Source organism: Glycine max, chromosome 6 (assembly GCF_000004515.6).
Source record: "Glycine max cultivar Williams 82 chromosome 6, Glycine_max_v4.0, whole genome shotgun sequence".
Taxonomy (NCBI): domain Eukaryota; kingdom Viridiplantae; phylum Streptophyta; class Magnoliopsida; order Fabales; family Fabaceae; genus Glycine; species Glycine max.
The window spans coordinates 8,835,696-8,978,092 of NC_038242.2; the positions used below are offsets into that span (position 1 = coordinate 8,835,696).

At 33.0% G+C, this 142,397-nt stretch overlaps 16 protein-coding genes, 1 long non-coding RNA gene and 4 pseudogenes across 25 annotated transcripts; 11 read left to right on the top strand and 10 right to left on the bottom strand.

Moving 5' to 3' along the window:
- Window positions 1-1,341: 1,341 nt before the first annotated feature.
- LOC100813650 (biotin--protein ligase 2) lies at window positions 1,342-6,727 on the bottom strand. 4 transcript variants are annotated; one of them, XM_003526562.4, is made up of 10 exons: window positions 6,464-6,727; window positions 6,042-6,300; window positions 5,901-5,962; window positions 5,655-5,803; window positions 5,164-5,284; window positions 4,800-4,955; window positions 3,668-3,713; window positions 2,175-2,241; window positions 1,814-1,890; window positions 1,342-1,561 (listed from the first exon to the last, which is right to left on the bottom strand). In XM_003526562.4, the coding sequence occupies exons 1-10, from the start codon at window positions 6,567-6,569 to the stop codon at window positions 1,519-1,521; spliced, it is 1,086 nt and encodes a 361-aa protein (XP_003526610.1). In that variant the 5' UTR covers window positions 6,570-6,727; the 3' UTR covers window positions 1,342-1,518. The 4 variants fall into 4 exon arrangements, 3 of the variants coding, with proteins under 3 accessions (XP_003526610.1, XP_006581574.1, XP_040872333.1); XM_006581511.3 differs by lacking the exon at window positions 4,800-4,955 and having other exon boundaries at window positions 6,464-6,691; XR_005891980.1 differs by lacking the exons at window positions 1,342-1,561; window positions 1,814-1,890; window positions 2,175-2,241 and adding an exon at window positions 3,455-3,502 and having other exon boundaries at window positions 3,588-3,713; window positions 6,464-6,693.
- Window positions 6,721-12,800, top strand: LOC100779605 (histone-lysine N-methyltransferase ASHR1-like; annotated as a pseudogene).
- Window positions 12,801-13,486: 686 nt separating this feature from the next.
- Window positions 13,487-18,039, bottom strand: LOC100780144 (serine/threonine-protein kinase MPS1). 2 transcript variants are annotated; one of them, XM_041016397.1, is made up of 7 exons: window positions 17,882-18,039; window positions 17,582-17,788; window positions 16,460-17,499; window positions 15,980-16,180; window positions 15,413-15,574; window positions 13,791-14,392; window positions 13,487-13,627 (listed from the first exon to the last, which is right to left on the bottom strand). In XM_041016397.1, the coding sequence occupies exons 1-6, from the start codon at window positions 17,964-17,966 to the stop codon at window positions 13,820-13,822; spliced, it is 2,268 nt and encodes a 755-aa protein (XP_040872331.1). In that variant the 5' UTR covers window positions 17,967-18,039; the 3' UTR covers window positions 13,487-13,627; window positions 13,791-13,819. The 2 variants fall into 2 exon arrangements, with proteins under 2 accessions (XP_040872331.1, XP_006581576.1); XM_006581513.4 differs by having other exon boundaries at window positions 13,487-14,392.
- A 5,498-nt stretch (window positions 18,040-23,537) lies between these two features.
- Window positions 23,538-25,753, top strand: LOC100814186 (uncharacterized). Its single transcript, XM_003526563.5, has 2 exons — window positions 23,538-24,412; window positions 24,991-25,753. The coding sequence occupies exons 1-2, from the start codon at window positions 23,758-23,760 to the stop codon at window positions 25,605-25,607; spliced, it is 1,272 nt and encodes a 423-aa protein (XP_003526611.1). The 5' UTR covers window positions 23,538-23,757; the 3' UTR covers window positions 25,608-25,753.
- A 2,010-nt stretch (window positions 25,754-27,763) lies between these two features.
- Window positions 27,764-32,353, bottom strand: LOC100780678 (pentatricopeptide repeat-containing protein At4g08210). The gene has a single exon (XM_014776339.3). It carries the CDS (start codon window positions 31,966-31,968, stop codon window positions 29,908-29,910), a length of 2,061 nt encoding a protein of 686 aa, XP_014631825.1. The 5' UTR covers window positions 31,969-32,353; the 3' UTR covers window positions 27,764-29,907.
- Window positions 32,354-33,509: 1,156 nt separating this feature from the next.
- Window positions 33,510-36,614, bottom strand: LOC100306035 (ubiquitin-fold modifier 1). 2 transcript variants are annotated; one of them, XM_003526564.5, is made up of 4 exons: window positions 36,393-36,614; window positions 36,201-36,298; window positions 34,437-34,469; window positions 33,510-33,683 (listed from the first exon to the last, which is right to left on the bottom strand). In XM_003526564.5, the coding sequence occupies exons 1-4, from the start codon at window positions 36,458-36,460 to the stop codon at window positions 33,616-33,618; spliced, it is 267 nt and encodes an 88-aa protein (XP_003526612.1). In that variant the 5' UTR covers window positions 36,461-36,614; the 3' UTR covers window positions 33,510-33,615. The 2 variants fall into 2 exon arrangements, with proteins under 2 accessions (XP_003526612.1, XP_014631827.1); XM_014776341.3 differs by lacking the exons at window positions 33,510-33,683; window positions 34,437-34,469 and adding an exon at window positions 35,057-35,441 and having other exon boundaries at window positions 36,393-36,557.
- Window positions 36,615-42,400: 5,786 nt separating this feature from the next.
- LAX8 (auxin transporter-like protein 8) lies at window positions 42,401-45,259 on the top strand. The gene is made up of 8 exons (XM_003526565.5): window positions 42,401-42,705; window positions 42,841-43,026; window positions 43,159-43,271; window positions 43,349-43,532; window positions 43,683-43,780; window positions 44,009-44,216; window positions 44,396-44,653; window positions 44,976-45,259. Exons 1-8 carry the CDS (start codon window positions 42,550-42,552, stop codon window positions 45,168-45,170), a joined length of 1,398 nt encoding a protein of 465 aa, XP_003526613.1. The 5' UTR covers window positions 42,401-42,549; the 3' UTR covers window positions 45,171-45,259.
- Window positions 45,260-52,552: 7,293 nt separating this feature from the next.
- On the top strand, window positions 52,553-55,342 carry LOC100781216 (zinc finger MYM-type protein 1). The gene is made up of 3 exons (XM_006581514.4): window positions 52,553-53,079; window positions 53,190-53,570; window positions 53,655-55,342. The coding sequence occupies exons 1-3, from the start codon at window positions 52,553-52,555 to the stop codon at window positions 55,117-55,119; spliced, it is 2,373 nt and encodes a 790-aa protein (XP_006581577.1). The 3' UTR covers window positions 55,120-55,342.
- A 7,229-nt stretch (window positions 55,343-62,571) lies between these two features.
- On the bottom strand, window positions 62,572-63,470 carry LOC100815773 (glycine-rich protein 2). The gene has a single exon (XM_003526566.5). It carries the CDS (start codon window positions 63,271-63,273, stop codon window positions 62,743-62,745), a length of 531 nt encoding a protein of 176 aa, XP_003526614.1. The 5' UTR covers window positions 63,274-63,470; the 3' UTR covers window positions 62,572-62,742.
- Window positions 63,471-65,387: 1,917 nt separating this feature from the next.
- LOC100781765 (uncharacterized) lies at window positions 65,388-69,263 on the top strand (annotated as a pseudogene).
- Window positions 69,264-70,960: 1,697 nt separating this feature from the next.
- LOC100816308 (uncharacterized) lies at window positions 70,961-74,239 on the top strand. Of its 3 annotated transcripts, none has more exons than XM_006581515.3 (7): window positions 70,961-71,142; window positions 71,344-71,657; window positions 71,794-71,871; window positions 72,136-72,234; window positions 72,819-73,011; window positions 73,193-73,617; window positions 73,868-74,239. In XM_006581515.3, exons 2-7 carry the CDS (start codon window positions 71,370-71,372, stop codon window positions 74,093-74,095), a joined length of 1,311 nt encoding a protein of 436 aa, XP_006581578.1. In that variant the 5' UTR covers window positions 70,961-71,142; window positions 71,344-71,369; the 3' UTR covers window positions 74,096-74,239. The 3 variants fall into 3 exon arrangements, with proteins under 3 accessions (XP_006581578.1, XP_003526615.1, XP_006581579.1); XM_003526567.5 differs by having other exon boundaries at window positions 70,961-71,124; XM_006581516.4 differs by having other exon boundaries at window positions 70,962-71,112.
- A 1,640-nt stretch (window positions 74,240-75,879) lies between these two features.
- Window positions 75,880-78,630, bottom strand: LOC100816829 (flavonol synthase/flavanone 3-hydroxylase). The gene is made up of 3 exons (XM_003526568.5): window positions 78,041-78,630; window positions 76,969-77,296; window positions 75,880-76,364 (listed from the first exon to the last, which is right to left on the bottom strand). Exons 1-3 carry the CDS (start codon window positions 78,499-78,501, stop codon window positions 76,152-76,154), a joined length of 1,002 nt encoding a protein of 333 aa, XP_003526616.1. The 5' UTR covers window positions 78,502-78,630; the 3' UTR covers window positions 75,880-76,151.
- A 1,272-nt stretch (window positions 78,631-79,902) lies between these two features.
- LOC100305399 (receptor-like protein kinase like protein) lies at window positions 79,903-82,218 on the bottom strand. Its single transcript, NM_001251688.1, has one exon. It carries the CDS (start codon window positions 82,216-82,218, stop codon window positions 79,903-79,905), a length of 2,316 nt encoding a protein of 771 aa, NP_001238617.1.
- Window positions 82,219-89,755: 7,537 nt separating this feature from the next.
- Window positions 89,756-91,741, bottom strand: LOC100782300 (protein NODULATION SIGNALING PATHWAY 2). The gene has a single exon (XM_003527882.5). It carries the CDS (start codon window positions 91,707-91,709, stop codon window positions 89,982-89,984), a length of 1,728 nt encoding a protein of 575 aa, XP_003527930.3. The 5' UTR covers window positions 91,710-91,741; the 3' UTR covers window positions 89,756-89,981.
- A 13,633-nt stretch (window positions 91,742-105,374) lies between these two features.
- On the top strand, window positions 105,375-107,932 carry LOC121175045 (uncharacterized). The gene is made up of 3 exons (XR_005891982.1): window positions 105,375-105,485; window positions 106,701-106,787; window positions 106,910-107,932. It is a non-coding gene; the product is annotated as an uncharacterized lncRNA (long non-coding RNA).
- Window positions 107,933-108,527: 595 nt separating this feature from the next.
- LOC100817374 (probable N-succinyldiaminopimelate aminotransferase DapC) lies at window positions 108,528-111,385 on the top strand (annotated as a pseudogene).
- An 892-nt stretch (window positions 111,386-112,277) lies between these two features.
- On the top strand, window positions 112,278-114,892 carry LOC100818968 (probable N-succinyldiaminopimelate aminotransferase DapC). The gene is made up of 2 exons (XM_003526572.4): window positions 112,278-112,719; window positions 113,352-114,892. Exons 1-2 carry the CDS (start codon window positions 112,549-112,551, stop codon window positions 114,498-114,500), a joined length of 1,320 nt encoding a protein of 439 aa, XP_003526620.1. The 5' UTR covers window positions 112,278-112,548; the 3' UTR covers window positions 114,501-114,892.
- Window positions 114,893-118,373: 3,481 nt separating this feature from the next.
- LOC100818442 (MORN repeat-containing protein 1) lies at window positions 118,374-120,833 on the top strand. Of its 2 annotated transcripts, none has more exons than XM_014776342.3 (3): window positions 118,374-119,592; window positions 120,091-120,336; window positions 120,479-120,833. In XM_014776342.3, the coding sequence occupies exons 1-3, from the start codon at window positions 118,694-118,696 to the stop codon at window positions 120,507-120,509; spliced, it is 1,176 nt and encodes a 391-aa protein (XP_014631828.1). In that variant the 5' UTR covers window positions 118,374-118,693; the 3' UTR covers window positions 120,510-120,833. The 2 variants fall into 2 exon arrangements, with proteins under 2 accessions (XP_014631828.1, XP_003526619.1); XM_003526571.5 differs by having other exon boundaries at window positions 118,399-119,592; window positions 120,108-120,336.
- A 7,538-nt stretch (window positions 120,834-128,371) lies between these two features.
- Window positions 128,372-132,164, top strand: LOC102665087 (E3 ubiquitin-protein ligase RING1-like; annotated as a pseudogene).
- Window positions 132,165-133,143: 979 nt separating this feature from the next.
- Window positions 133,144-137,549, bottom strand: LOC100817904 (prolyl-tRNA synthetase associated domain-containing protein 1). Its single transcript, XM_003526570.4, has 12 exons — window positions 137,352-137,549; window positions 137,179-137,238; window positions 137,042-137,095; window positions 136,864-136,924; window positions 136,697-136,773; window positions 136,113-136,162; window positions 135,475-135,557; window positions 135,054-135,124; window positions 134,785-134,944; window positions 133,674-133,816; window positions 133,494-133,592; window positions 133,144-133,414 (listed from the first exon to the last, which is right to left on the bottom strand). The coding sequence occupies exons 1-12, from the start codon at window positions 137,388-137,390 to the stop codon at window positions 133,343-133,345; spliced, it is 969 nt and encodes a 322-aa protein (XP_003526618.1). The 5' UTR covers window positions 137,391-137,549; the 3' UTR covers window positions 133,144-133,342.
- A 3,061-nt stretch (window positions 137,550-140,610) lies between these two features.
- On the bottom strand, window positions 140,611-142,219 carry AP2-5 (AP2 domain-containing transcription factor 5). Its single transcript, NM_001253007.2, has one exon. It carries the CDS (start codon window positions 142,037-142,039, stop codon window positions 141,344-141,346), a length of 696 nt encoding a protein of 231 aa, NP_001239936.1. The 5' UTR covers window positions 142,040-142,219; the 3' UTR covers window positions 140,611-141,343.
- Between the last annotated feature and the right edge of the window lie 178 nt (window positions 142,220-142,397).

Below are 142,397 nucleotides of genomic sequence, written 5' to 3' on the forward strand. Positions count from 1 at the left end.
CAAATATCATTATGTTACACAGGTAAAAAACAGTACGTAGGAAATTTTCAATTGTGTGATTTTCACTTTGTCAACTGTTTAACCATTTTCATTCATATAATGATTGCCGAAGACACCATCCACATTCGACATATTCTTTTGCACAGACAGAATTTTCATTTTTCCTGAAGCCTCTAGTGAATTTTTTTTTTACGGTTGTTAAGTTCTCAATTCCTAACCTTTGGAATTGCGCCAAGAACCTTATTCTACAGCTAGACTAGTTTAGGACCTTCTACATTATTAATACTAATATTTTTATTATAAGCTTGTTTAGTACTATATTACAGATAGATGTTTGATCGCGACGTATACCAAATTACCAACTATTTTTCCTTAACTCGTGCTAAAAGAATTCCATGGGGCTCGAGACGTGGTGACATGTAATAGGTATAGATACCAGCAAAAATAGCAATTGCAATTTGCATGTCACAATGACATTGTCTCGTATAGAGACCATCACCCCAATTCATCTAAATGTTAATTTTTTTTGGTCCATCATTCACGTAAATGTCACATTTAGCGGAAGAAAATGCAGCTTTGGTGCTTATTGGGTGTGCTGGCAGATCCATTTTTTCAAAAGGGGAACAAAGAAAAGGCTAGAAGCTCTCACTAGCCTTTCACCCATGACCAAGAGACGAAAATTGAGACTGCTAACTTCTCTCACTTGCTCCTTTAAGAATGACTCTACCTCCAATGATTTCACATTGTGATGGAGACATTGTGTGTTGCATGGACATGCTTCATGCTTTATGGCCTTAAAACTCTATAATATCAACTAAGGCATTTTGTAGAAAGTAAGGAAGGTTTGTCCATGTGTTGCGGATGGTGTGGTGTCTTTCGTTCTCTTACAGAAATACAAGCAAATAATGCCACGGATCCCGAAAGAGAAAGACCAAGTACCCTTCAACCATTGAACATGCCCACTTTAAAGGTTTTTCTTCAAACAAACAAACCCACCAACCTCCCCACCAAAAAAAAACATGCTGAATGTAAAAGAGTACTGGCCATTTATTTGGAGCAAAGGCCATTATTGAGCAAAACAATGAATCATAGAAACTTTTTTTTTTCTTTTCAAATCATTTCATAGCTGGCTAAGAAGGACCACAATACTCCTTACAAATGATTGAGTAAAGCAATCATGAACTAGGTCCAATCAAGAGGAAAAAAATCCGTAATTATTTTGGTTGCAACTGCATGATGTTTTTTAAGTGCCATGATGTATAGAAGATCTTGTTTGACCGGACAAGGAAAGGGATTGCAAGTTTGACGGAAATTCACAAATGGAATACAAAAGCCCTGAAATTTCTAATGACAAAATGTATTTAACAAATATGATGTTTATTGGAAAGTTCTTAGCACTGAAGCCAAAAGCTTATATTTATTGGAAAATTCTTAGCTCTGAAGCCAAAGCCTGCGTATTATATACAAAGTGCGTAAGAGTTGTTGTTGCCTCTTGTGAGATGTGTCAAGGAATCTTGTTCACTGGAGTTTCCTTCTGACCAGTCCTTTGAAAAAGTCAAAGCTGTAACACAGTAGAAAATTATTTTTAATTTCAATTGTTATTTTTATAATCAGGACATGCAATAACGTAATTTGAAACTTCATTTCATTAATAAACGTGCCAGATGAAATTTATCACTGTTTCTGATAAGTACATGTGTGCTTCAAATTTCAAAAGTTCCAAGTGATGAAACTGTTGATTGTTTTTTCCAGAAGTATTTTTAGCACAACTTAATCATGCAGTTAGAAGAAAAAAGGCATTTTGTTCCATTACCTATTACCATCAGGGTGGAGCTCACACATATGATTGTCATCACCGACAGCCAGCAAATATCCCGAGGATGTCAACCCCTACGCATAAAAAGAATTAGATAATGGAAAAATTACTCTCCAGCAATAATGACAACTGAAGTTAATCCATCAATGTTACCATTGGAAATGGTTGACAGATAATTTACATATATCAAATTCTTCCACTTGATTTAACAATTTCAGTTTTGAAAATTTCTAACCCGTATCACTAATATAAATCATGATTAGTGCAACACACTACTAACTTTAAATAAAATGCAAACATGATTAGTGCTCTATTGTAATTACAGTAGGACAGGAGGAATAGTTCATATATGCCAAACCTGAATAGTTACCACATGTTCGATCACTTTGTCCTCATTCTTCTCCTGTACAACAACTCTCTGTCCACTGCACAACATTTTGAATATATAAATGACTGCACAGCTAAATCATTCCACATACATGCATAAACAGGTTGTTCCAAATGAAAGCATAAACAGAACGATGAACAGAACAATATGTTACTTCGTTTCAGCTGCTAACTAAAAATCAATGAATGAGTTTAGTTATTAGTATTCTCTGAAGCACAGACTTCTACATGGACACCAAACACAACACTGATACAAACATTGCAACACAACTAATGTAAAAAATATAAGACACCAAGACGCTGCCATATATAGAACCTAAAACAATAATCAAGATTTGTATATTCTTGTATATTAACCTTCCTAGGATAATAACCCTCAGAAAAACAGAGACATTATTTTTTCATATTTTATAATACATTTTAAGCTGACCATTCTGATTTTTTTTAAAAAAATTTAAATATTTTTTTATAATACTAGTGTTCTTGAAGTGTCCATCCATATGGAGGTGTTGACTACAGTGTCTGAACCATATAAAAGTGTTGTTTCAAGAGTCTAAGCTGATAAAAAATAATTTAAGTGGATACCTAGTGAGGAGTGTCTGACATGTCATGTAAATGTTAATGTTGTAAATGTGTATGACGCCTCAAGCAAGAAGAACATCCGCGCTTCATAGTTAGTATTATGAGTTTATGACAATATGTTTGGGAATTCAGATTCAACTCCATGATTAAAATTACTAGGTATCAAGGGTAAAAGGAAGTAATATTTAGAAGTTTAAGATAATGATTATTGGCTAGTTTTAGTGATTTGAATTTCAAAGTGAAAGGATAAGAATAAAATGATGATAAGAGGACAAATGGAGACATTTTGTCTTTTTTTTCCCCGGGACAGGTGGCAAATGTGAGTTGGAGACCAAAAAATGATGAAAAGCAGGAATAACATGAATGGCAGAGGTCCCTCATAGTTCTATCGTGTAAAAGTCATTAAAAACTTTTATTTAAAGCTGGGGTGAAGTGGAGTCAAAGGCTCCTCTATGTATAAATATAAATGATAATGACTTTCAACAAATTATGCAGCCACACACGATGGAAATTTATTCACTGACTGCTAGGTTAGTCACCAAAATATCACGAAAAATAGTGTCCAGGGTAACAATGATTCTCTGATTTTATATAGGCAAAGTAACAGAAAATTCAATCACCTTGTTGTTAACATATTTCAATTTTGCAACCTCAATCATGATCCCTAACTTCTCCTTCAACTTTACCCATGCCAACAAGCAGCCTTTAGCTCACATTCTTTGTGATATTTGGAGCACATGTCAATGTGTCGTATAATTCAAGGCATTAAAAAAAACAAAAAATAAAATTCAAAGGCAATTACCAGTCAAATCTCCCAAGTCTTACTACAAATCCTTGCAAAAAAAAAAAAACTACTGGTGAGAGTTTTTAAAATCAAGTCACCTGTGCAACCATGTCTTGATATAAAGCTCCTCTAGGGTTTGAAATCCTGCATTTAACAGAATAGGTGAAGCTCAAAATTACCTTACTAATCAAAATATTTGGTGATGTAGAGTATCGGGGGCCTAAAATACAGTAAATTAAAGAAAACTCTGAAGTTGGGAAACAATTTAATTGCAAAATGTTAACTGAAACTCTTTTGGTTGTTTATTTTTTATTTTCTTTTTTGAAATAAATGTCTATATTGTCCTCCAGAGATGTATGTGAGATCATATTGGTCATCCATATATTGAAACATTGAATTGGTCCTTCAATTAAAAGCCATTAGTTTTGAGAATAGACCCCTCATGAAATTTTCACTGATCTTGTCTTGTGAGTGTCTATCTTCCTTTTCATAAACATTCCCTATTTAATGTCTATGAAGAGAAAAAGAGAGTGAGAGAGAGACGGAGTCATTTGAAAATCTAAGATGGAATGGAAGGGATCTATTCCTATTAGTTTTGTTCTTCTGGGGACCAATTTGATGGCATAAGTTGACATTGAAATTGATGCATTTATAAATGAACAAAAAACCTAAGGAAACCTTACCATTGTGTCAGGCCTCACTGTCAAAGTCAAGAGTACACGCCATTAAAAGAAACAGTAAATCTTTATAAAGGGAAAAAATACGCAGACAAAAGAAAAATAGAGGCTTATGAAGTTTTGGACTTGCAATGGTATACAAATAATCATTTTTCAATTATATCCATAATTGGTGCATCCTATGCCCTATAGTTATATTACTTATATCCCTCTTTCCTCCTGTGCAAGTTTCTCCACTTCCCCAAAATATAAATTTCCACAATTTCCATCTCTATATATAGCTTGATGGATTTTAGATATAAAAGAATGGGTTTACAAGTGACTTCCAATGTGATTGATACGCAAGGGTGTGCAAGAAGCATACATTCAAGAAGTTGATTCAAATTGTTAAAAGATTTTATCTATCCATGAGTTTTTTCAGAGAAAGGAAGATAGAGGAATAAACACAGGTACAAAATGTTTACACAAACATGATAACCAGAAGAATTGAGGTATGATGTCAGAGATGATACCAACAAGAATATTCAAACTAAGGAGTTGAATAGCACAGTACCTTGATTCACAAATAAATCATAAAATTTCTCAAATTTGTTAAAAAAGGCTGCTAGAACATCTTCTCTTTGAAATTGGTAAGCTCCTGTATAGAACCCTTTTAGAATTGTATTTAAGGATGTTGTTGGGTTCTTATTATTGACATTCAAGCCTATTCCTGTGAAAGCATGAGATTCATTATGACCTTCATCATGAGCATAAACTTGACAATCATTTTATTCTGACGAAAATGGCATTGAGGAGAATCAAATTCTCTGCTGCAGAGAACATGGATTTAATAGACAAGTTCAGCTAATTGAGTAAATGGGATGGAAGTGAAATCAATCACTATTGAACGGCATTGCTACTCAAGAATAATTTATTACCTGCACTAACATTGAACTTCTTTGATTTATATGTCGAGGTACAAAGAATGCCTCCAACTTTACAGCCATTTAAGTAAAGATCATTTGGCCACTTGATTCTAACATCTATGCTGGGTAACCCCTGGAATGGAAGGTGTTGCAATAAAATGTATTTAAGTGACCACAATCCCAAACAATCAGAGAACAAATTAACATTGCGACAAATCATGCATGTTGATTTGGAAAAGTGCCAAATACAAAGTAAACAACACCATTCTTACTGCTGCCTACAACTTCACAGTTTTTCTCAGCATCACATAAAACACCATCAGGCATCAGTTTCCCCAAAAGTATTAGACTTTTCAGTTTATTTAGTCAACAACTTCTGCACATATGAACTGTGCAAATAGAAAATACATCTACTTAAATTTGTTAACCTGACTACAATTTTACCTTATCAAATTCCCTGGCAAGCTAGGTATCAAGGCAGTACTTCAAAACAAAGAACTTACATTTTTGTCACAGATATCCTTGATTGCCTCTGTCATAGCAAGGGAAACCACATACTGAACCAAAGGAACGACTCGTCCATCCTCCATTTGCATAGTAAAAGAAAACATGAGGCAACCTAATGGAGACTCCCAGACATTCTTCGACCGACCTAAGAGTTTAAGTTCTCAGAGCAGCTTTGACTTTAACTAAATTAAAAGGACAGAGAATCACAAACAGCAACACATAGTATCATATTCATATCAAACCTCGTCCCTTGGTCTGAACATCAGCAATGGAAACTGTACCAATGGGAAGCTCACAAAAGTTGCTGCACAAGAATGCCAGATTTAGGCACAACAAAGTTAATAAAACACAGAGCATAGAGAAGGCAAAAGTGCAGAACATACTGAGAAACGATATCGTGCGTTGAATTTAAGTCTGGAGACCAAATGAGAAGCCTGCCAAATTGATTGGTGGAAAGAGAATCCATGTAGGAATGAACTTGGAAAAAGCCTTGCATAACAGAATTATCCATCTCCGAATGCAAAACGAGCGAGAGTTTTTCATCCTCGGGAAGCTTCAGTGTGCTACTGGTCTTTATAGCTTTAGCAGTTTCATTCTCTGCCAGTGATTTGCCACACAAAACCAGCAAACTGCACGCCACACCTGATAAAAAAGGACGAACAACTGTTTCATTCTCAACATTCAAGCTTTACTCGATCGAATTGTTCAATAACAAATGAATTGGTTAATTAATATTAAAGGCTTAAACTTGAACTTTACTCAGCTAACATTATATGATATATCTGAGAGCACACAAAGACCAAACCTGAAGATGCCATTAATGCAGCAGGTGTAGAACAACGGTGGTTGCAGAGCTTCTTTGTGGTGGCTGACAGCAGCGACGCTGTCAACGCAGGGTTGCGCAACAGCATCAACGTTTATTCTCCGACTTCAAAAAAGCGTTATCTAGGTCGGGAAAAACAAGGTGGTTCCATTCCGTGACCGATTATTATAGGTTTTTGTTTTTTTTGCAATTGAGTCATCAAAACTTTGGAAAATTGCATGAACCCAACAATATCACACATGGCATGGCATTTTGAGAGGAGAACGTGTCGTATATATACGAATTTTATAGATATTTGTATGTATTTATGAAAATTCATTCATAGTTATTTCTTACTAAAATATAACTTTTTTTAAAAACAAATAATGTTAAATTTTGCTTATTGTAATTTGCCTTGAATTATAGTATCAAGTATAATCAAATAGTAAAATCAATATCGATATAAAAGGGAGAACAATAATATCATTTGATTGCAAATGTAATCATGTATATCCTTGCCTACACGACTTAAGCCTACATACATATTTTAGTTCTCTTTAGAGTTTACAAACAAAGAGTTAAAAAAATAAAAAATGATATGTATAGAGATTAAAAGATAAAATGTTTAAAGTATAGAAACTAAAATAATTTTTTTAAGTATAAAGACTAAATGAACCATTAAACCAATTATTTTTTGCAGCAATTAAACCAACTATTTATAAAACTATCTAAATTTAATTTATTGTGAGTTTTCATATATTTATGTATACGATTTTCTTAAAATTTATTTTTATCCTAATTGTTGACATTGAAATGATAAACAAAACTTATCATTGTGGCTGGTGCAGATGGGAAGGTGTTGAGCTGTGATTCTACTTCTAGAGTAGTATCAATCAATTTTGCAAAATAACACGAGAGAGAAGAAGGACTAGTTAGCAAGTTTGAAAATTTAGGAAGAGGTTGCAAGTTGCAAGTTGCAGGTGATGAATAAGTAAAATTGGAGAGTGGGAGATGAAGGGGGAAGAAGAGGTTGCAAGTTGCATGTCAGGTTTGAACATAATAAACAAATAGCTAATGACTGTAATGTAACTGTTGCTGTGCTGTTATTTACTATTCTTTTTAATGTTGTTCAGAGGTCAGAGTGGAAGCTGCATCGTCTTGAGTGCCAGGTCCTCTCCAGGCTCGACCATGACAAGAGAAAATCTCTCACACCGTCCATACGCCTGATGCTTAGACTTCATCTTCGGAGGAAGCTGCAAAATGATAAGGTATATAGAAAAGTTAATATTTGATTCATGTATTGGTGCAAGAAAGCAGGAACTGCTTCTTACATTATGAAATCTTACTTCCTTTTCTTGTCAAATGGAGTGTGCCTGTAAACATTTATTAATGCCATGCTACAAAAATTGTGGTCCTTCACTGAGCAAAATGACATCATGTGATCTATGTAGCCGACCTCACTTAGTGGAATCAGGCTTATGTCATCGTCGTTGTTGTTGTTACAAAAATGCAGACCTTATCACTTTCATTCAATTGACAAACTTCATTAATATTTGGAAGTGCGAAGGAATTGTCAATGTAAATACTGAAAGATCAGTTTTGCAAAACCTATTTTTTTTTTATCTTTCCAAAGGACCATTCAATTTTTCTTTTTCATGTCAAACATGGGAAAAACAATCTTTGTTAGTTACCGACTCTTGTGCAATGTCTATATATGCCTGTCAATTACTTACATTCTAAAAATGTGTTTGATATAGCAATCACAGTAGCTAATGTCACAATCTCATAAGATTAACATGGAGTAAGTTATTTCAAACGCGACTGGAGCTTACATAGATTCCAAACAGCTTAATATATAGACTGTTGTGCTTAATATATTCTTTGCTAACCAGTCTGTTGGATACTTGCCTTCCTCGTTACTTTCTTAATTTCTATATTCAGTTGCACTCACATTTGCCTTCATAAACTTGCTTTTGATGACTTATCCTTAAATTTCCTTTTCGTGGCTTTGAAAAGTTTTTTCTGTGTATTCAGAAAGATTTTTTCACCCACTGATCTGAACATTGATCAGCTATAAGAGAGAATTTTTTTTTTTTTTTTTATTGCCAGATCGTCCCAAGCACTGCAATGGACAACTACAACTTGGTGGAGGCATTAGTGGCTTGTATCCTTTTTATTACTATTTTTACTGCAAGTTTAATGAAGTGAACTTAGATTTTTGTCCATGATGATTGTTCTTTTTAACGTTCGCTTCCATGAAGACATGTCTGACATCACAGAGGAGCAACTGGTGCTTTATGCAAAGATGGCTAATCTTGTAAACTCCATACTGCAATGGCCAGAAATCAATATAAAAGAGATTGCAGAAAATTTTTCTAAGGTCTTATGCTCCTATACCTAAATCATTTGATGCAACTGTTATAAATTTTTCTCATGTAAAATCACACACAGCACTCTCCATTGACGAAAAGGTTATGTCCATGTGGATTTATACATATTTGTTTTAGATAGGGTCTTTTTTATGTGGATTTGACTCTCTCATGAAGCCATTCTAAGGTCTGATCCTTCTAATCCTGTAGTTTGCATGTAATGCACATACCATTTGTGACAGTGAGTTGAGACCCGTGGGAACAGGATTGTATCCTGTTATTTCCATCATCAATCACAGGTAACTACTTAGTCTACTCCCCTCCCCCATCCCAATATATGTATATATTATATCCTATTTCTTGGTAGTGTTCTAATCTTGGTTGTACCATCTAGCTGTTTGCCCAATTCTGTGTTGGTGTTTGAGGGAAGGTCCGCTTTGGTACCTACTGTGCAGCATATACCCACAGGTACTGAGGTATGTTTTATTTTCTTGCCCAAGTCGAAATAATAATTTGCCATATTTAGTTCAATGGTTTATAGAGCAAGAAACGTCATTTGGTGATCATTTGTGCAAACTCAGAAACGCTTGGGCTGAAAATTAGGATTTAACCATCTTGTTTCACAATAGTCCTCTCCTGTGTTGTAGCTTGTTCTGTATCTCTGTAATCATAAATGCTCATGCTTAGCTTCATATATTTTCTATGTCTAATATCATTCATTTTTCTCTAAGTTATCTCCACTTTTTTTTATAACTATGATGGTGAGGATGTAAAACCAAATTTGGCTAGTTCTACCTAAATATGGGTAAAGTAAAAAATTGCTGTGAAACTGTCAATAACACTTTTGACCCCAAATCCCAATTCTATCATTGAATCACCCTTAATATGATATATGCATTATGAGGAAAATTCATTCTTTCGGTTGCTTGAGCACTGGACAACTTTGGCTTGACACTGCTTCCTGTTTTAGTTTGCTACATCTACTACTATTTTGTCCTGTCCAGAGCCAGCAGCTACAAATCTTTGTAGTTCTTAATTGTTTCCACAGTGACAGCAGTTCCATGTTTACTACTCTAACTGCTAAATTTTCTGGCCATTAGCACAACTTACATTTCTCTAATTGACTTGATTGGCAGTTGCAACTTTTTTCTTTTGTGCTTAGAAACTTTTTGGGTTGGGGCAGATCTCATATCCAATAGATGATGATAGTGTCAAATTGGAAGATGTTGCATGATATCTTTATTCTTTTCCAGTTCATGTTCAATACACATTTATTTATGTTTCAAGGTGCCGATAAGTTATATAGAGACTGCTGGAAGCACTATGACTCAACAGAATGCTCTAAAGAGCAGTACCTTTTACTTGTACATGTCCTCGCTGTTCTAAAGTGGTACTTGCTATATTACTTAATCTGGGGTATTTTCTTTTGGGCTTGTGTTGATTGGCTTATTCAGTTAAGTTAGTTTTGCAGGGTGAGTATGATGATATCCAAGAAAGTGCAATTCTAGAAGGATACAAATGCAAAAGTGAAAAATGTGGTGGTTTCTTGCTTTGTACAACTGATACGTAGCCTATGCCTGTATAAATGTTCCAGTAGCTGAAGGGGAACTTTATAATCTTTTACTGGCTATTGATTTTGTAGTTTGATGGTACATCATCCCCTATATGAACAAGAGTGAGATCAAAGATAGACAAACCTACCAGGTGCTTTTATGTCTTTCTTATCAATGACCTTATTTTGATTTTTTAATCTGCTAAAATTTTGAAGATGGGAAAGGATTCCAATGCCAAGGTTGTGGACTAGTTAGGGACAAGGAGGAGATAAAGAGAATTACAACTGAAATTAAATTGCTATCTGAAGAAAAAATTATCTCCTCTTCCACTTGCAGTATCCTTTAATGTTTCTGACAAAAAATTATAATTGCAATAGCTATATCACCTAAACTATTTTCCTTTTGCATTTCAATCTTCTCTTCTTCCCTCCCCCTCCCCCCGATAGACATGATCCATATGCACATAAAATCGATTTCCAGTTTGTCCATGAAGTCAAATCCTTGACTATTTGTAGATTATCAAGAAGCTATTTCCATATATAAATGGATTGAGAAGCTGCAAACAGAACTCTATCATCCTTTATCAGTCAACTTGATGCAAAATAGGGAGAAGATTTTGAAGGTAAGCTCCTCCTTGTAGTTCTCTATCTATTTTACATTTTTATTCTTATTCCCTTGTTAATATATCTTGCTTGATGATATCAAGCTCAACCTTGCCATACATGCTTTACTCAGCCCAATCCTATGGATATTTGTTCGATGCATGTAGATGACTAGATGTTACTTGTGCCTTCTCAGTGCAAACAAATTCTCTTGCTGTTGAGTAGTCACTGAAATACATTAGATACTAGTTAATTAATATGGATTGGTTTACATTCTGTTTTGGATGACCATGTGAATAATATACCACATGTCTTGATGACAAATGGAGTTTGTCTCCTTCATATGTATCCAAAGTTTGCATAACTGCTCTTTTATTTCTTTTCTACTAGTAGACTCAATTTTGTCATTTATCAATTAAAACCTCTTGCATCAAGGAGCATGCTATATGTTCCACATGTAAAAATTAAAACTACTGTCCATTGAAGCAATAATTTATGTTTCAACTCTGGAATAATGGATCTAAAAATGACATTTTGTCCTTTGCAGTCACTAATGGAGCTGGAACACTGGGCAGAAGCTTTAGCATATTGCAAATTGACCATACCATTCTATCAAAGTATGTCATGCTGAACTTGGATCCTTAGTAAATGACACCAGAATGAGATTCCAATGCATTGATCTTTTCAGTAGTTTCAGACAGTTTGGAGTACCGCTGATAGCCATCATTAATTTTCATGGAAATCTTGAATCCCTTTGATTTAAGCAATCAGCAATGACTATAAGTTGTTACTTCATTGCAGGAGTGTATCCAGCTGTTCACCCTCTGCTTGGCTTGCAATATTATACTTGTGGAAAACTAGAATGGTAAGCATCTGTCAACTGAAGCTTTTATCTGTTGAGTCTTAAAATGGACGCAGGTTTTTGTTAAATTCTTTTACTCAGTGAAAGCATTTGTGGGGGCATAAAGAATTTCTCTCTTGCAAACAACGCGTAAGCAAGTTGACGTAGCTTATAGCTTACAAGCTAGTGAAATAAATAAAGCTTATTTACCCGACATTTTAATTTGGCTAAACAAGCTTATTATAAACTAATTAAAAAAACTAGAAGCCAACTTATTTGGCATGTCAAAAACTATAAAAAAAATGTACTGACAATTGAAATAATATATACTTGGTGTACTTAACATCCAATTTGTAATAATTTGTTTTAATGATCTAGCAATACATACTTGGATTACAACAAAAAAAAATGTACACAAACAATCAAAATCAAACTAATCTAAATATGTAATCAGTCGTCCTGAATAAAGCAGACCTGTTATTTTTGTTTAATGGTTTTGGTATATAGGTATCTGGGAGACACAGATGAAGCTGTTAAATCACTGATCAAGGCCGTGGATATACTACGGATTACTCATGGCACAAATACACCTTTCATGAAGGACCTCTTGATGAAGTTGGAAGAAGCCCGTGCCGAAGCGTCTTACAGATTGTCCCCTAAAGAGTAGTAGAATGTCGCAAATACACCTTTTATTAAGGACCTCCTGATGATAAAGTTGGAAGAAGCCCGTGCCTAAGCATCTTACCAATTGTGCTCTAAAGAGTAGTAGAATAACAAGTTGATGACTATGGTTGCTCTGCTGTTTGTACAAACTAGTCATTAAAACATCACACAAAAAGGATTAATAGGTGTTTTTATTAATGCTTGCATATTTGCTCAGTGAGCCGCATGAATCTCATTCGGACAAATTGCTAATGGCCAAAGAGATGGATGGGAATTTACTTTCTATTAATTGGGTACTTTCCATTTCCCAAAGTTCAGTTGGATTGCGTTGTTTCTTTTTTGGAAAATCTTATTAAACCTTCAATGTTTTAAAATTCCAATTTGACAAGTACAATTTATTATATAAAAAAAATCGTATTAAACCTTCTGTGTTTTAAAATTCAGATTTGGCAAATACAATTTATTATATTTTCACTTAATGTTACTTTTGATTCTTTCTGATTTAGTATTATTTTTTAATTTTGATCATTTATGTTTACAAAGGATTTTGTTCTGAATAAATATGTTAATAAAAAAATATGACACATCCATTAATACTAATTAAAATGATGACATAGCATTTCAGTTGAAATAACACTATTTCAAATGATGTTATTTTGATACTTTTAAGATTTTATAAAGTTTCAATTCAATTCATTAAGTTTTAAATGATTTCTTTGGTAATTCAAGTTTATGAAAAGTTTCATAGTGGTGCAATCAGTCCCATACACATAATGCCTACTTTTTTTTTTTTTTTTAAAAAAAAGACTCAATGTCTACTTATGGAAGGAGATGATCTTGACAACGTGTATGACCCTATAGCACCAAAAAATGTTTTAAACCTGAAAAGATACACGAGCCTCTTTTTTTTTTTGAAAAAAAATCTACACATGATTTGTTTATTTGAAGTCTCACTTCACAAGATTTATACAAGACCTGCACTAAATTGATTCACTAGCTACACATTTCAACCCACTCTCAATAATAGGAAATAGATACAATGCCACCTAGTAAACTGTCAACCCGTGAAAAATGGTATGACTTAGAAAAATTACATTTACTACAAGTACATCAAAGAAAATGCGAAGACTTTTTCACACCTGCAATTTGGGAGGGAGGAGATAACGAAAGAAAGTGATTAATAAGGGAGATGTGATGGAAAAATAAGAGATAGAGGTGTAAGGTGGGAAGAAAAACTAGAGTATGCAAAAATCGGGATTGCAGAAAATATATTAAACAAGGCCCAACAATTTGAACACCTACTGATAAAACTCACTAGCTTCCCTTATCATCTACTTGTATTCAGTATTTGTCAAACGTTCGTGCAGCTGAATACAGAGTTCTGACATTTGGGACAGCAGTTTTAGTTGTTGATCTCCTGAATTTAGTGAGCGAGTTGTTTTCTCAAGTGGGTCGCTAAGAAGCCGTTGGAGGCGACTACACAGTTGGGATGCTTCAGGGTCATATGTACAAGTTTCAGAAATAAGTTGTAGCAATTTACAGCTATGATCTTGGGGCAAACATGGATGAGATGGTACAGGAGGAACAAGAAAAGGATGTTGGAGTAGCTGAGGAATTCTCCACCTTTGATTGCGATCCCATGCTAGACACCTTTCCATAAGATCCAAAAGCCATGGGTTTGAAACTGGTTCATACGTAATTTTATGATTTGGATCTGTTATAACTTTGAATTTGGCCCAAAATGTCTTGTAATCAGAAAAAGGTGTCCTGCCATATACCATTTGATAAAGGATGCAACCCAGGGACCAGATATCTGATGGTCGCCCACACTTTATGATGTTTCCATTCGCATCAGTTTCATTACACAAAAATGCTTCTGGAGACATGTAGCTTAGAGTGCCCACCTGCAAGAGTTTAAAACACCTTTAAGTAATAAGTACAAATCTAATATTTAGAGTTAGTTTCTTATCCCCCTTAATATTGGGATGAAAAGTTCAAAGAAATTTTTCATATAACTTTCAAATAAAACTCATTCTTAAAATTTCACATATTTTAAGGAAATTCCGAACTGTTATTTAGGATGTGGTCTTCCTTTTTAAGCCTGGGAAAATACTTCAAAGTTTGGTACTGTGTATGTTTTGAAGATTTACTCAAATTATTAGTCACTTTTTTTCTTTCTATTTCCATTGATATCTATCTTATAATGTTTTAACTACTTAAAAGAGCCTAGAAAAACAGTAATGAAATTGTAATTATCCAGCTGCTGAACTAAAATGCACCCGAGGACCTATCATATTGTTGAGGACTCCTTCTAAGGCACTCAATCAGTTAACATATCAATTTAATAGAGTATTGAACCGTTCATGCAAAAAAAGAGCAACTTAAGTCCTTGCAGTAAAATCACCTGAATTGGTAAACCAAAACAATAATGTTCAACTGAATTCATAACTGACAAAGAAGTATGATGATCAAATCATTCTAGAATCCAAGACTACTTTTAAAGAAGACAGTAAGAGGTCTGACAAATCTAATCTAAAAGCTTTTCACAATTGCAATAACCATTATTTTTGTCTATTCTAAAAATCAGAACAATTGATTGGAAAAACAATTGGACCAATGAGGGGTCAATTAGACAAAACCATCGCTGAAAAAATTGCTTTGTTTAGAAATCATATGAAATTGTAATTTTTTTGTAAAGCAGAACAAACCATACATGCAAAGGAAGGCTACTAAATACCTCGCTAAAACCACTTAATGCAGTTACATCACTGATATGCAATTATGCACTACATTTAGTGATGCAAGAGAGACATGCATAATTAAAGCAACATAAAAGCCACAAGGTAAGAGAGATATGCATCTCAATCATAGCATATACACAAGTGAGTCAAAATTAGAAAAAAAAGGTGGAAAATAAGCATCACCTGTGAATCCCGTTGGATGTTGGTTGTGTCACTCATTATTGCTTTGGCTATACCAAAATCAATCAGTTTTAGGGAGCCTTTGACAAGGAGGAAGTTAGCCGGCTTCAAGTCTGAGTGCACAATCCGGTCCTCATGAATAGTGTTGACAGCTAAAAGAATTTGCTGCAAAAGTTGTCACCAGAACAATCTCAGGTAACTTACATTGACAGAGTTAAGAGGAAAAAAACGCATTCCAAGAAAGGAAACGGAGAAAACTGGTCGCAAGTGAGATCATTTGAATCTGATTATGAATGATGATATGTGAATGAGACTTCAATTGATCACCCCTCATCCCAAAACACACAGATAACTATTTTTCAAATATCATGTAAAATATGATGAGTTGATTAAGCACCCAGAACATGTAGAAGCAGAAGTGGATATAGACATGGAAGTGTTATTTACATTCTTTTTGGATAATCCAAGCACTAGAATTTTCAATGATGGATCAAAGAAGGCAAAATATGGAACGCACAGGTTCAAAGAAATGACAAACTATTTTCAAGGATACATGATAGAATTTGAAACCTGCCAATAAAATCGAAGCCAGTTTTCATCTATAGTTTGGTAGCTTCCATCCAGTTCCTTCCACTTCTGAGACAACATGTGAGCCAAATCAATTTCCCCATATTCAAGCACCATGTATATACATCCATCATCCTTGACCCGGCCATCTTTATTACTGAAGGAGCCTTTCATAACTTCCTCAAGCAAAGCCTTGTCAGTCACCTATTCACAAAATTGACTGATTGAGTGAAAATAAACTACACTACAACATCAATAAAACAACATTTTCCATGCACCACACACACAAAAATCAACTCAAAAGAAAATCCTTTTTCCCTAAAATGTTCATAACCCAAATCCCAAAAAATGAAGAGTATGTATACAAAAGTGATTATACACGGTATCCTCTTCCTCAGACATCCAAGAGAGATATGAAGCAGAAATAACTAAAAGCAAGAACTGCAAAGTATCATAACAGAAATATGCCATTGAGCATAGTACCTCATAATCTATAAGCTGTATGATGTTATCCTTTCCCTTCAGCCTATTTAGATACTCAATCTCTTGACAAAACCCATATGCAGTAGCATAATCACGACCCTTGAGCTTGATCTTTTTAAGTGCATATATCCTACAGTCCGATGAAATCACCTTGTGCACCTCACTGCTTCCACCACTACCTATCTTGCCAAGTCGCTGATAAAGCTTGCCGTTGACTTTGAAAAACAAATCAGGGTCATAAGTTCTTTTCCGGGCACCCAATGTACCTTTACTACTTGCAGCCTTCTCTCGTTTTTCTACCTTAGAAGACCCCAACTTCACATCTGAAGATGAGGTTATGGTTGTGGGAAGTGGAGCCTGCATTTGTACAGTGGCAACATCCACAGCCTCTTTCCCTTTCCCATCATCACAAGAAGTATACTTAGAATTGCCAGATTCTTTCAACTCACCCCCTTGTTGCTCCTTAGATTGATTGCTCTCCTTGGATAACGACCCTGCATCATCAATACAAGAACCAGAAGCTCGGACTTCAGCTTCTGCCCCCGGATCAACTGGCATTCTATTGGTTTCTTGTATGGAAACATCAATCGATTTCACAACCCCTTCAGTTATAGGGCATGGATTAACATTAACCTCCCCCAAAGGCTCAGCAGCCACACTTGAGCCACAATATTGACGGAAATGAGAATACCGTGTTGTTGAATTCAGCATTGGCGCTGAAGTTGAATGAACAGATGTAGTTGTGGCACAAGTAGGTCCGACCACCGAAGATTGCGTCGCTGGCTGACTCAAAAAACTTCTGAATTGCTGCAAATGATCCGGAGTAACCACGCTTCTCTTCGGCAGCACGGAACTCACTCCACTCTCGCATTTCAAACTCGCGTCAATCCCCGCCTGCTGAACACTCTCCTGCTGGTTGCATCCAAGCGACGACGACGACGACCATGCTTCGATTTGGCTGCCTTCAACCCACTCCATTTCTGCGAATCCAAGCGAACTCATGTGAGAAGATAAATTCTCCAACTCAGTGGCCTTTCCATCTGCAAATTAAAAACACATCGCAGGATATGACGGCGACAAATTCGGAATACGCAAAAAAGAAGAACAAAATAAAAATCTTACCCTGCGAGGCAGCGTTGCTTGGAACTGAAAACTGGACTTTCTTCTGAGAGTCTAGGTTTTGAGAAGGGACGACGGCGTTGAGCGAATCCTTGGAAGAAGCTTCTTCTTGAGAATTGGTGACATCGGAAGAAGAAGAAGAAGTGCTAGATGCTCTTCTTTGAGGAAGTAGCGTGCGCCTTGGTCTTATGCAATTGGACTGCATTGAACCTGAAACGGGGAGAAAGGAGAAACCCTAATTGAGATTTGAAAAGGCAAAACAGGATTGAGTGAAGAGTTAAGAGTGAAAGGGAGTGTAAGGACCGAGAGGACGGTGTCGTTTCAAGGCGGCTTGAACGTCGCGGAGGAGGTCCGTGGAGGAGGAATACGGGTTAGGCTTCCCATCCATGGAGGAGCAGTCTCCACCGCATTTCTATTCGCTTCTAATTCTAAATTCCACTGAACAACACACCAAATTGAAATTCAATTCATCCTTTCGCGCTCCTCCTTCTACTGGGCTCACTCAACCCAACGCTCTTGTTGTCCATCTTATAACTTGGGCTTATTACTCACTGAAACAAACTTGGGCCTGTTCAAAGCTCTGTAGCTTTGGTTGTGTTGGGCTTGGACATTAATTACAGAATTTGGCCTTTTCTGCATACTGGTTCCCTATATAAGTTCTGAAGTTGAAAATTGGTCTTAGGCATATGCCAGTTGCTTTCTTTATCTCCATAATTATGTCAAATACCTAATTTAGAATCTAAAATTACATTTTGGATTGGTCTAAGTTAAAAATGTACAGGAAACAACTGCCTACGTGTATTGGTTATTGGTCTCTATGGATAGGAACATCTATCGAGTGAGTGTAAAAATTATTTTCAGTTTGATGTTATAATGTATTTATTGTTTATAGTTTTTAAAGGTCAATATTAATTATTAATTTATTAATTTTTTTTAGTCAAAAAAATTTCAATCCATGACTTCTCCTTTTTCTCATTTTTTTTATTATCAAACTAAATCAATATTATAATTCATATTTCGTAAACTTAATAGACGAAAATAAAATATTTTAAAAAACTTAAAGTCCTAAAGTGAAACTATTTAAAAACATAAGTCATTAAAATGAAATAATTTAAAGTGACGTTATTTCAGTTAGCATTATATATCACTATTCTAATCAAATGTTAACAGACACATCATATTTTTTCTGTTAACATATTTAACGTTTCACTAAAAAATGATTAAAATTAAACCCTTAAAAATATAAAAAAAAATAAAAATGAGATTTAAAAAAAATAATGTAGCAAATAAAAATGATCAAAAGCAACCTTAGATGACTTCTAATCTACACTTTTGAAAATACAAAGTTGTCTGTTATATATATATATATATATATATATATAAGCAGACTGACACGCTTGCATGAGTTGCAATTCGAGCTGCTAGAAACCAAAGAGAATCTTTTCGGCTTCACATTATTTAGTTACAATGGATATATTCATTCACTGAAATACTTAAAAAAAAATTCTGACAACTTTGTAGGGCAACTTGAATTGAAGCGGAAAGAATCAAATTTAAAAAAAAGAAAAAAGTACTAGATGAGCCGTTGCTTAGATTTGGAAGATAAAAGTACTAGATTTTTGTAACAAAATAAATCAAAAGTGGTTGTGCTACTAGAGGAACATTAACAATAATCAAGACAATGCAACTTTTTTTTAAAAGCAAGGCAATGCAACCTATCGTGGCAATATCATGAACAATAGGCTATAAATGTTAAATTCACTTAAAAAACGTTTTATTGTTAAGACAAATAACTATATTCATCATGTTTAGATTAGTCAGGCTTTACTTTACTTACCTTTCCATTAAACTTCAAATTAGTGGATGAACCGGAAGTTAAAACAAAAAAAAAATATTCATCATATTTAGAAATCATGTTGACAATGACTTTTGAGATAAAAAATACTTTTGCAAAAAGATCAAAACTTTTATTTTTATTTTTACTTTTATCCGATCTACATTAGAATGCGTGCTACAATAATTTTAATCATAAACCAAACATGCACATTGTTTGAATATTGATTGAGTTAATAAGATAAGATAATCTTCTTATTTAAATTTTGTAATTTATTTATTTTTAGTTCGTATTCAAAATGTCACACACAAACACACGTAAAGCATTCATTTTTCAATAATCCAAAATTTTATCCTTTTATTATATATATATATATATATATATATATATATATATATATATATATATATATATATATCAATTTCTTTTATATTAATTAGTCATCATCTATTCATCTTCATGAATGGCTTAAGGATGATACCGCAGCATAGCCTCTACTGCAATTGAGTTCCAATGGCCTCGTAAGCTTCTTCAAGAACCCTGCATTCTTTCCACAAGTCACTCTCACCCACCATCTACTGTGATAGTATTGGTGGTGCTACTTAACTTAATTATGAGACGATCCTGTGTTTCACTCCCTCATAAAGCACCCTTTTATTAGTAGCTTCCCATGCTCTCCACGTCTCTCACATGCAATTCCTTCTAGTCACCGACTTGTCTACTAAGCCATTATCGGGGCTTAGAAAATCATTTGTTCAAGGTTGGTGTCGTCTTCCTCACTGTCATCTTATTATTTGAATATTGTAATTGTATTAATATAGATGTTAACCTTCTATATATAATTGTGCATGTATATATGAAAATAAAACTGACACTCATTTGAGACCTATACACCCCCCACTGAATGAGAGAGAAATAACACTGATAGATATAATAGAAAAGAAAAGAAGAAATCAAAATAACAATGAAAAAGAATATACAAGAGAGAATAGTTAAATTTTATTAATCCCACTATTGTGATAAAAATTCTTATGAAATATATTAAGTATTAGAAGTAATTTTTTCATCACTTAACTTTGTTTTAACATATACTAAATATAAATATTTTTTTTACTGTATATCACAAATATTTCAAATTACCTACAATTTGGCATACATAATTGTCAAGACAATATAACATGATTTTTAACAATTAGAATGACAACATTTATTTTTTGTTAAATGTGTTATTTTACTAAATTTAACATCTCATCATTTAATTTCATACTTTTATATATATAACAAAATACATATATATTAGGAATAATTCTTATTTTTAAAATGTGAGAACTATAAATTTGCGTCATAGAATTATATATGATTAATAAAAATTAATTAGTGAATACATACTAATTAAAAAAAAGTCATATATTTATCTATATATCATTCAAATAAGATATACTAATAGTAGTTTAAATTTAGTGTTCTAACAAGCAAGTGTAGTCACTAGAATAACTCTTTATATTATAAAACGTTCTTTTTTCAATAATAGAAAATCACAGTATCACCCCTTCAACCAACTCTTTTATGCAGCATTCTCAAATTTGAACTTTGAACCACTACTCAGTGCCAGTGGCCACCAAATATCCTAATATGGTTTGCCATCTTTAGTTCTTAATTTGTCTGAGGATAGGACAATAACAATAAAATCGCTGCTTCCCACAGATTTATGATCTGTCTGTATTTCAAGGTTCTTTTATTGTCCTTCTCTGTTCATCACATCAAATTTCGTGTTCTCTTCTGATACCTTGGAAAAATTCTAGCATGCAGTTGGAGTAACAATTTCCTTACTCCACAAATATCTTAACCATTGATTTCTCTTCACTCTTTTTTCATTTCTTTAACCAATGGATGTGATATGCTTCTAAAGGCTTCACGGGTACACAATAATTCTTCCTTAACTTTGGAAGCTATATAGCTGGCACTTTCTCTGATGACCACAAGGGCCCAACATTTCAACACAAACACAAAGCCCTTTTTTAATTAAACATTTTCTGTACTACCATGTCTTGGGCTTTTTCATTCAGTTTTTAGTTTTTCGTTTTAAAATTGAAGTGCCCTTTAACTGACATACTCACTTCATGTGGTAATTTATTTAAAATTTAAAAATACACTTAGTGCCTCGCTGCTATCTCTGTAATAAGCGTTCTCACTTAAGGCTCAAGTGACACATGACAAAGTTCTTATCTTAATGTCTTACTAAAAGAAGTAAAAATTAAAATCTGTGTGTGACTGGCTACCATCAGCTTTCAGAGCAAAGAGATTTTCACTTACCTAGCGTAAGTGTAAATCACAACCTTAGCGAACAATAATTACTAGTAGTACTTTATTATACACTACAAAACCTTTACCATTTGGTAGCCAAATTTTCACAGAAACTTTTTACACAGCAACGGCTATGTTTTGTGTCAATGCTTTTTGCAATACAAATTATACAATGCATAATGTTTATACAGATCCTAATCCCAGTTGGAATGGTACTACTACACAAATTAGCGGTTAAAACAACTTTTTCAAAAAATTTAGGGGAAATTACTGATTTTTATGTTAATTAAAGTAACTGGCTTTATTCCATAGCATATGGGCTCGCATGATTTTGAGGCAGAAAAGGAATCAAATAAGCAGCTTTTCCCTATAAGAGGCACCATTATGGGGTAATTAGTGGAATGCCTTGCAAATGGTGCAATGCGTTTAGCCCGAAAAAGTCCACCTTCATGGGCTTAGAATAACGACAAAGCCTAATTAATTATCAACTCTCTCTCCCCATAAACTTGTGTTGGGTTGGGGTACGGAAGGAACCAGATATTACTCTTGAATGCATTTTCTAGCTGTGATACGTAGTAAATGTTTTTTGTCCTATTCACTAGTATTAATCAGTTAGAGTATCTAGATCTGTTAAGATATGGTCTGTGTCAGCGATTATGTGAGAGATTGATTTAGCCAAGGTTTGTTGTAGGAGTATCTTAAACTAACAATTTCCAAGGTAGTAGTAGTACTGAAAATTTTCATTTAATTTATCTTCCAATAATGTTGAGGGCGAGTCCTGGTGCAGCGGTAAAGTTGTGCCTTGGTGACTTGTTGGTCATGGGTTCGAATCCGGAAACAGTCTCTTTGCATATGCAAGGGTACGAAGTTTTTTTATCTTCCAATAATGTTGAGAAATTAATTCTTTCAGAAAGCTCATTGGTACTGATGTATTCAAGAATTGTGTATAGGTTATAAAATTGGAAGAAATGTCTAGGTTATAAAATTGGCAAGAGACAGATCTCAATGGAGGGGCAAAGACAACCTAGCTTATACACCAACTTCAATGATGTATTGCATTAATATCTTTTTCTTTTTTGCTAATATCTTAAATTTTAGCACCAACATGATCTACTTTTTTGTATTGAAACGTGATTTTCTGCTGGATAAAATAATGGAATGGAATACTTTTTTTTATTAGCCAAGGAAAATAAATATATTGCTAAGAGTACCAGGGGTACTCAACCAAACAACAGAAGAAAGGAAGTGAAAAATGTACTTCTGCCAATATGTCATTGAAGTTACTCTTCTTTTTTGTGGTCAGTTTTCATTGTTACGCCACCCCCTTTTCCTCCCAAAAGAAAGAAAAAGGAACCGCGGAGGACCATTATATCAGCAAATAATACTAAACTCAAATGTAAATTTCCTGGAATTTTCATCTGATACATGGTTTGTGTTTCATATCTTTGCACTCATGACTCAAGCAAAATCATAACTACAAAGAAGAGACATTTGTAAGAAACAAAAGAAGGAAAACTTAACAAGTTAGCAATTAAAAGAGATATCTGTGTTACATGGAGTACTTACATTTGCTTCAAAAGTATAGATAGGTTAATTAAACTCCATTTTTGGCTGCAGCAATTTAAAATGTTGATTGAAGATTAAACTGTCATTAAACATGAAATTCAAGTACTTTAGTGGCCGTGGGAATTAGGCAAATAAAAGATGGTCAGTTATGATATTTTCGAAATGTTTTATCCAAAGACAGAAACACACACAGCAGCATAAAAAGGCGGGGGGGACCCGTAGGCCAATACTACCTCTTTACTTTTCCCACAACTTAGAAAATAAAAAGGACTCTTCAATATAGAAAAAAAAATCAACGGTGAGAAATACTCATCATAAAGTCATATATCTAATATCTTCCCCACAGGAAGAACCATAGTCCATAGGTTCCTCAAAGCTTCAATCTTAAGAGCCCCCCCCCATTCACATGTTACATATACACCTTGTTCTAAAAGCCATCATTTGCTAGCCTGAAGAAACTTCCATTCTTTCCACAATGAGCAAACCCAAAACTCAAAGAAAACCAACCATGACCAAAAAGGTCAGCCAAAACCAAGAGCAACAGAAAACTGAGAAACAACCTTCATGGGTGGTGAGAGGCCTATTGGCTTGTAGGAATGTGCAAATCCAACAAAATCAGCAACAGCAGAAGGAAGCAAAACCACCCTCAGAAGCAAAAGAAAACAGGAAAAAACAGGAACAGAGAAAGCTGCAAGAGGAACGAGTCCCAGAAGAAAACAGCAAGAAGTGCAAGAAGATGAAATGCTCAGGCTCTCTTTGTAACAACACCAAGATCACTGCAAAGCCCGACACAGCAACCCCAGATGTTCACAACAAAAGGTTGTTATTAAGTGGATGCAACAACAACGATGCTTCCAGCAGATCCATGAAAGCACCTCTTAATGAGCTCAATGGAACCGTGTCCGCTACTTCTTCTTTGTCAGCATCTTCAACTTCTTCTGGCGGTGGCTCTTTGAGGGGAATGCCGTTTAGAAGACTCTCTGGTTGTTATGAGTGTAGAATGGTGGTAGACCCAGTTCTCGGTTTCACTAGAGACCCTTCTCTCAGGAGTAGCATTTGTTCTTGCCCTGACTGTGGTGAGATCATGAAAGCTGAAAGCTTGGAACATCACCAGGCTGTCAAACATGCAGGTATCATATGATACTAAGCACTTTTAACCGAAGAAAATAAGTTTTTCTCTTCGATTTTAAAGAAGTTTTTAGCTTTTGTTTTTCTGGTTTCACGTTTTTGAATATGATCTTAAGAAGTTAACGGTTATGGCTTTCATTATTTCTTAGTGAGCTTTCAAACATGTTATTTTTTTCCATCTAACTTCTTCAAAATTAATCTCCATGAGTTGATCTTAATTCGCTTAACTCTCTTATTTTTTGCTAAAAATATTCGAAGTTTATCCAAAACATATCTGGTATGATGTGATATATGTTATTTTTTTCGTCTAACTTATTCAAAGTTAACATCCATGAGTTGATTTTAATTCGCTTGACTCTTTTTTTTTTTGGCTAAAAATGTTCATGGTAAAGTTTATCCAACATATCTGGTAGAATATGATATATGATGTGATGTGATGTGATATGTAAGTGTTCACTTACAAAACACCATAATTGGCATTTTGATATGTGTGCCACTTTGCAATCCAAGATTATAATCATGACACCAAAGTACCATGATTTACAATACGTTTCACTTTAATATTTTTTACCAATTTCAGTTTCAGAACTGGGTCCAGAAGACACCAGCAAGAACATAGTAGAGATAATATTCCACTCCAGCTGGCTGAAGAAGCAATCACCAGTGTGCAAAATAGACCGCATCCTCAAGGTCCACAACACACAGAAAACCATAACCAAATTCGAAGAGTACAGAGACTCCATAAAAGCCAAGGCCACGAAGCTCTCAAAGAAGCACCCTCGTTGCATAGCAGACGGCAACGAGCTTCTCAGGTTCCACTGCACCTCCTTCAATTGCTCCCTGGGTCTAAACGGCTCCTCCAACTTGTGCAACTCGATACCACAGTGCAACGTGTGCAGCATAATCAAGCACGGGTTCAAGGTCACCGGAGGAGGAGCCGGCATCTTGACGACGGCGACGAGTGGGAAGGCGCACGACAAGGCGGCGTGTGTGGACGAGAGTGAGGAGAAGAGGGCAATGCTGGTGTGTAGAGTGATAGCAGGCAGGGTGAAGAAGAATATTGCAGAAGGTGGTGGCATGGAAGAGTATGATTCTGTTGCTGCTGCTGTTGGGGCTTATTCTAATTTGGATGAGTTGGTTGTGTCCAACCCGAGAGCTATTTTGCCTTGCTTTGTTGTAATCTATAGAGGCTTTTGATATCAATCACTTTTACTTTGCTTTGTTAATTAGCTCTTTTAATTAAGTTCTAGCATCATCTAGTTAGTTATGGGGGAAGTATTTGATCATTTTTGTATGTGTTGGTGGCTATCACTAACTCTCCAATCTATGGCAGACTTAATCAACGACTGTATATTACTACTACAACAATTATTAACCACATAATATAATCCTATTTATGTGTCTGTAGATTTAGCTGTTACAAGAAGTGGCTTTACTTTATCCACTCAATGTGTGTACGGACAGAACATATAATTGCTTTGCTTTATTTATCAGGTTAGTAATTTGACTCCATCAAACTACTATTTTCCTTTCTTTTTTTTACAGCAAATTACTATTTTTCTGAAACTGTCAAATGGGAAATTTAAGTAGAAATATATTCTATTGAGAAAATTACCACTTGTATGTTTACTGTTTTCAAAAACAGTTTTTTTTTTATTTAAAAAAAATTGTTTGTTTCTTCGAGACCTTTGAAAGTATTTTTATCTATCCCATGGGCTAAATTTTGTTTTATAAAATTTGTTTCCTAAGCATAATAATAGAACACTTGAAGAAACATCTCTTAGTTATTTCTGCTTTTTTTAGTTTTTAATTTAGATGAGAAATTGATTGTTGGGTAGTGTAAAATTATTTTAGAAAATAGTTTTTAAAACAAAATTCAGAAGTGATTCAAACAAATCCAAAATTACTGTACCAAAAAAGTTACTGTGCAAAAAAAAGTCCAAAAATTTCCATTTTTTAATAATCTCATTACAGTAGAAAGGGATTTGTGGAGGGGAGGACAGCAATTTTTTACAACCTGAACGCTCAATTTCTCAAACGACAAAAAAAAAAAAAAAACGGTTTGAAAATTGAAAGGAAAAAGACCTGAGACACTATCCTTGAAAGTCCCGAATTATTCTTATCTTTCTATATTTTTGTGAACTTTACATAAAGGTAAGCAAGTAGAAAGCATTTTACTATAATTTAAGCCATGACTGAAAAAGGTTAGTTACATCTATGATCTACCATTCTCATATCTCACCTGGTCCATTCTCATATCTCACTTAGTGCAGAAAACAATGGTCGGGGTCAAAGGCAAAGTCTGTACCAAGAAAGAACAGGTCAATGCAACAATGGCGAACACACTCCCAAGACTAAGGGCACTTTCTAATATATAATAATAATAAAAAAACTTAATGAGGACACTTCTTATTCTAATCGCTTCTTATTGAAATCACATTTGTTTTGGCTTATTGTTTTATTGAAATACTCATTTTCTATTTAAGTTGAATTCCATAACAGGAATAACTTCATAATTCTTACCATAGGTCAATATATGTAAAAAAAATTTTATCACTAGAAATCGAAAACACATATCAAAAAATTTATAACAAACTCACGTATATATGAACTTTTTCCTAAAACTTTTTTAAGTGCACTATTGTAGTATAATTAATATTAATGGAATTGAAGTCCTTCACAAACACATATAATAGTTGGGACTAAGCCCAAAAGGAATATTAGAAGGAAATAAGGCGAGGAACTGAAACTCCCACGACATCAGCTAAAAACAAATAAGTCCTTCATATGCTGTTTAATAAGTGAACCTCACGGTCTAGATTTGGTTTTTTTTATTAGAGATCTAGATTTGCGTGGTGGTGTGTTGCGTTTCCATCGAATCCGGAACAAGTTGACTCTTGTTTTGTACTCATTGTATTATGATTAAGGATCGCATTGGCCTTTGATACCCAAAGTTAAGCAACTCGGCATGGCCTTAAGAACCACCACCAATGTCAAGAGAATTGTGAATATTAAAACACAAATTACTAAGAACTCTTGTTTTCTTTGGCACTGATCATAAGCCACGTCATGATGTAGCCACCTGGTCCATGTAACGCTTGCATTGTAGCAAAAGACGAAAGAGTTCTGCTTGAGCTTAGATTACTCGTTAGTGCACATAGTGACCACTGACCATTCAGTTCTTGATAGCAAACAAAATATGGCGCGAAAAGAGTGGGCAAAAAAGCATTCTGGCGTGGGAGTTTCGCGGTAATTTTTGCAGTGTTTACTAGTTATTGGAAACTGTGAAGGAATCAGAACTTGACATGCCATGCTTGCTTGTTAAGATCGAAACAAAAATAAACGCTATAGTAGGAAGTCAGAATAAAGTGCGAGTCGGCAGACAAAAGTGGGTGCAATGATTGAGAAAGAAATAAACATGGCATGAGAATAAATTCCAATTCCATGGAAGGCTTCAAAAATTAAATTCCATGTAATTTAAGACACTGCCAGTGCCACTAGCATGCACGGTGGAGACGTTGCACAACAGCAATTAGTCGGCCTTATGCAGGAAGCATTCAGTGACTGTGAGTGATGATGAGATGAGGAGGTGGGGTTCACCATTTTAATCTTCTCTTCTCCTAGTGGGACCCACCCATGTCCCCAGTGTTTGCATAGTGCTCATGATGGGTCAGGTACTCAGGTTCATATGGTTTGGACTGTACTGTTGCACTTGCTAAGTGGCTTCCCAAGAACACTGTGCTCTCCTAATTTAGGTGCCCCCACTTATTCAAGCTTTGTAAATTGCAACTATTACCAAGCAGATATTCAGTTCACTTCTATGGCTTGGAAAGACCAAATTGGTGCATGATATAGTTCCAATCACGGCTAATGTAAAAGATAGTAATGTACTCAACCATAGTAATGTAAAAGATAATAGAAAGAAAATTTGTGGCTTTAAAAAATTGTTGCAAATCAAACAATTAGCAACGTGTTTTTATCTTTGTTTCCCTCGGACCAGGTACCCAGAATTCCCCTCTGATCAAATAATACAAAAAGTGGTAGACATAGCTTGAGAGGTTCTTGTCTAACCCCAACATATCGGTGCTGCTTAGTGGTGTCTCAATCTGTACTCAAACTCGGGCAAATAGGACGGAATGAGAGAAGACAAAATAGAAAGAAAGTGATGATGCTAGTCCGCGGTGGCATTTCCAAAACACAGAATGATTAATGCAAGATAAGTCAACTTCAAGCCAAATGTATCATCAACTTACTGTTCTGTCCAGTTTCAACAACCTTCATTTCTTTTTATCTACTTATTACTGTACTTAATAAGATAATGCAGAGATTATAAAATGTCTTTAGTAATCCCATTTATGTTAAAATTATTTTTAACTGCCTAAATAGGCAGATAAACAGAGACGATTTTATTCAAAAGTGGACAAATAAAAAGAAAAAGGAGTAAGCCTAAACCAGTAATCAAGCCTAGCCATTTTCTTCGATAATCACTAATTCATTCTCTCTTAGAATTATATATTCAGAGAATTCACTGTAAAAAGAAAAAAGAACTATAACACTTAAATGAAAAAAAAATAAAACAACAAATGCTAGCAACACACTCTTTATTATTAATTCATTCACTAAGATTCAACGCTCTACATAAAGGGGCTTGTTTACAAATTAAATTAACTTTTTAGATAGTTGATCACTAATAGTGTGTTTAAAAGAATGTGTTGCTAGTATTTCTTAAATGATATAGGCCAACCTTACCATATGCTAAAAATGTCAAGCTGCTTAATTATGAAAAGGTAAGTTTGTAAACAAGCAATGCATGCAGCAAAAAAAATTCAGAAAAGGTAAGTTTGTTTAATTACAATACTATTGTACAAAAAGATTGAATAAACTTAAAAATTCCCAAAAAAGGTACTAATATAACTATTAGAAGCACTTGCAATTTAAGTGGCATGGGTGACACTGACACATCTGATTTTAACCAAATTTGAGTTTCTTAAATGAGTGCTCATTATCAAAAGTAAGTGGTTAATTGAATTAGTATGTTCTATATGGTTAATTATGATGTAATTAATATGAAACTAAAATTGATTAATGAAAACCAAGTATAATTAAAATTATAAGCGAATAAAGCTATTGAAAGTACAATTGTATTTACCTTTTTTAGTTTGTACCTTTTTGTTGGTGGAGGCAAACATTGAATGTGTGAAACCTCATAGCAAGTATTGAAAGCATATCGAATTGAACGGCTGCATATACTTAATTGTGTATTCTTTGGTGTAGCACTGTAGTATCTTCCATCTAGATGTCCTTTAAAATTTGACACTTCTGCGCTTTTACCTTCAAATTGAACTGGCAGTCACCAAAACATAAAGACTGTTTCACGGTACAAATTTCAATCACATATCATTCCTTATAAGTTGGATCGATCAGCGACTTGTCAGGAAATATCTTATTTACAAGGAATTAAGCTAGCTGAACCGAGCCATTCATAAAACCAGCATTCTCAACTAAAGATCTCGATCCAGCTTTTTCCAGCTCCTTTTATACCTACTTTTCTTACAGCTTCTCGTACTTTGCTTAAATTATCCCACATTCCAAGTGATGCATAAACATTTGACAGCATTATATATACTGAAGCATCTTCTGGTGAGGTAGCAAGAAGATGCTCAGCAACAATATTTGCAAGATGTCGATTCTTGTAAGTTCCACAGGCATCAAGCAAGGAGCACCATATGGTTTTGTCAGGCTTAAATGGCATATCATTAATCAAGTTTCTTGCTTCTTTAAAACGTCCTGCCTTAGCAAATATATCAACCATACAATTGTAATGTTCTGGGCATGGTGTCAATCCATGCTCTGTTTCAATAGACTTAAATATAGTCCATGCCTCTTCAACTAGGCCTGCATGTCTACATGCAGTAAGAACACCTAGAATGGTGATTTTGTTTGGCTTTGTACCTGATTCTATCATCTTATGCAGAATACTAATTGCCTTGTCTGCTCTTCCATTTTGTGCACATCCAACAATAATCCCGGTCCAACTCATGGTATCTATTTCATAAAGACAGTCAAATAAAGCTAAGGCATCCTCAATCTCACCACATTTTGCATACATATCAGTAAGAGCAGTTGTAATAACTCTCTCTGATTCATACCCCTTCTTAAGACAGAAAGAATGAATTTGCTTGCCACTTTGAAGAGATGCCAAACTTGAAGAAACTTTCAGAACAATTGATAGGACAAAATGATCAATCTCAAGATCCAAATGAACCATATCCATAAAGAGGGAAAAAACTAATGTTCCCAAACCAAGTCTAGCACAACCAACAATCAAACTAGACCAAGCCACAACATCTTTATTTGGCAACCTTTCAAACAATCTTAATGCACTGTTAATATTGCCCTGTTTTGCATATAGATCAATAAGAATGCTTCCAACAACATGATCCAACTCATAGCCACGGGTGATGATCAATCCATGCACTTGAGATGCCAACCTCAAGTTATCAAAATAGATGCAGACCTTTAAAGCAATACTAAAGGTATAGGAATCAAACTGTGCACCAGAATGATGCATACAAGCAATCATACCGAGTGCCCTCCACCAATCCCCATTGGCAACATACCCAGAAAGCATAGAATTCCATACTGCCAAGCTTTCAGCAAGAGGAGAGTTCTTATCAAATATCTTCATTGCTTCATCTAATAGCTTGCAATTCGAATACATATCAATCAATGATGATATACAATAACAGCTACACTCAAGCCCAGACTTTATAATACAACAATGAATCTGTCTCCCCATGGTTAACTCGCCAAGAAGACCGCATGCTTTGAGGGCACATGGGAATGTGAACGCATCAAGTTTAAGGCCCTTCCCATGCATCATAGAAAGAAATTGCAATGCATGGGGGCTAGCATTATCTGCAAGACCAGCAATGATGCTATTCCAAGACACAAGGTCTGGTTCTGGCATTTGATCAAACAGATTAAACGCATCTCTCATCAGACCCTGTTTAGCATGTCCAAGAATGAGGGTGTTCCATGAAGTAGAATTTTTACACGGGATTTCATGGAAAACTCGTTTGGCATCCATCAAGCTCCCACATTTGACGTACATGTCCAAGAGGGCATTCATCAGAACAGTGTCAAACTCTAACCTAGCTTCAGATACATGTTGGTGGACCAACATGCCCAATTCAACATCACCCACGAGACCACATGCCTTGAGAACCGCAGAGTACAAAAACTGATTGGGTTGCACGGTTTTGGATTCCAGCATGTGGTTGTAGAGTGTAAGAGCCTCGTGGGGTCTCCCAGAATTGGTGAATGCAGAGACCATTGTTGTGAAAGAAACTATGTTCCTGTGAGGCATTTCGTCGAAAAGGGTTCGTGCATCATCGAATCGGGAACACTTTGCGTAGACAGAGATGATGCTATTAAGGAGAAAAATGTGATTTGAGAGGCCAAGTTTTATTATAAGAGAGTGGAGTGATTTGGCATGTTTGATAGCTTGAAAGCGTCCACAACAGCGTAAAGCTAACTGGATTTGGTTTAAATCCATTGCCAACCCATTACGCGTTGAATTACCATACTGAAAGCATTGCTGAATGCTGAGGATAAGAGAACGATCGTTGAAACAGTGCCTTGAGTATTTTGACACTATTTTTTTAAAACAGCTAGAAAATTTGTGAAGAATGGTCGAATAATTCTCACACGTTGAAAGTTGTGTGAAAGATATATCAACATATATGACATCAACTGAAAAATCAATTCCCGGATATTCACTGAAATGAACTCAATTTAATGCAACGGCCAACGGCCATAGCAAAAAAACTTTTTTTTTTTCTTGATTGCACCAGTAGCAAAAAACATAAGCAGTAACAACTGCTCTAATTTTTTACTTCGCGAAAAATTAACCAATTCATATTGGCCTTTTTTTATCCTTGGTCTTTGATAAAAGTTTTAAATGTTTTTAATTTCTATTAATTAGTAAAAAATAATTTTTGAGCCGAAATGACACTTCTACTCGCACAAATGTTAGATGAACATTGAAAATAGAAAAACAAAATAATTGTTTTGGATTGTGCAACATCTTAAAATGAAAATTTCACAGAAAAGTTAATTTTATCCTCTAGGTATTGATTATTAAAAGAATAAATAATACATGTACAAATAAAATAAACATTTTTTTTAACAGTCATTCAATCTTAAATGAATTTTTATAATAATTATGTTATATTTAGAATGATTTTTTATTAGTTGACATGAAATTCAATAACAATGAAGTAGCACCCTGCGATACCCAACAACTACCAGAGTCTTGCTACGGTAACAATTCTTCCAACTCAGGAACAGAGCTATTGGAAGTCGAAAAACTAGAGACATGGGCAGCAGATGTACGAGAGAACAAATGAGGCATGACATTCATCAATCAGGAATGTTAGATTGTGACAATTCGACTGGAGTGAGATTACCGTAGACAGCTACATTCTGGTAAAGGGTCAGATGTAGGCAGAAGTTTTCAGACAATTTTTTCTCTCTCAGGGAACCATGATATTTGCAGTCACATTCACTAGGCATAGCTTCCATCATACCATATGACTAGCCGGCAAAGGGAATTCATAGACCCTGGATTGCAACGCGTGATTATTCAACAGTAGTACAATGACTCTGAGTAGGGGATCATCATTGTGTTGGTGTTTAAAAATTCATGGAACTAATGATGACATGCAAACGCTAATAAGTGTTCTTCAAATATTAAATAAAGAATTAAAAATAATTTTTTTTATTGAAATTATAAAAATTACACTTTCCACAAAACTCCTGTAATTTTAACAATAATTTTTTTTGTTAAATTACTTAATTAATATCCTAAAGACATTAATTAATCGATGAGATCGTATATTACGGACATCATGATTTGTCTCAATTTTCATAACATCTTTGGAAGGGGTGGCGCTTCTTGGTAGTTGTCCAACGCAATGAGCTACCTCTATCTCACATTCAAAGCTGACAAGACTATAGCAGTTAACATAATTTTCCCCAAAATATTTATATCATTATTTCAAAAAGAAAAAACTTTATCGGTTGAAGACTATTATATATGAAATCAGTAACCATGGTATTTATTGATTACTCTACTTAGGAAGCTACAACAGTTCATGTATTTTGCAAAAAAGGTCAATATCAAGTCAGACACCCGTAACATCTAAAAGGCACCGACCCTATCACGCGGAATCAGGCGCAGTTCTGAACCATGCTTAAGGAAGACATTGCCTGAAGAAATGAAATATACAGCTTGTCAAATGAAAGATAACAACTACCAGCAACCTATGTATAATATAATTTTTCATGATTGGAACTACTACAAAAAAATGTGAATCAAGCACTCTCAACCAAGGTTTTTAAAACTGAACTGGTCACTAAATCGGTGTTGACACTAATTCAAGGTTCAATGACACAATCGTGATTGATCCGGTTTAATAAAATAATATATATTTTTAATATAATATACTAAATAATATTAAACAAAAATACCAAAATTACAAAGCTGAAATCAAAGACAATATAGTATTTTGGCTAAATGTCATTTTTTCCCTCCATTATGAATGCTTCATTTTATTTCCTTAAGTTATAATCGCTTCAGTTTGGTATTTTAAGTTTTTGAAAGTTTTATTTTTATACTTTTTTCGATTTTCCCTTTAAAACGTTTAATTTTGTCAATGTTTTAGATTTTAAAATAACTAATGTCAAATAGTGAGACTAAAAACTACACTATCTTTATTTTATTTAAAAAAAAATTAAACTTCTAAAAAAGAGGTACAACATAACCATTTCAAGTATATAATTAAATTTAATCAGAATAACACCATCCCAAATGTTTGGGTGACAATGTTTTTATTTTAGCCTTGTGTAATAACTTTTTATGGAGAAAATTGTGGCAGTAAACCATTATTTGAAGAGGAAAATATGATGATTCTTCAAACATAGAAGAAAGTTAAAGAAACAGATGATAAAACACTGCCATACCTGCGCTCTGCTGGGGATTTATGCCAACACCATCTACATGCATACAAAGGAATAAATATGAATGTAGCAGATCTAAGATGAATATTACTGAAACAAGCTAGGCTTTCATAATGAAAGGTTGACAGTCAATAATATACATAAACAAAAATACTCTAAAATTTTGTAATTCTTCATTCGCTGGATTAATGTAACTTGTTAGTATTCGTAGCTTACCTTTCCCATGTTTCTTTTCCTTCTTAATGAACAGTACTATGCTTTTAGTAGTGCAACAGTAAATGCCAAAGGTCACAACATATGATGGGCTCACCAAGTCAGTTCTAATAACTAATTTGTCAACCAGCCCCAATTAAATCTCAATCCATTTGAACTTTTTATTTTTTGGAAGTGAGAAGATCTTTGCACTGTAATTTAAAGGACATAACAGCAACAGCTGAGTTGATTGAGAATACAGAGATTAGATATCTTGTGACAATGTTGCCACTATGAATCATGTTAACTTTGAATGTTTACCAGCAACTTAACTAGAGAATATAATAAAACCTAAAGGCTACCTGATTCAATCTATTCTAATAATCCAATTCACATAACACAGTAAAAAGATAAAAGGGTTACTAACAAAATTCCAACACCAAAAGTTAGAATATATAGACTACAAATTTCAAAGGGTCTATAGTTACAACTTACAAAATGCCTTAAATAACTGTAATAAATGCCTAAAGAAAATAAAAAAGAAACAACTTCAAATTTGTGCTAAACACATTAGCCAAGCCAGACATTACTTAGCTTGTAAAGGAGACAGCCCTTAAAAGTGAAGAATACAAGGTATACGAAATAAGCCAATATTTTGGAGCTGAGATGTACAAAGTTTCCATTAATCTAATAATAATTATCATATCATTTTCATCTGCCTTTAAAAATCAGCCTCGTTCCGTCAACGCCTTCCTTACTATATTATGAGTAAACAATAATTGTCTTCAAAAGTGGCAACCTTTGTTGATTTAGTACCTAAAAATATGCATGCATACATAATTTATTTCTCGAATTTGTAAACTTCAAGGCAAACAAGTCTTCTTTCGTGAAGTTGACCAAATATGAGTACTAAAAGTTGTCATAAAATAGCCAGATTCCGGAATTACATTGTTATCTACATGTAAACTTTCAATTACAAATCAACAAATTTGCCACTTTTAAGGATGAAATTCAGAAATAAGGACTTAAAAAAAAGATGAAATTCAGAAATAGGATGTATACAATTTAACTCCAAGTCTATAAATTTTATAACGAATCAGTTCTTCCTTCACGCAGTTGACCAAATTTGAGGACTAAATTTGTGATAGCATTCATAGATTCGGGAATTAAGTTATATACACACAAACTTTGAAAGGATAAATCAACATAGGTTGCCACGTTTAAGGACGAAATTGTATATTGACTCTTATCAAATTGTGGATGCAAATCAGCTGAAAAGTAAAAATAAAGTACAGAGAACGTGACACTTACGAAACCAACGATAAATCGATGATAAAAAGTATTTTCTTAATCCAAAAACATTGCGGGTGTGGCCAAGCTTTTGTGATCCCAAAGGCTAAAAGCTACCTAAGGAAGGAAAAACTCGTGAAAGGCACCCACCATGTATTCAATTTTCACCACCACACAACCACAACACGATTTTCCAGATTACGAGAAACCCTAAATATCCTAAAACTCTCAACCTCATCAAAAAGGAAAAAGAAAACATTGATCTAAATCAGGATAATTAGTTACCGTTGGTGATGATAGCGCTGGTCTGGGGCGGGACTTTGAATTCTTCGGCGGCGAATTTGAGAACGGCAGTAAAAGGTGCCGCCTCTGGAACGCTAAACCTGAAAGAAATTCAGAAAATCGAGATTAGGGGATAAAAAAAAAAGAAGAAAAAAAGAGAGATTTGGGAAATTTTGTTGAGATTTAGATATATACACTTTGAAGGGTAACTTTGGATCGGAGGTGAGTGTGACTTTGAACGAAACCTTTCCACCACCCGCCATTTTCTTCTAATGAATCTGCCAAATTCCCCTTCTAACGAAATACTATGATGGTGATGATATTCTTCAGCGTAGTTCTGACGCAACTGTCGTTTTGTTCAAAACGACAAGGTGAGGCAGATTCTAAAAAATAAAACAATTTTTGGTGAGCATCTATGAGTCGAATTTCGGATTAAGACAAATTTTGTTTTTAATACAAATTAGTCAATTACATTTTCATTTACTCAAATTTGAGAATATTTTTCATAAATATTGGATAATTTCTTACATTCTATGAGTATTTTTAAATAAATTTACATATTTTAAATAATAGAATTATATAAAAATTAATACGAAATAATGTATACGTGAATATCGATATTTCCAATAAAGATACCAAGCAAATATGGTTCCTTTTATTTTTCCTTATAATCAAATTGAGTGTTTCTTTTCTTTTCTTTTTTAAAATTAATTTTTTTAATAATTAATGATCGATATATAGTTATTCAAAATATAAATATAATATTTCTGCTATTCGTAGGACATGTAAATATTAGAAATTAAATTTTAAGAATGTCAATACTCTCTCTAAAATAAATCGTACCAAAATCATCTTCTATGATAAGTAAATTTAATAAATATTTTTAATAAAACCTTTCAAATCCTTTTTTCAACTTTATAATTTTTATTTACTTTTCAATAGGCGTTTATGATTAATATGTGTATTTTAAAAATCATTAAAAATCAATAAGTATAATGCATAGTTATTTATAAATAAATATTAAAAATATTTAAAGAAATAACTTAAGTTATATACTATGTTATTAATAAGAAAACGAGTTTAATGATTATATATTTATGATATAAAATAATTTAATATTATTATCCAATCATAAATTATTATTTTTTTATAAGATCGTAAATCACTGTTAATATGTATTATTTTGTAAAAATCAACAAACTTATTATATATGATAATTTATGATATAAATGATAGTGTAAATCTTACATGTAAATGTATATTTTTTTTTCTCCTAAACTATTTTTTCAAAATTTTATAAAACTATTCTAATTGGAAAAAAATATTTTAGTAGTAATTCGTAATATCTATTTGTTATTGATAACAGAAAGTGATTATTGAGTAAAAAGATACGAAAAATAAAAATACATTATTATGGAATAATTATTTAAAATAATAACTTGATTTGATATAAAGCATAAAAATAGTCATAAAATTGAGGAAAATATATAATTGTGAAAAAATTCCATATAAAAATTATACTACTCTTGAAAATAATGATATAAAATTGTCAAAAATATATAATTATGAAAAAAGTCCATATAAAAACGATACTACTCTTGAAAACAATGATACCAAATTGTCAGAGTGTTGTGGACTAACTTAGCCCAAACCCAATTAGCAAAGCTACAATGTTTTTTGTTCTGATCATTTTACTATGCACACCTGCCACAAGACAGGAGGGAAAATGCATGTCCACCGATATTGTGCATAAATACGTACTTACCAAAGCCACGAACACTCACTCTTATAATTCAGCAAAAAAAAAAAAAAAACACTCTTATAGGATCAAGAGGGGTGCGTCTATAAATGCGTTGTTTTTTTTTTTCGAGAAAAATACTTCTTATATTCACCCATTAGTTAGGAAAAGAAAATGAACAGGAAATCGATAAGATAATAAAAATTAAACTCATAGGTCGTCTGTTTTTGCCTCAAATTTGACACAAAAAAACTCATTTTTGACTAAGGTCAGGTTTAGGTTTTAGTTTTTACCAACTTAGAAATGCAGGTTTGGGTATGTCATTTTCCACCAGGTTGTTAGTATACTAAAACATGTGGAAGAAATGACGTTTTCTAATTGTTGTTCTTGTTGTAAGGGTTGGGTACCCCTTATATTCTTTATCTTCTTTCATAACAATATTTTTTTTTTATAAAAAACATTATTAGAGATTATCCAACATTTTATTTATGTCTAAATGGATTATATGATAGTAAAAAAATTCTAAATTAATAAATTAATTTATTAAAGTTTTGTGGATGCAAATTTACTTATTAAATTATTATAACTAATTATATTACCATTTTTTAAGTGATCATAAAGTTAATTTATTTAACCTTTCTTTTAAATATTATTGTTCTTAGTTAAGACTTTATTAGTTTTAATTTTGAAACATTTTTTTCCTATAACAATAGTTGCTAGATTTGTTAATATAATAATTTACTCTTTTTTTTTTCAAATTTTAAATAACACGGTGCAGGCTTTTTACAAAGTGAACGAAAAACAAATACAAATATATGACGGGAAGGCAATAGAAAAAAGGAATGGAGAATGATGTTGGCTAATTGAGAAAATGCATATATGAAGCTTTTTTAGTAGGAAAAAAGAAAGTCATAATCCAATTAAAGACTTTTATTAGAAAAAATAGTTAGTCATTTTTATTAGACTAGCATTATTGCCAATCCTAGCCTCCCTTGCATCTAAAATTTTGGACACATAATTATTAGTGATAATTTTTACTTTGAGATTCTCTTGTGACACAAAGGTTCTTCTTACTGTGAATTAAGATGGGTAAATTTATGCTTTGTTATCCTCTAATATTGTTTTTTGGACATGTTGAAAACTCCCTTCTCCATCTCTAAATTCAATGACAACAGAATAAATGACAAGTTTTTCTAGTTGTTAGTGATTTACCACACCCTAAGTGAATACTTTTGAGTTATTTGAGAAGGAATAATGATTCACATTTGAGAAGGAATGCGAATGATTATAATATTTTATTGAAAAATGTCACCTTTTTTTATAAAATATAAAATATAAAATATCACTAATTGTTCTTCCATTTTAAGATCACTCTCAACCCTTAAATGTTTCTCTCAACACTTTTAGAGACCAAATCTTAAATACTCAACTCAACACACTCACCAAAGAAGATAAATTTTTTTTTTATAATGAAGACCGGAATGAATATATAAGAGTGTCCTTTGGAGAGAAAATACTCAACTTCCACAATCAGCGTGAGGTTTAATACATTGTGAAGACTCCTGGTTAAATAAACTTGAAAAGAAGTCCACAAATCTTGTTTACACAACAATCTGTACCCAAAAGTGAGGTCCTATGCCATACTAATGGCGAATTACCATTGGGAGTTGGAACTCTCTTTCTTTTCCCGTACCCACACTTCTTCCCTTTGGATCTGACAATAATAGTGAATGTCGCTTGGCCATCTATGTACATGTCTTAATGCACAAAGAGTCCTTAATTTGATGGTTAACATTGAGAATTGATGAAGCCACGTCTAACATAATTCAGATCTCAATGCTTAGCATCAAATTAATTCTTGTTCTTAATTACTATCTTTACTTGTTTAACAATTCGAAAATTTCACAGTAATTAATGTTATCATTTTGCACCTAGTGCCACCTGCCCCGGCTTTTTTTCCGCGTCCAATCAAGAGAAAATAAGTAATGTGATTGATGAAAACACAAGATTTTTAAAAGGGTGGAAAAGTTGATGTGTGTATAGCAAGCACCGAAGTCAAAGAGGGGGGTGTTTCCTAGCTTTTGAACCTTTTGGTTTCTTTATGGGTCCCTAATCGATGTAATCCGAGTCAGAAATCAAAGAAAGAGGGCAGTGACCTTCTCAATCTCATGCCATGCCTCCTCATGCAAGGTGGGGTAAGAACCAAACATTTGCTCCGTTTAAAGTGACGATTAGGCATCACCATCAAAATCAAGTTTCACTCTCCGGAAATGACCATCTAATCTTTGATCATTACTTCATTTTATAAGGTTTTAAATAAAGTGAGTGTTTTAACTTTAATCGTTAGTAGCTAGTGTATCAAAGAAAGTGTGATATCGATTCACATGATATGGTTTTCATATAGGGTGGCAACTTACTGTGCCCACATCATGAGCTACTAAAACATTTTATGACTAGTTTATTATGGACTCACTTTAATTTTTCAGTTTATTAGACTGTTATATATAGTTTGGAGTAGACAAAATATGCAACCAACAAAGTCCATTGAGCCGGTACAGGCCTCCAACTTGCCATGATCTCTTTAGTTTTTTTCTTAATTTTTTTTATATAAAATACTACTACTAATCTATATAATAAAACAATATACAAGAAAAATTACCTTAAGGAGTGTCAGTGACTTACCCTTTAAAATATTTCGTATTATTGATTATATTTTATTAAAGAAGTACAAAATTATTAGTGAGATTCATTAATAAGTAGTGAATTATACAATTTTTTTTTTATTTTTCAATAATTTCAACTAGTTATAAAAAATATGTTTAAAAGAATGGGTTAGTATTATAGAATATGATTCTAGCATTCCTGTTATTACTAGGGTATAATAATTTTTTGACAGAATACAGGAGCTATCAGCCCAGTAATAGTCTAGCTATTTGCAAATACAATTTACAGATGTTTTTATTTTCTTATTTACAATTTACAGAAGTTAAAGCTACAGAGGCTCGCTAATGAACTCAGGAACTTGATCATAAACAACTATCTCTTGTCATGAGTGGATGCCATTTTTAATGTCTTAAAAATCTGACTCAGCTTATAAAGTTGTAATTAGTTATATTTTTTATAACAGTCAATAATTATTTAAAAAGCAATGAAAAAAAAATAAGAAACTATTATAATCAACATAAACAGTTTTGTACATTTTGTTTTAAAAAAATGTTTTTATGCATGTAACTGATTCGCTAATTTTTTTTATAAAATAAATTAAGACTAACATTTTATTTTGATGATGGCCTATAAGTTTTTTCAACCTTGGAAAAATGACTAGCAATAGCTTTGACATAAATCGTTGCGTAAATTAAAGTTAATTAACCCACTCCGAAAAATTATGTACGTTTTGAACTTTTAACAAGAGAAAAATAAAAAGGAACAAAGGTGTTAATTTAGTTCATTCAATAATAATCCAACAGTTCTCTGGTACTGGGCCTAATGGGTTGGTAGCCGTTGGGCCATCCTGGAAACTATTAATCAAATCTGATATTAGACCCATCTCAAGATACTTTCCTCCTTTCATTTTTTTTTTCCTTTTGCATCACTTTTTGACTAGAAGACGAGGATGCCATACCTATAAGACCTCCAAATTAGAATCATCCTTACTCATTAATGCAGTAAACCTTTCAAAATATTCATTAGGAACTATAATTTTACAAATTATTTTACTCTGTCATTACTAACAATTTTGAAGCACTAAAAATCAACAAAGTGTATATATACTAGAAAAATTTTCAATTGAGAAAATTTTGCGATATGACAGATAGTGCCTTATAGGTGAAAATGTTAATATTGAAGTTTTCAAATACTTATAACTTTAGAGGGCACTTTGAAGACATGTCACTTGCAATGACCCAAATGTGCATATATCATTTAGAAAATCTAAGATAGCTAACAACTAACGAAAAAAGTGAAAATGAAAAGAAGAGAGAGCTGGGGTTATTATGATAGAATTTTCTTTTAGTAAAGTCAGTTAGAACACGTGTGGTACTAATCATGATTAGCACTAAGCCCCTCTTGAGAGCAATGATTCATTCCATAGTCTCCCCCACATAGACATCTTCAACACACACACTATAACTTTTTCTAATCTCCTTCAGCATCTTTGCATTGCTTTTATCTCTACACTCATAATCAATCAATGTGCATGGGCTAGCCAGTTGATCTCTGAGATTAAAGGAAAAAAGAATTAATAGGGCAATGCATGGTGGGCCACCCCGCTCGTGCACTGCAGCAAGCCATGGCCCATCAGAGCCTACAAAACTGATGATGAAGTTGTACCCTTCATAAAGGCAATTGGTGAGAGAGAATTATTAAGGAAAAAAGGCTGATTACATGTGAACTAAGCAAGGTCCCCACCACCAAAGGCCATTCACATTCAGTACCTTTGCTGACAAAAAAGTTTATATATCGAAATTAGGGAATGAAGCTACACAAGAATGTAGTATGTGGAAGGGTGAATTAAAAACTACAAGCACTTCTTTCTCTCCTATCTATATATCTTTGCTCACTTATTAGTCTTGTGTTGTCTTCCCCCCACAACACAACTTGAAGGGAGAGATAACAATGGCTTCTGAGAAGGTTGAGACTGTTGTTGCAGGGAATTACTTAGAAATGGAGAGGGAAGAGGAAGGTTCTAAGTCCACTACTAGCAAATTGTCTAGGCTCTTTTGGCATGGTGGCTCTGTCTATGATGCATGGTTTAGCTGTGCTTCTAATCAGGCACTTGCTATCCCTGCTTTGATTATCTGTTTTTTTTTTTTTCCTATAGAAGCAAATTAAAACCTTCTTTTGGTGTGGCAATTAAGGGTCTCATGATGATTTTTCTTGTTTGTTGTTGGATTTCATTTCATATAGGTCGCACAAGTGCTACTGACACTACCATATTCCTTTTCACAACTTGGGATGTTATCTGGGATCATATTTCAGCTTTTCTATGGACTGATGGGAAGCTGGACTGCTTATCTTATCAGTGTCCTTTATGTTGAGTACAGAACCAGAAAGGAGAGAGAAAAAGTTGACTTCAGAAACCATGTTATTCAGGTAATAATAGTTTTCATTTTATTATTCTTTTCCCTTGAATATGAATCTATGTGTAAGGCTGATATATAGCCTTGTGAGTTACTTTAATAACTTTAGATTCTTCTAATCTTGGTTTCTTATGACCGTTTGCAGTGGTTTGAAGTGCTTGATGGACTTTTGGGCAAACACTGGAGGAATCTTGGTCTTTTTTTCAACTGTACTTTCCTTCTGTTTGGATCAGTAATTCAACTAATTGCTTGTGCAAGGTAAGACAGTAGTAGATCATGATTTTCTTAATATTGCATTATAAACTAAGTTTATATATACAACAATATTGTTTCAGTAACATATACTACATAAACGACAATCTGGACAAGAGAACTTGGACTTACATCTTTGGGGCATGCTGTGCAACAACGGTCTTCATCCCTTCTTTCCACAACTACAGAATCTGGTCATTCTTGGGCCTCGTGATGACCACTTACACTGCATGGTATATGACCATAGCTTCCCTTACCCATGGCCAGGTAAAAAGACTCGATATTTAGGAGCCTCAACATCAGCATAAAATTAAAGCAAATCAAATAACAATGATTGCTAACACATGTGATATAATAAGTATTATTGTTGCTAATTATTTGTGTTCTTCAATTAATATTCTGTGTGTTTCTCTAAAGGTTGAGGGGGTGACGCACACAGGGCCAGCCAAATTGGTTCTCTACTTCACTGGGGCGACCAACATTCTCTATACTTTTGGTGGGCATGCTGTTACAGTGTGAGGACTCGAAACCTAAATCAAATTGTTTTAGTTATAATTAACTAAAGGGTTTCTTCTCGTAAAGAGTAATTTGAGAAATTAATTAAAGAGGAAAAATATAGTTGTATATTGTCCCAGATTTTAATTTGTATTGGGATTTAAAATTTACTATATATTGTCAGAAAAAAAAGTTGTATATATAACTTCATGTACTATGAGTCTAACAGACATATGCATTGATTGTAGGGAAATTATGCATGCAATGTGGAAGCCACAGAAGTTTAAGATGATATATCTGATCGCAACCTTATATGTGCTGACCCTAACTTTGCCATCAGCATCTGCAGTCTATTGGGCATTTGGGGACCAGCTTCTCACCCATTCCAATGCCCTCTCATTGCTCCCAAAGACTGGTTTCAGAGATACCGCTGTCATCCTCATGCTCATTCATCAGGTTAATTATATTATATATTCAATAAATACATATATTAACTTTTAAAAGTAACTTATGTTGTATAAGCTCTTGTTATCTTGTTTCAGTAAGTTTTACACACAAAGTTATGAATAAGCTATTATTTGATAAGAGCTTATTGAATAAATACTTAATTTCCTTATGTACTCACCTATTTGCAGTTCATAACTTTTGGATTTGCTTGCACTCCTTTATACTTCGTGTGGGAGAAATTCATTGGGGTGCATGAGACCAAGAGTTTGTTCAAAAGGGCTTTGGCTAGACTTCCTGTTGTGATTCCAATATGGTTCCTGGCAATCATATTCCCTTTCTTTGGTCCTATTAACTCAACTGTTGGATCTCTCCTTGTCAGCTTCACTGTTTACATTATTCCTGCTTTGGCTCACATGGTTACCTTTGCTTCAGCACCGGCTAGAGAGGTAATTAGACCATGCACCTTGCTAGCTACAACTGCTTATTTTTTAAATTTATATATACATATATGCTGCACCTTCCAATGCTTCACTTGGTGCTTCTTATTTACCAGCACTTACGTACACTCAATTGACACTTTTAGTTTTTCTCTTATTCTTTCTTTTTATCATATCATATCACTTATTACATCTAGATTTCTCTCTCTCTCTCTCTCCCTGTATAGATTACCATAAGGTCTCCATGAATAATTCTTCTTATATGAACATCCTTTTCTTTTCTTTTTTAATTTTTTTCTTTTCTGTTCATTTTTATTTTGTTTCTTAACAGAATGCTGTGGAGAGACCACCATCAAAGTTAGGAGGTTGGGTAGGATTGTACTCCATGAACGTGTTTGTGGTGGTATGGGTTTTGGTGATAGGATTTGGGTTGGGAGGATGGGCAAGCATGATTAATTTCATACACCAAATTGACACATTTGGGCTATTTGTAAAGTGCTATCAGTGTCCCCCTCACAAGGCTTAAGTATAAGTAGCTTCTTCTAGTTTCTTGTGATACTTTGAGATCATACATGCGTGTAAAGAGATTGGCTTTTAATTTGTACCTTTTTCTTCTTCATTTATCCCCCTTTATTTTATTTTTTCACTGTAAGAAGCCAAGTCTTTTGATTGTGTCAGCTAAAGGTGCGATGGCACATCACGGCCACCCCCTATACGAACTTACAGTTAGAATTTCGTGTGCTGATTAATCATTTCTTGTTGTGCAACTACCTTGCCATATGCTAAACTTAATTGATTTGCGTTCTCCCTCTCCCTCTTTCTCTTTCCTCGCCATACGTAGCTACATTCAACTAAAACAATTGAATGAGTACAAACTAACTTTTCCTATTTTCGTTTCAAAAGGAAAAGATTGATGGGAATATGTGATATTTAATTACTTTTTCATTTTATTATTAGTACAATAGTAATGGCAAAGTCTTTGGTGGCTTTGTGAGATACAGTTAATATATACATTACAATCAATTACGCAAAAATACACAAACCACAGCTAGCTATGATGATCAAAATCTACCTCGATCTCTTTGATAATTCACAAGTGTTTCTTTTCAATTTTGTAACCAATGAAAAAAAATGTAGACCTACTTTGAGGTTTGTTTAGGATGGAATTGTCATATAGGAAAATCCACAACGACAAAGACGTAAATGGAAATTGCATGCATGATGTTGGGAGAGCTCTAGCTAGCTTTAAGCTCAAACCTCATACTGATTACGGTATCAAACTATCTATGTATCATCTCATCCACTAATCTAGGAAGAAGCTTTTCTAAAACCCTTTGCTTACAAAATTAAAAAAAGGTGCTTTTTCTCTTCAAATTGATTGCCTAGCTGTCATGAAAGGTGAAGTGTGAGAAATTAGGAAGCTATAAAATTAAATGGCAAAATCTAAATAGTACGTCATGGACCACAGACTATTCCGTCATACCTATCATTACGCATCCCCAGTACTATTCGGGCACTTATCACTTAAACTTAAATTGGCTTTTGCCTAATTTGATGTATCTTTCTTTGTGTGTTATGCCAAATGACAAACATAATAAGCAAACAGCTGTTTCGAAGTTTACCAACTAGTTATTGTACATGTCTTCTTCTTTAAAGCTCTTTTATAGGGGCATAGTGGAATATAAACACATGAAAATTCTGTGATACAGATATTTCAGATGGATATATAATTGCAAATTAAAGAAAAATCTTGGGAAAAGGAGAACTATATATTGCCTCGTTTCTAAAGTAGAGTCACAAAATTAAAGTTTTAGAAAATTTACCGTGATACCTACAAGGCTACAAATGTACACAAGTAAAAATATAATCCGAAACAGTTTTCGTTGTCATCATCTATATATATATATCTATACTTTTATAAAATTGCCCAGGTTAAAGGCCAGACCACATGTACATAAAATAAGCTTTTATTTTCCATCCATTAACATGTAATGCCTTTTCTTATAATAGTATATGGGAATTCATCAGAATGAATACTGCCTCTTTTCCCCAGTGAATACACAGATAATCCGAAACAGTTTTCGTTGTCATCATCTACGTGTTTAGGATATATTTCTGATCAAGAGTTGGAGATTTATTTCTTAAGACACTTTCGGACATTCACTCAAGAGGTTGATCTTTTTTAAGAGATATTTTGATAAAAATAAGATTATAATTAACTAGCTACTTAAACTTAGAAGATAATTGTGATTGATGAGAATAAAATACCATTAGGCTAGCTGTTCTTAATTTATTCCCATCCGATCACAATAGGTTTTGACAAAGTCAATTTAGTGTTAACATAAATTTGTTCTTAGGTGTGCTCATGTAGAAATTGAGATCAGACGTTGGAACACTATTAAGAGTGTGTTTGTCTAAGAGTTGAATCCAAACACTTTTTTATTTAACTTTTTAACCAATGAAAAGAAAACGACTATTTCGTACTTCTACCTCACTGTATATAGAGGAGCTACTAAATGCAATCTCATAACACATAACATCCCTCGAATAACAAATAGAAGAGCCCTGAATGTTATTCTGCATAATAAATAAACTTACGAGCAACTATAAAAATTCTAATTTTTGATTTTTGAATTTTTTTTGGCTAATCTTAAGACACTCAGTTTTCATGTAATTTTCATAATATTTATAGTTTTTTTGTTCAAAAATTATTTGATTTATATATTTTTGACCTAGATGAATTTAATGAGACGAGTCTCATTTCTTGCTTGAATTAGTAAAAAAATGGTGTTCAAAATTGTGACACAAAATCGAAAATAATCTTTATTTCAGGATGTAAACAATTATGTAAACTTGAGAGATAAATGAATTTTAGTAAAAAGATAAACATCAAAAGTATATTTATGCATCTCGAATTAATACAACAAAAACAAAACATGATAGGTGAAAAAGAAGTGGTGAAAGATAGAAAGTACACCGGTTAAATATAGTTAATTGAGATGATTTTGAATAATTATTCATAGTTTTTTTTTAAGTTAATTATCCATAGTTATTAAATAAGCATATCACTAAAAAAATGATCAAAACTTGAATTTCTAAAAAAAAAAAACAGTAGTTTTGAAGAAAAAAATTTAAAAAATAATAATTTTAGAATGGAGTGAATAAGAATTATCAATGAGTTCGTTGTTGTTAAAGATTGTTGGAAAATTTTCACTGCTACCGAAGACTGGGCTTTTGATATAGTGTGCCCATCAGTAACTATCAACAGTCGCTAACAGATAAGTGCAACAACTTGGAGTATTTTTGGGACCTGTTTGCATAATTACAAACAGGCGTTCATACTTTGCAAGGCATAAAGATTATTTATCATTCAGGTTCAATGTATGTTTACATGATTTTAATTGGTAACCATTAACGAAATACACATTTTATCATTTAATGGTATAGACCAACTTACCAACAATTTCACTTTCCCCTTCAAACTCAGTGCACTCATTTCTGATGAAAATTTAGCTGTCAAAAAATAATTATTATTGATAGATTTCGTTATTACTCATGGTCATGTCATCAATAGTGTCCATTTTTATTTTATTTTATTTTATATAGCGTTCTTAACTAAATAAGTTTGTTTTTTTTTATAAATAAGTAAATAATAGTTTAACTTAGTAAAGAAAATCCAAAAACAAAACCACCCAATACAAATTAACGATTGGCTCATAATGAACTGTCTAACCTAGTCTTATTCCTAATGACACCGTTTATAGGCTTCCTCCATTACCGTTAGCAGTGCCCTGTACAACGCCCTCCCCACAAAAAATATCATCATTAAATATTTAGTTTTTTTTTAATTATGAATAATGTTTCATTTCATTCCTCGATAATTTATTGTTTAAATTTAGTATCTCAATTTTCAATTAATATAATAAGCTCTTGTAATAGTTTTTCTGTATTTAAGACCTCAAATTATCATTTTCGACACAAATGATCTGGGGTTTAGGGTAAATTTGGAATGAGAAACAATTTAAATAAATTTGAAGGATTTGTAAGAAAGGGAGTTTGAATTTAAAAGAAGGGAGGAAATTTTTTATTTTCAAGATTTATCTTGAATTTGATGTTTTAATTGATGAATATTGAATGTAAAATTATTTAATTGATTAATTTGTAGAATTTATCACAGAATCAATTTTTTTTATATAATTTATCAGTAAAAAAATGAAAATTTATAGAAATATTTAATTATGGTGATGGAAAAATTAATAGAAAAAATTTAAAAACAAATATTTTAAACTAAAATTGCACGTTAATAATAATGATAAGATTAAATGTGTAATTAAGTTTATACGAAGTCACGAAAACGAACCAAATGGGCCTAGGCAAAGGAGATGGGCCCAACTCCTGGTGGGCCTACCATATCGTCCTTGGTTTCGCGCCTAAAGTTAATATATGATGATGAAGAGTAAAATGAGCACAACGTGAATAAAAGCATAGATAGCAACCTCATCCACATGCAATGCTGTATTTTGCCTTTCAAATTTGAGTCTTGACCTTACGCAAGGCTATCTGGCTATGAAGATTAGGATTGTTTATTATGCGTTATTTTAGAATCTCAAAGTTACTTTAAAATTTAAAGTTAAAATTATCTAATAATTTTATAATTTTAAAAATTCTTTTAAATTAAAATTTGTTAGATGGTCTATTCTTGAATCTTGAATTTAAGAAAAAGAAAAAAGAAGAGGTAAAATTTCTTAAAACTAAAATTTTATAAATGCTCCCTTTTTAAAATCCAGTTTGGTTTAATTATTTCTTTTAAAAAAAGAAAATATAAAATAAGTTAGATTAAATATTACCTTAAATTATCATATAGTCATATTATTTCAAGGTCTAATCCAAGGTCAAATCTAATACAAGCTAGAATTAATAAAGTGTCACGTGTATTAATCCCCCAAGCAGTCAAGGCACATGGCTAGAGAAAGGGAAGTGCAAGGTCATTGCATAGGCTTAAGACTATGACTATGAGAGGGGAATTGGGAGAACCTGAAATTTTTGTCGCATAATACAAATGAAGGTAGTGATTGCTTTGAGTAACAAGGATGGCTACAGTGGTGGGTATAATCGTAGAATCCACAGAAGTTCTCATTTTCTCTCTCAAGAACTTTCCAAGTCAAGGGACTGTCAAGTGGTTCTCACAGAATGTTTCAATTATTATTATTTTTTTTCTTGTGGCCTCACCAAAACGGATCATTGAATCTGGTTATTCTAGAGTTTAGTGTTTGCTTTTGACCAGCCATCTAATCAAACTAATGTCAAATGGGTGGACCCTATTCCTTAAGTGCCAGCAATAAAAGTCACTTTAAAAAAGAAAAAAAAAAAAAAAGATGGTTCTATATAACATGATCCGGCTGGGGGCAGAAACCAGAAAGATAAGGTAAACTAAAGTAAGGTAAGGAATAGCTGTAACTAAGAAAAAGGTTCACTAAAAAGTTAGCATGAACCAACTTCAAACCCTTGGAGCTAGGCATATCAAACTTTTTCTAATTTTTTTCATTTATTATGACTTAAATCCACAACTTATACTACTGAGTGTATAAAATAGCTGAAAGAAGTTTCAATTTAAACCAAAAAATTTGATTTCCGAATTTTAGTATGTAACTGCATAAAGAGAGTTTTGTCACTGGTGATCTTATCCCATTTGAACTGAACATAATTATCTCCAATAAATGATACATGTTGTTTAGATCAAAAAAATTCAAAACTTCTAGTTCTAGTCAAGCTTACTCACCTCAAAGTCACTTGTGTTAGTTACAGCAAGTGTGCTAGCTTAAAGTAGATATTATATATTATTATCATATACATGTTGATTACTACATTGTTTTGGCAGCGATAAATACTAGCATCCAAAAACTACTGGTTAGAGCTTTGATACTGTTTCGAGTTGTTGGGATGCAAAACTGGGATCAAAATGTTGATCAGAGCCAAGCATATCAGACAGCACTGCTGGACAAGGCACACATGCGCGGGTCCGAATTATCACCTTGTCACCGAGACACAAATTGTGATGTGATATCAGATACATGCCTTAATATATTTATGGTTCCAAATTCTATATGTCAAAATAAAACCTTCATATTAGCTTTATATTACCCATGTTTAAATTCCATAACATTATTGACTATATAGGATGTTTCTTTTTACAAATTCATAGAATTCGCTCTCTCCCAAGTCACAATTACCGAAGTGCCAACCTAAATTTGATATCTTTTTTCTATGAGAGGAAGCTAGTTCATATTCAGCTCATCAAGAATGTTGCAGGAGAGGTTTATAATGCATTGCAAATGGGCGTGACCTTCCTGTGCTAAACTCAATAATTATTTGTCGATATATAGTAATATGTGGGAGTCACGCTTAAAAATTGACTAAAGCGATCCGGCAAGAAGAATTAGATGGGACTTGTGTTGGTTTGCACTAATGTGAAGTTTTGTATGTTCATATTATTGTAGAATATCATTATAATGATTTGGCAACTACTCACACGTCGCAACTGTCCATAATGTGGACACTAGCAAAATGATGATGAAGAGCTTCCAACTAATAGAGTATACAATCAAACAGGATTTGGCCCTACATCGATCTATCCCTGAATTTTGAAGGGAAGAGAGAACACGGATCAATTGAAAGATTGGAGCATGGGTCAATGGTCAAAATGCCAATTTGCCATGTGGTGTGCGTGGAAATTTTATCTATAAACACACAACTTGAGTGATATAAAGCAATCAATGTATGAATTATTCCAAGGAGATATTGGTTCTCGACGATTTGTCTTTGTCAACGACTTCCTTATAAACCTTGAACTCCAAATTCCCATCCTTCATTCCCTAATTCTTTGTTGTGTAGATACACATAGGCGGTTTCAAGGCCCGGCTACCCTGGGCAATTGCCCAGGCTCTGGCCCAAATTCATTTGGTAAAAAAAAAAAAAAAAGTAAAAATTAAAAGAAAAATATTAAAGAAAGGGCAAGAAATTGAAAGGGCAAAACAATTGTAAGAGTTAAAAATTAAAAGGGCAAAAATATAGGTAACAGAAACAAAAGAAGTAAAGCTGCAGCAACACTGTAGAAACCTTAAAGCTTCCGCCATCGACACCTACTGGTTCTTTTCCGACTACCGCCTTCCCCTTTTTTTTCGGTTAGTAATTGTTTAATTTCAACTGATTGTGGTTTTAAATTGAAACAATTAACACAAAGGTAGCAGAGAAGAAGAAGAAGAAAAATTTGAGTTTATTTGCACCAGCACCGCCTAGTAGTAGCAGACACAGAGAAGAAGAAAAATTTGGGTTTGTCTTTGAAAGGTTAAATATTTTATGTTATATAGAAGTACTAACATTGTGAAAATGAGTCCCATATTTTTCAAGTTTATCTAAAATCTCATATGGTGAAATTATAATATTGTATCATACTGATAACTTCAATAAATTTCATTATAAAAAATATTTACTTTATAATATATTTTGTCATTTTGTGTGCTGCTAAGTGTCAGATTAAGCTACTACACAACAAGATTCATTGGTTATAAAAGTTTTATTGATAAGTCAAACTAAAGTGTGTATCTAGTAATATTATAAGCATATAGTATTATTTATAATAGCAGTAAAAAGATCTTTTACAGTGGAATCATACCACTTGTAAATTTGTTTATTGATAGATAAATTATCTACAATAAAGGTTTCTTTTGGTTATCTAATTTTATTAGTTTCTATAATGGTGTTTAATTGAATATAATATAATGCTTGTTCCTACTCTTTATAAATCATAAGAGATTACTTTTATTTTGAAAAACTATTCTTATTTAAATTTTGATTCTTATGATTTTAATTGTTAATTGAGTATTAACTTAAGATAATTTAATTTCAGAGATGAGGAGATTTTTGGTTGATAGAGCAAGTATTGAGGATGTGAATGTTGTACAACAAGAAGCCGAATTAGAACCGCCACCTAATGTGGTTAATGAGTTTAACCCAAATGAGATTGTGCGTGATCCAGGTCATAGGAAACAAATTAATGAGTATGCTCCGTATATTCAAGATCAAGTGAGGAGGGCATATATATTGAAGGGTCCAATGCAACCACATTTGCCAAGCTTTCCTCGTACTCCATTTGGAAGTGTTTCTAGAGCATTTAGTAAATCATGGTATAAGAATTACACATGGTTAGAATACAGTGAGATCAAGGATGCAGCTTATTGTTTTTATTGCTTTCTCTTTAAGCAACCCGGGAGGGCCGAACACTTTGGTTTTGAAGTCTTCACTAAAAGCGGATATAGAGATTGGAAGCATGCATCTCAAGGCTTGAAAGATCATGTTGGTAGTCATAATAGTTTGCACAACTCATGTGTCAAGCACTACGATGATTATAATAATCAAAGACAAAGTGTGACAAGTAAGTTTGCTAAAGCAACCAAGGAATCAGAAGAATTGTATAAGATTCGTTTGACTTGTTCTCATGTGTCAAGCACTACGATGATTATAATAATCAAAGACAAAGTGTGACAAGTAAGTTTGCTAAAGCAACCAAGGAATCAGAAGAATTGTATAAGATTCGTTTGACTTGTTCTTTAGATTGTTCAAGATATCTCATAGCACAAGGCATGGCTTTCCGTGGCCATGATGAATCCTCTACTTCGCTAAATAAGGGCAATTTTAGAGAGATGGTAGATTGGGTAAAATCTCAGAATGAACAAGTGAGGGATGCTTTTGACCGTGGTGGAAAAAATTGCACAATGACTTGCGGTGACATTCAAAAGGAGCTTGCAACGTGTTGTGCACATGAAGTTACCAAGGTGATTATGGAAGAGCTTGGTGATAGACAATTCTCCGTGCTTATTGACGAGTCACGTGATATATCCGTCAAAGAGCAAATGGCGGTGATGTTGAGGTTAGTAGTTGTATTTTCCAATTTCCAATTTTCATTACCTATTATTCTCTATGCCGCCAAGTAAACTGGTTGAATTTGTTTTAGGTTTTTGAATGACAAAGGGAATGTTGTGGAACGATTTATTGCTCTACATCATGTCACAGATACTTCATCTAAGTCATTAAAGGATGCTCTTTATGGTATTCTTGATAAGTACACATTATCTATTTCAAGGATACGAGGGCAAGGATATGATGGAGCTTCAAATATGAGAGGTGAATTTAATGGTTTGCAAAGAAAAATTCTAGATGAAAATCCTTATGCTTTCTATGTCCATTGTTATGCTCACCGTTTGCAATTGGTTGTTGTGTCTGTTACTAGTAGTTGCTCATCTATTCATGATTTCTTTGAGTACATCACCTTGATTGTGAATACAACAAGTGCATCTTGTAAGAGGAGGGATGCTTTGACAGAGGCACAACACAAAGATATTTTAAATAAACTTGAGAGTGGTGAGATATCTAGAGGAAGGGGCTTACACCAATCATCTAGTCTCACTAGACCCGGGGATACTAGATGGGGTTCACATCATACTACATTGCTTCGTTTGGATCAAATGTGGTCCTCCGTGTTAAAGGTGCTTAGTATGGTTGATGAAGATGGACGTGGACCATCTCAAGCAGCAGGTTTGATAGAAAAAATGGAGAGCTTTAAATTTGCTTTTATTTTAAGGTTAATGTTAAAGTTGTTTGGTATCACAAACGAGCTTTCAAATATATTGCAAAGAAAAGATCTTAATATTGTGAATGCCATGGAATTAGTTGATGTTGTCAAAGCTCGGTTGGGCACAATGAGAGAGAGTGGTTGGAATAATTTTTTTGCCGATGTCCAAGGATTTTGTGTTGCTAAAAGTATTATGGTACTAAATATGGATGACGAAATACCAGTTCGGGGTCGTTCAAGAGCAGAAGGGAGGACTATCACTAATCTTCATCATTACCGTGCAGAGATTTTTTATGTTGCTATTGATAAAATATGTGTGGAGATGGATCACCGCTTTAGTGAAGGAAGTAACATTATACTTGATTGCTTCTCATGTCTTGACCCCAAGAACTCTTTCTCCAAGTTTGATGTTGATAAGCTTGCTCGTCTTGCTGATACTTATCATGCAGACTTTTCTGATGATGACCGAGGAACAATTAGGGATCAACTTGAAACTTATGTGCTTCAAGTGAGAAGAAATGCTTCTTTTTCCACTTGTGAAGATGTTCAAAGTTTGGCTATGAAGATGGTTCAAACTGAGAAACATTTGGTATTTCCATTGGTTTATAAACTTATTGAGCTAGCTTTGATATTGCCGGTGTCGACAGCATCCGTTGAAAGAGCTTTTTCAGCAATGAAGATTATCAAGTCTAAATTGCGCAATAAGATCAACGATGTGTGGTTCAATGACTTGATGGTATGTTACACCGAGCGGGAGATATTCAAGTCACTTGATGATATTGATATTATTCGAACATTTACCGCAAAGAAGTCTCGGAAAGGACACTTGCCTCGTAATTTTATTTAACCCGCTATTGTAAGATTATGTTTATCTCTTTTATTTTAAACTATATTTTTGTTGACAAAATGACGAGTCTCTTTTATTTTGATTGATTACTATTTACATATTATATACAATGTGAATTTGCTATCTTTAAATTTTTGCCCAGACTTTATAATTTTTCTGGCTCCGCCACTGTAGATACACACGTACATGGCTTGAAATACAAATAAGTATGGGTTGAAGTTGTCGTGCAAGAAGTAACATTTTGGAAACTTCTCAAAGCAAGTGAAAACAAGATGCTACTGAATTGATATGGTGATGATGATGGTGAACAATGGTGATAGAATCAAGTTTTTAATCGAGGACACTAAGGAAAAAAAAAACTATTTATTTTAAATATGATTAGTAGAATTAAATATATTAACTAATTTTTTTAATAAGTAAAAAAAATAATTAAAAGTTTGTTTATATTTGAGTCCTGAAATAGTACATTTATATTTGTCATGAACAAAATTTAAATTTATATGTAGTTCTTTAAGTGTTTTGTGTTACTTTTTAATCAAAATTGAATTTCTTCTTCGATAATCACGTAATCAGTATTTGCATTAAATATATCGATATAAGTTATCATAATAAAACTCTAATTCTAATTAAAAATCATCTATAAAAATACTTTAAAAAGTATTGCAGTTTTTTTCTGTTATTACCTCTATACTGAGCTATAAAGTTTGGTCATGATAAAATAATTTACACTGAGATTCGGTATCTTGGAGCACTTGTCCATGATTGCCAACACAGATAATTTTGATCGATGCCCCCTTCCTTTTTTCAGCCATGATCATGAGTGGCTTTTATGCATTGATGTTGATCTATTAGGAAACTCTTTTAACAATTAATTTTTTAAGAGCACAATTAAAAATTAATAATAAGTACTAAATGCAACTGATAATTAATAGTAACAATTAGGTAGAATATTATGTACTTGTTCCTATTTTTGCATCTAAAACAAAAAACTTATCTCTGAACTTATATTTATGTAACAATTTAATATCTACACTCATACTTTTTTATATACTTAAATAACACTTCTTTTTTTTTTAAAGAACGCCCGAGTTTATTAAAAAAATATAAATGTATTCTAAACATTAGTTATAAAATATTACCATCAATATTTAGTGTTAAATGCATTTATAATTCTGTAAAAAAGTATAATCATTATTAAATTATATATACGGGTGTTGCAGTGTGGGTTAGGATAAATATTAAATTAGCCGTATCCCCACTCATTTCCATCATTTTTTTCCCGTAATTACCAAACTCAGACTCATCTATATTTAACCTTAAAAAAAAAAAGACTCATATTTGGCTAATAATTTTTATCCTCATCGTGAGTAGTTTTTACAAATATTTAATAAGTTTCGACTCAATTGTCATTCCTAATAATACTACTTCAAGCTTCTAGGATGCAATTGTTTAAAACGATCCATTAAACATCTTTATTGCTACTCCTTTGTTTTTGAGAAATATTAAAATTCCCCTGAAGTATCCTTTCAACAAGACTAAAACAACATTCTTGCACGTCTTTTTATTGTTTTTAATGTATTTTTTTCCTTTTCCTTTTAAATTATTCGGCTAGTTTTTAAGCAGATTTAACATTTATATATGTTTTTTACTTTTTACAGAGGCAAAAAACTAGTGTACGTCCTCCCAAAAGATGACTATAGAATAATACAGCTTATGAATGTTCATTCTTGCACGTCTTTCTCTAATAATTTTTTCTTCCAATATAGGTTGCATGTTTGAAGAACTACACCTTTATATAATATTGGTGTTTAAACAATAAACACTTATTATCAGAGTCTTAATTTGCTTATTTGCATGACAGGATTCAATACCATTTTTCTTCAGTTTTCTCCAGCAGATTAAATTATATAATGATCCTAAAAATACACGAGGAAGCGTATGGTTGATCAGGGTCCATAGATATTATTCTCTTTGCTTAGGACCCAACGGCACTGCTGACAAAAAAAAAAAGCAAAGGAGCCAACTGCACCCCAGGCCATCCTTGAAGTTTGAAGACACATTAACTCAAGTGTTTGGTACTCCTTGGGCCTTTTGAAATCATATCATTGCCGACCCAAACAAAGTATCAGTGGACAATCCAAGACCCAAACAAAAGTACCAGTAACAACCACACAACACCTCCCCAGAAAAATGCAGAAACTAAAGGGTATCAGCGACTTCATAGATTCACAGTAGCTAGTCGGATGCCTACTAACAATTTTCAAATATTTTTAAAATAAGCTTCATTTTCTTTCAAATCGTGGTAACACAATTCATTCCTTGCTGGAGATATCACTTCAAGTAGTGATATGACTCAATAGCAAGCCTATATAAGTGAAAAATAATTCTTACCTTACAAGATGATATTTATAGAATTCAGTTAGGTTTATAACTCATAATTTTAAAATGTTATTATAATTTATCTTAACCAAATTTATTGAGTCTATTAGATCAGCCAGTATTAAACCGTTATCAAACTACCCGCAAATATTAAGTTGTACACATTTCACACTGGCCCATAACCCACAATTCTAAGATTACCACGGTTTCTTTTATATTCACTTAAAAGGATACTACTAGTAAACACATAAATTAAAAAATATTTATAATTAATATTTTTATTTATATTAAATTTGTTTTTAATTTCTTAATATGATTTTACTATTATTTGTCTCTCATTTACGAAATGTTTAGGTATTAAACAAAAATAATATATAGTTAAAAATAATACTACTAATAACTAATTTCTCCAACTTCTAAATTCTAAATAAACAGATAAATAAAAAAACATTTTTTTTCAAAGATGAACATTTAAAAAGAAATGGAGAATACTAATAATGCAAGCACTAAATTAAAGTCAGGTGCACCAATTCTAGTTCCAAACCGATACTGTAGGTAGCGTATAGAGTGATCAAATAAGGACATTCAAAATTGGCAAGTAGGACTATAACATTATTCTTAAACTTACACCAAACAACATTTGGTTCCTTTTTAAGCTTTTTTTTTTTTTTTCACCATTCGACAAAGAATTACACATTGTCCCATTATATCCGATACACCGTCAGAAAGACACATCGGAGGACTTACAAGTAATGTTTATTCAGTCACAAAAGTTTTTTATTTTTATTTTTAAACTAACTGTTAAAAGACTCTAGCCTCTTGATGTGATCGAAAGTGAGGAGGTGTGGAACTGAATATTTAATATCCATTGTCCATGGGTATGTGGAATAAAATTAATTGAAAATTTAGTTGAAATTAAAAAAAATAGTTAGAAATTAAAAAATTAATTCAAAACTAGAAGGTAAAAAAATAATTTATTAAATTATAACTATTTCATAAAACTAGTGGGTGAAATAACGGAAAAATATAAAATAAAAAATAGACATATTTATATTATATTATTTTATGTTACATTTTTTCATGTTAAATATTCTACTATTAATCTGATGTTATTTTTTAAAATATTTTTAATCAAATTTAAAATAATATAAGAAAATACACTTAAGTAGACATTATATTTTTATTGTGGTAATTAATATAATAATTAAAATAAATAATCTAATATAAAATTATTAAAAAAATAAGACAAAATATAGTGTTGAAATAAAATTAAATATTTAAAGTAGTACAATGGTTAAAATAAATAATGTAACATAAAAAATATAAAATATAATAAAAAAACATGGGTATGCAAGTTGGAGAAAAAAAAAAGAGATGCAGGAACACTCACATGTCAAACATATGAATTAGTTAAAAAAAAAGCAATAAAACTTTAATTTATTTAAAAAGGATAAATAAAAATTTAATAAACATACTAAGAATAAAAAAATTAAAAGTTAACTTTTTAAAAAATATTATTTTTAAGTATGTTAAGGTTTATGTTTGTTACCAAGGGATGCGCCAGTAAAGAGGATGCTGAATTTGATGAGTAATTTGGGTCATAGTATTTATTAATTATACAAGGATTAAGGGTTATTAGTATACTATGGGAATTTGATAGAGTGATCATGTAGTATTCTTGATTTTGTTCCCTCGATTGGTATTTCTAATATCCTTTAATAATTTTGTTTTAATGATAAAAAAGTAATATTTTAAAAAATGTTAAAAGTTATTAAAAAAAATTATTTATTTAATAACCAAATAAGTTTTTTAGCTAATAAAAAAAAGTAAAAATTAGTTAAAAAATCTGATCAAACATAACTTATTTTTACATATGAAATTACAAATGATCAGAAATGCTTTTATCAACCAAAAACAAGATAATTTTTTGTTCACGTGTGGTGAACAGGAAATTGAAGTATACAGAAAAGAACAAATCGTCATGATTAGAACAAGAAATCACTCATGATAGAAGCTTTGGTTCAATATTGATAGTGATAAATTTAAAATCTACAGAAGTAAAAAGTAATACCCAAAGCAATAGCACAACTATTAATGTGAATTTGGGACGGTTGAAGAATAAGAAAGGAGAAAATGTCATGTTCTCCAAAGAATATTTAACAACTGGATCGGAGCATTAACCAATTTTGACTAATTAACATGATCTATATCAACCATAAATCCAATATCATGACCAAAAGAAATTCATGAACTGACAGATATTGTTCAATCTATAAGAATGGGGTATTATATTATAAATAAAGCCGTAAATTCAAAGTGGTAGATAAAAGAAAAAGGAAAAGAAAATTCTGCAAGGTCGAAAAAGTCTTCAAGTATTCTAAAATCTACAGTGTCTGATTCCTAATAAACAAAGAATTAATCTGAATATGATACACTAAACATCAAATGTATCAAAATTGCAAGATTTGGAAAGACCTTCGAGAATCTAACCACCGATTCACGCATAAGAGAAAAATCATTACCGCTTCTAAACAATGCCAAGCTGGCAGTAAAATAATACTACCAGATGGACAATATCACCACTCACCACTAAACTGCTACTCATTCCTTCTTCACGCCAAGGGAAAAATATTAATGGACAGTCACAAGCCACTCGGGTTTCATGGCACTCAAAATTATCAAAATACAGAATGCTGACGCTAAATATTGTCACAAGCATTAAACAACTAAAGATTCATCTTGGAAGAAACAGTAAAAATAGCACATATAATGTTAAGGTGGAAAAATGGAAGAAGAAAAAAGTAAAATGCGCAAAGATTTTTCCGACAATTATCAAACACGAAAGGGGAAAGCAACACAAGATGATTGGGAACTCCCAGGGCATTCAGCATTTTTAGTGATACACCTGTGAAATTTTAATTTTATTCTTTCGTAAGTTCAATACAGATTGTCAATTCTATGAGATTTAGGCTTACGGATTATCAATCCGTAAGAGTCTCATAAGATTTTTTTAAAAAAATATATAATTTTTGAATTAATTTAAAATTAATGATCTAAGCAAGTAGCACAATATTCTAATCAACTGAATTAGACCAATTATATTATAAAATAATTAATGTTATTATATATAATACTAAAATTTCTAATGTATATTTAATGCACATGTAAATTTACATAATAAATTTTGTGATAATTAATTTTTATTTAATAATTAATTTATTTACATATATAAATTGTAAATTAAAATCATAGGTTTAATAAAAATTTAAATATGTAAAAAAAATACCAAATTTATTTAATTATCAATTGTTGTAATAAACATCTAAATACATCATTCAATTAAATATCATATTTGTTTAATTTTTAATCATTGTAATAAACAGTCAAATACATCATTCAATTAAATATCAAATTTATTTAACTATTAATTATTGTAATAAACATCTAAATACAACATTCAGTTAAATATCAAATTTGTTTAATTATCAAATTTTGTAAATAAAATAATGTATAAGAAAATCATAATTTTAAAAAAAATTCAAAAATATACGAATTGACAATCCGTATGGTTCATAAGGATTGTTAATCCATATGTTTTGAATTTTTTTAATACGCATCTTTTCTTTTTCGGCGATAAAAAACAATTAAATTTCATCGTATATTCGTAAATAACGTACATGCACCACCAACGATAAAAAACACTCATAAAAGGATGCTAACGAAAGCAAGTTACACTAAGGAAATGCGGTTTTTCGAGGAAAAAAAAAAGACGCTGAAATAAAAAATTAATATGCTATTTGTAACAAAAAAAAAACCCATAAGGATATTTTTTATATTAAAAAAAACTGCTGGGTGCCTCGTGCTGTTCGGACGATGCTTTGGTGCAACCATCCGGAGCCCAGCTAGACAGAATGTATGAAATGGGACAAGATATCAGCTTCTTTTAACAATGATGCTAAAAAAATTTCATAAACACACAACAAGAGATAAAGCATATATCTGTCATGATTACTAGCAACTGATCCGACCATTAAATAATATCCTTACTAAAAATGAATAGTAACATAGGATATTCATTAAAAAACTGAAAGAGAAATTTTTCATTGTGATGTGTATAATTGTTTTGTTTATTTATTTTTTACGTTTTCTTATAATTTTATAATAAATACTTTTTTAATTTTTTTTTAATCATTGCTGTAAGGTAAATATTTAACCAAACCCTTTAATAAAAACTTAAAAGGTATGACTATGGTTCTAAGTCACTGTAATATTAAAGTTTTAGTTTTTGCAACCTTGTTTTTCTTTTCCGGTGTGCTGAAGCGAAAAACCCAAAATTGAGACTGTATTTATTCACAACTTTTCACAGTATTTTAGTTTTGAAAATCCCTGACACTTCTTTTAAAACATTAAAAAATAATTAAAAAACAATACCTTAAATTAAATGAACCAATAAGGGAAAAAAAAAAACCACCCACAACATTTATTATGTTCATGAATAAAGATCAGAAATGACAACATATTATCCACACAGAAAACTAGAGGACAGAATAGACTAGATTTACTTATCATATCTTTCAGGGGTAGGACCACTGCGCAAATGCCCCGCTGCTTAATTATCAAAGCAGATAAGATCTAGCCTCACAATATTTGCATGAATTATATAGGAAAGTTCAACTTCTTTCATTCAATCAATTATTATAGACTCTTCTATAGTAGTAGATGTATTGGGAGAAATAAACCGTATCAATCTTGCATATCTAATCATATAACCATTAAAACGCAGTTTCTTCGAAGTTTAAAATATGAATTTAACACTTACATGATTATATCAACATAAAGGTACAATTTTTCTTTGAAAAAAAAAGGGTTTAAAGATATAGACAAAACATATAAAACCACAGATGTGAGAAGCAGAATCCCAATAGCAGGATGGCCAGGCAGATACAGATATTTTGAAGGATTAATACAGCGTTTAGGCGAATTAGTAAATTGATTAAATCAAGCATTAATTAAGCCGTCCGTTGCGCTTCAATCTTCATATTCAAGAGGAGGAACAAGCATAATGAATCACACTTTGTTGAAAAGAAGCGCATTAGATAAAACAATTAGCAAAGCCCTGGAAAAACATATTTGGAAGGAAGGAAGGAAATGCCAATGGCTAGAAACAAAAATAACAGAATCCATTTAACCAACCCCAACTAACAGTAACAGACTCAATTCAATAGAAGAAACCATAACACATTCTCACTCATTTCCTTTTCCAACATTCGGACATTCCCTCGCAAAATGCCCTTCCTCCCCACAGTTAAAACACCCTCCTCCTCCTCCACCACCACCGCCGCGTCTCCGATTCCTACCATCATCACCACCACCACCACCCTGTCCATGGTAACAATCCCTTGCCAAGTGACCTATTCTTCCACAGTTATAACACTCAGGGCCTCCTCCTCTCCGACCGAACCCTCTGCCACGGCCTTCCCCGCCCCCGTAGCGTCCTCCTCCTCTGCCCCTCCCACCGCCGCCGCCGCGAAATCCTCCGGGAAGACGAGATCTAACGGCTGAGGTGACGTCGACGGCCATGGTGCGGCCGTCGTCGCCGTAATCGAGGAGAAACTCAACGGACTGACCGTCGGACAAAGAACGGTAGCCGTCGGATCGGATGGAAGTGAAGTGCACGAAGAGATCATCGGTTCCATCTTGGGGAGTTATGAATCCGAAACCTTTGTGCGCGTTGAACCACTTAACGGTGCCCGTGGATCTCCGAGTCTCGGCCATGGTGGCTCCTGAAAGAAAAGAAGTTTCTGGAAGATTCTTATTTGGGTTTGGGAAAGCTTACGCTGAATTGAGGCGTGATTCGTCCATTCCCAATTGTTGAGGTACCGCTGATGTTATATTGTATTAGTTGGCGGGACCCACCCTCATCCCTGGTTGCTAATTGCTCTCTTTGTTATCCTCCTCCTTTCATGCCCCTTGCTTTATCCAAACACACATCTTGCCACCTCAACAACTATTGTCTCTCTTTTTCATCATTTTATTATTTAAGTCTTTTTTTTAGGAATTTTATTATTTAATTTTTAACATTTCACAAATTTTACTATTTAAATTCTTAATTTTTATATATTTTATCATCACATTATTAACAAAATAATATAAAAAATCACTTTTCTAAATTTTTATACATTGTTTCTAATTATAATTGATGGAAAAAAATAACTTTCTATATGGATTATAGTTATAACTAATATAAAAAATCACTCTTCTTCATCAATTATAATTACAATAGATATTAAAAGTAATAATCATCTTTAATTTTATCAATAATGGTAAAATGTGAAAATTAAAAATTTAAGTGATAAAATTTACAAAAATAAAATTTAGGTGATAAAATTTGAAAAATAATAAAAATTGAATAGTAAGATTTACTATTAATCCTAGTATATTCTATGGTTAGGTGCCCTCTCCTCTCTTCACGGTAATCACCGTCCTTGAGAGTGTGAACATACAGAGGAAGGCTTGGCTATTGATTTCTTTTTTCAGGTGATTTTATGCACAACTATATATGATTGCTGACCATGGCTAACTACTCTCGTGTCTCCTAATTATCGTGTAATATTGTAATTGCTATGTGATGGATTTTGTTAGAAAATACCCCCAACATGCATTCTGTGAATATCTTTTTAATGACTTGTTCTTACTGAATTACCACGGAAACATCTCAAGTGTGTGTGACAAATTCTCATTTTTTATTGTTTTCACTTTTTGTAAGGCACTGAGCACTGCTGAAGACTCGTACGGTATCACTTGAAAATGCACCTAGGTTACAACTCGACAAGGAAAGTTTATTGTGACAATTTTATGCAATTCGACCCAGATTAATTAGATGCCCAATATAAACGGAAAAAGAAATAAATTAGATGCCCAATATTATTTTTAGGTCAACAAAATTAGATGCCCAATATAATATCTAGATACGGAATCTACATCAAAAGAGTCACATCACTGCTATTTATGAATTCTGCGTATACTTTGTAGGTTTCAGTGTTTGTTAAGTTGACACATTTAGAATCGTTATATTTAAAGTTTTCATTAGCTAAAATATTTGGTAATTTCATATTGCTTGATTTTTTTTAATTTTTTTTATGAATAATATCTCAAATCTCAAGCGAGCTCAAATGTGAAGCTAATTTCAATTGGGTTACTGTACTGATTTTTTTAAATTGGAACTTTATCAGTGACTTGACGAACTAGTTCACTTTCATAGTAGATGTTTTGGATATTGAATTTATCACTCATATGGTAGGATTACACTTGTTTTTACTTTTTGTTTGAATAACAAATTTGCAGTTATTTCAGAATGAAACAAGTTCTCTGGGTTCATGGAACGGATGAGTCAAAAGATAGATGGTGATGCTGAGAGTGAGTGTGTTTCTGAGGCTGGAGATATTGGGGATAGAACTCTTCTTGGCACAAGGCACAGTGAAGGTGATGGCCTTCGGTTATCCTTAGATAGCACACCGAAAAATGAAGATGTTTACATTTCAAGGGACCATGAATTGCAGTAACATCCATCAACATTGAATTATATATACCCTGTAAATCCATTAGAAAAGTTTCCAACCCCCGTTTTCACTGATAGAAAAGTTCCTACTGGAGACATAAAACAAGTGGGTTCATTTTCCAACTTTTTGTTTTGGTTTTCTTTTTGTTGATGATACATTTAAGCTTAATTAGTTCAATTTTTTAAAGTTCCTAATGGTTAAATCACACAGTTATTTTGTCTCTAGCTGCAGGAACATGGCAAGAAAGCCAAGAAGTTACCCAAGCTACTGGACTACGTTTTGTGTCTCTGATTTGGCTGTGTTTGTCATTGTTGGAGTAATATGCTAATAACCTTTAACTTTTCCATTTTAATCGATAGCAAACAGAACAAATTAAATGTTGCTATAAGTTATGTTCTCGATGGATGACAACATAGATTGTTTGAGCAAGTACAATCTATGTGCCATTCAGCTAAGTTTTTAACATTATATTTTTTTTTATCAACTCATCATGGAACATGCAGTTATTATCATGATACTAATGCATCAACTGAGAGATATAAGATAGGTTGAATGACTAAAAGGAGAAGGAAAGAGGGAAAAGATCATGAGTTCGATCTCCTCTGCTAACAAAACAAAGCTAACATTTGCTGATAAAAAAAAAAACTAATGCATCAACTACCATGATAAATATGCAGGTCTTAAAAGGATACTTGCTGCAAAAGTTATTTGGACCAGGTGTTGCTGATGTGACTAGTGATCAGAATATTCTTTACCTCGATTTTCCTTCTAATATGGTCTGCCTCTTCCTTCCCCTTTTGCATAATTGCATGCACAGATTATCAGATGCAAGCCTGGACTTTTGAGTCTATAGATTATTACATTTTAGCGATGGAAAAATGAATTCAAAAGCCAAACTTAATCAGATTTTGCCAAAGGAGAAGATAGAAGAAAAATAACCACGATAGTAATCAAGCTGAGGTGGAATGTGGATTTCAGAATATGAATTTTATGATGACTGTATCGTTATGAATCATTGAACTAGTAAGGACCAAAAGTGGAATTGTTGGTTGGTTAAAAATCTTTATTGGCATTACTATGTTAACATTTGACATTATTGGAGAATAGAGACAATATTCTTGAACCATTAGTATTAGAGACACGGGGTATTTTAAATTCTTCATCTTAATTCCTAAGATTAAAATGGGACCTTGTATACAAGGTTTGAGCCTGAAGCATTCATGTGATTACTTACTGATGCAGTTCTAATTAGTGAGATTTCTCTAGTACTATTAAAAACTCCTATTGTGATTTGTGCTGTATCTTTGTTTCTTTGTCCTTTATTCTAGAAGTTAAAGTTAATTATTTTGCTGACACAGGCATTTGGTTTCCTTAATTGATTGACACCATAGAGGAATTTATCTGGGAGTTAATGCAGAATCCATGTATTTGCATTTTTAAGAGCAAATGCATTTTTATTCTTTCACAGCGTAACAGTAGCTTGTTTTAGGCACGTTTTAGCTCTACCGCACACTCTTTAATTCCTTGATCTGCATGTTACTTGACTTGACTTTAAAGATTTAGTAGATACAATTTGAGACTTAGATAATGCAATGTTACAATCCCTTTATATTTTCCGATGACATAAAACTGTACAATTACTTGAGTTACAGTTGCTAATTTTCCAATCATCAATCATTATAGAAGCTTTAACATGGTTGTCAAATGCAATTTTTATAGAAGTTCATCAATTAGGAAGCTGATTTTCATTGTGTGGTCATTAAAATTTTGTACACTTTTCCAGGTTGGCTCCTTTTTTATGGGATGGTTAGGTGTTGTATTTAAAGCAGACATATCCCGTGTATCTGAGCATCTAGCCATTGGACTAACAACTGGATACTTAGGGAGCCTAACAACGTTCAGTGGTTGGAATCAGAAAATGGTTGAACTCATTAATTGCTACTAGACAATGGCTCTTGTTTGTGCTCGGCTTTTTAATAGGTAATATGGTACATTTTAATAGGTGATTTAGTGGTATAGTAGCTGTCTACTTCAGAGTTTCAGACCCTTTACCCATTTTGGTTTTTTATCCTAGTAATTTGAACGTTATTTTTTTGTTAACAAGTGTTTGTTAACAACTCAAACTTTGTAGGCTTGCTTCTTGTCGGTTCTTCGATCACCTTTGGGGTAGAGACAGCCAAGGGTTTCAAATGGTTTCTCAGCTGGCTAAACATGAGGCCTGGAAGAGGCACTTTTATCTAAGGTCAACTGGAAGGTAGACAGATACCTACGCCATTTGGTAGTTACCATAGTTTACGTGGTGATATTAGGTTTGTTATGGGGTGTTGCCGGTGCATTGGAAAAGGTTGAGTTCAAACAGGGTGGTAATGCAGCTTGGCTGTGGCTTGCTTGTATAGTTGGGAGGTGTGTTGGATTAGGTGGTTCTTAGCACCTAATTGCCAATGTTTCCGCTGCTTGGGTTGTGGCTGCACTTGCCATTGTAAAGAAATCAGTAAGTAGTCCTTCAAAATTACATTTGTAAGGTAATTTAATTTTTTCATCCATTGAATGGAAACACTAAAAAGAACTACAATGGTTAATTTTCTTGAATCAAAGTGTTTTTAGTTTTTCTTTTCAGGGACCAATTTAGGCATTCAATCTTTTTTTAAGTATGTTCTGTTATACACACTCCTTAGGCAAATTGACCCCTGGGTTAGTTTTAGATCCCTTTTTAAATGTAACTCGTCATGCATGCTGGCGAAACGTGCATGAACGCAACACGTGAAAAGGATTTTGCCATTTGCAGTTGCGAAATGGCATGAAGTTCGGCCAGTCAACAATGACGTGGAGAGGCCAGGCTAGGCGTGTAGTGCAGCAGTGGCGAAACAGCCTGGTCGAGTAGAAAAAGCTTAATATATTAGAAAAACAAAAGTTTTACCTGACAAAGCAACTACCGTATCCATGACATGAGTTCAAAACATATTGTTTATTCAAAAATTAAAATAAATAATGAAAAAGAAACTTCTTGATTTAATACAATCATCTTCGCATCAAAACAAAATTAAGATAAGGACATAAAAGCAATACTAAAAAATTATCAAAATCTTACCCTAAAAAATCCAAATATTATCCACTTTTTCTTTATGCATACTATTCAAATTGAAAAGTGTATAAAATATTAATCCACACAAAAATTGGTCGAGTAGTGCAGAAAGAGATGTATTAATCCAAACAACATGCAAACCTACTTTTAACAGAAATATTACCTATTCTAATAAAATGAGGATAATTAAATAATTTATTTATTTGAAGCTACTTTTAACACAAATATTAACAGAGATTTATTTTAATATAAATCCATACTCTTATAATACACATATCTATATCAATATGTTACAAGAAATATATATGACCTAGAAGCGTTTCGCAACCACGCGGAACCACACCAGTTCGCCACCATCACCACAAAAATGACAGAGGCAAAGACAATAATTTTGAAATGCAGTGAGTGTTGAGTGTGTGTTATAAGGGGGAGAGGATAGGAGAGAAGGAGCTGCCTCCTCACGAATATGTTTCAAAACCAACCCTTTTTGGAAAATAATTTGTAAAAGCAACCTAGTTTGGTAAATTTGATGTCAAGCTGCATTGACTCAGCTCAAAGCCAGTAGAATCAGAATTAGCTTAGCCTGTTTAGGAGAAAGATACTTTATGGCAGATTAGATTTTCTTTACAACTTTACTGCCAGAGAATGCCAACTTGATTTCATTTGATAATCTCACTGTTATTTATCTCCTTATATTTGTTTCCTTGTCCTCTAACTACTATTTTATTTTTGTAAAACTTTCTAGTCATATTTTATTCTTAGCCTCTGATTTTTTTTTCCCTTGAAATTTTTCTCTATCTTTGCTACTCATATTTTTATTTTTTTGAAAAATAGGATCTTATGTCCCATCAAATTTCTGTAAATGTGAATCATAATTTCGCAAGTTGTGTGATTAGTATTATATACTGCAGATGAACATAAAAAATTGTGATACTAATGCAACAGGAATTCAGTTTGGTCTGTTGGGCAATTTGAGCACTGTCTCTACTTTTGCTGCAGAGTTCAATGCAATGAGAGGAAGCAAGCATCCTTGGAGAGCATATGCCTTATATGCTATGATTACAATATGCATTTCATTCTCATTTGGGATCTTGATATACTGCATCCCTGTTTGGAGAATGTGAGTGGGCATCGAAATTACATGCCTTTTTGGAGGTTTGACTGTCCAACTGGGGCTAGAAATACATTATTTCTTACTCACTCGTCATGACTAATTGAAATTCATTAAAAATCACACCCTTAAATAGAGAGAATGACTAGTATCATCTTGTGAGTTTTGATAAATTTCAGTTTATTAAAGGATATTAAAATATTGAGGAAGCAGTTCACGGCTCAGATTAGGGAATCTTCCAGTTGGCACCTTCCGTAAGGGAAAGGGAAATTACGTGAGCCTGTGAGGTGATGCCAAAATGTTTATTTAAGAAAAATCTCGCAGAATCCAAAAAGAAATATTTCACAGGGAAATGATAAATTTATAACTACGTATGTATTTTGACGTGTATGACCTGCTGTAGGAAAAAGCAAATATATTACTCCACAGGAAAACAGGTTCTTGATTAGGATACATGCATGGCAATGTTGTCTTAAGTTTTTCTTAATTTGATTTTATTTGTTTACTAACTTTTATGAATAAAGAAGTTGGATTTAAGCAAGATAAATATTGATTTTATTATATTAATCTATCAAGTTTCATAACAAACTTAGAACATCTTTAATCACAGATCTTAAGCTCAAGACGTGGTCTCCAATAAATCTTCCAATAAAGGATGAACCAAGATCTTTAGCATGGAAAGTGAGACCTTCTACAGGATTCCTGAAATCCCTGAAGATATGCATATTGATAAAAAAATAAAAATTACTCTCTCACCCTAGCAAAACGTGGGAGGAAGAACTGTTCAACAGAAGGAGATGAAGAAGAAGAAAGGAAAACAAACCAAAAAAAAAAACCAAAAATTGAGGAGGGGGGTCGTGCGGAGGTCCAAAAGGGAGGGGGGGTGGGAGGTCGCGGCAGAGGGGAAGGGAGAAGTGGGTGGGTCGAGAAGAAAGAAGAAGAACAAACAGGAAGGAGAAAAGGAGAACGTGTTGGGGGGAGAAGAAGGAAGGATATTAATTAATTATATTTAATTTAACAAATATTTAAATGAAATATTTAAAATAAAGTCCACGTTAAAAATTATCTAACATTTTAAAATGAAATCTAAAATAAAAAATAAAAAGGATCTTAAACATTTTCAAGTTTAAGTAACGCTGTAAAATAAATATAAAATAATTTAAGATTTTAATTTGAAATCTATCATATGCTTTTAAAATATTAGATCTTAATAACTTAAAGGACCTTAACGATGATCACATCCTTTTGAAAATTTTTTGGATAGTTTATTTTCCTTAAAATTAATATGAACATCTTTTAAAAATATCTACTTTATTTATATTTTTTCAATTTTAAACTTCCATATAAATAATAAAACTGTCCGAGCACAACACGATTATCATTGATAAAAAAAGTGAAATCTTTTAAAAAGTGAAAACTTTTTGGATACTTTATCTACTTTATTCGTGCTAACAGTTTAATGATAAAAAAATGAAATCTTTTAAAAAGAAAAAAAAAAGAATTGGACGAGTGAGAGGAATCTATTTCATGTGAAACGACACCTTACGTATGAATCTCCTTGGTTTGACACATTATGCCTTTTTTGAGTTTTTTTTTTTTCGTAAAATTAATATTATGTCATTTTTAATTTGTCCAGTTTAGGTACTGTAATTCAATAGCCCATTAAATTTCCTGCTGCGTATACTCAAAGGTAACTTAAAATCCAAATCCTAAAAACAAAAGATGACAAAAATTCACAACCATTGAATTCGTATCTCTGGATTATTTATAGTATCTCTTTTTCTTGGGGGTGGTTTTTTCCTTACGTATATCCTCGTAATCCATAAGTCATCGCTTGTGTGGGAAAACTGCCTTCTATTCATGTGCATCATCCTGTATTAAATATATAACGTGTTCGTTTCATTTTCTTGATGTTAGGGGTGGAAATTTTTTATTTTTCATGTGCTATTTCATGTACAGTATTGTTGTATTGGGATGCGAATTATAATAGTACTAATTGTTATTAAAAACCCTAAACATAATAAAATGGGCTAAGTAGCAAATTGTTTCAGTAGTCATGTTTTTTGTACTAATTTTATTTGTTTTCAACTCAGTTTAAGGTGGTTGTGTTATTGTTCACATGGAGAAAATAAACAGTGGGGGTTCTTCCATCAGAAGGCGTTCATTGAGCATATCAAGTCACATAAGCCATCATACAGACAATGATGATGATGCTGAATGTGAGAGTGTTTCAGAGGCTGGAGACATTGGAGATCGTGTTACTATTCGAAGCTGCAGCTTCCGCTTGTCTTTTGACAACAGGTCAGAAAATGAAGCTGTTGTTGTTTCCAATTCAGAGGAACACAGATTGCATCCCAACTCTGTTAGGCCTTTGCCTCCTGCACTCACATCTGAAGACACCAAACATGTGAGCTCTCTTCCACATTTGATTTTCATATCTTCCGAGATTTTTGGTTTTTCATTAACCATATGGTCTGTGGATAGATCATTGATCCTAATGTTTACATATCTTGATGCTTTACACGTTGTTATTTGTTTTTCAGGATCCTCATAAACGTTTGCCAGTGTTGCTGGACTATGCTTCATTTATGATTCCTTTAGCAGTTTTTGGAATTCTTGGGGTAATATATTCTGACCTTCTGCCTTGAATTGCATTACCACATAGTATTCTTTTGGTGCAGTGTCGATGTTTCCCTGTTGGCGCATAATGGATAATTGATATTTACTGTTTTTTTTTTATTCATAATTATTTTTATGATCGAGAGATTGTGGCTAATTTCTTCTGTGATTATCACAATGATATATTTTATGTTGTCAATTGTTATGTTAGGACATGCAGTTATCCACATGAATCTAACACATAAATTGTCAAAATAACTATGCAGGTCTTCACAAGATATTTGCTGCAGAAGTTATTTGGCCCTGGGGTTGCCCATGTGACAAGCGACCAAAGTATTCTTTATGTTGATCTTCCTTCTAATATGGTCTGTCCCCTTTTCCATCTTCATTATTTCTGCGTCTTGGTTACATACAGATTGTGTTGCGTTCACAAGACTAAAAATCCAGAATTTTTTGGTTAGGAATATAACTTTCTGACATTATGGTAGTAACTTGCTTAAAAGAAAAATGGTGTTAAATTCTTCATATCTATTTCTTTTCTAACAACAGAGATTTTTTGTTTGGGATTTAAAACTAGAGTTTGTCAAAATAGGAATGTTTTGACTTTTGAGCCTGAAGTAGTTATTCCTTTTCTCATGACTGAAAATTAGGTGCTTTGTATTATGCACTTCTTAAATCCTTAATCTATAGTGTACACAATTGAATATTTCTTTTTAAATCTTGCTATAGTACTGTCATTCTGTCTGACTTTTTAAATTTGGTGTCAATTGACACTTGAGTCCTTTATTTGTAGAACACATTTGCAATTGAATCTTGCTTTAATACAGTAAATCGACAGAAGTTTCAAATTTCTGTTACATGAAAGTGAAGCTTAAGTCCATTTTGAAGTTCATTCACAAGGAAGACGATTTAGATAACACTAATGCAATTTTATTACATTCCGTTCCAGATTGGTTCATTTCTTATGGGATGGTTTGGGGTGGTATTCAAAGGAGACATAATTAATGTGTCAGAGCATCTAGCTGTAGCAATAACAACTGGTTACTTAGGGAGCCTCACAACCTTCAGTGGTTGGAATCAAAAAATGCTAGAACTCAGTGTTTCCGGGCATTGGCTCTTCGCTTCACTTGGCTTTCTAGTAGGTAAATAGGAGGATTAGATGATTTAATAAGGGCGTTTTCTAGTCATAAGCTCATTGTTTCATGCAAAGAACTTTTTAATTTTTGTTTCATATTTATCCCAAGTAGATGAGTTGATGCTTATATTTCCTCATAAAAGGCTCAACTGATAAGATGAATTTGTTTTACAATTACAATTCTTCAGGTATATTTCTCGTTGGCTATTCCATCATATTTGGGATTGAAACTGCCAAGAGTTTCAGGGGGTTTCTCAACAGGCTGAATATTAGTTCAGGCAAAGAAGGCTCTAAGATCTTTATCAACTGCAAAGTAGACAGCTACCGCTGTCAGTTGATAGTTATGGCGATATCCGTGGTTGCGTTGGGCATATTATGGGGTGTCAGTGGTGCATTAGTTAAGGCTGAGTTCAAGAATGGTGGCAATGTTGCTCAGTTATGGTTTGCTTGCATGGTTGGACCTATAGGTGTGTGGATTAGATGGTTCTTAGCCAGGCTCAACGGACGTGGATTGGGAAAGGCAGGGTTGTTTAAATGGATTCCATTTGGAACCTTAATTGCCAATGTATCAGCTGCTTGTATTATGGCTGCACTTTCCACTGTGAAGAATGCAGTAATTTCCACACCTTCTATGCCTAACTGCATTATCCAATCTCTAAGTGCATGTTTGGATTTCAAGTTCAAAAGTATTTTTGAGACAAAAGTAATTTACCAAAGGATCAAGATCTTTACTTTTGCTTTCATTTTATTTTTATCTGTTAGATTTGCATTCAAACAGGCACACAACATTTCTAACTTCAATCCAAACATGCACTAAGCTAGTACAATCATAACCATTATTTTACTTGCTTGGTTTGATGTAGGTAAACACCAGGGATTGTGATACTGCTGTAGCGGGAATACAATTTGGTCTGATGGGGTGTCTGAGTACTGTCTCTACATTCGCTGCAGAGTTTAATGCGATGAGAGAAAGCAGTCGCCCTATGAGAGCATATGCATATGCTATCATTACAGTTTTTTTGTCATTCTCTTTAGGAATCTTGATATACTGCATACCTGTTTGGACAAAGGGGTTAGATATTGACACATAGCAATTGAGTAAGGCAATCATGTTTTTTGGGCACTTTATTGGTTGAAACATAGCTGTTTCAGGACAACCTCCCTCCTGATTTTAACGATAACGAATTGTTTTTCCAGAGAAGTAGAGAAATGTATCTAGTATCTACTACTTATAATAGTTAGATCTGTCAATATTAGGATTGGGTGTGAAGGGAGGTTTCGAACTGATGCATCATTTCCTACTAATATAGATACCATGTCTTTATGTAGAAAAATTAACAAAGGAAATTTGAGAACTTTTAAATCCTGAAAGAAATTCCAACTTAACTTAAATATTCACAAAGTTATAGTATTGATAGGAGTGAATACAGCTTAAGGGAAAGTGCTTACGAACTGTTTAAAAATTTACTAGTATATATACTTTCCTAATTTCTTCTTTTAATCGTTTCTGCCATTCAAAAAATCCATTCCAGCTGACAGAAGGTTGGTTGTACTTGTGCATTTGTCATTGTGTTCTGGCTTTATGAGTCCAAAATTACATGGTTCCTTTCACCAAAGCCTCAACACAGAAGGGCGTTAGAAACTTAGTGTGCGCTTATTATTTTGAGTGATCTTTTAGCTTGGCATCAAAAGAAGTCACCAGAGAAATCAAAACAAAAAATGTGGAAAAGTAAAGCAAGCATGTTATAACTAGCAAAGCCCTTGTGAGAGAGAAAAAATTGTAGGCGTCTACAATCCTCTCGGCTACCCAATTGTTAATTACTTAGTTTGATGATAAGCCACACCACCAATAAGTTGCGGCAAGTGCCAATCATTCTGAGTTGGAGTTAGGCTTTGATTAATGTCCCATAAATGTAATGATATTGCCCATCTTAAAAAGGAGTGTTTTGTTTCTTTAGCTACATAATAGGTTAGGTTAATTGATTTCTATACGCTATTAGGATGAGAAAAATATCTATGCCAGCATATATCCACGAATAAAATCCATAACGGATTAAAAATAAATAAACACTCTGTTTATTAAGCAGGTAGCGACGTGTGTATGAAGATACATATTTATTTGCTTATTGAATTTTATTTTTTTTGCTGACTTGTTTATTGAAAATAACGGAGTATATAAATGAGGATTCGCGTATAGTTTAAGCATCTACTGCCTGTTTATTAAGGTAGTGACATGTCTACGAAGATACTTATCTGTGGTTCTCATTATCATATTTATTTATTTTTATATCATTTTACTCGTAAAGAAAATCTAGTTAAGGATCATAAAAAAATCCATTTAACCTAAAGACAAGTAGACATGACGGAGCGAGCCAAACAAGTTTGATATTTTCCGTTTCCATGTCTGATTTTGAATATCATTCCCGTCTCCAATCCCCAACCGGACTAATTTTTATGAATATCCCCACCCCATCCTCGTCTTTGGTCCAAAATTCTATTTTTTTTAAAAATATAACAAATTTGATTGGATTATCATACGGAATGTACATAATACAAACACAATAAATGATTCATATTTGTACACTCACAAGCTACACAATGATGATAATGTTCTAAGTGAATACAGGTGCAAATAACAATTTGTTAACCATTGACATTACAAACAAGAATTTATATATCAATGCAGATGACATAATTTGCCAAGTGAATGACATTACAAGTTTATAACAAAATTCATAAAGAAATAAAATTAAACGTATGTAACAAAAGTTTAGTTGAATAAAATGATAACATTCAATAATTTAGACAATCTTTATTCTTTTTACTTGTATAACCCTAAGTAAGGTTACATAATTAATTTTATATATGTGGCTTGAGGGACACAAGTAATGGATACGGATACAAGAAAAAATGGTTATTCATCCCCATTTTGGTCCCCAAAAATAAAAACTTAAAGATTACTCGTATTGATCAACTCGATTATTACTCGTCAAACTCGTGGTGAGACAAAAATTAGCCACAGGTACTACCTTGTCTCTCATCCCTACCCACGTTTATTTGGCAAATTAAACTAACAAATTAAGCATATATATTTATATGTGCAGTGTTACCTACAATACAACATGTCTGCAGTGCTGCTTAATTAATTTACTGAGGGATCTTATTGAGCTTACAGTAAGCATAATCCTTGTATTTCTTGCTCTTATATTTTGGTGGGTTGTCTTGGTTAACCAGCTTTGGGTGAGGCCCCACTTCGTGCTCTGGTTGGGGCTCTACGAACACTGGCCACGAAATTCTTGTTTCGTCTTTACTCACTGTAGTCCTGTGAAGCACGGCCTTGTATTTTCCATTGCTCATTATCTGTCACCATAAAGTATAATATTAATTTGCGTGATAAAATTCAATTCTCATAATATATTCAATTAGATTTTGGAAGACCTGCAAATGTCAGGGATGGAACCAAAAATTATTGTTTGGGGGGGCGAAAGTTTTATAAAGTATTTAAAAACATTTGCACTAAGCCACTAACCTTCTAAAAAGATTGTTATGATTTATAATAATAATTTTCCACTATGCTGTTGTACGTAGTTCCCACTGACGGTAATCAAAAAGAAAAAAGAGAAGAAGAACCTGTACATACATGTATATTTTCTTTGACAATTTTTTTGCAAATAAGATTACTGCCCCGTAAAAACCTGCTTCCTCTCAACGTGGTTAATATGTAATAGAAATACATTCGTAAAATATTTTTGTATAGTCTATATATTGCTCAAATGCTCAGTAAATGTAACCTTGTTACCTTGAAATCCCTTGTTTTGACCATATTCTTTAAACTTTATAATGCATGATCTTACTAATTATAAGATATCAAGCTTATTATGATTTCATACTAAGATTGTACTTTTTCTCTTTTGTTGAATTTCGCATAGCCCAACTTGAGCAAATTCATTTTAAGATATATTACCTCCATTTGATCTCCAATGTGAATGACCAAAGCATTGGGGATATACTTAACGTCGTACCAATGGCCATCTCTTGAGGCTTGAAGGCCCTGAACATGATTGGGCACAAGAAGGGTAATGCAGGACATGTCCGTATGAGATGGCACGCCGAGGACAAGATCAGGGCATGGACAAGGTGGGTAGTAGTTTACCTTTAAAAGGTGAACCAAGTTATCACCCCCTGCGAATTCCTTTAGTTCATGTTTTTCAAGCCCCAACCCTATTGACATGCTTTCGAACAACTTATCAACAACCCCATGTAGGTACTTATCATATTCCTCATTAGCCTCTCTGCAACCAAATCAAGGATCATTCATTATTCTCCATATAATTAATAGTATTCTTAAATAAATATGATAAACGGGGAGTGTTAGAAAATAACATATTTCAATGCATTTTTTTAATTAATTAAATTTTTTTGAAAATTATAAAATAAAGAAAAAATTATTAAATATAATATAGGACCTAGAATTTTTTATTTATTTTTAACAAATTTTAATATAAGAATGTATTTAAAAATGTGTGTAAAAAATGTGATATATGATAAAATAATGTCCGTACACCATTTTTTTATGATGTGTTGCTATACCAACAAAACACACCACCATATATACGACGCATTTAATTTTAATTTGAAGTTTAATAATAATAATAGTAGGAAACACACAATAAAGAATTTTTGGTAATTACTTCTTTTCTTATCTTCTGAAGAGAATTTTGTTTTGAAAAAATACTTTGTAGAAGTAATTTATTCTCAAACCAGCCCTTATTCACTATTAAGAGGTTATTAAGTTGAGCAAATAAAAGAGAACGAATTGAACAATAAGAAAAACGCTAAGATTATCCATCACCAAACATGCCCCAGAAGCAAGAAAAACGTTAAGCTGGTTTATGAAATTTGAAATTCACCAAGAGACTTTATAATAATGCATAAAATAATATATAGCAATAATATCATATGCTAGTTAATGAGATGGCACATCGTCCATATATATGCAAAAGGGGGAAGGAATGATTGATGAAAGTATAATTAACCTGTAAGAAGGAGGATTCTTGGGCCAGAAGCGATAGTTAATGTCCGAAGGTGGCCATATCCTGTGGAATAAATGGTCCACCCAACCTTTCTTGTTATCCACCTCCTTTTGAAGCTTTGTTCCATAACCTTCTATAGATGTTGAGTCTGCAGGCTTAGCATATTGTTCCTTTTCTTCCTGTGGTAACTCAAAGAACTCTTTCCCCACGGCTTGAAGTTTTTCTATAACTTGGCTAGGTATCTCATGGTTCACAATTTGGAACATGCCCCAGTCACGACTTGCTTCCATAATTTCATGCAGCACCTTGTCTTCATCAGGGTTACTGAAATCGATTATAGGAACCCCAAGTTGGGTTCCATGAACGGTTGTGATGCCTGGTTGCTCTGTCTCTGACCTAACAAACTCTGCAGGAATCGTTTCCTTCGACTGAGAAGCTAAGCTTTGCACCCTCAATGTGTCCATTAATTGCTTTTGTTCCTATAATCTCTTCTCTTGTTTTCTTTTGTTCTCTTAATCAAATGGAAACGTATCAAATAAGAAATCATGGTGCTTGTATATATATCGTTGAGCTATAAATAATAAAGGCAGGCACGCCGAAATTGTCAATTTCTAATTAATGAGTGGGTGCAATTGAACAATGCATGACGATGGTTGCATACTTGCATGAACCAGAAGGTTTTTCTCCTCCGAAAAACGAGTTATGATATATTACTATGATGTATGTTTATGATGTATCATGTAACGGTTGGATAATTAACTCTTTCACAGATAACTTACATTTATATTAAAAACACAATAAAAATTACACTCAAAATAAGAATTTAACGTAGTTTGACCCATCTTGTCTATATTTATGAAATCGTCTTAAAAACATTTTCTTATCATAAAAATGATTATAAGATTATAACTCACCTAATTAATGTATTACCCTACAAACTCGGGTACCACACTCAATGGTTAAAAGAAATGATAACACTTCATCGCAAATATATTTTTACTTTCTACAAAATGACTTTGTTTCATAATCTCTCTTTTCACACACTCTCTCTTCTCTTCGTGTGTGTCTTTCCTACTAATTTTTTCTCTCTATTTATAGTGAAAATTATCACCAACTATAATAAATAAATTTTCTTATAAGTTGAAACAAAAATAAAATACACTTTATATTTAAACCACCTTAAATTTTGATTATACATTAAATATACTTTATGTATTGGTTTTGAAACTCTAGAACTATACTACGTACGATTTTAAACGATTGTTCATATATATACTTTCTAGGCTAGCTGCACGTCAACCATGGATAAAAGTATAAGTCTCTGCATCCAATTAATCAAATCAAAATATGAAAATAAATTGAAGGTCTAACTAAATACTGGTTAAATTAATAATTAATTAAAAAAGAATTAAATAACTGTTGCCAACAAGTTTGAGTTGATCTATAGTGAAAATAAAGATCTTGAGTAAAATAATTGCATAAATATGAAGAAATGAATTTTTTCAATTGCATAAATATGAAGAAATGAATTTTTTAATGATTCACTTTGTGTAAAATTATTAGAGCTTTGACGATAATTCATGTGATGCAAGTTTGTTTTAAAATAAAAAAAAATCATGTGATGTAAGTTTCCCATATTGTATTTTAGGTGAATTTGTGAGTCTCAATATTTTAAACCAACATCCAAAAGGCATCCTTGTGAATTTTATTTCTCTTCCTTTATAATTTACACAATACGATGATCTCGAAATGAAATTACAAATGAGAGATCATCTACATGTATAACAACACGTGAATGACATATAAAACTACCTTATTTGCTAAGTCCCAAAACAAACAAACATAAAAACAAAGCAGAATTGTTCCTATCTTGGCCCAGAGATATTTTGCGAAGACATGTAAGAAAAACCACGAGTCGATGAATCACTTGGCATGCTTGTAGTAGAACTACGCGCTTGTTGAAGCATCACAGAACCATACTCATTTTCTTCCGCTATAGTAGAAGCCTCAGTATACCTACGGCCATAAAACCTCAGAAAGTTCAAAGATTCAATCCTCGGGTGTGGCAATGGAGTCCCACCTTCTAGCATGCCAACAACAGTGACCATGTTTGGCCTAAGCGCTGGTTCTTCATGAGCACAACACAAGGCAATACGAACCAGTTTCTCCACCTCTTCACATGTGACACGTCCTTCAAGCCTTGAATCAGCCAACTCAAGGTAACTCCTTTGCTCATGCATCTCCAATGCAAATAGAGGAAAATAAACCAACCCGGTTGTTGATGAGGTTGAGGAATTTCCTCCACCACTGTTGCTATCATCCATGCTATGGCTTCTGGACCTGTAATAGCAGTTCTTCCTTCCACTGACAAGTTCAAGAAGCACCATTCCAAAGCTATACACATCAGTTTTCTCTGTTATGGCAGAGTTTGTGAGCCACTCCGGAGCAAGGTAGCCACGTGTGCCTCTCATTGTTGTGAACAAACCAGACTGTTCGGCACTCAAGAGTTTGGAGAGTCCAAAATCAGATATCTTAGCCTGAAACTGATCCTGCAAGAGAATGTTCTCTGGTTTGATGTCACAATGGATAATCTTTTGTACACATCCACTGTGAAGGTAAGCAAGTCCACGTGCTGTTCCAAGCGCCACATCGAACCTCTCTTGCCATTCCAAAACCGGTTCACCACCAAAGAGGTTTCGGTCAAGGGAACCACGGTTCATGTACTCATAAACCAACAAGCGGTGTCTCCCTTGAGCACAAAAGCCTTTGAGTTTGACCAAGTTAACGTGGTGGATGTTTCCAATGACTGCAATCTCAGTGCAGAAGTCTTTCTTCCCTTGAATTCCTATATTCCCTATTTTCTTCACTGCCACAACGGATTTGTCAGGAAGCACACCTTTGTATACGGTTCCAAACCCACCTGACCCTATTAGAGTCTTGAAGTTTTCTGTAGCCTCCTCGAGTTCTTCATAGTCAAACCTTGCGGGTAAGCCAGGAATGTAGAAGGCATCAAGGTCCCCAGAAGAAGGTGAGTTTTTCCCTAGTTTCACTTCTTGCATCTTTGACATGAGTGTCAATCTTCTCCACACAAGGAAAATTAAGGCCATCAGAATAATGAATCCAATGATTGGTAACAGCACTGCAACTGCCACAGGAAACTCCCCATTTTGAGAATTTTCCTTATCATCATTGCCATCATTACTACTAGTTGTAGATGCAACCGTAATGGCTTTAATGAAGCCCAAGATGTCTCTCTCATCACCTCCATTACTTGACTGAATGGACCCCAACTCATTCTCAATCATATAGCAAGAACCAGATGTGCTTTTATAAAAAATCCCCAAGCAGGAACAGTTACTTGAACAAAGACTTTGACAGGCAGATAAATTCACTTTATACAAAACCGGATCAGAATAAAAATTGCCAAAGTACTCAACATACCCTATATTCAAAAATGAAAAAGCTGAAGAATTTTTACAAGCAAGTGGCAAAGAATAGGATCCATTGCTTGGCTCACAACCACCAAAAGTACCTGAGCCTACATGGAAGTTTGGGGGACAAGAACAAACAGGTGAAGAGGAAACAGTGTTCTCAGTGCATAAACCTGCTCTTCCACAAGCCAAGGGAGTTTGACATCCATCCTCTGGCCCCACAAACTCCTGCTTCAGGTTATTAGTGCCAGAAAAGCTGTTGACAATAAACTGGCCAGAGGTACCTAACTTGGCAATTCGAAAATTAGCCAGTGGCAACCCCAGCTGAAAAACTGTTCCACCATCTCCAAAGAGGTAAAAGCCTGTGTTGTTTATGGCCATGTATTCCAACATGTCATTTGAGTTCTTGTAGACCCTTGTGTCCGTTGAAAGTTTCCAATATGTCTGTCCATACCATTGCAGAACTGCATCAGAGGAAGTTATTGTGAGCTTGTAGTTTCCTTTTGACAAGTCTGAATTGGATGCTGCACTTGACAAAGATGCTCCAACAGGTAAACGCTGTCCAATAACAATTGTGTCTGTTGGGTTTTGGAAACTCTCCCAGAGAGAACCATTGGACTTGTCAAGTAACACAAGATTTCCCATCTCTGTCAGCTGAAGCCTATTCACTTGTGATTTCAGTGATGGTGTTGACCATTTGGTGTTCCCATGTTCATCAAGAATTGTGATCCCTTTGAAAGATAGAAGCATTTTGCCAGAATCTGAGATGGGGGCATCACGGTTACCAGACCAAATGATAGTGTTGGATGCAGCATGAATGACACATAGATAGAAACTGGTTTGTTGGCCACCGGGGTTGAATATAGCAGCCTTGAATGTTCTGTTGTGAGAAAACAGGAACGTGCCAAAGTTGTCAATGAACTCAAGGTATGAGGCAGTGAAATTTGGAGTGATATAATCTGAAAAACTGCGGGCTGAGATGGTGGTAAAGAAAAGGAGAATGCAAGAGAAGGTTATGATGGGTTTCATGGTGTAATTTGACGAAGTGCAGATTTGAGACATGTGAGAAATGGATTTGGAGGAGTTGAGGAAGGGAGAACAGGAAAGGGTGGAATTGGTCAGTTTTTGTGTTTTCAAATTTCTTTTCTCGTATGGTGCTACCCATATTTGCGTTGACTATTGAAAATCTTACTGTTATCTCTCTCTAATAAACTGTTTCCAAATTCCAATTCATAATGAAAGTGAAGGTGTAATGGTGGTAATTGTTTATTATATGATGATTACGCAGATAGACACGGAAGGATAGAAATTTAAGGGACAATGAAATTTTTATATGTCAAAACTAATGACTCATTGCCATTTCTTCCTCACATTTAAAAGCAGTAATGCATGCCATATTGTTATTCCGGTATTCACATTTCCCACGATCCTCCTTCTCCTCAAATTATTGCTCTCTTAATAAAATAAAGCCGACATATTTTAAAATTCAGCGACTTATGGGCCATCATGACGTGATTTTTTTAATATTACTATATTTTAATCTGAAATAATTGGAGTTACACGCATCATGCATTCTTCCACAACTCATCTTTTTATGAATATTATATTTATTTAATTTTTAATTTGACAAAAAAGAACACTATTCCTCTTTATTTCAACGATACTTCGCACACACATAGTATGGGAGATTGGAGAAAACACTTAAAAAAGAAAACATGTCACACAAGTTGTCTGTATCATAAAGTCAAGGGACATAAGCATCGGTGCCACGGCCTTCAAACGCGGATAAAAGGGATAGTGAAACGAAAATGCCAAATGGGTCAATTCTAAATTGCTTGCTTAATTATGCAAACAGATAACACCGGGCGGAAAGTATATAACGAGAGTAACTGACCAAGTACCTCGGGTCTATAAGAAAACGATTTTCGGACAGAATACTTGTAATATCTTGAGAAAAATAAAATCTGATAAATATAACAAATGAATGAGTGATGTTTTATAACTTTTTTTCCCCTTCCAGCCTATCTTTCTTGTTAGTGATACTGATGTAACTAGCTAGATGTTTCTTCAACATTTTCAGCTGCCGAACGACTTGAAATGTTCAAAACAAAGGGGTAATTGTCTAACAAAATGAGTTAAGCAAACTAATTAAATTCTTGAATCGCCCACCGAACGCGAGTCTATGCTTCAATTTCAAGTAAACTACGTGAACGATAATACCATAGGGCGTGTGTTGGACAGGATATGATGGAATTATTATAATATTAGCGGGAATCAAACTTAGTATCAATATATTTATAACAGTTTACGCATATTATTTAATTAATTGAACTATATTTTCTTAAATGTTTTTCATATACAGATACGCCGTCCGAAGTATTTTCCAAATTGCATGAATTGTTGTGATTGACATATTACTATACTGTATGACTAGAAAACAATTCGTTTCTCAACTGCCTTCGCACAGCTCAGCCACGCCCAACCTGCTGGTAGGTGGCTGCGGTCAGGAAGCTTCATTACAACTTATACGTGTGATCTTAAATTCTCTCTTGCAGCTCACTGGGTTTGGATGCTACATTAATGTAACAATCTTCTTCCTTTGTTTGACATTTGATGCTAACTAATTTATCATTCATCTAGACAATAGTCAAGTTTTTATCCGGATCATACTCTTCCGAGAACTATTAGAAATTTTTACATATTTGAAAATTGATGTCTACTAGGCTTTGTTACTGAAAGAGTTGGGTATACTTGGTCGATAAAAAAGACTTGAAAGTATTATAATAAACTTAATTATTTATATAAGAATATGGGGAGATTATAATTTATACTCTTTTTTATATCATAAATCTTTTGAATTGTCCCATTTTTCTTTTATTTTTAGGAGATTTTAAATGATTTATTATAAATTTCAACTTCCTTGAATAAATAAAATTTAGAACATTAGGAAAAAAATGTTATCTATCTTATTATTTGAATTTTAAATTAATTTTTATTTATTTTCTCATATTTTTGTGTTTTTATTTTTAGGTAATAAAGAAAGAAAAATTAGAGCTCATCCTTAGGACAAGATTTAGTGAGGGTCGTTTTGACTAGGAGTGAATAAGCGGATCGGTTTGCCTTGCATAAGGCCTGCCCATGTAAGCTCACATTGATAGCGAACTAAGCCAATCCATCTTGCACTATTACATGAACTTAATATATTGATTTGTCCTCGTTCCACAGGCCAAACGGACTGGTTTGCTGACCTTGCGTTGCGCTTAAGAGAGGAAACAAAAAATCCTAAACGGTGGTGGCACAACAAAAAAGACAGATTGAGTCGAGGTGAGAAGATCCGCTTGGGAAGAATAGAGCAATAGTTGCACACACATGAGGAGGGGTCGGCACCTGAGTCGTGGTGGTTGTGGCTGTGAGGCGCGGCATGTGACGCGGAGGGAGTGACGAATAAGAAGGAATGAGTGAACAATGTAGAGGGAGCGACGGAGAAGAAGGACTAAAGGAGCGAATGAATGAGTAGAACAACTTGTCGAGTTATTGTGTTGTGCGTTTAAGAATTAAGATTAATTGGGTATTTAGGTTGAGCTTGGTTGATGCTTGTGGGTTTGCAGGCCAACCACACATTATGTGTGACAGGCCCAGAATCTTGCATAGTCATGGATTCTTAATAATTTTGGTCTGTGGTTCGTGCAGACCGCAGGCCTCGTGAGTCAGTCCATAAACATGAGTCCGTTTATCCACCCCTAATTTTGATTAGGGATTTAGGATTTGTGGGAGGTTCAGGCTTTTGAGAGCAAGGTTTGGAGGCGGGAGGAAAAGACGATGTTGCTTTTGGGGTGAGGTTTTGAGAAGAAAGAAAGGAAAAGGCTTTTGGGGTGTTAAGGAAAAAGGCTTTTAGGGGGGTGTTAAATCATATTCTGGAATTAGGATACTCTTTTGAAATAAACATTCCGTAACAATGGGGTGTCTGGGTGAGAGGTATTTTGTTGGTTGGAGTCTTTTCTGGAGGTGCAGAAAGCAAAATGCAAGTACAGGAAGTAAAAGCCTTAATCCAAAGTAAGTGCCCTTAAAACCAATCAGAAAGTGATCTAAACCCACTTTCACGAAACCCAACTTGTTCTATTGGACCTAACTCTAAAAGCTAGATGTGCTTGAACTTTCCTTTCATATTGATTAGTGAATTTGTTTGGATCAAGAGCCAATCAGCCGTGCAACTCCTACGCAATCTAAACCAAATTACAACTGTAGCTAGCCCAATTCAGCGTAAGCATACACTCAAGGTTTTTGCTATATATACCCTAAATTTTTATTTTATTTTTTATTGTCATAAATATCCTTTATACCAAAATCAGATCCCATAATTCAGCACAAAATTCCATAGCGACTAGCGAGCGCTGTAGAAGTGGAGGGGAGCGGAGGAGACGAATAGATTCTTCTTCAATTGATTTTGGACCTTGAAACCCAAACCCAATTTCAGATTTGTTGAAGCGGCTGATCCATAATGAGAACAAATCAAAGGAGGAGAATCAATAATTGTGGAACAAATAAACAAGTGGCTGCTCCATAACGAGAACAAATCGAAATGATTCACAACTTTGAATCCTCATCTCATTAGATGAAAAATTGAAAAGATTTCCAGAGGGGAATTAGGAGTTGCCCACAATCAACTATTTCGCAACAAGCATTGTTGTCTACCCGTCCGTTTCAAATCCACTAAACAATTAACATAGTCTATGGCCTCGTTTATTCATTTTTTTAATTAACTTTAAGGATCTATAAAATTTCAATTTCTAGTCAATTGAATAATTGTATTTTGGGTCTAAGTGTCTAACGAAGATTGGCATCTCCTGAAGCAATTTCTGGCGGCTTAAGCAGTCAGAAAATGGTTTACTACATGTTAAAGCTTTAGCCAAGTATATAATTAAGCTTTTGTATTGAAAGCAGAGATGCCTGGGTAATTAAAAAGTATCCCACAGTTATATTATATGAAGAGTCTGATTAGCTGTTTTATAATTACAAGTAGCAAGCATGAGTAATGTGAAAAACGTATGGTTGCCATTTGATTTCTAAGGTTGTTGTCGGTGAATATTTATTTAATACAAAATTTAAATGTAAAATTAATTTAATATATATTGTACGGAACATTTCCGAGAATCTCCCAGGCAGGATGACACGCCGATGAAGGGGACGTGCCACCACTGAAACTCTCACCGCCTGCTATTATTTTATTCACACTATTATACTATGTCACTGCCTCACAACCAACAAAAAAAAATGACAAGTTAACGTTTAGTTCAAAAAATATAAATGAGATAATTAATTTTATAAGGTGTTTGATAAAAAAATACAAAAAATGTTAATTGTATATATAATAACATACATATCTTTAAAATATATACTAAAATAATTTATTTTGTTCATTTTATATAAAAAAGACTATACTTCTCTCTCCTTTTCTTTTGGAAAGGAAAACAAAACATCTGAATTCCACTTATTTTTGCCTCTTTTTCTTTCTTTCTATCCATTAAGTAAACAAACAAAACAAAATATTTTATTTTTTAATTTATTTTTCCTTCCTTTCTCATTTCTTCTTTCAATTTTCCTTCGGTATATATCAAACAGCATAAAAGAGACTCAGCCTCTGGTATATATATATATATATATATATTGTGATTGTCTGACATTTGCATGTATATGACACACAGAGATACAAGCCTTTTTTTTTAACCTCTATCTCTAGTGTTCCTATAACGTTTTTGTTATCTGTATTTAACCAATGATCACTTTTACCAGTCTTATGAGTTGGCTTTCTATGTCATGCATGTACATATTTGGATTACCTGCCAGTACAAGAATTCGTGCCTTGATTAAAGTGAAACGAGAGATAAGATAGAGAAAATTATAATAATAAACAAACATTGCATTAAACTTGTAACAATATATATGGTGATATTAATATTGTAAGAATAGATAGATCACCTATCTATCAAAAAAAAAAAAAAAGAAAGAAAGAAAGATCAAGTACTGAGTACTACAATGTCATAGAAAAAGCACATATGTAATGAAAACATATCTGTTACCTTCATTTTCCGATCAATAATACTTTTTCCAGGTATAGGATATTAATACGGACAAAATAAAGTTCAAGTACATTATATCTTTATGTGAGATTCCAACAAGGAATCGCTTTCAAGAAGGTCATTGATCAGGAAAAAATAAAACATGTTAAGAACAAAAATGAAGCCTTTAAGTGGCACGATACTATTTTAAAGAGTTTGTTACTTTTAATATAAATTTTGTAACTTTTTATTATAAGTTTATTTGTTGATAAAAAAATAAGTAATTGTTACAAAAGTATAAAAGAAAAAAAAAACACTAATATCACTCGACTTTTACTTAATTATGTATATACTGAATAATCCTCTTCAAACTTATACATAACTTTCTTTTAGGAGAATTTAGTATAATTTCAATTACCTCTCCAGCTAGACAAGAAGTAAGCATAATCATAATTGAATCTCAAGAAAATGGGTTAATTTGAAACATTTAATATGCATGTTAAATGTAATTGAACTAAAATTTAAAGGACGCCTGTATAATTTATCCAATTATAAAGTAATTATGTGGAAAAAAGATATAAAAAGATTTATGATAATTGTAAAAGTTTTAAAATTACACAATTTTCATGTATTTGTTTTAATTTATATTATAAAAAATAATTACTTTTGAAAATTTAAAAGCGTGTTAAAAAAGCTATTATTACTTTTACAGTAAGTTTATTAAAGGCACACTATATGTTAAAAATTACACACACATGAAAATAGTTCGATAATATTTGTATAAGTAAAAATAATTCTATTTTAAGTTTCTTAATTACCAATACTTTAAGGTATGGATTAGTATTTGTCATTTTATAATGCTAAAGTGAACCACCTAAAAATAAAAGGAGGAAAACAAAACAAGCTTCGAATAATTCAAATTCCGATGGCTGTGGTTGTAAGGAAGGTTTTCATAAAGACATTAATACAATACAAGAACATAAACTACATCGTATTTTACAAATGGAAATTTTAAGAATGTTTTTTTAAGTATAATATACTTATAGGATTGTCCTATCTTGCAAGACTCAATCTATAGAATTCTTGAAGAAAGAAAAAAGTAAAAATCAATTTCCAGTATATCGAACAAATAAAAATAAAAGGACATAAAAGCAGAAGCATGCGTTCTTTTTAAATATACTATTTTTAAAATTTCAAAAGATAATTTTTGCAACTCTTTTTTTTATGGCGGCGGGGGACAATCTTTTTTTTTCTTAAAAAAAAATTATGATCATAAGTAATTAGATATATTTCTTTCTTTTTTTTTGTAATTAAGGATTTCTTTCTGTTATTTGAATACAAAGTTATAACCCTATGAAATAGCTTTCAAAATAAAATTTTAATACTCTCAAATATATATATATATATATATATATATATATATATATATATATATATATATATTCTTTCATTTCAATTTTATTTTTTTCTAACCTTTCTATTTCTTTTTTATTATATAATTTATTATATTTATCTCTTCCTCTATTTCTAGAATAACAAAAAAACTATCTCTATTTTATTTTTCTTATTTCTCTCTTGTCCCATCCTAAATTTGGGTGGACGATTATATTTTTTTCACAAAACAATTGTCTAATCTTTAACACAGTTCTTTCTCAAATCTCAATGGCAATGTGTTTTTTTTTTTATATATTAATTTTTAGCGTGAGTAGGAGCTAGCAATCACGCACTTACGAGGGAACACGAACTTATTACTTAATAGTTACTCAGTTTCATGCCAGAACGTGAAAGAATTACATATATTATTTATATACCATATTTTTATAATATTATTTTACAACATCATTCTTTTTCTTCGTTTCCTATCATTCTCGATAATTGTATAAACTTCTATGTCTTCTGAATAATACGTTCAGTATTTACACTTTTAAAAAAAATTGTATAAAACTTGTGTACCATTTTATTGTAACAAAACAATTTCTCAACGTGAAGGATCGCCCGTTAATGCGGCTGCATGAAATTTCTATCCATAAATCAAACTTTTGAGTTTTAAGAGTTTGCTTTTGTAATTATAGACAACCTAAATACATATTTGATTTGAAATTGTTATGGTTTGTGTTTTAATATAAATTTAACTGATAAAAGTAAAATAAATAAAAAATAAGAGTCTTAGATCTTTTGATAGAAATCATTTTGTACTGAATTTCTAAACATTCACTAATTTATCGTAAATATAATGAAGTTCATCAAGATTTCATCAGAGAGAAAAAGATCTGTGAGAAAGAAAACATGTTAGGAGAAGTGTTGGAATTTTTCTAGGACTGCTAGGTAGGTCACTGTCGTGTTAGCAAAGATCCTAAAACTAAAACTACTATAAATGGGAAGTACAACTAAAAGTGTAAAAGATACAGTTTCTGATTTTGTTTCCATTTATGGAGTCAAAGAAATTAAAAAGGAAAATTAATCTGAGTGGGAGGAAGAAGTCCAAAGCGAGGCAGAGAGCAAGCGCCTAGATTTCCAATCCAAGACCAACTTATTACTCCCCAACTCCTCCACCCTATACCCGTCGTTGAAAAGACCAATTAACAGCTTCGCTTGGCAATGATTCGCGAAGCTCATCGGAACTCCCCTGAACCCCGCCGCACCCAACCACTCCCCCCACGACCCTCTTTCCTCCTCTTCCCCCATCCGGGCCAGCGAGCCCACTATCCTCGGGCCCAAGAAAACCCGCTCCACAAGTGCCCTGGCCCGGCCCTGCATCGGAAACCCAGCCTCCAGCGAGTCAAACACCGCTGAATAGTGATGCAGCGAATCCATAAACCGCGCCACGAACCCTCCAACAATGGAGGCCACTTCCTCCTCCACTAAAGTCACCAGCCTCGGCTTCAACGCTTTGGCTCCGCTCAAAAACGACGCAACCGATTCGGGCGCGCGGTAACTAAGGTGCGGTAAGTTTAGCATACAGTTAAAAACCAAAGCCTCTCCGCGAACCAGCTTAAGCGACGAAGGTTTAAACGTTTCGTCGGGCTCCAACCTGCAATGGTGGAAGGAGAACGGTTGGCCAAGGGAGGCGGCGAAGGCGGCTAAGCGGCGCCCGGTTTCTTGGACGGTGGCGATGGAGCGGCGTCCGGAGCCGGTGCGGGACAATGCGGTTATACGAAGGTGTGGGCCCGGTGGGCCCGTTTTGTTGGAGGCGAGAGCCTGAATGAGGGAGGCCCACTGGACCCCTTCCATGATGTCGTAATCGACGATGTGGACACGGCGATCGTGGGCCACGGCCTCGAGGATGGCCTGGTTGGCGGTGAAGTGTCCGAACTTGACGTAGGGAGACATGTCCTGGAGCAGTTGGAACGCCGCGAGGGTGTCGTTTTGATGATGATGATCGTCGCGGTGGTGGTGATGGGGCCCACATGATGTGATGTAGTGGTGGTGATGCTTGTTGTTGTTATTGTGAGCACCCCCTGCGCCTTCTAGCAGGCCCTGGAGCGCGTCGGTGAAGTAGGCGGCGAGCCTCTCCATGGTGGAGCCGTGCGGCGCCGCGTGGGACGACACCAACTCCTTGAGCCGAACCAATATCACTCGAGCCAGGTCGCGGCTCTTGGGGGCGCCGCTGAGGGCCTCCGCGGCGGCCATAAGGAGATGGACGAGTCTCAGGCCCTTGGAATCGTCGCCGGCGTCGTCGTCCTCCTCCGTGATGGAGACGGAGGGGGAGTTGCTGGCGACGTGGTCGTCGGGGCTGAGGTTGTCCTCCTCGGGGGCGGCGCCGTCGCACATGATGGAGTCGATGATTTGGTGGAAGTCGTCGTGGGCGCCGGTGAAGGCGTCCCAGTTGACGACGGGGGACCAGTGGTTCCAGTTGCAACCATAGTCATCATCAGAAGAGGGGGTTGTGTTGGTGATGGTGCTGTATCCGGAGAAGTCGAGGTTGTGGATAGCATCTATGTCCATGTCTATTTCGATGGTTATTGGTGACAAGTGACAAGAGAGAAGAGAAAGTAGATTGGTGTATTGAGTAGAAGTGGTGTGTGGGGATGGAGGGAGATTTATAAAGAGTTGGAGAGTTGGAAAGAGAGATAAAGAAGAAGGATCTGGACCATGAAACAGTGGGAGTCCAAAAATTGATTGGTGATTATAGAGTTTTGCCCAGCTGATGTTACAATCAATGTTATAAAATACTATATTCATCATCTTTACTAGTTTCGTTTTTTATACCCTCATCTTCCACTTATACAATTATTAAATACTCATTCTTACTATGCCAACCAAATTTTTATATTACTACTAACCCCTTCTGTTTCTATATAACTTTTAAAAAAACCTCACATTATCATCCATATCCTGTAATTCACTGCTCTGACAAGGAACATTAAGTTTATCAATAATATTTATTGATCTTATGGTTTATTTTACATTTTTTAATCAAATTTTTAGTTTTGGATTGGCTTAGTCATCTTATTTTGTCTCCAAAAAAGGATTATTGGTGACGGAAATGCGCTATTAAATGTGTCTTGTGTGAGTTTTAATTTGAATTTGTTTCTCATTTGTTTTGTTGCTGTGATTTCTCTTTTAAGATGTGATAAGGTATTATATTTTTGGGTGATTAGGGTTTATGTTAGTTATGACTTAGGATCTCCTCGAGTGTTATTCCAATTCTATGTTGTGCTTATATTATATTTTGGTCAATCTGGGAACATAGAAATAAAATGTATCTTCTCAAATTATGAAGTTGAATTCACACATCTTATTTATAGCATTAATGTTATCTTGCGTGGAAATGGTTGGGGCCGGGAGATCTTGACCTCGTACTTGTCTTTAATAATATGAATGGGATCTTAATCCTAAGGAATGTATAATTTTGAGAAAATAAGTTGGTAATAGAGTCCAATTTTGAGTGTTTATCTTTTGCTGTAATTTTTGTTGCCTCTTTAGTTGTATACATTAGGAGTTCAATGCAACATTTCAAGCCTACGACAACATTGTCCTAGCGATAGAAAAAAAAAAAAGTTTTTTGATAACTTTGAATTGTCTATGACTTGAGAGAGAAAAGAAGAGAGGAAAAATAAAGTAATTGATTTACTTGATGATTTAGTGTGATAAAAAGAGAGAAATAGAGGAAAAACCGAAAAATAGAGTTGTTAATTAATTGAGTATTTAGAATTTTTTTATCAAAATATAATCAATCTAAAAAAAATCATTATATTAATTAGATCATAACATACCATCATCTTATATAAACTTAAGTATGTTTTTAGTCCGTAATTATCTTTTTAGTCCTTCAAAAAATTCTTTTTATTAGTTCCTCAAATTTTTAAAAAATTACATTTAGTTTTTCTTTTTTTTTATTTTAATGGTGTTACGATTTATGACCATTTGACATTGTCAATTTTTTAAAATTTAATTTATTTAAAATGATTTATGATAGTTTAAAATCATTAGAATAAGTTAAAAAAATCATATTTCACATTCATGTTTTATTTTTCTTTTTTAGAGTTGTTAGACTATGTAAAAAAAAGAAGTCACCTAACTACACAAGTAAAATATTTTGCTGATTTAAAATTTCCAGAAATTATGTTTTTAAAAATAAATTAAAAAAATAAGTTTTGGTGTCAAATCTGAAAATATGAACATAGTAAATAAAGAAGAATTAAAAACAACTTTTTAAAGATTTGAAGGTCTAAAAATATTTTTTTAAGGACTAAAAATATATTTAAATCTTTTTTATATTATTAATGTAATTGAGGAATTTGTATATAGATGAGAGAATCTCTTGTATTCTCTATAAGTGAATTTTGTTTAACTATTCCAAAAAAAAAAACAATTTGGAAAGAAGATGGACAAAATGATGGAGAGACAAAGAAGAATTAGAGAGCTATAAAGAAGACGAAAGAGATTGGAAAAGATTGTTGTCGGAAAGGATCCAAGTTCTTTGTCACATTGTACACACAAAAAATACTAGACAGATTTGAGGACGCATGATATGAAAGCCATTTTCATTATTTTTTCTGTTCCAGAAAAATAATTAAACCAGAGAATTCAAGAATCAGCAATAAAATGAGTAGAGAATTAGATGTGTATGCAATTAATGAGACAAAGCTAGATTCTCTTCATATTTAGTTCGGTTACATATTTTGATAAAAGAGACGAAGATATATACACGGTTTAATTAGTTTAACCAAAACTGAAGTACTGCTACTTTTTGCATGTGCTATTATATATATATAATTTGCATGTGCTGATTAACAGGACCAAAATAAGCAAAAATAAAGCTCTTAGAATACGTTTGGATAGAGAATTTTAGCTGAGGAAAGTAATTTATCAAAGAATTTGAATTTCTGTAATTTAGAATTCATTGTTTGGATGTTTTTTTATGAAGAATTTAAAATTTTGAAATTTTAAACAACTAAAAATCTAGAATTTTAATTTCCTTCTAAAAAGTGAGAAATTGAAATTCTCTTTTTATATTTTTCTCAAGAAACACCATTCGATCTCCTAAAATATCGATAGAGTGTGAGTATAGAAGAACACGTATAACTAGTACACCAATCATATCTTCTCTTTTTTTTATTCATTTTTTTAATCCTCATAATTTTAATATTTTTTATCCAAACACAAAATTTTAAAAATAAAAGAATTTCGATTGAAGTATTTGAAATTCTTAGAATTTAAAATTTTTCAGAATTTAAAATTTCTTCATCCAAACACATTCTTAGAGTTACGACTAAAAGTGTAAAGTTAATAAGAGAATATGGGCATAATAAGTGGGTGAGGAGAAGCAAAATGTGTAAGAACAAGGACTATGTTTAAAAAAAAAATGTTCTAGTGGCATTTGGACGGGGTGGGGTGGGGGGTTGATGTAGTTATATATGTTATTTTGATGAAATACGCCTCACAAACATCATATAGAAATCATCAACATGAAAGCTCAGTTTTGTTGAAAAGTTTAATTTTAACCTCATACGATACATCACGAAAAAGACGTATATAAGCCTCAATATCTCGTAGTCGTATCTCAAAGGAAAATGTTAAAAAAAAAAAAAAGTTAAACTCTCTATCAAGCCTATCCCACTGGTCACTGCCTTATCATTTGATCCTGCCACGTCATCCTGACAGGGTCCATACTACTTGGCATCCTCTCATTGGCTAAGACTCTCTTCATCCCACATCATCACGTCGGGAATGTCTTCTCCTCAGCCCTTGGTCCAGGTTCACACAACTCACAAGTACTGTTAATATGGGATTTGATATCTGGTATAGATGCAGAGACTCGTGATTAAATATATTATTTTGTTTCAAAGTAAATTGATCTGATAAAAAAGAAATTAATTAAGTTATAAATAAAAATCTTAAATACCTATTAATTACGGAAAAAAAACACCAGTTTGATAATTCTGTAATGCAACTCTTTCACTTAATAAAATAGTCTTTTTATGAACCTTTTCACATCTTTTAAGTTGATAAATAAATTTCTTCACAAGTACAAAGAAAAAAATAAAAATGTAATAAATTAAATTTCTTTCATAAGTTAAAATTAATTTAAAAATATTTTTTTTCTCTAAGAAAAACTTAAACATTTAACATTTATAGGAATTTTTCATATAACCTCAATAAAACAAAAATTGAGATGATTTATCATAATGCAAGTTTAATTTAATTTATTTTCTATTTCTATAATAGTTTATGAAGAAATTTATCCCAACAAAGTCATAATCGTAAAAATTAGTATTTTGGTTAAGAGCTAGATTATGGAAAGGAGATCTACGTACATTAAGTAAAATAAGAACATAATGTAATATTTATGTTATGAGACTCTTTTATTAATGGACCAGTCTTTTAAAATGAATTATCCTTCATATTCCTAAGTCATAACAGATACTTCTTGATTCTAGTTTCCAATCAAATTCGTTAGCTGATTCAAGGTTATCAGAGAAATTGGCGTAGTAAAAAAAAAAAAAGAGTGTCCATTTCAGAATTTCGGCTCTTGGAATAAAATTAGACATACGTGCATGAATTCGAAAAACGATTTTATTTGATTAACAACTTGAATGGCCGATTATTCTTTTCATTGTGGTAGATGTAAACGAAAAGGGTGACCGTTAAGTTATAGTACAGAATTTTCATTATCAAGACAAATTTTTAAATAAACGAAGAGCTGTGTAGTGTCTGCCTTTAAGGGAACCTACACTTTTGATAACGTATTCAATGACACATAAATCCTCATTTTGGGCTTTTAAAATGGTCGTCCACGCCTAGAGTTGTTTCATTGCACGTTTCACACATAGAATAGTCGATGCCGCGAATAGACGTGATAAGTCAAGTTGTCTTAATTAGAGGTGGAAATTGTGTTTATATATATGTCACAGATGCAAAACTAAGCACCTTGAGATATTGTGAAGGGACATATTTAAATAGCTCTATTAGAAGACCCCGCGATTGATGCTAATCATCAACACGTTAACGATCGAGATGCAGTATATTGTATATTGCATGATGTACATACAAATATGCCTTTCTACATACCTAAAAGTTATATACTACATATACATTTCCAGGGCTGCCAATGATAAGTAAGTCTTCTATTAGCCCTAACTATTTGAATTCTGTTACGTAGATATACTTGTAAATATGCCATTGGAAAACACACTTACTTTGATTTGCTAAACAGGTCGATTTTGCCATGTTCATACTGTTTCATGAAAGTCGACTGTTTTTGCATTTTATAAGTTATAACCCTCTTTACAAAATCACAGTTGAAAGCATCCATTGAAATAAATATTAATTTATCGGTTTTAGATTGAAAGAAAAAAATCTGGCGAGGCTCAAAATTATTTAAATTTTATAAATTAATTGCAACACTTTAATCGACATATGATTTAAAGTTAATTAAATTATGGTATATATTGGCTGTGACCACTTATAACACACTGAGGCTTTTATAATTTGTCATATATTCGAAGGAAAGAAAATCCAAACCCACACCTTAATTAATTAATTTAGTATTATTGATAAATAACATTGTGGTTTTTTTAAAGTCAACAAATAATAACAATATGTTGAGGGTAATTAAATTTTATATATGTTTTCTTCGACAAACATAATTTCATAGATATTTGAGGAAGAAGATAATTTTTCCCTTTGAAGGCTTTTTATTCTCTTAGTAGATCATTTATCGGGAATCAATGTATTAAATTTTTAATGTTCAATTTAATCATATAAAATTATATGATTACTCAAACAAAATAACAATATGTATTAAGTAAAAGAAAATGTTATAAAAATAAAAAATAGACATCAAAAGAAAAAAGTGTTTTAGGAAGAAGAAAGAAAAAAAATGTCATTAAAAGAATCTACTCTATTAAAAAAAAAGAAATAATTATATTAACCTGTCGATCCATGAATGTTATAGGGACTTAGAATACGTGGATGTGTATAAGTTCCAACCTTTTTTACATAATATAAATTATATATTTATAGAATATAAGCTCTAACTATTTATAATCACAATAATTTTTTTTTAAATATTCACCGTTAATTATTTTGATCTTGAACTTTTATCATCAATTATTTTAATTTTCAATCTCTACCTTTGATAAGACTGTCTTTAATATTGATCGTTGATGTCTGATTTTTTATAATGATTCAAATACTAGTTTTTGAGCTGCATGTACGACCTTCTTAAAACTATGTAGAAATATCAAATTAGTTGTTTTCTTTGCAACCAAGCTTTTTCCACTAATTTCATATTCACGCCAATTTTAAGACTAAGAAAACAAAACGGCTCTACCATTTTATATGTATATTGTGTTAACAATTAATATATATATATATATATATATATATATATATATATATATATATATATATATATATATATATATATATGCTTTGAATATTTAACGAGAATTAAATAAGTCACTAAAAAAGTAAATTTTTTAAATTATCAATATATTTTTATTAAAAAAATATTTAACACCAATCTTTAAGATTCACTTTAGGCAATCAATGGTATAAACTTTTCATTAAAAAATTACTACATTTTTAAAGTTTAATAAATACTTTTTAAAATAAAAACATATTCTAGTTTTAGTTACTGAAAATTAAGTCTAAAGAAGAAAGTACAGATAATTATATTTCATTTTTTAGTTCAATAAAAAAATGTCTTTAATTAAAGTACTTAGAGCATATTTCATTTTTTATTTTATATTCTGCTAGTTTTGCCACTGGGTGTTTAACTCACTTTTTTACTTGAGCACTTAAGCAACTACTGCAACACAAGTTGTGCTTCAGGATCTTCTGAAGATGTGTGAAGCAACAGTAAACAACAATTGCTTCTACAGTTTATTGCCTGGTTCTTATATATATAAAAGTAGCTAGGTCTAAGGTACAAGTAACTAGTAATATTGAAGAAAACAAATAAAACCAGTATCTATATCAGTGCTTCTGCGAACTTTTTGCTTCCACAACAGTTGGTTCATCGTGTGTTTTGCCCAGAGCACCTAGATATCATTGCCACAGATAGTCACCACATCACTGTCGATAACCACGTGTTTGAGTTACCCACTCCTCCTCCCAAATCCGTCCCTGCCATGCATCTTTGAGTTACTCTTTGTTTGCAAAATCCACGTATAAAGTTACCGGAAGTGCAAAATTAATGATGCAATCATGTTTTTTTAATTTACAATTTTCAAGACATGCATGTTTTCCCTATTAGTTATGGGGTCGGCAATGAGAAACCAAAGATATTATCTCCATAAATTATGCTAACCCCTACAAAATCGTTTTTGAAAGGAAGATGTTAATCAATATCATTAGGTACTGATTAAAAAATTAAAAAATATATATTTTTATTGAAAAACATAAAATAACATTACTTATGATTTTATTTATATTGTAGCTGGATTTTCATGATAAATATTTTTTCTTTTAATTTTTTAATCGATGTATAACATTAATTAACAAGACTCTTCTCAAAATGACACTGACTTGTTAAACATGGCCACGCCCACACCATTAAATAATTGGATTGGCCAAAACTTATGAGAGTGCTACAATAGTACAGTGACATCAGTAACCCTAAATTATTCTTTAGTTCCTAATGGACTAAAATTAAAGTCAATGGTTGACCTGATATGTACAACATTATGGGATTGTTTTACCCATAAATGCACCGAAAGACTAATTAACCCAATCCAATGGCCGGCATGTTCCTCAAAACCAGGCAAGGAAGCAGTTCCATATTTGTGAGGCAGCCTCCCCTTTCATGACTCATGATCCCGTTCGGGCGGCAAACAATATCACTTGTCATTAATCATGGTTGTTAACATGTCACTACATTATTCTTAATTAACAACAAACGCATGGAATTGTAGATACAAAGAAAGAACAAGCATTCATCTCAATACTATTTTTATTCATTCTAAGATTTGTGATTTGTTCTCCAATGATACACAATCTTTATTGTTTACACCAGGGTCCCAAGGTAAAGACAATGAAGTTATGATAATCCTAAATCAAAACTCTTTTTTCTTGACTCTGATTTATATTGGCTTTTGCACCAGTCCTTATAGGTATCCCATCATTACAGAGCTTGTGAAGTCACCATTGGAGGATCATCACATTCGTTATGACATATAAATCTCGAATATAAGAGTTAGAATACGTGAGAAAAACACTTTTACATACTCTTTAACAAAAATCAAAGATCAAAAGGAACCAAGGCTTACTTCTATTATTGAGTTGAGCAAGAGAAATGTGCTATCAACTTGTCTATTTATCACAAATCAGATTATTTGATTTTATTCTCCTTGTAAAAGGCTTAGAGTGTGGTATATATCTCAGTTCCATGGTATTTGTGGGTAAGGGATCCTGCAGTATGATAAGCAATGGTAGTGAAGTATTAAGATTCCCGAAAAACTTAAAAAGAATTAAGAACCCCTCTTATATATGTCTTAAGAACGGAAGTAATTAATTAAGGTTGTTTTCTTGTGTGATTATTTAAGGACTGGATGTAGCAAAATTAGTTGAATTTAATCTAAAATTGGTTTAACAATGTATTTTTGGTAAAATAAAGATATGGCAGAAAAATCTAAATCATAAAATATAAGTTAAAATACATAAACATAATTTAATTATAACGCACATTCAGTATAATAAAATTTTGTATTATTATTTAATAACATATTGACATATATAATAAAATTGTTAACTTTTTCTGTAAAAAAAATTGTTAACTTTTATAATCACTATTTTAGAAATCATACTCATAATGAATTCTGATAAGCTAATAATGTAAAAAAAAATTCACATTGAAAATGTATGGAAATTAAATTCTAAAAATAATAATAGTTGTTATATATTAATATTTATTATATATACCATCAAACAGGATATGAAGCTATTCTGCTTCCCAAACGGGCAAATATAATTAAAATGTCAAACATTATATTTATAAAATAGAATTTAGGGTTACATGTAGATACATGCTACAAAAGATACCCACTCCCCGGAGGACTTAATAAAATAATCAGGAAGCAGGCAAGAGAATCTTTGGGTCACAAGTTATAACCATTTTAATTAATATACATTCCAGCTGCCTATATAGTTGAGTCCCAATCTGCAAGGCGAATGTCAAACAGAAAGAATAAGAAATTAGAAAGAAGAAAAAAATAATTAAAAGTACAAACCCTCAAATGTTATGTTTCGAAAATTCCAGGCACAGGTGTGACCCTGATCTGCCAGTTGTTACTTGAACAGTGTGGAGAAATTATTATATTCTCATCGTATAACACTAATCCACTAAAGTTAATATATAGAGAGAAATAGATAGATAGCATAACTATTTTAAATTATTTCATTTAAAATATTTTGCGGTAGAATTTAGGTTAAATCATAACTATTGAATTTAATATATTTACGGATTTATCTCATAATCAACACAATATTTTCAATATGCTTAAATATTTTTTTTTATCTCTATAGTATATATCAATTTTGGTTTTAATCTTAATACTTTAAAATTTAATCTCTAGTTTTTATAGCTTTACTAATTTAAGTTTTAGTTCTTAAAATTCTATTTTGTTTAAATTTAATTTAGTCCTTCTAATAAATGGTTCAAATAGCTCTTCCAATATACATATTTTGACATATTATATTGATGATAAGGATTAAAACCATTTTTTTTTAAAAACTATTGAAATCAAAAGTAAATTTTAAAAGTATAAAAAATTGAATATTAAAACTAAAAATAAAGGAAATTATAGGATAAAATTATTTTTGATGACTTAAAACTGCTAAAAGTTAACCACTTAAGGAAGGGGAAGATGTTAAGTGAATGATCAACACTTTTTCCTACCCTTCCTACCTAATTTAAGCCTCAAATATTTGCTAAAGCATGAAGTTGAAGAACTATTTTAATCTCTCTAGACTTATGTAAAATATTTTCAAAATGGTTCGGGTTTAAGATGGAAAATAAACTGGAAAATGAAAGTGACGCGAATATCGTATACTTTGCATGACCCGTTAGTCCCCATGAAATGTTTCATCCATTGATAATATGGTCTACCTTTTTTGACAAATAATTAAAACACTTTAAACACCGCAATAAGTTTTTGCTTTTTTTCTTTTTATAATTTTTCTAACTATTTGCCTAAATAAAGTCATTATGCCAATACAAAAATATTTCTTAATTTGCCTACTCTCGTTTTAACTAACTGAATCTCAAATTTAATTTAATGGAATTTTCAAATACATCATCACTTTAAATAATTATTTTGTAAAAGTCAATACTAGAAAATTTTCTTATTCAAATTGTTATTGCTAAAAAAACTAGAAAAGTTAAACAAGATTTAAAAGATCTTACAGGTTTTTTTTTTAAAAAAAATTTAAGATCTTAAACGTTTGAAATAATATTTAAAAAAATTGCTAGTGGTCGACTTTTAACTCTAACAATGACAAAAAAAAAAGTTATTGAAATTGATGAGATATTTGAATTTGGATTCAATAAATTAGAATGAGAATGAACAGATTGTGAAATATTTTTTTTATTGACTTGTACACTTAATTCAGGTAAATATTTATTGAAAAAAAATAGGTAAAACAAGAAGTAATTGCATTGTTTAGATTCTTTCAAGTTTTTTTTTACGAAAAGAACAACTCATAATCCATAGATAACAACTTTTTATACTATCATAGTGCATATCCATTAAACTTTAAACATAGAATATAACTTTTGTATTCATTTTGAAAAAATCAAAACAATTTAAAAATAAATATCAAATTAAAATTCAATTTATAAATTTAGGAAAAAATGTTTAAAAAAATACTAAACACAATATAACAAAAGCAATCGATCGTTATATTACATATGTCATAAATTTTTGCCATGTATTAAGTTTATAACAAACCATTTACTGTTTTACTATTTTTTTAAACTAAATTTAGACTTTAAGAAATTTTGAACTTAAAAGAGTTGCAATATGAATTAGACCTCAAGCTCAATCTGTAACAACTTCTAATCACTAAATCATATGGCATCTAGTTCATCCTCCTTACTAGTATTTCTAATAATCTTCACACAGCTAATACCCCAACTTTAACAGTTATATTAATTCTAACCCAATCTTATCTACAAGTTTGATGATTAATTAACTTTATAGTTCTAATTCCCACACTAAACACAATTAATAATTAACTTTTTATAAATAAATTTGTGCATGATCAAAGCAACATTGTCTCCATGATTTGATATTAAATAACTACTATTATTGGCAGCAAAAACATGTAGTTATGGCAGAAAAAACTATTATTGGATCGATCTATAATTTCTGGGATTCCATTAATTTCTGTATACTTTTTATACAATTGTTATGGCGTCAACGTTTAAGTCAAACTCTGCTGCTTCCTATCTCCTAGCTAGGTGAATTAAGTTGATTGTTAATTTACACAAGTTGCTTAGCGGTTTGCACACATTTATGTGACCTAAATAATTCAGAGTGGTTAACCGTTTGCTCAGTGCATCATATATTAAGTACGTAGTACCCTATTAATTAATTTAAGAATTCACAATTACCTTAGAAATGGACAACGAAAACATCAAATATGTGGTTGTTTGTACATTAATGTATGCATATGGTTACAGTGGGTGGGTCAAGTTTTGCCTCCTCACAGCGATAACAATCGCCATTGGAACACATATTCCTTACAACTGCTAGTGATTTGCTTGCAATCACACTTGCAGTTTAATTCATAGTTTGTATTAAAAATAATAAGGGAATCTTGCGTCTTTGCAAGAGACAAGGAATCTCTATATCTTTCTAGGTATATACGAGCATATATCATATACCAAAGAAGTTGCCAAAACATCGTGCTCATAAACTCATTGGATAATCTCGTGTTTTTTTATTATAAACTTCTTGTCAAATTGTGCCAACTACAGTGTGTTTTTGACTTGGATAATGAATATATAATCCCTCTGCTTTCATCGCCACTCATTTGTTCAATAAATAATATGGATGCTCGTTGAGCGATAAACATTATGTATATTCTGAAGAATATTAATTAAAACCCCCATTGCATTTTAATTTGTCTATTTTGATCTATGAGTATATACATGGTTAACCATTTCTCAAAGATAGTTCATTTGACTTTAAGACTCTTCAATTTACGAGATATATATATATATATATATATATATATATATATATATATATATATATATATATATATATATATAAGCAAAGTAATCATCATAACTTAATGTTTTAAGTTGGATTGTTCGTACAAATCTGAAGCATATATATTCATTTATTTTTTTCGCACATCTTTCATATGAGATTAGCTTTCTCTCTATAACCATTCAACACATTTGTATATCGTGTATACATATTAAAGAAAAATCGACTAATGTGTAGATTCATCGTTTTTCAAATTATAAGTAGGTTGTAGAGGAAATGATATGCAAGACTATTTGGTGTGTGTACAAGACTATTTTTTTACTGACATTGATTAGTCTTTTTCCGATCGATTGTCAAATCATACAATTTTTTTATCGACGTCGTCTAGAATTTTTGGACGATCGGTGATATTTTTCAATTAACATCGGCCAAAAAATAGTCCCAACTAACACCAATCGAAAAAAACCCTAGTTGATGTCAGCCATAAAAAAGTCTTAACTAGCATTGACAAAAAAAAACCTAACCGATATCAACTGAAAACCCTAGTCGATATCAGGAAAAAAGTAGCCATGACCAATGTTGACCAAAAATTCTAGCCGACGTTTGTAAAAAAATGGCCTTATAAGACATTGAACGAAATAAAACCCTAATTGACGTCAATCAAAAATAGTCTCGATTGATGTCGGTTGAAAAATATCATTAGTCAACATTGGTTGAAAAAAATCTAGAAGACATTGGCAAAAAAATAGCCCGATCAATGTTGTAAAAAAAATCCTAACTAACATCGTCTAAAAAATAGCGTCGACTGATGTCAGCTGAAAAACATGATTAGCTGAAGTAGGCCAAAAAACTCTAGAAGATATCGGCCAAAAAATAACCCCAAACAAAGTTGGTCGAAAAAATACTTTAACTGACATCGTCGAAAAATAACATTGGACAATATCGACTGAAAAATATCATCAGTCAATGTCAGCCAAAAAAATTTTGAACAACATTAGTTAAAAAATAGTCCTGACCAAAGTTGATAAAAAAAATCATAACTAATATCCCGAAATTAACCATCCATAAATTTAAATGAATAGATTTGGATCCATCCATTTTTTTGTAATGAATGGATTGGACGGATAATAGATAAATGGATTCATTTGTCACCCCTACTTTCATCAAATAGTTTTAAAATACGATTTTAGTAATTAAGTAGCTAGTACGAATTGTTGATAAAATTCATTTATATCATTAAGTTTCATTTTTGTTATTGGACAAATTAGTTGGATTTATGTATAGATGAATTGAATGATTAGTGGATGAATACTATCACCCATAAATATTGTACTATCTCCGGGCTAGTTTCCATATGCTAAATAATTTCAATTAGATGTTAATTAAAAAATTAGGCAGAAAAAGTTAAAACTGAAGCCTAATGATGTCAGTGATTCACATACCGCATCCTAGAATATTAAAAGGGTTTAAAAACTAAGAAAAGGGATGGGAGAACTATTTAATTGTCTTGTTAAATGGGAAAGAATCAACAAATATCTTATTTGAACTAGAAAACAATTGAAGTGTTTTTTTTCCTCTCTCTTAAAAACTTGAAAGCATCATTTACAATTTCATTTAGCCCATTAGGCAACCAAGTTATTTGAAGAAAATGAAATAAATGGCAACATCTAATTAAAAGTTTGGAAAGCAAATAGAGGCTTGTTCATACCCGTTGTCTTCTTTCAAAATATCTTTTTACTTCTTTTAGTTTTCTTTTTAACCAGTTCCCCTGTTGTTTGATGGAGCTTTGCTATACTGACAAAAATTATTTCGAAGGGGGAGGCTTGCGAGGCCCATGATTAAAACAATAGTTTCGTCTAATAATTGATAAGCCTTTTGAAAAACTTATATATTAGGTTTGATTTTTTAAAAAAAATAAATAAGATCTTGAATTCGAATATTGTGATAAAAAAATATGATTAAAAAAAGAAAAAATAATTAAAAGTGATCAGTTAAATTTTTCAACAAAGTTTAATTGATAAATACTTCATAGTAATAGCATGATAATAAAATAAATTGTTCCACCAGTTTATCGTATTGAATTAATTCAAATCAAAAGTATTTAAATAAATTTGGATTGTTATTGTTTTTTATTTTAAATTTAAATCGAATCATTTATAAATAATCATTGACGTCAGTGAAGCGTTCGAAGCCGAGAAAATGCAAACGTGATGTTGCAGAGCACGACGATTCGTTTTGGAGCTCCAAAGGTCATTGAGAAACACCAACAACTTAGCATTGTGGGCATGCCCTTCAGGTTTTCCATTCAAATTATAGCAAAGATAGTTCCTTATTTGTTTATGTTTTGTAATGACCATCAACAAGAGTATTATACCTACCTAAATTGGTTTTTACACATGGTCAATTTTATGTTGCTTTTTCAAGAGTCAAGTCCCAAAAGGGCTTAAAAATACTTGATTATCTTGGATGAAGATGGTAGGATGTGTACACCTGCCAAAAATATTGTATACATACAGGTTTTTGAAAATCTATAGAAGTCTAATTGAATTGGGTAGAGAAGGTAAATTTTCAAAGCTTTCTGAATCAATTTTAATTTTTTGGTAAATGAAACTCATTTTGGTGTTTGGTGCGCAAATGGTTGAGAAGCAAAAGTGAAATGAGGTTCTTATGACAGTCAACTCACAACACACATGTTTGTTAAGTCTCATACCTTGCCAAAAAATAAATCTGAATGTAATTTGATTACCAATTTATACTTCTTTCCTATACATTTATAGGCATTTATTACCCAGTTATATGGATATGAATGTCACAACTATTTTTAATCTTTTAAATACATCTTATTCTGTTTTTTTATACTGGAAAATGCATATAAATGTGTTCTTTTTTAATTTGACTATTTTTAGAACAAATGAATATTTGAAATTAAAAATTAAGATTAGGATCCAACTTCCGGAGAAACTTCATCAGCTATAACAACTTCTGATATGCATTTCTGTTTGAGAGATTTTTAATGTCAATTTGCTCGATAGAATTTGTGCTTTAGAATAACTTAAGAAAAATTATGTTGGGCTAGTTCCGGTTTCTGATTGTTTTATAATAAGAAAGAGACATGAATATTCTTTCTGATTACTTGTATTCATGTTTATTTTTTATTTATATTTATATAAATAAATGAATTCTCGTAAAATTAATTTTTATATTGAAAGGAGACAAATATCATCAATTTTTTGTTAGGTGGTCATCTATTAGATACTTTTTGGATAAGTAAACTTGCTTTGTTTTTTTAAATATGTTGGTCATATTTATACAATATAACATAATATGATATTGTTTTTTTATTTATGAAATTTATAGTATGAATAGTTCTCAAATAATAATTTTAAAAAAAAGTGCTGCACGGATACAAAAACTAGGTAATTCAAATCAAAAGTATTTAAATAAATTTGGATTGTTAATTATTTTTATTTTAAATTTAAATCAAATCAATTATAAATAATCATTGACGTAGGTGAAGCGTTGCCAGAAACACCGACAACATAGTGCTGTGCGCATGCCCTCCAGGCGCCAATGACGAGGTGTCAAAGCTTTCCAACAGGTTAGAGTTAGCATCACTCGGGGAAGGACTGTGTTTTTATTTTGCTTTCTCCATTCCTTGAATTTTTGTTCTTCTTTCATTTTTATGTTTTTATGTCTGATAGTTTAATGGATCGATTATAGGTATATCCCAATACACAACTTCCTTTTTATAATAGTCAAAGTTGGTTTGGAAGGGACTTTGGTTGCAGGAGTTCAAAGTTCACGCATGTGACTTGGCGATCTTAGTTGAATGTTATCTAACTTAGTTGTTGTGTGAGTGGAAAATGTGAAAAAAGTGAGGGTAGGGTCTTTGAGTGATAAGCAATGGGAGTGTATGTATTTGTTATGGTGTTGAAGACGCAACATAATTAAACAAGGGGAGTACACAATCACCTATTCTAGTGATGAAGGGAGGGTTGAGAGGTGGCCTTCCACTAATAAAAAACTAACAATTAATAATTAATATTTGTCCGTAAAAAAAATCACCTATTCTGAAACAAGGATATTTTAGGGAAAAGAATTAGAAAAAAGAGTGTATTAGTAATCAAGGGAAGTGGAAATAGCAACTCCCTAATTAAAATAATAAAGAAACAGACTTTGTTGACGCGGCTGAGCCCAAAACCAACAACAAATAGGTGAAAAAGATCAGGGCTTGGGCTGAAGAGAGGCTAAGCTTCATTCATTTTGGGCCAGCCATGCAAGGGACAAGGGCATGATCCAGACCAGATTTAAAAGCACAAAGATGAAGGGCTTTGCTCCTGCACAGAGCCCCTTCGTTTAGCATCTCCTCTGTCTCTCTTTCAATCTGTTGTTATCTCCCCAAATTCCATAATCGGTTTTTAGTCAAGCTATTTGTAATTAGTTTGATTGGATATTTTTATTTATTTATTTATTTTGTAATTTTTGTGATGCGTTTTTATTTATCTTGTAATTCTGTTTTGAGTGTTTTGTACTTTTTAATTTGACCAGACATTGGTATTTTACAAGAAGCACGAGTGACCCAACGCAGTTATACTTTTCAGCTCTCCCATTTTTCGTTTTTTAGTTTAATTTTTAAAATGGGATCAAGCTAGTCTAATTTTGTGGGAAAATGTAAGGCGCAAGCAAAATTGGGCATTGGGTATGAGTGCATGTTAAGTATTTTTTGTAATATATGCTGGTATAAGTGACAAAATCACATTTTATGGATTCTCAAATCTTTCATCGTGGTTTTATTCTTTTGATTTTGACGACCAAAGTTCTTAACGGGAATGCAGACAAGCTAATTAATTAATTAAAAGTCCAGCAATGCAACTCAATCGAGTTAGTGGGAAGATCATATTCTTTCACTCATACATATCCAGGAGTTATCATTAAGCATGTGAATTAATCAACATAAAATTATTTGTTTAATTATTAATATTTAAGTGTTGAGTATATAATTATATTAAATTCTTAAAGGAAAATTTTTATTATCTATAATAATTTTATTTAACTTAAATAAAATTTTCTCTAATAAAAAATAATTATATGAATAAATAAGTCGGATCAAGCCCCTTGTTCTTCACTTAATTAAACCACGTGCATCACACATGATTGTACGTGGCTGGTACATGTAGGTGCTCTACATTGAACACAACACAATCCCAAAAATCAAAGCTATGATATGACTTTTAAAAAAACTGACCATGTGCAGCACGTTTTGGTGAGACATAATATTTTTGTATAGTGTTTTTTCTTTGTTTTGATTGTTGTATGTACCCAAAAAATAGTTGGAGCTACAGCGTAATCCTGATCTTCCTTCAACCATGTCGACTGTTTCCACTGAAAATGAGGCCACAATCCAGAAAACGCATTATCCTTTGCAGGTCCACCCTCTGACTCTTTCTCCATCTCTAAAATTTCACCTTCGTGATCTATTTATTTATCAAAGCTTTTTTGCACATGGTTTCCTATATGTATTTCTTTTCCATTGATTCACGATTGGATTTCGTTCTTCCAGTTTGTCTGCTGCTCATCCATAAATGGTGAAAGCTTTTAACTGTCTTTAATTTATGTAGGGCAGTTTGGATAAAAGGTGCTTCTAACTTCTAGAAAATAATAAAAATAAAATAAATTGTAGTTAAAATTAATTTATGTACTTCTTACTCTTCCAAAAAATGGGATGTATAACTTGATCTAACTTTTAAAAAAGTTTAATTTATTTCATTGTTATATTTTTTACTAGTGGTTATTGAAATATATAGGTGAGTTTATTTAAATTTAATTTTTTTAAATAATATTTTTTTAATAAGACAATAGGATTTATTTTTTTTCTTATTTTAAACAAAAATAATTTAAAAAAGCATATTAAAAAATAAAAAATAGCTTATTTTTTTTAGAATTAAGTATTCATCTCAAGAAATAAGTTTAAAAGAAACTAAAGTATATGTAGTGTCTTTAATGTACTTGTATGAGGATTTTAATGTTTATCGCAACATGACCCGTCTAAATGTTAATCGTGTTATGCTTCTATTGGTCACATTATGTCAACCATCACACACTCTAAAAATCAACCCTGTTTATTCTGTTTAGTTTATATTCATATTAATTTCCTTTTGAATTTGCTCAGTTTCCTGGCGAAGAGTATGTATTTTTGCTACAATTGAGTTTGGTTTATTTGAGGATGCTGTTGCTAGCTAGCCTCTTCATCTCGTCAAACCTTTCCAATCGGTTCAAGGACTCAGGACTAAGTCTTACCTGGTAGAAAGTGAAGGATTTTTGTAAATAAAAAAACTAGAGTTCGTTGCTATTTATGCCATACACCTAGTATGAAAATGACTCATGAGCCATGCGTTTACTTTGATTGTTGCTGATTGTTATTTATTTGTTTGTCAGGTTGCGAAGCGCTTAGAGAAGTTCCAAAGAGATTGGGGAGGTGCAACCAACCAGAAAGATGGAATCATAAACCTTGGACGAGGCTTTCCCAACTTTGATGGTCCAGAATTTATAAAGGAAGCAGCAATTCAGGCCATCAGAGATGGGAAAAATCAGTATGCACGAGGTTTTGGAGTTCCAGAACTGAACATTGCTATTGCTGATAGATTTAAGAAGGATACTGGAATAGTGGTAGACCCTGATAAGGAAGTTACTGTCACAACCCTACTTAGAAGCAATTGCTGCCACTGTGCTAGGATTGATAAATCCCGGTGATGAGGTTATCCTGTTTACTCCTTTATATGATTGTTATGAAGCCAATTTAACCATGGCTGGTGCAAAAATAAAAAGCATCTCTTTGCACCCTCCAGATTTTGCTGTCCCAATTGAAAAATTGAAGTCCATCGTGTCAAGTAATACACGTGCCATTCTTATAAATACTCCTCACAACCCTACTGGAAAGATGTTCACTTTGGAAGAGCTCAATGCTATTGCATCACTTTGCATTGAGAATGATGTTCTAGTTTTTGCTGATGAGGTTTATCACAAGTTGGCATTTGATGTGGAGCACATTTCAATAGCTTCTTTGCCTGGAATGTTTGAAAGGACAGTGACAATGAACTCAATGGCAAAGACATTCAACTTAACAGGATGGAAGATTGGTTGGGCCATAGCACCCTCACACTTATCATGGGGAGTGCGACAGGCACACGCTTTCGTTACTTTTTCGAGCCCCAATGCTCTGCAGTGTGCTGCTGCAGTAGCTCTTAGAGCACCAGACTCTTACTATGTAGAGCTGAAGAGGGATTATATAGCTAAGAGGGCTATTTTGGTGGAAGGATTAAAGGCCGTTGGCTTTAAGGTATTCCCACCCAATGGAACATTCTTTGTGTTAGCAGATCACACCCATTTTGGAATGGAAAATGATGTTGCATTTTGTAAATATCTGCATAAGGAGGTGGGGGTGGTGGCAATCCCTTGCAGTGTGTTTTGCTTGAATCCAGAAGAGGGAAAGAATCTAGTCAGATTTGTTTTCTGCAAGGATGAGGAAACTCTTAGGGCCGCGGTTGAGAGGATGAAGGAGAAGCTTTGAAGATGATCCCAATGCTTGATTAAGTCATGTAATATGCATTGAGTTTTATGTTGGATTATAGTAACTTCTGGTTGATTGAATTGGATGTCCAACAATCTATCCATTGCCAATTTCTTATTTGTATGAATCTTGATGTTTTTATTGATGTGGGTTTTTATTTGTGGGGAGTGTGGAGTAGGAAATAAGCAATAATCGAATAAGCATGCAGTTCTGTTGTAATTTGCAAAAAACTTTCTTGACGTAGGCCACATAGAATTTTCAAAGTTTCTCATATTATAAATTTAAATAAGAACAAATCCTGAATCTCAATACCTGGTGTTATATTACCTTCTGATGCCTCAAATTCTGTACTAAATATAATATCAAGAATGAGATTTACATGGATCACCTGCCATGCATGTCGTGGATCAGACTCTGCTGAAAGAGCATCTTCAGCTTGCATGAGCTTCAAACGGCTTGATCCCAGTTGTTGAACACAAGCCTACCCATAACAGAATTCCCAATCAGAAGACAGATACTGGTTACCTTCTTGTAAATTCATTTATCCCACATTTTTCCGAGCACAACCTCTCGATTCCGAGCCAGGAATCTTAGCACTTAAACATGAATACTTAGCAGCTATAATGTCAGAGACAGACAAGTAGACAACAACAAAATCATAAACCATTCATGTTAGACAGTTTGGGAGAAACCGTGACCTTCAAACTTCAAAGTCACTAACCAAAGTTCACTCTTCAGGTTTTTTAATACTGACTTAAATTAATTTACATATAATCACTTACTAAAATAATTTATTTTTCAGTTATTTCAATGATATTTACATTTATATTTATATGATATGATATATATATATATATATATATATATATATATATATATATATATATATATATATATATATATATATATATGATGATTACACTTCCTTAAAAAAATGACTTTTACACTTGTTTCCATAAATAAAAAATGTGTTGCCCCACTACACGCGCTATTTCTTGGAGAAATAAGTTAGTTTGGGAAAACAAAGAATTAATTTTCCATTTTAAGCAAACAATTTTCTTATTTTAATCATTTTTATAATAAGAGAAATACCATAATTTTTTTTTCTAATGCTTTTTTTTTTTATCTTTTCTGCTCTTATATAAATTTTTAAAATTTCTTAATATTATTTCTTCTTCTTATATTTTAAAACAAGCTAATGTAACAAAAAAATGTATTTTAAAATCGTAATTAACTTTGTAATTTATATATATATATATATATATATACACACATTATGTTGTTATAATTTCAACATTTTTAAAAAATATATTTGTCAAGTATTATCAATATAAATTTTTTATAGTATTAATTAATTAAAAATATTTTAAGTGTAATTTAAAAATAATTATGTACAAATTAATTCATTTAAAATTTCTGGATAATAGGTGATTGAATAATAATTAAATGATACTAATATTTATTTTAATTAATTCATTTATGATTTAACATTGCTGGATAATGGGTCTATTGGACTAATTAAAATGTGACATAAAACCATGCGAAAACGCAGGAACTGGAGGTTTAGTAACGGTGTTCCGAACCTGATAGATCAACGGTGGAAGAAATGTGTATTGGCTCCGAAGCTGGCATGGTGGTCAAACATGGAATCCTAACCTAGGCTAGGTTGCACAGATTCACTGAGTGCATGTCGCATGCTGCCCTGTCTCTACAAAATAAGAGATAAAATATTTATCTTTCGATCTGGCAATCGCAGCCCTGATAGCCGTCAGCACAGGTCTATGGTATACACATGAAATTCACGCCTTCCTCCAAATTCTTAGGCTTTTCAAATCACTTCCACTCCCTTCTCGCACCCTCTTTCTCTCCGACCCCAAAGTTCTCATCTTCCTTTTCCGCCACCATGTCCACTCTTTCCACTCAGAACGACACCGTCACCCACAAAACGCAGCAACCTTTGCAGGTTCACCCTTTCCAGATCTCTTTATTATTATGCCTCAAGATTTTAATGTCTGAATGTTAATTGGGCGCATAGTGTCTGTGTATCTTAGCTTTTGTTTCTGCTGACTACCTATTTCCTTTTTATTTTATTAATTATATTCATATTCCCTTCTGAATTACTTAGTTGCTTGGTGAAGGTTGTATTTTTTGCTACTACAAAAATGACATTTGGACACCCAAAATGCTCATTGACACCTAGTGTGAGAGATAAATGAGAAAAATATAGGAATGATAGGTTGTAAGATGTACTAGGAGGGGAGAGATAAAGAGAAAGAGTTTTAACTGGGTGTTTTGAAAAATGGGGTGCTCAAATGTCATTGCTCTTCCTACAATTTAGTTTCAATTCTTTTGTGGATATTAACCTGTTTATTTTGTAAAACTAAAACCTACTGCAAGGACCTAAAATCATATCTTGCCCAGTAGAATTGGGAGGGTTTTGGGAGTGAAGGGAGTTTGGTTCTGTTTTGTATCTGGCAATGGCATCTTCAGACCAAAATAATGCCAAAAAAATATGGATTTTGTTTTGGTTCTGTTCTGTACCTGGCATTGGGTTGTTCACTGTTTGATTCTTGTTGATCGTCATTTGTTTGTCAGATTGCAAAGCGCTTAGAGAAATTTCAGACAACAATCTTCACTCAAATGAGCTTGCTTGCCATCAAACATGGGGCCATAAACCTTGGTCAAGGCTTTCCCAACTTTGATGGTCCAGAATTTGTAAAGGAAGCAGCGATTCAGGCAATCAGGGATGGGAAAAATCAGTATGCCCGGGGTTATGGAGTTCCAGACCTGAACATTGCCATTGCTGAGAGATTTAAGAAAGATACTGGACTTGTGGTAGACCCTGAAAAGGAAATTACTGTCACATCTGGATGCACAGAAGCAATTGCTGCAACTATGATAGGATTAATAAATCCTGGTGATGAGGTTATTATGTTTGCTCCTTTTTATGATTCTTATGAGGCCACTTTGTCCATGGCTGGTGCAAAAGTAAAAGGCATCACTTTGCGCCCTCCAGATTTTGCTGTCCCTCTTGAAGAGTTGAAGTCCACCATCTCGAAGAATACCCGTGCCATTCTTATAAACACTCCTCACAACCCTACTGGAAAGATGTTCACTCGTGAGGAGCTCAATTGCATTGCATCTCTTTGCATTGAGAATGATGTTCTGGTTTTCACTGATGAAGTTTATGACAAGTTGGCTTTTGATATGGAGCACATATCGATGGCTTCTTTGCCTGGAATGTTCGAAAGGACAGTGACATTGAACTCCTTGGGGAAGACATTCTCCTTAACAGGATGGAAGATTGGTTGGGCCATAGCACCCCCACACTTATCATGGGGAGTGCGACAGGCACACGCTTTCCTCACTTTCGCAACTGCCCATCCTTTTCAGTGTGCTGCTGCAGCGGCTCTGAGAGCACCAGACTCTTACTATGTAGAGCTGAAGAGGGATTATATGGCAAAGAGAGCTATTTTGATTGAAGGATTGAAGGCTGTTGGCTTCAAGGTATTCCCATCCAGTGGAACCTACTTTGTGGTTGTAGATCACACCCCTTTTGGACTGGAAAATGATGTTGCATTTTGTGAATATCTAGTTAAGGAAGTGGGAGTGGTGGCAATCCCTACCAGTGTGTTTTACTTGAATCCAGAAGAGGGAAAGAATCTAGTCAGATTTACTTTCTGCAAGGATGAGGAAACTATTAGGTCTGCTGTTGAGAGGATGAAAGCAAAGCTTAGAAAATGATCTCGATGCATTATTAAGTCATTATATGTATTGGATTGAAGACATTTACCTTTGTAGAAGCTCAAATGTAGGATTCTAATAACTTCTGGTTCATTGAATTGGATGCCCTACACTCTTTAGTCACTACCTACTACTACTACTTAGCTGCCATGATATTTGTACTTCCCTGGAATGGATCATCTTCTGAAGGGTATATACAATGACCAGAAATCATGTCTACCAGCTAGTAAGTGATGCCATTCAGATTTGATTTAACTTTTACATTTATGGGTTGTATTTCAATGAACCATGATCATTATCTTGCTGTCTTATCCCCTTATTGTTAAACCTCTTCTTCCTTTCGTTTGGATGCAAAGAATCAATCATGAAGCGGGACATGACCTCTTTCTTAATTATTTCCTCTAAGATTTGGAATGTTATGAATCTCTAGGCGGGTAGACCTCCTATGCACCCCTATCATACGACAGCAATTGATGTGCAACTTTGTTTTTATTTTCCTAATTCTCACTATGATTCTTATGAGTTTCCAGGCATGCATTAAGCCTCTAAAGTTCAAACCAACCAATTTAACTTTGAATAAGACAAATCATCGAGAACGCCTAACAAAAATGTGAAAATCTAAGAGGTGGTGAATATTCAGGCTAAAGAAGCAATAAGTTGAAAAAAGAAAAGAAAAATTGGCCTAACAAAAAATAAATCATATTATCAGTTTTGTAGAGGGAAGCAAAAACTATAGCTTCTGAAGAACTATTGTCAGTTATTAGGAAGTGGAGAAAACATAGACATAGTGATGAATCATTGTTAGCGAGAATGGTGTATACTAAGCAAAGGAGAGTGAATAAGAGTTTATTTACATCAATTTTTTTTTTTAGGAATACATCAATATTATTTGAGAAGGCTATATTATATAAACATGGTAGGCACAAGAATATCAATCAATAAGTAAACATTATCTATTAATCATACACGTTTTATAGCCTCCAACCAATGTATGTAGAGAGACAATGACAAGATCCTAATTCTATGGATTTGACTCATCAATCATCACTCATAAACACTTGGACTCCATAAGTACAGGGCACCTCTTCATCCAAGCGTGGGCTGTCTTTGGAGGATGCTTGGCTCTATAATTCATGTTCTCCATTACACCTACTATTTGGTGTAAATTTGAAAATTTATAATTTTAACTGTAATGTCGATGAAGCATATTTTGTAACTGGTCGAAGACAGAAGAGGGGGGGTTCAAGTTAGAGATAATATGGTCCTAACATGCTAGGGAGAAATAAAGGGAAGTATTACAATATTACTAGAGTGAGCAAAGCAATATGTAAACAAATTTGTCGTGCTCAATAGAGAAATAAATTCGTTTAAATGTGGTGTGATTTCATCTCTAGGCCCAGCTCGACTTGAGCAAGACAAGACATTGAAGACGATACGTGACTAATATGAATCAAGTGTGAATTATTTGTGCTTCGTAACTAAAGACAGGATAAGCATATTTGATTGTTACAACTTACAAGCTTGTATCACAGTATTATTGCACCCTTCTACAACCGCAGATTTATTGTTTTCATTTATCCTTTCCTTGTGCCGTTGAAGACATAAAAAAAATTGTCATTTTTTCCCGTTTTATTCATAAAATAAGGGAATTTTCATGTTATTTCACCAATAGTTAGTTATCTCACGAACATGTTGCACGGGTTATTTGCTTTATATTTATTAATTTCACTAAAAAATTCTCAAAAAATTATTATTATATTATCACATCATCCCCTCACCCACCCCCAATATCAAACCTCGATGTTGTCACTTTCAAAAATATTCTACTTTATCTTATCATTTGCACATGATTTTTTGAGGAAAAAAAAACCATTTGTACATTATTGCTATTTATCCTTTCCTACTTGGCATAAAAATAAAACATGACGTTTAATTCGAATGGTTTTATTTCTATATTTTTAGCTGCTAAATTAGTTGAATTTCAGTCTCATTATATCAACAAAAATATCCTTTAGTAGTGTTTGTTTAGATAATAATAAGTTCAATTCCATTTAAATAAAGATTCAAATTTAAGCCATAAATGTTTTTTTTTAAATAAAACATTTCAACTTAAATGATCCAATATCTTGTTACTAAAAAGAGTAATACAAAGTTCTCTCTTTCGGTTATTTCAACTTTTTTTTTTTTTTGAAAGAGAAGGGTTATTTCAACTCAAGAAGAATAGTTAAGCTAAGATATTATCATGTCAGTTGATGTACAGGTCAAGTAGTGTTTGCATAGATTTATAATTTTTTTATTAACACACATTAATTTCTATTAAATAAAAATTAACGATAAAGACAAGTATAACTAATATTATAAAGAAACAACCACTGATTTTTTTCTGATTAAAGGGATTTCTGAAAAACAAAAATCCTCACACACACACATATATTTGTTGATTTCTTTTCCGTGTGGAACTTTTATTACTCAAATTCTTAATTGTCCCTCATTAATTAGAGTCCTATGCACACAATTGAGAGGAAGCTTTCTAAGTATTTGACTGTGCCAACAAGGGCTCAACATGCACACATACTTCATTCGCAAGGGATTTCCACATGGATTCATCAGTCGCCTGTGTTTGTCCATCATTTGAACCATCATCCACTTGGATGCACCTTGTTATGATCATGGATAGCCCAACAAGTCAAGTAACTACATCGAATGAATTAATTACGCTAATGAATATGTTGACCGAAAGTTTCAAGACATTAATAAGGCTTACTTTATTCACTCGTATTTGACTACACCAGAATTTTCAAGACTAACTTGGTCACTGATGTGGAAGCCTACAATGAACTTAATTACAATTATGTAGACGAGAGGGAGTAAAACAACTAGCCAACTATACGGATTACAAATAATTAGTCTTGTTCAATGCATCCCACGTATGTTGATGCTCAACCACAGCTTTCTACCTTTAACTTCGTTTACCACTACAGTAGAAAAGAGAAATTTAGTAGTGACACAGTTCAAATTTCAAAATAGAGGATCTGATCAAACGTAGAATTACATTATTACATAAAAAAAAAATAAAGCGTCCATTTGCCTTGTATATACACGTGATATGACCTGAATGCATTTTAGTTGGTATCTTCCTTATATATTTCTTTTGCTTTTAGATCTATTTACGTCTTTAGCATTTTAATATGCTGGGAAACTTATTTTGTGTAATCATCATTTTGTGCAGCAAGCAAAATTCCGAAAAACAGAAACTAAAAGCTTGATTATCAAAATCCAAAGTAGGTTAAAACACCAATTCACCAAACTAAAGCATGGGTATTTGCTCCTTCCATCCGTTGGTAGGAATAAGAAAAAAGAAACAACTAAATTACTGAAATTAGCAAGCCATTATTAAAAATTAAAGATAGTCAGGATACTGGGACGTATACTTCTACTTTCAAGAAGTTAACATAACATACATAATCACGAATTAAAGTATACGTTGGCGCGTCGCCAAGTACACTCATATGTACAGTCAATTTAATTTGATAAAATTTTATGATATAAGTAGCACAACGAATAGTTTAAATTACATTAACTGATATTTATATTTCTGTTTAATGCCATAGATTTTTCAAATGTTAAAATTAAAACTGAATAAATCAGATAAACAGGTGAACCTTGTCGATTTACATCCACTCTAACCCGTGCATATACATGAAAATGACTCTTTCAAACTTGTGAAACAAGTCGCGAAAAAAGAAAAAAAAAGGAAAGAGAACGTTGAATAAGAATACTTTGCCTTTTAGCCTAAAACAGAATATTGAATTTCCTTACATTTTTATATGCTACAGTACATGGTAGCCGAAATAGAGTGAGAAGCAGGGGATATGAAGGGTGATTAACGGAGTGGCTAACCTGAAGCAAAAGGAGTAAGATGGGAATATTAAATTAAAGCGAAAAAGGCACGACGCCGAATGAATCCCGACCCGACGATCATATCCAACGGCCAGAAACGCATCCCCAGAATCTGAGCATCCAACGGCGCATGTTGAATCTAAGTTCTTCCCATCTGAATGCCCCCATAAATACACCAAACCCAGCACCCACTCGAGAGGAAGCTTTTCGTGCTGTGTGGTGACAGTTGAATGGTTCCCGTAGATGTCGCCGGCGGTGACCAGAAAAGTGGATCTGATTATTAACTCAGAAAAATGGAACATCAGAAGAGCGGGAGCAAGCTAACCAGAAACCACTCCTCGCTTCTCCGATCCTCCGTTCACAACCTCTCTTCCATCATCACCCAACACGAACACGAACAACAACTCCTCCTCGATGTTCACGACGATGACGACAAGAACAAGAAGCCCAAGAAACCCCACGTCCAGGCTCAGGCCCAAGCCCACCATGCCCAGGCCCTGGCCCACAGGTCTTCCGCCTATTCCGCCCTGGCGGTCTTCTTCCTCGGCGCGTGCTCGCTCCTGTTCTACTTCTTCTACCTGGAGGTGTCCTCCTCGGAGAATTTCCTGCTGGCGCTGATCTTCGTGGCCGTGGCGCTCTACTTCGTCTCCAAAAACAAGGGCCTCATCCACAGATCGTTCTCTCTGGCGAAGCATTCGTGGGAGGAGAATGTGAAGCGCCTAGGGTTTTCCAAGGCGGCGGCGGTGGCGAGGCCGGTGCAGTGGTTCATCGGAGACCCCGCCGCAGCAACAACAACCAGGAAGAAGGCGGCGGCGAAGATAGTGAGGGAAGGGGTGGAGTTTTACAGCAATGGGGATTTCTACGAAGGGGAGTTTCACAAGGGAAGAAGCAACGGGAGTGGGGTCTACCATTACTTCGTGAATGGGAGGTACGAAGGGGATTGGGTGGATGGAAGGTACGATGGGTACGGAATTGAAAGCTGGGCGAGAGGGAGTCGCTATAGGGGACAATATAGGCAAGGGTTGAGGCACGGTTATGGGGTTTATAGGTTCTACACTGGGGATTCTTATTCAGGAGAGTGGTGTAACGGTCAGAGCCATGGCGTGGGTCTTCAAACTTGCTCCGATGCTAGCTGTTATATTGGTCAATTTAAGTATGGCGTCAAACACGGTCTTGGCTGTTACCATTTTAGGTATGTTTCTATGTTTTTAATGCTGTGTTGGACTGCTGGGTGTGATTGTTTTTTTTTTTTTTGCATGATTGTGTGATTGAATCTTTGTCTTGCTGAATGCCTTTCTTTAAAGATCCGGTTTTTCTTGCTGGTTCTCTGTTTTCCTTAGATTTGTAGAATTAGGGATTTTTTGTGGAACCCCTTGTTCAGTTATTGAATTCTTAGATTCTGCTTTCACTGTGAATTGTGCCAAGTTGAAACTTGTTTTCTTTCTCCTCTGTATGCATTGACTTGTTTCAAATTTAGATGGCTTGGTTGTCATAGAACCGATTGATTGATATTTCTAGTATTGATTTATGTCGCTTTTTAAAAGATATTACATGATTTTGTCTAGTAATGGAAGAATTGACAAGTTTTATTTTTTTCTTCTAGTGAGCATTTATTATTTCGTGGGAGGTTACAGTAGACAATAAATGAGGTTTTGGATGTGGCTTTTCGAAAAGTCTAATTTTTTTGAAGTAATTGTTGTGCTGCAGAAATGGGGATAGATATGCTGGAGAGTATTTTGGGGACAAGATACATGGATTTGGGGTCTACCACTTTACCAATGGCCACTATTATGAGGGAGCATGGCACGAGGGTCGTAGGCAAGGTATTGGCTCATACACTTTTCGAAATGGTGACAGAAGATGTGGTGAATGGGATGCTGGCACCCTCAAGCAATCTCTACCACCACTATCTGATGTTGTTCTTCGAGCAGTTCAGGTACTTGTTATTATGGACATTTGATAAATTACTAGTATTAACTAACATGGTTGTCTTCTTGCTATAATCTCTTTAAATGCTGTTGGTTTGTTTTCTTCCTCATATGTGTTTGTTCTCATTTGATGGGTTATATAAATTGCAGGCTGCTAGGAAAACAGCAGAGAATGCTATAAACCTTAAACGAGTAGATGACCAGGTTAACAAAGCAGTAATCGCTGCGAGCAAGGCTGCCACTGCTGCTAGAGTTGCTGCTGTGAAAGCTGTTCAGAACAGGATGGATGGAAAATTTTGTGACACTGATGTCTAAGAATTAGATGTTAGCTTTGTTTGGAATTGTAATTGTAATTTTTTTTTTTTTTTTACTAATTTTGAGTCCTTGGAAGATGTCACCCTGGTGAGCAAAAGCTTATTGGAGGTTGAAGAGAGAGTATGTTTGTTTCACCACACTGTAACTTGTATATAAACCATGTATATCAATGAAAAATGAATTTGCTCAATCTGTTTCTTGATGATTAGTTATTTTTATTTTACACTCCTTTCGGGTTTTTTAAGGAGCTTCACTGGAAGAAGTGGTTGCATTGTGGCAAGTGAAGTTAAACTTGGAACATTGGGATGCTTGATCCTACCAGAAAAGGCTATTTATCCTATCTTTTCTTTTTGGTCATGCAGAATATATGTATCGGCTGTGAGGTGACACTCTAAAATTGATTAGCTCGCGGATTGGCTAATATTTTTGGCAATTATACGGCGATAGCTAAAATCCATGTTGGGGCGACATAGTTACTTACTGGTGTAATACTAGACTTAAGATTTGTGTTTAATCAAACAGGGAATTAAGATTTATGTGAAAAAGTAGATGCTGGTGTAAGATTGACCCTTGTGCACAGAGAATAATAATGGTTGTGTGTGCCCCATTCCTGTATTAGAGCCAAGTTGTTGACACGAATAGACAAATAGCTGATGTTGATAAGTCTCTGGTCGAGAGTCTCCAATTAGGCCAGCAACTCACAATGAAGGGTCAAAACCACCCATCACCGAAAATCCTGTCTACTTGTTTTAATATATCAGCCGGTGGCATTCTGTTCAAGATAATATTATTATTAGAAACCGCCATTACTTAGATCAAGATACTATTATTATGAGAAACTGCCATTTCTTTAGATCGAATAAAATTACGAGAAGGAAACAAATAGATGACACTATAATAGCATTATATTTTTGTAATAAGAATCCATGTGACGCTCTCCTCTTGTAGGACAATGACAGGAATTCTCTTTCCATTTTTATTATTTTGTTTAAACTGTGGGCACATGATGTAGTGGTGGGTAAGATCTTTATCACTTTTTACAAAAATATAAAAGGGAAAAGAGTATGACTTTTCTAGCATGCTGGATCTACAATCTGAGGTTTTTTTATTGTAAAAAAAGAATTCATTTTGTCATTAAAAATAGCATATAACTTGCTTTTTTTATAAAAAAAACTTTCTTTAATTTTTTGGACTAATTTTCATTAAGTTTTGTCTGATATGGATTTCACTCTTCTAAAGTGAAAAAAATAAATCAACGATTGATAATTGTGATGAAATTAATATTAATAAAAAAAAACATTTTATAGCGTGCATTTTTAAATTGATTCGAGCATTTTTAAGGGAATTCTAGAGCTGGGTTCTTCAACTCAAAAATCCTGTTCAATCATTATTTTTTCTTTAAGATTTTTCTTGCAAATTGGATATGAGGAAAAAACTCTTACGAAATATTTTTTTTTTCAAAAAATATTATTTTTTTAATGTCATTTGAGAGAAAAAATGAATTGTCTTTTTCTGAATAAGTAAAATTCAAAAATTCAAATTCAGTTCTACAACTAAAGTAAAAGATGACAAAAATTCTTGTATTTTATGTAACATCATAAAATCTAAAAAAATAATCCGAGAACCCAAAGAGAAAAGATACTCTTACGATCTTAATCCTTAATAAAAAAAATAATTACTATCACATTTTACCGTATGTTATAGAATGGACTCTTCTCACTTTAGAACAGACAAATCTTTTCATGTTACTAGTTTCACTTAGCATTTTATCTAGCCCTGGATTCAATATCTCCTTCTTTAAGCTTTCTTGTTCAACCACTCACATGCATCTCGAAAAAGTCCAACAAGGAAAGGGTAGATATACAGTACGGGGCATTAACACCTTATTGAAGTTAACTTTAATTATCACTGGACTTTCCATTTAGGTTTTCTGCATAGCTCCAATAATCTCGAGAGCCGGACTCCTTCCCTTTCCAAATTAATAGCGAGGTACAAAAAACTTAACAACAAAGAGAAGAGAAGAAAATGATGGAAAAATAAATACTTGGTGCATTATTTAATTTGTTCTAGTGTGTTGAATTTGACTCTTTTTTTTTTTAAGTTAATGTTACTCTTATTTGACAGGATAAAAATGTAAAATATAATTAATTAAAAGCAATAAAAGAAATTTTAATTATTTCATAATTTATTTTATGTGTATATATTTTTGTTATAATATACACTCTTGATTTTTAATCAACAATTAAAATGTATTTTTTAATTAACATTGTAAATTTACATCCTTTTTCTCTCTAAGCTCTAAAAAGTACATCTTCACTTTAGGTGCTCGTGAAAGCATCTTAACATGCACCCAAGTGAGTACGAGTCGCAAGTAAAATGGGTCGAGAGATTCAAAAGAATATACCATCGTGTTCAAAGACCTAACAATTTATAATGTGAAACTGAGTAATGTAACTTTTTCCCTTGAATGTTGCATGAAATAACTCAGTAACTCAATAACTCAAGTAGTAAGTAACTGGTTAAAAAAAAAAGGAAATATAAAATTGGCATACGAGAAATATTATATCCTCATAATGATTTTCGTTATTTTATTAAAAATATATCACATGAAGGAAAATATATTTTAATATTTTAAAAATATACAAATGTTTGATACTTATTTAATAGTTAATAAAATTATTATGAGAATGTCGCCGAAGACAATTCAAAATTATTCGGATTATATTAAGATAATTTTATTGAAAAAATTAATTACTTATAAGATCTTGTGGCACGACATTACCATTTAGGACCATAATTACAAGTATATTGGCTATCATAATTTGATGGAATCTGGTTTAAATGACTAATAATTTTATTGGTTTGGTCGTCTAAGGCGGGGTCAAATTCTGACCGGTAGCCAAACTGCATGAATAAATAAGATTTTGAGGCTTTTTGTTTACTTTCTTGTTCATGAACCTTTTTTCCCGGGCGGTCAAAGTTTATTCAAGAATCCCCATAAAAATATACCTGCTAGAACATGCGGCGTTACCAGTACGTAACATGAATGAATGGAAGGATTTTTTTTTATAAAGAAATTATAAAATAATTTAACATTTTAACCTAAACATGTATTTGTTTAGATAACACTGTTCTACATTATGGTCTTTTTTTTACGTAATACATTATAATCTCTTAATGATTAAAATATGTACCTTTAAGTGACAAGGTGATTAGTCACTTTAAATTAAATTTTGTGAAAAAAGTAGTGTTCTAAAAATATCTTTCCTTACTTTCAAAATAAAATATCTTTCCTTTCTTCTACTCTTATCCCGTCAAACACATTATATAATTTTAAGTACTATCCCTATTCCAAATCTATAGTTATTTTACATTAATGATATCTTACATTAATCAAATCAATAATTTCATTATTTTACTGGCTATTGCTTCAATTTTTCAAACTACAAATAGACATCCCCTATTTTAAAAAATTGCAAGGAGAGTTTTGAGCGGGAAGCATGTCTGGCTTTAGCATTCATTATGCATTATCACTTGAACATTTCCCCGGTGTCATTGTCCCATTAATGTTTCCACTTTACCTCTCCATTTTTTTTAAAAAAATAATGGAGTTATATCTCACCCGAGACCAAAATTATTGCAACTATATAAATATAGTGTATATAATATAACCTATACAAACTACGCTTGGATATTAATATATTAGTTCCACATTGAACGGATAAGTCAATCATCTCTTGATTTATTTTATTCAATTTTTGTTACATAATATAATAAGGTGAAGAAATAATTCATTTTTTACTATTAATTTGGGAAAGCACTTATATCTATGTGACTATGTGGCAAACTATGATTGCTGCTGGCCGGATGTTCACTGTAAAAAGACTTTACAAAGAACTATGTTGGATTCTTTTAGTTTGCTTCAAATTTAATCAAAACCCATTATTATAACGTCAACAGAGCTTTCCGTTTTACATGAGGATGAGTTAATACTTAATAATGGAGTTGTCCAATTGAGTATAGTTATAATCCTAAATAGGGTGGGTACCTAGATTTTTTTCTCTGCGTTCTCTATGAGTCCATGATGTTAATGGACAGGTAAGCAACTTAATTAAGAAATAAGGTTACAAAAACCTTAAAGTAACTAAGCACCACAAGGTTACAAAAACCTTAAAATACCTAAGCACCACAAGTACACCTTCACTATTGCAAAGCTTGATGTTATTGGAGGATTGACGCAATCCCTTAAAGCTGTAAAGTATGTGATCATTTCTCCCTTTGTGTTTGTGTTTTTTTTTTTTTTTTTTGTTTACAATCCTTTGAGTTTGATAGAACAAAATGTATCGCTTTTTCCTTTTTATTTTCTTTCTCTACGTACATAGGTGCATACACCCAAGAGAAACATGAAAATGATTATTGATTAACACCCACATCTACCCACACTGGGATCAAATGCAGCAGGTATATATTATTCAGCACTATGAAAATTTAATTAATTGGACCCACTAATTGGATTAGAAAACTGATGAACTGGCCAAGTATAAGCTGATTCAAATAAACCTAAAAGTCAACATGTAGATAAACTAGTCAAAGAATAGAAACAATGATCAAATCAACAAAAAAAACGATTTACAGTTAGTCAATAAAAATTGTTTAATACATTGTCATTTTTATTTTTTTCTTGAAAAAACAAAAATCAACCTAAAGTATTTTTTATTTTATTTTCATTTTATATGTAAATTTGTTATGACTAATGAACATTGTGATGCAAGTACTATTATGATATATTTGACTTGAACTTGTGTGTGTACTTTTTTATGGATTTTGTCATTTTGTGTTTATTTTTAATGTAAAGAATATACAAAATTATGGAGTCTTTTTAGTTTTGAATGTTGTAAAACTACGATATTATATTCTGATATTATTATTATCATATTAATATCAGTTTAGCTATAATTCAACAACAATTAAATCATTAAACTTTGAATTAGTGTATTGATTGGTTCAACCAATTGTTTGGTTTTTAAATATAATAATTTTTATTGTTGCTTGTCAGACCATGTCTATCTGATAATTACTTTTTTGACCCTGACTCAATGGGTCAAGGCTAATTAGTGAGCCGGGCCAAATTGACAGTTTTACTTGCTACAAGACATATGAGAGCCTCGTTGCGTAAAATAAAGATGCATTTGATGAGCATCTTGAAGTCTATTTTTGAGCACTCTGAATTATTGAAGCTGCGTGTGTGAAGGATTCTCTTGCCCTTGCCATGTGTTGTTAATTTCTCGCGTTCTTTCTCTAATTCCTCTTCCATCTCACTTGCTTTACTTTTTTTGTTAATTTAATTTGTTTCTCTTCCTAAACAGGAGAAAGATTGAAGGGTAGCTTTGAAAGTCACCGAAAGCTGGTTTTAAGAAAGCAGTAAGTAAAAGCCGAATATATGCATCAAGCCATTGTGAAACTACACAAAGTTAGTCTTTCTTTTGCATTAGCGTATTCCACTGTTTATGATGATAAATAAAGAAAAAAACTATCGTAATTTACGTGGCTTAAGAAATGTTATTTGATGGACTCATGACATGTTTCTTTTTATATACCCTTTTTAAGGAAATTATAGTGACCCCTTTAATTATATACTTTTAGAGCTTGAATTATTTTGACAAACAATTATTCTGATCAAAATGTATATTGGATGTCCTACAATAATTCTCAATTTTAATTAATCATGCATTTTTGAATCTGATATATATATATATATATATATATATATATATATATATGAGTAGGAAAACAGGTAGCTAGTCTTATAGTTTGAATGATTGAATTCCAATACTCCAAAACGGAAGTGATATTGTCTTTAATTAGATATACCTGCCTAAAACAGATAAATGGGACAACTTCAATCCAACTCAAATTCCACAAGTGACGACGAAGGTGTAGCTAGCTTAACTAATGTTAATAAAATGTTAGATAATTTATCTCTAGCCCTAAAATACCCATTAATTAAGTTGAAACCGGGAAGCTGTCTTCTTAATTTGACCTGCCAGCTAGTGCAAAGGTAGATTTTAATATAAGGAACTAAAAAAAGTGTTGCGTACATAGTGACGTTTGAACCTTTGAAAGAAAGGAACAAAGCCTTGTCCTTATATAGTTCAAAGTTGCTGAGCGGGATGACAAAAATAACATGTAAACTCAAAATCTTAAAGCCGTGATGCTGCGAACCTTTCGCTGTATATATTTTCTCCTGCATAATTTTTTTTAGTCCTATCTTAGTTACAGTGACGAATCATAGTCATCAACGTGGAAAGATTATGAACCAGCCACTTGTGTGCTGTGAGTGCGCAAGTCAATTCACCTAATCCAGTTGTCTTTCTTGACTTTCTTATAGGCACATAAGAAATTTTCTCTATTTTCGTAAACAATTTTTTAAAACTACTCCTACAGAAAAATATATAGTATAGCTTTGTATCATTTAAATGGAGTACACAACTATACTTTAGGATTTGTTCTTAGGGTTATAATTGAGAAACCCTATTTTTAATAGAAAAATGTTAACCGTACACCTATTATTGTCTTTTATGAGTAGAAAGATGAAAAAAGAGAGTAAAAGGAAATCATAGATATATTGATGAAAAAATGAAGAGATATATAAAAAGAAAAATAGGAGAAAAAACATATATATATATATATATATATATATATATATATATATATATATATATATATATATATATAGAAATAACAACCCTATTTAATTATCACATAACAGAAAACTTAACTTACCCCAAAAGTCAAGAGGACCTAAAAATCTCCTGAATTCTAAATCTTGTCATAGACTCATCACTCATAGGTTAGTAGATATGACTATCGCGAATAAATTACCAATAACATTTTAAAAACCTAGCTTACTAATTTTAATTACCATAAATATGTCTTTCATCTTTTCTACATCATGTCATTGTTACCCCGGCCGCCTCATTTACACTTTTGCAAATTACGGAAAAACAAATTCTACATTCTCCTCTTTTTATTTTATTTAGTTTCAGGGTTGAAAACTATATTAGGATAATGCCAGGAATTGATTTATTTTCCATGCTTGTAATGATGCATAATAAATCATAAAATTTGTATTAAGTTTAAAAACTAAATCATTTTAATTGATAAGATATTTGTTTTTTCAACTAGATCTTGGTTTAGAGAATTTAATTCAAAAACATTAAAATATAAAGTGTAATTTATCTTATTTAGATTAATCTATGCGGGTTATATGAGTGTACATCATACCCAAACAACCTCCATCGAATCTCCTTTGGCCTGGTTGTCCCGAGATTCCTGGGAGCGTATCACAATTGTTTGTGCTATGAGCCGGCGGCTTCTTTAGTTTATGATCGTTCTTTGGCTGCGTGGCATTATCATTCTTCCCATATTTCAAATCAGTTGATGATTCACCTACATAAACATCATTAATTTTAGCTCTACCCAGATAAAAATCAACAGCATTTATTTCTACCGGTGGTACAAGTAAAGTAAATTTTGCTAAAATATGTTTCAATAGAGTTAAATAAAAAATGAAACTCCTATTTGATGTTCTTGGAATTTGGACTGAATCAAGCCTTGTGGCTTGAATTGAAAAGAATATCAGCTATCAACATTGATGTCATAGTTTCATGTGTATCTTTGATCATACGTTCATTTAAGAAATTTGTCTTTAGGCCAAAATATGCAGACATGGTCGGTGAGTTCGAAAGGTATTTCCTTTCCTTGAAAGAGAAGGTAATTGAGTGCTGCCACGACCGCTCAATTCAACAATGATGCTTTAGGCAGCGCTAAATTTGAAAATATTCCAAAGAAGAACATTTTCTAAGGAAACGTCACCAACACGTACATATTTCTCAAATAACTCACATATAACATTATTTTTTAATTAATTTCTTTTCTTTTCCTCGTCTTTTCATAATCAAAGTCAATGACCAACACGTTTTATAGCAACGGACAACTCTTCTTCGACTTATGTCGAAAAACAAAATAGTAAAAAAAAATTCCAAGTATTTTTAATATGAGTTTAATGCCTGTAAAACAATTTTATAATATTATTAAATCACAATTCACCATTTAAATTTTTTTTAAGATACATGATGAATTGAAATGAGATGATTATACAAAATATTATATGATGTCAGTCCACAGTCATGTTTCTATTTTAATATATACTATATATAAATATCATTTATAACTTAAATTTTTTATTTTTAAAGTATATCTAATTGATACTATATATATATATATATATATATATATTAAAAACAAGTATATTAACATATGCAGCTGTTATGATACTCTCAATTTTATTTTTTTTTAAAAGTATATTAACAACTTATAATTTGATTGTGTTAAAATACTCAAAAAGCGTGTTAAAATATAGATTAGAGCATACTAAGAAACTAACTCTCTCAACCCCACCCAAACACTATTATTTTTAAAGGAATTATATTAATTTTTTTATAACAAACATATGCAATAATTCATATAAATAAGAAACAACGAGTGATTTGTCAAAAGAAAAAAAAGGAGAAACAACGAGTGATGAAAAAGAAATGATACATAAGTTGTTATATAATCTCATTAAATAAATAATATCTTTTATTTGTATTAACTGTTGTGTTATTGTATTTCCCCAATCATATATTCTACGAATGTGAGAGGGCAGCATACAAATACAAACTAACGTACAAATAAAGAAATTGTTGACCAGAATATTTTAATTGTGTAAGCTTTTGTTGATTTACCATTTAAAAAAAAACCATCAATATTTGTTGGAGAACTACATCATTAGTTACATCCCACCAAGAAACTCCTATGTTGAATGCAGAGGTTATATAATTAAGCTTAGAGGGGTTAAATCTAATTGTTGGAGAATTAAAAAGTTTCACAGGACAAATAAAGACAAATTAAAGTCTGTATAAACATAGAAGAATTAAGTTATCAGTAAAAAAATAAGAATTAAGTCTAGTAAGTTTAATTATTTTGGAAGATACACCTATGTTTGATACGGATTTAGTCCATATCGAAGCCAAGGATGTAGGACTTTAGTTCTCCAAACCATGAAGTTGCCCTTAAATCAGTAAGAACAATTTTTCCATACAATTTATACCGTTAACTAATTATTCCTAAAAATACTAATTAGAAATTATCATATATATATATATATATATATATATATATATATATATATATAAGCTATTACAAAAAAAATAACAATTTATTATACACGACGATTTATAATGTGTAAAAAATCTTAAATTGATAATGTATCTAAATTAAATTAAATTAAACCAATAAATACATTTTTTTCACCTTAAAAAATGTGGTCAAACGTAATCGTTACAAGATATGTTGGTCTCTCTGGTTGTTGTATGTAGAAATTTGATCATAAATACTCGGACGTTCCAACTTGAATTATGCGCACTGACCTTTTTCACTTGCATCATGTGCGAGCAAAAGATACATCGATGACAATCATTTTGGTGTCTCAGATTATCATAATTGTGTTCCCAAATGTGGGTTGAAAAACTCTATATGAATATAACAGCACATAGTATCAACATGGAGCGAGAGTCCATTTCAAAAAGGTTTTCATCACTTTATTTCTTTTGTCCTCTCCTCGTACGAGTTCAGTTGGCCCTGTAAATAAACGAACCCTTGGCCCAGTTGAATCCTAGCAAAGTTTGCTTAATAAACAAGGAACAATAAGGAAATGAGATGACACAACAATATCATATCAATAATGGTGCATTTCACTAATCACTTGCTTCAATTGTAATTTCTTTCGTAAAATCGTCGTTTCCTTTTTCTTTGAGATTGACAAGTAGCAACCTTCTTTTCTTTAACCTTGGTAAAATGTGGCTTGCAATTGATCAAGACTCAAGAGGGAGAAAAATAGTTAACGATCAAGAAGAACAAATGGGAATGAAAGAATTAAAATCCATAATGTCTTGAAGCGGAAGACTTTCGCTGGAAACAACACAGTTAAATCGGGCATTCATATTGTAGTTGCTTTTCCAGCAATTTTAATTTTGGGCTATATTAATAATAATTAATACCCAAGAGATTATAGATAATTCAGAGTTTGTCAGTCACACAATATATGTAGTCCCAAGTTCCAGTCCTAGCTTGTAGAACATGGAAAGGCCTTCCTCCTAGAACCATCAATTTTGTAGCATGCATGATAGCATGTTCTTTTGGTTGGCTGAACAACTACACAACGTTAACTTTCCCTGTTCGCTGGCTTCATGAATGAAAGGGAACAAGAATGTGCAGCTGATGATTAATACTACTAGGAGCTTCTCTGAGTGGTCTTGCTTAACACACAATTATCACTCATTTCTTTAAATTTGGGTAAAATGTGTTTAATGTCTCTCAATTTTTTATATATTAAAATTGGTTTTAATTTCTATATTTTGAAAATGATTATTTTATTCTTATATGTTTTATCAGTCAATTATGATAATAATTTAAATGTTCATTAACACTGATGCTTTTCCTACACAGTGCAAAGCCTCAAAGCCTAAAAAGAATCACTTCATGCAAACCCATAAGTCATCCTTCCCTCTTCTCTCCTATATAAGATTCACCCTTCATTAATTCCAAACCCATAATCAACTTTAACAATGTCATTGAGTCCTTCCAGTGCAACCGCACCGTCCGCGCCGCACCCGATTACAACAACCCCACCCAAATCACGTGCCCGCGCTGTTTCGGCCAATTCATCTGCGAATTCAACATGCCGCGTCCAAGACTCGTGGTGGACTTCACCACACCAGATCCCTCCCCAGAAGCGCGTTTGCTCGAAGCACTTTCCCTCATGATAGACCCACCCATCCGCCGCTTCCCGGGTCTAATCCAACCCCAACCCGAAGAGGTCCCCGTGCACCACCACCGCCGCCTCTCCCGTCGCCGCCAGCCCGAACCCCAACACCGCCCCCGTACCTGGATCGCTTTCCAGCCCATGGACCTATCCATCAACCCTTCGAGCCCATTAACATCCCAAACCGACACGGCCCAAGCCCAATCCCGCGCGGATTCGACGCGCGAGATTATTTCTTCGGGCCAGGGCTCAACGAACTCATCGAACAAATAACGGAAAACGACCGGCAGTGTCCGGCGCCGGGGCCGGAGAGGGCGATCGAGACGATTCCGACGGTGAAAATCGAGAGCGCGCATCTGAAGGAGAATTCTCAGTGTCCGGTTTGTCAGGAGGAACTCGAAGTGGGTGGAGAAGCGAGGGAGCTTCAATGCAAGCACATATATCACTCCGATTGCATTGTTCCGTGGCAGCCCTCTTGTCGCAGTTGAATATATTTGCTCATACACTTTGCATTCATTAATTTTCAGCAGCTAATCGGAGGCAGCCCTCTTGTTGCATTCTTTAAGCTCTCAAATGATTTACATCTGAGGCTCTATCGTAACTTTTATGTAAAGGCAGTAGATCAAGATGACACGATCACGAGTAAGTTAATTTGAAGCCTCTGTCGTTTGTTATGATGTCTTTCCAACTTTGGTTACATTATTTTTAAAATAAACAAATGATAAATTAACTTTTTATTCCCATAACATATATATTCCTCATTCAATTTTAGTCTTTTGAAAAAATTCTTTGTCGTTTAGTCCCTGATAATTTGCCGGTTTTAGTTCTTAAAAATGTCAAGAATTTTTTCAAAAGACTAAACCACAAGAATTTCATATAAACTAAAATAGCAATATCAAGGACTAAAGCCAAAAAAAAATTAATCAACAAAAACATTTTTTTAGATTAAAATTAAAAAAGATGTTTATTACAGAGATTAAACGGTTAATTAAACCATAAATAAACTACACAGGCCTAATCAAAGGCCTTCTGAGTAAAGTTTCAACGGCTGAATTGCGTTTTGAAGGGCTGACATGGGTTGCCATTCAAAAATAAAGTAGCATGGCCTTCAAGTTTCAGTCACGTTAAAATTTGAATTCATCACCCTACGAAGTTCTACAGCCACTTGTCGCCCTACTCATACCCTTCTATTTCATTCTAAAGATGTTGCATTTAGTTGATTATTTGACATAAATAACACGTGTGTAATTTAGTAAGGGTGAGGATACGTGTTACCACAAAACGATCCCATGTCAAATGGCCATATTTGTTGGTTACCATGTTATATCAATGGGTACGCTGTAAATATTAATTTGTTATTTACAACAATTACCACATGTTATCACAATACAGGCACACTTACTCTCTTTTTTTTCCAGGACAAGCACACTTGTTATTTGTAAATCATATATATTAATAATTACTGTGTAAGTCAAATGTTTCAAGTTTACATTTTTTTCTTTTTACACAATAATTATTAATATATATGATTTACTAAAAATGTAACTAAGTATAAAGTTCATTATTTTATTTTAAAAAAACTAAATCATTACTATTATTTTTAGAATCTTCAAAGTAGTTTACCCTTGTTTTCAAATGACCGACTTAATGTTGACTTTTTTTCATTGATCAAATCGTTTCAAATCATCTATTCTATAACAAACATTTCCCAGAATATATATGAATGCTCAAACAATGCATGGTGTGTTATCACAAACTAAACATTGAACAACTAGAGTTAAAATTTTGGTTCCTCTTTTACTTTCCTGGCAGCAAATCGTAAATCATCCTGTGCTTCACATGAGCGGGGGCCTGTAATGAGTACCAGCATGGAACCCTTCCGTATATGCTGTGTTCTTAAATATCATCTGAAATGAAGAAAATTTGGTGATCGGAGACATAATTGCATATCAGAAGAAAACATTGCTAGCATCTTCATATACTTACAGCAAGGCTCTTGAACTCTGCATTGAGGTTTTTCTGTAATTTGTCAGATAACACAGTACCGAGCTGCTCCCCGTGTAACTTTATATTTTCGTCCTTGACCTGTATGACCAAGATTCTTCACCCTGATGCAGAGGTATAGCATAAGTTGGAATTGAAGGAAAGTATACATTTTTGTTTTACCTCTGAAAGCAATAATTGTGATGTTTTTTGCAATATCTCTTCAACGAATTGCCCAGCATCTGCAAAGGAGCCTGATGAATTAACATTTTTTGCTGGTGTCCCCTTTGTATTTTTCCCACCAGAGGATGGCTTGACAACTTTAGCTGCATCAGAAATTTTTTTACTTCCTTAATAATTTAGTCACTGGGATAATTCAGCCACAAACAAGCTTTTTCTGCTACCCTTACGAAATTGATTTAAATAATGTGCTGAACTTTTCTGGGCCATAGTGAGGTCAAATTTGAAAAATATAAGCCTGAACGACTAAATGCTAAACATTGTAGTCAGTAGTCACTAATGCAACAGCAGATTGCAAACAGTAGCTTCACCCAAAGTAAAGGTATACAAAAGAAAACACCATTTACGACACTAGATAAATTTGCAAATTGTCTCAAAAGGATCATAAGGTCAATCGTAGGTCCTCTGAAAACTTCAAATGGTACAAAATTCAATTTTAATGCATTCACCGTGTATTGACGTTTTTAAGGATGAGGAAATAAATGTTAACAGAGAAACAAAAATGTATAAATATATAAGGGTTAGAAATTAATCCACATTCCACAAACATGAGAAAGAGGAAAAACAAAATAAAATAGAAGACTATGTCACTCTACAAGTGTAATCATTTCATTTCTTTGAGACCCAAAAAAAAAAGATTGCTTATAGAATGAATTATACATTGCTGAAATGCCTAATGTAACAATTTTGGACGACTACACAACCTTATGCTAATCTTCAAAGGATGTAGAAGATTTTGACTGATTCTTATCAAATCCCGTTAAGTGGCATCATCAAATCTGGCTCTCCTCTAGCTTTCTGGGGTCAAATTTAGATAACTTAAACTACCCAAGATTGCTTGCATTTCAGATACATGCATGGAAAAAGCAGATAGAGACGATTATGCAAAGGAACAAAAAAACTCAAGGTGCAGGTGCGCAATACTCTCTGAGAGAGTCTGAGTACTATTCAAATCATATAAATGAAGACGACCAAAACAAATAGTAGCTGTTCTTTCAATGCAAATAATAGATAAATGAACAAATTGAATAGTGAAGTTAATAAATTTTTTTACCTGAAACTGTATTGGCTCCATTATCCACAGAAACATGGTTTGCATCCTTAGGAACCTGTGAAGAAGATTGTTTTTGGGGTTGATCGGGTAAAACTATGGAACCAGATGGAACTAGTGCAGCTAGATCAGGGGGTTGATCTTTCCCCACTGTAGGATTGGTCTGCAAGGAGATAAGGCAGACATACGATGATCATCAATGAATAAATAATAGGTGAATTTGTTATTTTATTTATTAAGAAAAAAAAAAGAGGTACCTTAAATTTACTAACCTCCAAATCAACGTATGATGGATTTCTTCCAATTGATTTAAGAAACTTGTCAAGATCACATGCATTTAGAGCTGCAATTGTAAAGGATAAGACTCTAATTAACTGGGTTTTCAGTGCATCAAAGCATAATGGATCTGACATGAACCTAAAATGCCTTAATCAACGTAGATGAGCCAAAAGATATCATTTGGATACAAAATACCATGAATATTTAATTTCCAAAATTGTCAAATAGTAAGCATGAAAGGAAGTCCTGTTTAGACTTCAGATATCAATTGGTGGACCCATGGTGTTGAACAAATACAAGCAAAAGAATTCCCTAATGTGGAGGAATGCATCTATATAATATTATCAACTTTAAAAGAGTTGTAAAAAAGGTGCAAGCAGTTCTTTTTTCCTTCACAAGAGTCTATTCGCTTACATATAGACATGTCATTCGACAGTGGATGGAAGAAGCAGTGCTTCTGAGACTTGAACCCTTGATCCAATAGCAGTGAAACATCTCTTCAGAAAGGAAATGATGCAAAATCGAATAAAAATAAATTAGTTCCTTGGAAATAGATTAGCTGAGTGGATCAGAACAATGTTTAAAAATAGTCTAACAAGCAAAAACATAAACAGCTACAACTTAGAAGATCCTTCAAGGCTTCAACAAGCTAGTGCACTAACAAATCAAGTGTGGCTAAGATTTAGACATTATTAATAATTCAACAGATTTAGTTCATCATTCAAGAGAAGATCATTTTAAATTTGATGGCAGGAAAGAAGCACCAACTAAATCCAAAACTATTAGGATTTCCATAAATAAATGGAGAAACTTTATAAGAAAACTTGAAGAAAGATAGAAGAATATGATTTAAGACTAAAATGAGAAAGCTACAACTACAAGGATGGATTTAAAGCGAAACATCTTAATAGTGAAAGAGGGAGGGAAATGCCTTCAGTAAATAGCTCCAAAGAACGGTATTGAAATCAAATTGGGTATGTGACCAAACATTTCCATGAGAGAAAAATTAGATATCGCATAACCAAGCAAACAGAATAAGAACATAAGCATACCGTGCTGATTCATTCACAAGTGCAAATGGAGTGACACAACCCAAGGGTACCTGGTGAGATAAAGAAAAACAAGAGCACGAGGTAAGACAACAATTTCAGCCATGTAATTCACACAATGTTGATTCTCTTCTTAAATTTTGTAATTATTAACTTCTCGCTTAGCATAAATATATGTAATCATTGTCATTATATAATTGAAACTTATAGTAACGACAATATCAATTGATAGCACTAATGCATATACTGACCAGAGTGAGATTAATTGGATTTACCAATTTCTGCCACCAACTCAATCAGTGATTAGTGAATGCCTCAATAAGAATTGTTTTTCTTATACACTATATAATGCATAGCAATAACAAGGTAACCGGCCTAATTTAACAATTGACATGCTGAAAAGAAAACACCATAAATATCTTTAATTCAAAGACTGTTAAGAAGCCAAGACAAATGTCAGAGCACGAGCCTTTAAGATTTTTGGTCACTTAAATGGGCACAGCTTCTTCTTATACAAGGTAAGAGTGAAAGAGAGAAATGAAGGTTCCAACAACAAAATGATTCATAGAAAAAAGGCATAGACTGACCTGAAGTACTTCACCTAAAGCCTCCTCAGGTGCCATTCTGAGACCACCTTTTCCCAAACCAAGCCGCTGAGATAACACTGCTCAGCTTTGAAGCAACAAATAAATCCTATTAATATCCATTAAAGTAAGGGGATACAAGCTCCTAAGGTTTACAAAATCATGCATACCTTTGAGATCTACTTTGGTACCAGCTAAAGCAGAAACAATATACAACCTGCTTTTCTTGTCCTGTTTGAATTAAACAAGTGTAGTAATCGGTACAAAATACGCATAACAATTTAAAAACAAACTAGCAACAGAAAATACATAGATTTTTTTTAAGTATCCTCTTAAATTATAAGATACCTTGAGAAACAAATTCTTGCTGAGGCCACCCCCCAAATGTCCAACATATTGAGCCTGAAGGTAAAATCAAATGAATGGATATTGAATCAGAAATAATAATGAAATAAAAAGAACAAGATAAGGCTTATGAATTATACCTGAGCGTCGACGGTCAAAACAACAGGATGCTCATACTGGGAAAATGGAACCTGAAGCTCCTGTGAATTAAAAAAGAGAAATATCACAATAATTAGCTTAGTCTCGTTTGCGTTAGAGGCATTGTGTGATTGGGAATAGATAACAAGAGTGATGAAATAGGAAAAGAGCGAACCTTTAACCGCGCAAGAAGCTGTTCCTTTGAGAAACCCATCAGCGGCGGGAGTGGAAACGATTGCAATCGCGGCGGAGCAGAACAAGTGCGGTGCTGCCTTCGAAACGAAACCCGAAAACAGTGTGTATTATGGGTCTGGTTTTTATATCAGCGACTCAATGACCCCCGTCCACATTAGGGAGTTACTTCCTGTACCCCCTTTTTTGGGAAATGGATTTGTGACTGCATGAAATCTCCACCATTAAAAATAAAATATACAAATTAAATAATTAATTTTTTAAAAAATATAAGTGAAAGATTTTGAATCTTTAAATTGTGACTGGCAAGACCCTGTAGTTGCTTTTCGAGACTGTAGGCAGTCATGGTCCCTATTTTTGCTTCTTGCATCCCATAGGAAACCAAAAAGATCCAAACAGACCAAATTGTCTTCACCCTCACCAGGCACCCCTTTCGAAAAAGTATTTTTGAAAAATAAAACGCATTCTAGAAATGCTTTTTCTGGAAGGAGATTTTTTTATCTTATGGATTTAGCTATCTGAAACTATATGCAAATTGAAAAGAAAATACTCATTTCACCGAAAATATATGTGGCTTCTGTACCCCAAGAGTTCTTCAACGAAGAAGAAAGGAGAAATAACATAGGAAGGAAGTTACAATAAGGGAAGGAAAATTTGGGGATATTCAAAATTTAGGAAGTGCAGTTAGCAAACAAGGAGTACACGAAGCAAAAGCCTCAATATTATCTGCTACCTCCAAACTGTACTCTGATTTAGCCAGACCCACAAATCTCAAGGCCCTTTTAAGAAGCTCTGCCCAATACTATAATTTCTTTTTAATTCATATTAGATTATTTGTTAAGTTCTACACTATCTACGCATATATTAATTCATCATGAATCAGTTCAGTTTGGAATAAAACTTTTGCTAAGTTTTAACGAGTTTTATAACCTTAATGTAAAATATTTTTATACTTGCAACAAATTGAAAATTACTGTTAATATATTTTTAAATAATTGTTATAAAAATTAATAAACTTTTTTTGTATTTGGTTTTATTACTTATGTTAGATATTGAATCAGTCTATCTCTATGATTATTCCTGTAAATTTATTAATTGATAGCACAATGATATGCGATAAAGAACAAAAATTATTTGACAAACAGGACTAATTTTTTAGGTTACATAAAAGAAAAATATAATAATCGTCCTAATCCTGTTGAATTTTCTTTAGTATGATAAAAAATGATATTAGATACTCAAACTTCATCACCAAGTACATGGATTTATTGAAGTAGAGTTGTTATGAGTTGAAATTTTAAATATAACTGCCGTCCATAAAAAATACCCCATATTTCACATTTAAGTCATGTCATAGAAGGGAGGAGGTGAAGTTTTTGAAAAACCGACAAACTATAATTACTTGCGTTACGTATAGTGTAGAGACAAAAAGGAAAATTTAATAAACAAAAATAAAAAAAAAAGTTAGAGTAAGTAATTTATGTATCTATGTTGTCATTTAATTAAAACTTATTATGATAAGTTTTATGATAAACAAAATTCATATTTATTATGTTTTTTAAAGTATTTGTCGATGTAAATTTTACACTGAAGGAATAAAAATTAAACTCAAAAATGAATTATTATTGTAATTCTTATTCTTGAAAAAATATTCTTCTTTTGGTATAGTAATAATTACAGTTTCTTTGCACAACTGTAATCCCGAGTGCCAACTAGCCCTGAGGGCTCATAGAATTCCAAATGCCCATAGTCAACACTCAACAGACAATAGTTTCAAACCTTCACTCGCACGTTTTAGACCAAATAGTTGCCTTTTAGTTAAATACTGTGGGCTGGACAGTGGACGAAGAAAAGAAGTACTGTCGTTGTTGAGAGAGCTTCACGGTTAAAAACCACTTCCTTATATGCAAGATAATTTGCATCTAAAGTTGCATTAGTTTGAGTTGTTCTAAAAGGCGCCATGTGAAACAAAATCAAATAATAAAAAGTTTCCTTGATTGAAATCTACACGGATTCTTGATTAATCAGCAATTCACTAAAATTATGTCTTAATAAGGCCAACCATAGATCATTTAAATCATGCTTAATGTTGGATCTCGACCTTCCTACCCCCTGCCTTTTCTTTATGGGGAGCAAATTATTCTTTCTCACAATCATTATATGAGAAGCGAGTGATCCCACATGAAATACCTAACCATTGTTTATACTTCAATCACTATACATAATGTCACTGAAACATGTCATAGCTAAAATTAGTAATGACAAGCCTAACAATTATGGCCTTGTCGAATTCTATAGTACCTGTTAGTGTTACTTCTACGAGAACAAAATGGTTTACTTACAAGTAAACTATTAACATAACATAATTTCAAAGGAACTAAGTGGTAAAAGAAAAAAAAAATTACAACAAATTTGATTGGGTCGCTTGTTAATATCAAACAAAACACCAATAGTTTACAAAATATATTATAACCTTGTTTGATTGACACATTGAGCTCACATGCTGATGACCAAAAGGACACTCACGTGCTGTGTCTCAAAACGCAACATTTAAATTGTCATTTAGTTATATCATTTTCATGTGCATAAAATTGAGAATAAGCTAAATTAAATCGATGCCTTAGGGACATAATGCTATGTAGGCCCAAGAACATGTACATGGAGAAAAACAAAGGTGTCAAAGGAAAGGGAAGATCCCCTATATATCCTTCCCCTTCCTACGTATATGTGAACAAGTAATACCAAAAACAAAAGCTTAATTTCTTCCATGGTGAGAAAAAGCATACATAGCCCGTGGAAGTCACTTTGTGTCCATGTTGAGCATTGAGACTTGTTTAATTAGATGCAATGTAAAAAGAACAAGAGAGAATGGCATCCCATGCCTTCGCCCATTTCACAATAGGACAGGTCATGTTTGCTGAATCGGCTCAGACACATGATGAGGTTCAAAAGTTGGCAAAAAAAAGTGTCAAAGTTTGTCTAGCCTTCTTATTGTGTAAAGAATACGATCTTGCATATAATATTCCTAACACGTTACACTAGCATGAAATGCAAAAGAAAGAATTGCTTGCATCACATGACTATAAATTTTCTTTTTCGTTAGATATCATATGCTACAAAAGGCAAACAAAGTTGGCCCAATTAAAGAACAATTTTTTTTTAAAGTAATCATCATACAATCAAATCATCTTTCATGTTCAATTACATTATTATTAATCTTTTTTTGCCTCTACCAACTCAATTAATTAAAAGCATTACCAAAATCTAACCCAAAACTGAGGGAGGGAAAGGGTTTCAGCTCCGGGGCAGTACAAAACCGATCACTATGCACTATGCATAAAATGAAAATTAACCAGGATTTATTTCCATCTAAAAGAAGAATAGAATAGGGTATAAAATACCAAACTTAAACATCAAAACAAGGGAACACTCTTTGTTCTTTGGGCACGCGGGAGAGCAGACAAGGCTTAGAAAAGATGCAATTTTTCCAATGGTTTCAAGTTACCACGCTCTGTACATGGTTCCCTATTCTCACTGAATTGGAAATAAGCATCTCTGATACCTTCCCATGCAACAAAGGCCTTCCAAAGATACTCACAATAGCAAAAGTCTCCTCCCATAGTTACATTCCAAAAACAGTGAAACGAATTGCTTATACCTAAGGATTTTGGTGACTACATTTTTTTTTCTCCCTTATATTCTGTGACACATGGGAAACCATTCATGACATTGACATACCAAGATTTGTATCGATGATACATAATTTCAAACTCTTAGAAATTCACATGAGAGGCCGAAAATTGTCTTATCTCTATATGAATTTCATCTAAAATGCACCATTTATGTAGCATAGGGTATACAAATTTTAATTTGGTCACAGTCAGTAACATCTTCAAGCTATACCACTGAAGACAAACGAATTGAATTTTTGAGAAAAGAAGAAATATTGTAGGTGGCTTGAATTGATTTTTTTTCTCAGCAGAAGCTCCACAAACGAATGTCACTTTCTTCGTATAGATCATCAAGCAGATGGGAAGAATCGACATGGAAGAAATCACCACTTAGCATCTGATCAGCATACTTGGGGGATTGAAGACCATCACCAAAGGTGTACCAAGGCTCCATCACATTCACAGCCATTGATTGATTTGCTTGACCACAACTAGTGTAGGCTTGGAAAGACGATATCAGCAAGGCGTCGTCATCGATTTGATCCGAGGGAGAAGAAACCAATGAGGGGGATGAGGCCAATGATGATGATGATGGGGTCGAAGCCGGAGGTGGGGAAGGGGGAGTGGTGGCATTGTCGATGAAACTATTTGCGGCGGCCGCAGCAACTCTTTGGATTGATTTGGGGGACATGACAGCATCTCCAGGAATGTATTGTTGTGAAGAGCTTAAAGGGAAATTGAGATTTGCTGAGGAGCCTTTAAGGCATAGAAGTGCAGCATCATAGGCTCTAGCTGCAGCTTCTGGGGTTGAATAAGAGCCTAACCATATTCTTGTTTTCTGATTTGGTGCTCTAATCTCAGAAACCCATGATCCCCAGCTCCTCATTCTCACTCCCTTGTACTTCTTCTTCTTGCAATCTGATGTTGATGATGAGGGTGAAGATAACCGCATTGCCTTTGATGATGGTTCGGTTTTGATCTTGTGTTCTGACTTAACCATGGTAGATGGCTGCAGGTGCAAGTGCAAAGATCCTTCTTCAGTGAATACAAAATGTTTGAAGAGTACTTTCTTTGAGGTAGAAATTAGGATTTAAGGGGTATCTTCTCTCTAGCTCTTTTTGTTGAGTAGTAGTTTTTTTTTTTTGGTTCTCTCTCTCTACTTTGTTGATGTTCTGAAAGTGGGGAAAAGAATCAAATCAGAAGTGAATATGGGGGAAGAAGAGAGATCCACTATTTATAGAGAGAGCCATACAGAGGCTTGCATCTCAAGGTAGCAACTAGCAAATCCTCGGTAGTCAAGATACCAACATTGGTCCCCGATGGTTTTTAGTTTATTTCAATTTAATAAAGACAACTTA

Coding starts and splice junctions, on each gene's coding strand:
- LOC100306035 (XM_003526564.5), bottom strand. CDS start 36,460: ATGGCGGGTGGTGGAAAGGTTTCGTTCAAAGTCACACTCACCTCCGAT. Junction 36,299..36,392: donor CCAAAGTTACCCTTCAAAGT/GTATATATCTAA, acceptor AATTTCTTTCAG/GTTTAGCGTTCCAGAGGCGG. Junction 34,470..36,200: donor CAGCGCTATCATCACCAACG/GTAACTAATTAT, acceptor GTATGCATGTAG/ATGGTGTTGGCATAAATCCC.
- LOC100780144 (XM_041016397.1), bottom strand. CDS start 17,966: ATGGATGGGAAGCCTAACCCGTATTCCTCCTCCACGGACCTCCTCCGC. Junction 16,181..16,459: donor TACAGCTTATAGATTATGAG/GTACTATGCTCA, acceptor TTTTGTGAATAG/GTGACTGACAAGGCTTTGCT. Junction 14,393..15,412: donor ACATCCAACGGGATTCACAG/GTGATGCTTATT, acceptor AAACTCTTGCAG/GTGGGCACTCTAAGCTACAT.
- LOC100782300 (XM_003527882.5), bottom strand. CDS start 91,709: ATGATGAATATAGTATTTTATAACATTGATTGTAACATCAGCTGGGCA.
- LOC100305399 (NM_001251688.1), bottom strand. CDS start 82,218: ATGCTTCTATCTTTCAAAGGGATCACAATTCTTGATGAACATGGGAAC.
- LOC100781216 (XM_006581514.4), top strand. CDS start 52,553: ATGAGGAGATTTTTGGTTGATAGAGCAAGTATTGAGGATGTGAATGTT. Junction 53,080..53,189: donor AGACAAAGTGTGACAAGTAA/GTTTGCTAAAGC, acceptor AAGTGTGACAAG/TAAGTTTGCTAAAGCAACCA. Junction 53,571..53,654: donor CAAATGGCGGTGATGTTGAG/GTTAGTAGTTGT, acceptor AATTTGTTTTAG/GTTTTTGAATGACAAAGGGA.
- LOC100815773 (XM_003526566.5), bottom strand. CDS start 63,273: ATGGCCGAGACTCGGAGATCCACGGGCACCGTTAAGTGGTTCAACGCG.
- LOC100814186 (XM_003526563.5), top strand. CDS start 23,758: ATGAGCAAACCCAAAACTCAAAGAAAACCAACCATGACCAAAAAGGTC. Junction 24,413..24,990: donor CCAGGCTGTCAAACATGCAG/GTATCATATGAT, acceptor TACCAATTTCAG/TTTCAGAACTGGGTCCAGAA.
- LOC100816829 (XM_003526568.5), bottom strand. CDS start 78,501: ATGGACACATTGAGGGTGCAAAGCTTAGCTTCTCAGTCGAAGGAAACG. Junction 77,297..78,040: donor AAGAATCCTCCTTCTTACAG/GTTAATTATACT, acceptor ATTTGGTTGCAG/AGAGGCTAATGAGGAATATG. Junction 76,365..76,968: donor ACATTGGAGATCAAATGGAG/GTAATATATCTT, acceptor TTATGGTGACAG/ATAATGAGCAATGGAAAATA.
- LOC100818968 (XM_003526572.4), top strand. CDS start 112,549: ATGAAATTCACGCCTTCCTCCAAATTCTTAGGCTTTTCAAATCACTTC. Junction 112,720..113,351: donor AAACGCAGCAACCTTTGCAG/GTTCACCCTTTC, acceptor TTTGTTTGTCAG/ATTGCAAAGCGCTTAGAGAA.
- LAX8 (XM_003526565.5), top strand. CDS start 42,550: ATGGCTTCTGAGAAGGTTGAGACTGTTGTTGCAGGGAATTACTTAGAA. Junction 43,027..43,158: donor TCAGAAACCATGTTATTCAG/GTAATAATAGTT, acceptor GACCGTTTGCAG/TGGTTTGAAGTGCTTGATGG. Junction 44,217..44,395: donor TCCTCATGCTCATTCATCAG/GTTAATTATATT, acceptor ACCTATTTGCAG/TTCATAACTTTTGGATTTGC.
- LOC100816308 (XM_006581515.3), top strand. CDS start 71,370: ATGGAGAAAATAAACAGTGGGGGTTCTTCCATCAGAAGGCGTTCATTG. Junction 71,658..71,793: donor CATCTGAAGACACCAAACAT/GTGAGCTCTCTT, acceptor TTTGTTTTTCAG/GATCCTCATAAACGTTTGCC. Junction 73,618..73,867: donor TTTCCACTGTGAAGAATGCA/GTAATTTCCACA, acceptor GGTTTGATGTAG/GTAAACACCAGGGATTGTGA.
- AP2-5 (NM_001253007.2), bottom strand. CDS start 142,039: ATGGTTAAGTCAGAACACAAGATCAAAACCGAACCATCATCAAAGGCA.
- LOC100818442 (XM_003526571.5), top strand. CDS start 118,694: ATGGAACATCAGAAGAGCGGGAGCAAGCTAACCAGAAACCACTCCTCG. Junction 119,593..120,107: donor CTTGGCTGTTACCATTTTAG/GTATGTTTCTAT, acceptor GTTGTGCTGCAG/AAATGGGGATAGATATGCTG. Junction 120,337..120,478: donor TTGTTCTTCGAGCAGTTCAG/GTACTTGTTATT, acceptor TATAAATTGCAG/GCTGCTAGGAAAACAGCAGA.
- LOC100813650 (XM_003526562.4), bottom strand. CDS start 6,569: ATGCTGTTGCGCAACCCTGCGTTGACAGCGTCGCTGCTGTCAGCCACC. Junction 5,804..5,900: donor TGTTCAGACCAAGGGACGAG/GTTTGATATGAA, acceptor TTAAACTCTTAG/GTCGGTCGAAGAATGTCTGG. Junction 1,891..2,174: donor AACATGTGGTAACTATTCAG/GTTTGGCATATA, acceptor TTTTATGCGTAG/GGGTTGACATCCTCGGGATA.
- LOC100780678 (XM_014776339.3), bottom strand. CDS start 31,968: ATGGATTTAAACCAAATCCAGTTAGCTTTACGCTGTTGTGGACGCTTT.
- LOC100817904 (XM_003526570.4), bottom strand. CDS start 137,390: ATGGGTTTCTCAAAGGAACAGCTTCTTGCGCGGTTAAAG. Junction 135,558..136,112: donor CTTGTGAATGAATCAGCACG/GTATGCTTATGT, acceptor TCCTTTCTGAAG/AGATGTTTCACTGCTATTGG. Junction 133,415..133,493: donor CAGAGTTCAAGAGCCTTGCT/GTAAGTATATGA, acceptor TCTTCATTTCAG/ATGATATTTAAGAACACAGC.